This window comes from Molossus molossus, unplaced genomic scaffold (assembly GCF_014108415.1).
Source record: "Molossus molossus isolate mMolMol1 unplaced genomic scaffold, mMolMol1.p scaffold_m16_p_1, whole genome shotgun sequence".
Taxonomy (NCBI): domain Eukaryota; kingdom Metazoa; phylum Chordata; class Mammalia; order Chiroptera; family Molossidae; genus Molossus; species Molossus molossus.
The window spans coordinates 211,941,252-212,085,430 of NW_023425344.1; the positions used below are offsets into that span (position 1 = coordinate 211,941,252).

Here is a 144,179-nt window from a genome sequence, read left to right on the forward strand (position 1 = left end):
AAGCACTAGGCAATGGACTTGATGTATGTTCTTTGTTTACTAGTCACTAGTCAATCCTTTGAGGTGGTTTGACCTTGCTGACTGGATGTGACAGAACCATGATGGTAGCCACCTGCATTTGTTCAAGCACACATGTGATACTCCCCCACTTCCCCAGAAACTTCACACACTGTGGGGTGAGCTCCCCAGGGGCTAAATATCGTGGTGAGTTTTTCTGGTAGCTATTGTATTCACGTGACCCCATTTAATTGTACTGTTGGTGAAACCGAAGAAAATACGGGTGACAATAATAAAATACTTCTATGGGTTCAGGAGAAGGTAAAAAACCACGAGTCACAAAGTCATCCAAGCTCAAATATCTGGAGGGACGGTGCTGGTGCTGATGTCCCCTGGGGCAGATCACTGATTAGGAAGAAACTGATTAGCACTGGGAGCTGGCAGATTGCTGTCCCAGCGGGGGTGAAAAGGGGGAAGACAGGCCTTGGGGGTGAGCATGGGGGGTGGGAAGCCTCTCACCCTCCTCCTCCTCTCCCCACACCCCTGGGGGAAGCTAATTAGCTGGTGCCTATTACTAGGCCCCAAAGAAGCAACTGCTCCTTAGCTACATTTAGACTAGTGGTTCTCCACAGAGGCTGAACTTGGAACCTCCTGGGGGCTTTAAAAATGACCCCCTCACCTTCTCAGATTATCATTCAATTGATCTGGAGTTTGGCTTGGGAGGGGGAAATCAGGATTTTTAAAAAGCTCCCTCAGGTGGTTTTTATGTGCAGCTGCCAAGGTTAAAAACACCTGGGTTAGCCCTGGCCTGTTTGGCTCAGTGGTTAGAGCATTGGCCCGTGGACCAGAAAGTCCTGGGTTCAGTTCCTGCTAAGGGCACGTACCTCAGTTGCAGTTTGTCCCTGACCCTGGTTGGGGTTGTGTGGGTGGCAACCACTCGATGTGTCTCTCTCACATTGATGTTTCTCTCTCTCTCTCCCTCTTCCTTCCTCTCTCTCTAAAATCAATATAGGAAAAAAATAAAAAATAAGTAAACAACACCTGGGTTAGAGCGAGCCCTGAAGGAAAGTTGATCGCAACTAATATTTCATGAGCAACTACTATCCCCAGGCACTGTGCTGGGTGCTTTATACGAATCCTTTCAAATCCTGAAAATCAACTTGCAAGTAGGTGTGCTCATCCCATGTTGAGAAGTGAGTAAACTAAGCCTTAAAGCTAAATCAAAGTCACAGAGTCTGTCCTGTCTGCCTGCCCCCAAACCAACCCTTGACCGCTGTAAACTGCCTCTCTGGGAGGACGGCACCATCAGTTCACACACTGAACAGATGGGTGGAGAGAGACCAGAGATTATGTTCCCATGACAGGCTAGAAAGGCTCTCTGACACCTTTTCCGCCAATAGCGTGCAATTGTCCTTGAACCTAAGTCTTCTTCCCGACAGGTGTGCTGCCATGACCTCTGAAAGGGTTTGCTCCTGTTGCTGTTAGGACATCTTTCTCCTTCTTACAATAAAGCCATGCTAGGTACTACGGGGGAGAGCAGAGAAACAGAAAACACAGCAAATATTAAGTGAAACTACTTTGGAATAGTAATATAGGTGGGGGCCAAATCATTTGAAAGGCAGTGAATGGCTCCAGCCCTAATTATTTAAAATGTGGTCCTCAGACCAACTGCACCAACGTCCTGTGGCACTTGTTAGAAATGCAGAATCTCAGGCTCCACCCCAGACCTGCCGATTCCGAATCTGCATCTTGAACGATCCCCGCATGATACATTGATACAGTCACATTTGGGAGCAGTGGTCATGAGCACTATTATTGGCATTACTCCTGTTTTATTTTGTGGCTTTAGGAACATCTGTTTTATCCTTTTTCCTATGAATTTCTCCCATACACACAATTTTCTCTTTCATTCTCTCTGCCTCTCTTGAGAGCATAGTTGCAGTTCTCCCTGCCCTTCTTAAAGCACAGGAACCAAGATGAGCAGAGAACCTGAATCTTGTTCATCACTAAGTCTTTTGTTGGTTTTCTTACATGGCCCCAGGTGCCCTGACACAGCTGCTGCCATTTCGTTATGTTCTGCACCAGAAGTCCTAGCATCTGGGAAGTGAAATTCATTTTTATCTCTTGGTTTATGAAAGCCTGGGGCAAAGGAGGTGAAGAAAGGGGAGCTCAGAGGAAATCCAGATTGGAAGTCCAGGTGAAGCAGTGAGGTCAGACCCTTTTCGTGTTAGTCTGGTGCTTTATTTAGGCCTGGGCAATCTATCCCCAAATGGAGATGGGAAAATTTGTTTCATAAGGCCACAAAAAAGGTTTGTGGTTTACAGGGCTCAGCATTTGACTCACAAGTCCTTATGTTGAGTTATACCTTAAGCAAGGGTTCTGCTCTGCTGTTTGGAATATTTACTCTCGAAAACGTTCAGGGAAGTCCGCTCGAGCATGATCTTCAGACATCTGTGATATTAATTGTTTCATTTAATCAGGGAACTATGGCCTCATTGAAGCTTACATGAATGTGTGATTTTCATTTAGTCAAGTAATCACGTGAATCACTTTTTAGATCCTAGATCTCCTATGTAACAAACCTGTTCTGCTCCTTGTTTTAGCATTAAAAATAAAGCCCTACTTTTGTCATTGAGCAAATTCTAAAATAAAACCTACTTAAAGAGAGGCATAAATGTGCACAACTCTTTGGAGTTGAAGGATGAGGGTGACTTTGAAACAAACTATTATTCTTGTAAAGTTGCAGAATTATGCTATATAATGTTTGTATTTGGGAAAATTAATTTTGACCCTAAGTCATGGGTTAGAAATATAATTAAACTGATTAGTGTCATAGGATAAAAATAAAACGGAAGGCCTATGACAGCTTCCCACGTCCCCTCCATTCCCCAGAAAGGCTCTTAAAGGAACATTTAAAACACAAGCCTTTGTTCCCTCAATCTATGGTGCTCAGGTCAGGTGGCCCCTGCGGCGTGGCTGAAATATTTCAAACAGTCACTCACAAATGTGTCATTTGACCTGCTGTTCTTCCAAAGAGGTATGAAAAATGTGTTTCTTGCTGAGATAACTTGAAATCAAATAAACATAATCTCTTTAATTCTTTCTAAATAGTTCTATATTTTAAGTCTAAGCACAATAGAACACAAAGCTTCTGGTTTTAAAAAAAAGTTTTTTATTTATTTATGTGTGTTGTTGAATTTTTTTCTTCCGGTGTGTATTAGTTTGATTTTAAGAGTATAATATACATTTTGAACCAAGTGAATATATTTCCTTTAGTTTAGACACACACACACAAAAGATGACAACGTTGTCACTTGGTTAAAGGTATATGTGTATTTTTAAGAGTGCTATCTTTAACCAAAGACAGATTTCTTATTTATATTAACCATCACTTGATAGACCAGAGAAAAGTCTTCACCAAGGCTTGCAACAAATTGAATAATATTCCCTTATGCAAAATTTGTTCTGGTCCATTGTTTTTATTTATCTACAATAATGGTACTCACTCAAGTTTGTAATAACACTGTCATGGCTGAAGGGAGTTTGTTTTAGGTATTACACCTATTATCGGCTTCCTCTCCCTTCTTTAAATCGAATCTCCAAGGAGAAATTCTAAATGTAGTTTGGATTTATGAAGAAAAGAGAAAACAAAAGCTTTCCTAAAATCTCACTGGATTGGATGTTATTTTAGATTGTTTGGAGATTTTTAATAATTTTTGTTTGTCCTTGGCATTGAGAATCAAATAAGACAGAACTTGCCTTATTCTTAGAGAATTATATAAAGCTTGGAGTCATTATATTATACTGTATTAATTTCTTTTGCTGTTTTGAGGCAAACCTACCTAACCTTTCCTCCAAACAAGGAATATTTATCTAGTGCTCTGGGGGCCATGGATAAATTTAGCAGTTTGGAAGTGTGTGCTTTTCTTCACCACCACTAGAGTGTGCTCTAGTGCCATAAGATTCGGAATTTCTTTAGATGATTGGCCAAGTCCGTGGATGAAACACCTAGAAGAACATGTTTCCATCTAATTCTGTGTCCCTTTAAGCGTTTGGTAAGACTGGATTTTGTTCATGGCTTTACTTTCAATATAAACACTTCATGCTATTTTGGGTGAGTCTCATTTTTGTAGTAAAATTAGCTCCACTTAGCTCTAACGGGGTACTAAGGAATATTATTCTCCTCCTTTCATGAGCTTTGTTTTCAGGAAATAATTCTTTCATTTCATTTATAACATCAGTGTCCCTGGGGCCCGGGTGCATGAATGTATGGTGGTGTGACTTGGGAAGAAGTAACTCCTTGAGTATCTGTTGCCCTTGTCTCAAGCCCCTGGCAGATGACCCCTCCCCCAGCCCTGGATGAAATCGGGGTGGGTAGGGACGAGGGCACAGACCCTGCGTCTGCACTGGAGGCTGGTCACGCTGGAGGACAGCACGGAGCTCATCAGTGTGGTTCCAGCGCATTTTAGCAGCACCTCCCCCTCAGCCCTCTGTAGAAGCAGCACGGTCCTTTATCTTTACTCCCCTGCAGAAGGAAGCAGGTCACTGGGACTCTCCCCGGGCACGGTGGCCCCTCAGCCCGCTGGTATCTCGTGATCCAGCGTCCTTTTGCTCTTGGGCCTTTAAACAGCTGCAGATGGAATGCGACTTCCTTCTCCGGGCATGAGTTATGGTTGCTCCAGCAAAGTCTGAAACGAGGTCCTTATAGCTGGAACCACTTGTCTCCCTACATCTCTAAACCTGTCTGTCTGCTCAGGGTTCAGAGACCACAACCTCGGGGGCTCACATTCTCTTTCTGACCAGAAGGTACCCCAAGACCGCTTTCACAGAAGTATGTAGCTGTCTGGAGGCAGAATGGAGGCCCAGCTCGGGGGCACCCCGAAACAGACTGTGCCTAGAGGGACTGTAGCCCCGAGAGCCGTGTCAGCTGGCCCAGTGCACTAGGCTTCCTCTGCCCCCACCTGGGCCGGGAGGGACCCGCATAGGTGTGTAACCACCTGTGTGGGACTCGGAGCTCGTCCATGCCCATGAACCTGTTAGATTCGGCGTAGACAGCATCCCAGCCACTGCAGCTGGGCAGTGATGGTGAATGCTCTCCAGCGGAAGGTTTTCTTGCACAGCGGAGACACAAAGAGGTAGCCCGGGAGATTTCAGGACTCCCTTCTCTTCCCACACACAAAATAATCTTCACCCGGCCCCTTTCAAAGCCACCTCATATAAAAGCAGAATATAAATAAAAGCAGTGCATTTACAATGTAGGTACAGCTTTAAGCCAAGTGATGTGATGAGCGGCCCCTCCAGCCTCCAAGCAGAGCCCCACCCGTATGGACATCTGCGAGCCATGGATCACCTGCAGCTCCCCTTCCGGGAACTCAGGGGAGCCAGGCCCTCCTGGGGCAAGTGAGCACCATCTGGCCTACTCCCGATTCGGAGATTCTGTCAGGACCAGGAGCCCCCAGAATGCAAGGTTTTGTGGCACTGAGAGGCTTCTGAGAACCCCCATAAAGATGGTTTGTGATGGCAAAGCCCCAGGCTGACCCTGGCTCTCCTCTTGCTCTCCTGAAGTTCCCTCGGCCTCTGTGCTTTTGCGATTTGCAGATGCTCTTTGAACAGGAAAAATCAAAACAAAACAAAACAACGCAAACCCACTCTGCCTCTTACTCGGGCAGCAGTGTGATCCTCTGGGGAGAGCACAGGTCCCGGAGTCCTCAGCTTGTCAGTTGTGTCATCAAGGAGGTTTATTCAAATTTTCTGGGCCTCACTTTCTTTCTTGTAAAAGAGAAATGACATGATAACCAGGCTGCGTGCGGCATCCTGCGACCCCAAAAGGGAAAATCGGGGCCATTCAGTCGGGCAGAGAATTTGTCACGCTAGGTGCGCTTAGGTACTGATCCGTTCATCTGTCCAAGCTGCCTTCTAAAAGGAACGAGTGTCTTGTTCCATCTTGGGTTTACATTATTTACCAAGCAAGCTGCAATTTCAAAGCAACAGAGGTTTGACAGACTTGAAAAGAAAACAAAATTCTGAGATCAACACAGAAATTAATGTTTTCCCACCACGACATTGAGTTCTCACCACTAAGCACGTTATATAATACGTTGGCTTTTTCAAATCATTGCAGTTATTTAACTGACATTTACTAATGTGTACTGTGGGAGAAGATGGAGATATAAAAATGAAAAAAAAATATATGGTTCCTACTTCTGAGCCACACACATCCCCCGAGAACAGAATCCATACTTAGGCACTGTAACAGGAGATTGTTACATAGAATGTATTGTGCGTAATTACCCGGATACTCACAGTTTATAGTGATGAACTTTATTTGATAATCTCATGCCAGCATATAAATTTGGGACTGTTTCTATTTGGGAGTACCTTCCCTGAAGCAGTTTACCCATCCAATATAGTGACAGGAATATAGATACTGAGGACAGAGCACTGGACTGAAACCTGGTTCCAGGTCTGCCATCAACCAGCTGTGTGGCTCTGGTGAGACGCTTAACCTCCCTGGTGTCTGCTGCCTTATCTGCATAGCCAAGGGCTGTAACTTTAGATCAGTGGGCCCCAGACCAAGCTAATCAACAGGATCACCTGGGAAGCTTTGAAAACGTGCAGATATCCAGGACCTACCTAGAACTGCTAATTAGAATCTCCGAGGGTGGGCCCAGGAATCCACAATTTTAAAAAGCTCTGCCAAGTGTTTCTGATGATCAGCCAGGTTTAGGAAACGCCACGTTAGAAAATGGCCAGACTTTGTCTTTCTTTAGGACACCTGTTTTCTTACCCTACTTAAAGAAATCTCTCTCATCCACCCCAGTCTCTTGCGACACCTTGCTGCTCCTTGCTGAGGATTTCACCACATGCTACTGTGCATCTGTGGCCTTAGAAACACACCTCCGCTTCTCCTGTGTGCTCAGGTCCCCTCCACTGGGAGCTGCATACTGTTCTGTCTGGGTTCCTCCCCCCACAGTTCACTAATCCCCACAAGTGAGGCCACTTCTCAGGATGAACCAGCCCCTCCCTCCCACTCCCACCACCACCCACACATCCACACACTCAGGCTCTAGGCCTAACCCTAGGCCAAGACAAGGGCACGTCCAAAACTGACTCAAGGACTCCGTGAAAAATCAAGGGACACAGACAGATGCCTGCCGCCGTGGCTCAGGTGTAGGCCCTGAGAGGCAGTGTGCGGGATGCACTCCTGCACTACCACACCCTGGCTTGGGCAAGGTACCTAACTTCTCCAGAATTCCCTTTCCTCATCTGTAAAATGGGAATCTACGTTTCCTAGCTCACAGGGCTGCTCGGGAGATAAAGTGAGATCATGTGTAACATTTTTTCTGAGTGTTGATGGATGCAGCAGGCTGTGTTTTAAGCATGTGCAGGAATGAACACAGTTCACGGTTGGAGGCAGGTCTCCAGCCCAGCCACTGCTCTGTAACTTACGGAACTTCTTTGATGAAGTGCCTGGCATATAGTTGGAGTTCCTTAAATATTCATTTAAAGAAAATCTGTGTGTTTATCCTGATTTTGACTCAGCTTTCATTTAAGGTCCGAAAGCTGGGCTCTTGCCCTATACAGTGGGACTATTCCTGTCTTATAGTCTCTTATAGTCCAACTGCAGACTGCACACCTGCATTGTTCTCTAAGACTCCGCCCTACTACCTTGTCTACTTAGCCGGCTCCCCCAGGACTCAGCCACTCCTACGAGCTCCCTCCTGCGAGGCCTTCCTCCCAACCTCCTGTGTCTCTACCACACAGTCTTTCTGCTCTTCTGTCATCACCATGGGAAGGACATGACTGTGCTAGCCGGATGGAAGATGAGACACACATGGAGAATTACGTCCTCCCGGGCAAGGCTGTCCTAGACCAGCTCGCAGCCAGCCCATCTCAGACATGTGGGCAAGCTCAGCCGAGATCAGCAGTCACCATGACAATTTCCCCAGGGGCGTGAGCACTAGTAAACCCCATTGTTACATGCCACTGAGGTCTGAGGTGTTTGGTGGCACAGCGTTATTAAAGCAGTAGATGACTGGTGCATAAATGTTAAGTGATGTCACATGAACATGATAACAAAAGCCAGAATTTGGACGATCCTACAGAAGAAAGAATGCAATCTCTGGCCTTGTCCTGTAGAATTCCCCACACTCTGAAAGGAGAAATGCTATAGATTAAAGGAGACCTAAAAGACATATAAGTCTGGCTGGTGTGGCTCAGTGGTTGAGCATCAGCCCATGCACCAAGAGGTCACCAGTTCGATTCCCAGTCAGGGCACATGCCCAGGTTGTGAGCCCAATCCCCGGGGGGGGGGGGGGGGGGCATGTAGGAGGCAGCCAATCTATGTTCTCTCTCATTGATGTTTCTATCTCTCTCTCCCTCTCACTTACTCTCTCTCTCTCAAATCAATAAAGAGGAAAAGAAATTAAAAAAAAAAAAAAGACATATGAGCCAAAGGCAATGTCTGGATCTTATATGAACCTTAATTCAAACAAATCTGCTATAAAAAAAATTATGAGACAACCAGGGAATTTTACACTACCAGAATAGTTGATGTTTTAAAGAAATTATCACTAATTTTCAGGTGTTATGATGGTAATATACTTATGTTTTCAAAAAAGAAACCATATCTCTGAAACACATACTGAAACATGTATGGATGAAATGATGTCTGGGATTTTCTCTAAAATAATCCAGTAAATAAAAGGGGAGGGGTATTGATGAAACCAGATTAGCCAAATACTAATAAGTGTTGGAGCTGAGGGATGAGTTCTAAAGGTTTATTATACTATTTTCTCTAGTTCTGTGTATGCTTGAACATTTTCATGTTAAGAAGGAAGGAAATGACCAAACTTCCAGGGACAAATGATGAGTCACAAAATGAGATCAGACTAGAGACTAGCCGCACAGTGTTATGGTGAGATCCTCAAGCTGGGCTGTTAAGTTAAGACCTAATCTGAAGCTATGTATCCTTTAGTTAAGTGGAAGCAGCCATGACATACTCTCCGACTCTAATGGGGAAAATATAACAGCAGAAAATAAGTCTGCAAACAATCTCAAGATCAATAAGGGTCCAATGGCATGAAATAAGAATCAATAGATCTAACCAAGGGGAAATCCACAGCTCAGGAAAGAAATGAAGCAAGCCTCAAGATATTAAGAAGAAAATTAATCGTGAAAGAAAAACTGGAAGTTATGAGAAAAAAAACAACTTTGTAATTATTAAGTAAGAATAGGACAGTGAAGAGTAAGAAGCAATTAGATATTATGGAAGTGAAAACACAGTTGATTATATACACCATTAAAAAATCATTAGATAGGCTAACTCGTAGCCTTTCTATAACTGAAGAGAGAACTAGTAAATTGAAAGAAATAACTAAGGAAATATCTCAAAATGTAGCTCAGAGAGATAAGAAATGGGAAATATGTAATAGATGCAGGAAAAAAGGAGAAACCCAACTGGAGTTTCAAAAGAAAAGAAAAAAATGCATGATAGAGAAACAATCTTGGAAAAGATAATGGCAAACATTTTCCCCAAACTAAAAGACCTGAATCTTCACAATAAAAAGAACAAATGAGTGCCTAGCAGAACAAAGTTAAAAAGATCTATGCCCAGATATGTCACAGAAAATGTAAAGACAATGAAGATAAACAACAAATCCCAAAAGCTGCCAGAGAGAAAAGGCAAAATAGCTAAAGAAATGACAATCTGATAACAGGTTTCTCATCAGTAGATGCCAGGAAAAAAAATAGAGTCATAAAAGTGTTGAGAGGGAAAATGATCTAAAATTCTACCCTGCTAAATCATCATTCAGAAAAAGGGTGAAAGAAAAGATAAGTTCAGACATACAATGATTCAGAAACAACTAAAGGATATATTTTGGGGTGGGGCGGGATGAGCGCAGAAAGAATGGCAGGATGAACGTAATTGCTTTATTCGGGCAATATGACTTAGATGAACCAACGTGTCTTATTTATTCCAAGTATTGCCTGAAAAAAGCACCTATACTTAAATATGAATATTTATTATAATACACTTAATTATAATACACTTAATTTTTCTTCATCAATCTCCATTGCAGTTACTCTGGTTAGGACCAAAGTCAGCTCTCACGCAGACTACTGCCATTACCCCCCACTGTTCTTGCCCCTGTGTATTCTCATTCTGCAGCCAGGGTGACCTGTGAAACACAACCCATACAACCCTTTGAAATGATACCATTTTATCTGGATAAAATTACATTTGCAAGTTAAAATGGAATGGCTAAATAAGAGAATTTTACAAATGTAATCTGAACAGAAAACAACTGATTTAGGGCCAACATTTATATCGCTCCTCTGTTTCCTGCTCTTCATATATATGTTATAATTTCCCATAATCTCTCACTTCAAATTTGGGGCTTTTTTTTTTCATTCTTAATTGTTTCTTTACAAATATTTTTCTATTTTTTATCAAAGAAATACAATGCACAGGGGAAAGATGTAATGGTAAAGAACAACTCATGGTGAAAGTGACACCTCGCTTCCTGCTTCTCCCCTCATCTCGTCTCTCTTGTCAGAGGCACTTTGAACCTTTTCTGAGTTTTAGTTCTTTTCATAATTATCTCCCTAAATAACAGGCCTCTATAGCAATATCTTAATATATCGATGTGAGACATTATCTACTGAGTTCCCAGACAGAAGGAGGACTAAGTTCATGGCTGGAATCCTCACCACTTCCAATTTTGATAGTTGTTATTTTAGGTTTTCCAATTGGTTACTTTTGTGCCTTTACATAACATTCCTTTTTATGTGATATCTGAGTTTTGTGTTTTAAAAAATGGGTTTACTAAAACTTTGAAGACTACTGACAGACATCAGACTAGGACACCAAGTTTATTTGTTTTCCAAACATCTGGGGGCATAATTCACAAAATAATTGTTCGGAAACTAGATTGGAGGGGATTTAATAGTCTATTACATTAGATCATCAGGAGTGATTTTTGAAAGAAAATTTACCCTCATGCTGAAATTCATTTTCCTTGGGTATAAAACACCTCCATATCCTCCTGTATATTACATGGAACTAAAAAGATAAAATAAAAATAACTCAGGAACATTCATGAGTTATCTCATGCTAACTCAGGGTAAGACTCTGGCGAGCATTCATCACGAAAATGTCCACTAGCTATCAGATAACCGCTCCATAATCTTCCTTCCTTCCTACTTTTTTGTAGTGAAATACTTTTGTAAGATATTATACAGATAGAAGAATGCATAAAACATTTTTAATAGTTTAAAGACCAATTATAAGGGAAATGCCCATGTAGCCACAGCCGAGGTCAAGAACAGAAACGCTGATACCACCGTGAAGCTCACAGGGAACCCTCCCCAGCCACAGCCCCCACTCAGCCCCACGTCATCCGTGATGAAGATTTTCTGTTTTCTTAATAGTTTTAAACTCTATGGATATGTCTCTAAGCAATGTAGTTTAGTTTCACTGCCTTTCAACTTTAAATACTAGAATCATCCTATATGTGTTATTTTATCTCTTGTTTGGTAATTTTTGTGAGAGCCTCCCATATTGTTCGGTGGTAGCTAGCTGCAGTTTGTCCGTTTTCTTCGTTGGGTTTCATGGAGCGGATATACCAGGAATGGCACACGCTCTATTCCACTGTTGCCGGGTGTTTGAGGCTGTTTCTGTTGTGGCACTGTCATGAACAACGCTGCTCTGGACATTTCACACCTGACTGCTGGCTTCTCTAGGTACAAACCTGGCATGGAATTCCTGGGTTATAGGCTCTGGCCTCTTTGTCTTCACTAGAAAAATGTCTGTTTCCAAAGTGGTTTTACGGGTTTACACTCATGCTAACATTTCCCTCCTTCCACACAGTGGCCAACATTACATGGAGACTTTCATTTTTGCTAGCCTGGTAGGTGTGTGGTATCCCGCTGTGGTTTTAATTTGCATTTCTCTGATTACTAATAAAGTTGAAGGTGTTTTCTTATGTTTACTGACAATTTGGTCAAATTATAAGAATATTTTCCAGATCTTTGATGCATATAGGTAAATTGCTCTCTAAAATGCTTTACCATATCCCTTTATCACCAATACTCAACAGGTATTAAATATCTTTGACATCTGGAAAGGTGAAAATGGCTCTCCTTTGTTTTTATTTCACATTCCTTTGCTTACTAGTACATTTGAGTGTTTAAAATTACTTATGTAAGGCACTTAACAGGGATGTCTGTGTCTTCTTGTATTGTCCTATTGTAGATGGTTTGTTGAATAGTATTCCAGGTATCTGACTTCTAATCTAAAGTTTTTAATCTAAAATTTCAAAGTTATTAGTTTAAAGCACATTTGACTTTATTTCAAGTGGGGTTTTGGGGGGATAATGACTTCTAAACGACAACTTTTTAGTCCAGTTTCAGTGCGTTAATGTCTGCATACCTGCTTTGACTGTTAGAAGAACACCACCCTGCTTGGTGTGGCTCGTGGTCACAGCTTGGCCTGCGCGCCAAATTGCGGGTTGGATTCCGGGTCAAGAGCATGTACCTGGCTTGCAGGTTTGATCCCTGACCCCAGTCGGGGTGCGTGTAGGAGGCAACCAATTAATGTGTCTCTCTCACATCAATGTTTCTCTCTTTCTCTCTCCTTCCCTCCCTTCCACTCTCTCTAAAAATCAATGGGAAGAAAATATCCTCAGGTGAGGATTAACAAAACAAAACAAGAATCACATGAGGGGAAGATTCCTGCTTCCAGAAAAATGGAGTAGACACACTTTCCCCGATTCCTCCTGCTGAATACAGCTGAACAGCCTGGACATTACACAGAAGGCAAACATAAGGCTGAAAGTGGAGAGAAGAAGGCAGACCAGATAGAAACCTTGAAACCAGAAGAATGAGATGGTGGTGGGTCCCCTGGGTATTTTGTTTTGCCTCATGTGTCACAGATTAGATGCGAGTGAAGCTGACAACCCTTCCTGACAGTCTGCCCTTCTTAATGGCCTGCCCTAGGGACTTCAGACTTCGCCAGCCCCCACAATGACTTCAGAGAATTCCTTGTAATATCTCCTACTACTCTGTCTCATTTTATACTATATATTATAGTAGCTGTTTCTAACTCACTGTGCAATAAAGTAGAGCATACATAATAGGTAAATATTCCTTGTATATGTTATTGGTTTGCTCGAGGGTCAACTGTCATGTGTCACCTCAAGTTCCCTCTTTTCCAACTCTAATATTTTCTATCTTCATCCCTTCTCTTCTTTCCTCCCTGGATATACCTCCAGTCTCTGTACATATTTAATCACTATCTCTCTCCAGACACTCCCCTGAATTACAAAAAACCAAAACAAAACAAAAAAACCAACTCATTTGATACTTTAATACCTGTGAATCCCCATACACTTTTCTTCTTCCCTTCACTACCAAAACTTCTTTTAAATATGTTCTATTTTTTTTATTTCCACACTTTTTTAAAACTTGAAAATGTTTTTTTAATTTTTTGTTTCCTTTGTTGGTTTTAGAGAGGAAGTGAAAGGGAGAGATAGAAGCATTGATGAGAGAGAACATCGACTGGCCGTCTCCTGCATGCCCCCCACTGGGGACCTGGCCCACAACCCAGGCATGTGTCCTGGCCAGGAACCGAACCAGCAACCTCTTGGTGTGTGGGTCGACGCTCAACCACTGAGCCACACCGGCCAAACTAAACTTGAGAATTTTTGAAAATTAAAAATGGAGAGAGAGAGAGAGAGAGAGAGAGAGAGAGATCATTGATTTGATGCCACACCCATTTGTGCATTCCTGAGTTGATTCTTATATGTGCTCTTATATGTGCCCTGACTGGGGATTGAACCTGCAACCTTGGCATATGGGGACAATGCTCTAACCCACGGAGCTACCCAGTCGTGAGCATTTTCTCACTTTTTTTTTTATGGTTTTTTAAAATTGATTTTTTAGAGAGAGAGAAACAGAAACATTGATGTAAGAGAGAAACGTCGATCAGCTGCCTCCTGCACGCCTCCTACTGAGGATGGAGCCCCCAACCTGGGCATGTGCCATGACCAGGAATTGAACTGGGACTTCTCAGTCCATGGGATGACACTCAGTCTACTGAGCCACACCAGCTGGGCCATATCTCACTCCTTAACCCATTATTACCTGGTTTCCATATCAACTACTCTACTGAAACTGACCTCTTGAACTTTCAAGTTTAAGATACCTCCAAGTCACCAAATGTAATTATAGGAGGGCCTGCTAGTTACCTCTCAATATCCATCCTCTCCTTCTTCCTTTGTAATAAAATAGAATCTTGGAAATTCATCTACCTGAAGAGGTACGTTTCTTAGCTGCCTTTGTCCCTAAAAGTGGCCTGTTACTCAACTGTGGCCAGTGGGATGCAGCAGAATTGTGGAATGGCATTTCCAGAGCACTTGTTGGAAAGGATAGGGCATGCCCTTCTCTTCCCATCTTTTCTTTTCTTTTTCTTCCTCAGATCAAGAGGGAACGTTTGGAGCATTAACAGCCATCTTGAATCAGGACATGACCTTGAAGATACAAGCTGAGTAGGATGGTGCAGAAAGCTATAAGGACCTCAGTTTTGTTCTGAATGATGTCAAGGAGTTGCCAAATCAGTGTTGGATTGACTTCCTCCAGACTCTTTTACATAAGAGAATAAAAACTTGCATATTTAAACCACTGTAGCAGGGTCTCTGTTACTAGTAGCTAAATGCAATCCCTAATGGATACAACAATGGTCTATTGTTCTTTTATACTTTCATTACATAAACATTTAAGTACCATTTTGTTCCAGGTACCACTTTAGGCACAGGTGTACAGTGGAAATAAGATAGACAATCTTCCAGGTTTGAAATGCTGTTTAGATGTGAAAATGGAGAAATCACAAGGCAGTTGGGGTTTTGTTGTTGTTGCTGTTTTTTTAAGTTGTAGCTTAAAGGAGAAGTCGGTGGTATGTAGTTTTAAGATTTATCGGCTTGTAGTTACTGTTTCCAGATTCAGTAAAAACAATTGTGGCAAAGAAAGCAGAAAGAGATGATAAGTGAAGTGTCCACCTCAGCCCTGCTGCACCCTCCAGCTGGAGGTCTGAGAAGCGGGGGGGGGGGGGGGGGGGGGGGGGGGGGGTAAAGGAAAGCCAAAGGAGCATGCTGCCATTGAAGCTGGAGGAGGAGGGGCTTCGGGAGGAGCAGAGAGGCAGCGTGCTCATTGAGAGAGGGTTCGACACAGAACTCTTCTTCCTCAAAGGAAATTATCTGTGAAATGAATGAAGCTTAAGTTTCATAGATGGTCACTAGCACAGGCTCCTTCGAATACCTGTACCTAATTTTGTATCTGCAGTTTCATATTCTTTTGCTTAGATGACTCTCCAAATTGTATAAACTCAAGCCCCATAAAACCCAGATGTGCCGTCCTTCTTCATTGTCCTTCACCTCTCGGTGACAACATATATTTCATTGACATTATTTCTTCCTTAGCTTATGACACATCGCTCTCTTTGACTGTTCTCTTCTCCCACCATTCCCTAAGAAGATATGGGCTAACATTTGGCCTCAACCTTGTTCTCGCTGCACGAAGCCTCTGTGAACTCATTCACTCATATCATCCTTACACGAACAATTCCCCAATTCATACTTCCAGCACTGATCTCTACCTCCCAAACACAGGCAAAGAATTATGCCCCTTTGAAAATAATTTGCCATGATAAATATTTTTCTTTTTATAAAGTTCATGAGCAAGAAAAAGATAACATGGATTTTTGTTTTGTTTTGTTTTTTTAATCCTCACTTGAGGATATTTTTCCATTGATTTTTTTTAGATAGAGTGGGAGGAAGGAAGGGAAAGAGAGAGTGAGAAATTGATGTGAAAGAGAAACATCGATTGGCTGCCTCCTGCATGACCCCGACAGGAGCCAGGGATTGAACCTGCAACCCAAGTACATGCCCTTGACCGGAAATCAAACCTGCAACTCTTCCGTCTGTGAGCCGACACCCTAACTGCTGAGCCAAACCAGATAGAAAATGGGTTTGTTTAAAAGGAAAGAAATATATACTTGGCTCAGTCAGTATTATTCATTGGCATATTTTTGTAGAAAAAAAAATAGAATGCAGCCTGTCTTAGTGTCTATAGCTGAATAACAAATTACCCCAAAATTTAGTGAACTAACACCACAACAGTGATGATCGCCCAGAGGACAGCAATCTGTGTGAAGCCTAACAGAGTCCTCTGCATCTGGGATTCCCACAGGCTGCAATCAAGGTCTTGGGAGGAGTTATCATCTCAAGGCTCATATGGGAAAGGATCCATTCCCCATCTCCTTCAAACGGTGTTGGCCAGATTTAATTCCATGATAGTTGGTGAACTGAGGGCCTCAATTCCTCGATGGCCATGGGTTGGAGGTGACCCTCATTCCTTGCCACGTGGACCTCAAGTAGCTCACAACATGGAAGATGACTTCATCAGAGTGAGCAAATGAGAGAGCATGAGAGGTAGTAAGAGAATAAAAACTTGCAAGAGAACATGCAAGCAAGATGAAAATCAGTCCAAAGTGACAGCCATGAAGCCCGGCCAGTGTGGCTCAGTGGTTGAGCTTTGACCCATGAATCAAGAGGTTGCTAGTTCGATTCCAGTCAAGGCACATGCCCAGGTTGTGGGCCAAATCCCCAAGGGGGAGGCATGCAGGAGGCGGCCAATTGATGTTTCTATCTTTCTCTCCCTCTCCCTTCCTCTCTCTCTCAAATCTATAAAGAAAACAAACAAAGTGACAGCCATCACTGTTGCCTTATTCCATTGATGGAAGTCACTAGGTTCAGCCCACATAGTTAGGGAGAGGATTACATAAAGCAGTGAATACCAGGAGTCAGGGATCACTGAAAGCCATTTTAGGAGCAGTCTGTCACACAGCCGCTGCCCTCCAGGGACTCACAATGTAGGTGAGAAAGCATTATGTAAGTACACTAAGGTATGCTGGCACAATGACCGCCGCAATGTAGATGCATGTTACTCTACAGCTGAGACACGGTGTTCCTGTCAGATTGCTTGTAACACCTTTTAGATGGTCACTGATCTTCAGTGTCCTTTGGGATGCATTTCACAGTGGCTGCCCTTCTCACCTCCCGAATAATTGCTATAATAATGTAAAATGCAAGCTTAAAAATCTTTCTAAGAGTGTGCTCTTTTCTAAGAGAGTCCCCATCCTTTTCTTTGCACTGCTGCTAGTCAGGACGTAGGGTGTCTGTTTCATTTCTCGCATTGTGGTCAAAACTCCATCAAAATGCCCTTCTTTATTAAAGTAGGAGACAACACTCTCAGAATATGAACTATTTGTATTCATGCAGAAACTCAAGTTTCTCAGCTCACCTGCAGAGTTTTCTTCAGGCCATAAGAAAAAAAATAAATCAATTAGCTTATTTTAATCTCTCTGAAAATTACTCACCGATGTAATAACTAGCACACGGGCTTATAATTAACCGTAGTAAATACATGCGATCAAAGTAGTCATCGATTTACTTGCACACAGTGGACGCACACTTTCCTTGCTTTAACATAGTTCAGACTCCTGGCTCCTCCTCTTGATCCTCCTGTGTAGTTCCACCCCACACCAGAGGGGGCAGAAGCAGCCTTTCCTCGCTTGCCGTTTTCGACCCAGCTTCTGTCTCTGTTAGACTCTACCAAGTCAGTGAGAAGGGGGGAAATGGCCATGGAGACAGCAGCCCTGTGCCCAGGCTCGCTTTCTTAAGAGAAAGATAGTGCCTTTTCTGAGCTTCTTTAAAACATGTTATAATTCTGTAAACCTCAACGTGTGATAACACTTCCAGATTCCGGTTCCTGCGAGGCCTGGCCTCTTTCTGTTCCCCCTGCTCCGGTGGGGAAAGGTGCGGTCCGGCCGGCGGAGGACCAACCCGGAAGTCACCTCGCCGCGGACTGCACTCTTCTCTCACTTTACTGGGAAGCTCTGTGCGGCCAGGGGTCCTTGGACTCGCCGCTTCCTCCTTCCTGGGTCCCCGTTCCTGGGTCCCCACTGGTCCATGGGTCTCCACAGCGACGGCAGGGGCCCAGCCCCGGGGCGGGCAGCCCGAGTGGGGCCGCGGAGCTCCGGGGGCCTGTGCGGCGGTGTCGCCGTGTTCGTCGCTGTGGCCGCCGTGTTCACCCTCACGCTACCCCCCTCGGTGCCCGGGGGAGACTCCGGTAAAGTACCCTCAGGGTTGCCCCTCCCGCCCCTCTCCCCGGGTCCACACTCTTCTCACTAGGGCTGGTCAGTGCGCGCCCCGTCCGCCCGCCGGAGCCCAGGTTCTGCGTTCCCGAGCCCCCTGGTTCCCTTAGTTCTCAGGCTCTGAGACGGCTCGCAGTTTCGTCGCGGGCGCTCACCGACCTCTCCGCTTCCCCGCATCATTTTTCAGGGCCTGAGTTTTGCTTTCCATTCCCTTTCGGTGCACATGCATTCCTTACTGCCTGCGTGTTGTGTCCCAGACAACAGAAATGCACAGTAGTGGTGAACGGGATGGTGGGGAGTATCCAGTGCTGGTAGACACGATCAAAAACCCGCTGAGTCCCAGCTGCATGTTAAGTGGTGAGACATTAATGTTGACAGGGAGAGGGAAATGTGATTGGAAGGAGGTAGCCAGAGGCTCCTTTTTTCCCCTGAATTTATGGGGGTGATATTGGTTAATAAAACTTAATAGGTTTCAGGTGTACAATTCTGCAATACATCATCTGTATATTGTATTGTGTTCACCACCCCAAGTCAAGTCTCCTTGAATCACCCTTGATCCCCCTTTCCCTCTTCTACCCCCCCCCCCTCAGATAATCACCATGCTGTTGTTTATGAGGGTGTTTTTGTTTGTCTGTTTAATCCCTTCACCTTTTTCACCCAGCCCCACCCCCCACCCCCAGCTGTTAACCTGTTCTCTGTATCAGTGAGTCTGTTTTTATTTTGTTTGTTAGGTTGGTTTTTTTTCATTAGATTCCAATATAAGTGAAATCATACGGTATTTGTCTTTCTCTGACTGACTTATTTCACTTAGTGTAATGCTCTCCAGGTTCACCCACGCTGTTACAAAGAGTAAGAGTTCCTTTTTTTTTTTTACCACCCAGTAGTATTCCACAGAGTAAATGTACCACACAGCTCTGTTAATCTAGTGGCTCCTTCTGAATGGCCAGCCAGGAAAGGCCTCTGAAGAGGTGATCTTTTCATGAATACCGAGAAGGAACCACCTTGCAGAATTTTGGGAGGAGAATACTTTAAAAAGTGGAAGTCAGGTTGCAACTTAAAGCAAGCTACTTCTATTAAAAAGAAAACCATGACTCATGGGCTATTTAAATCACATGAATTCTTGTTTTGTGTTTGGTATGAGAAACATGGTCCAGGTTTTGTTTTTCTGCCAACTCAGTGACTATCCAATAACACCTAATAATGGCCAATGATTTTGTCAGTGCTCTAACTTTAGATTGTGGGTCTATGGATTGAAAAAGCTGAGGGCATGAGTTATCTTTTGCTGCGTAACAAAATACTCCTAAAGTTAGTGGGACAAATGTTTATTGTCTCATATTTTATGGGGATCAGGAATCTGGGTGCAGTTTAACTAGGTGCTCTTTCTCAGGACAAGGTTGCTGTCATGGTGTAGGCTAGGGCTGTAGTTTTTTCCAGGCTCAGCTTGGGAGGGATTCACTTCTAAACTCAATCCAGTTCTTTGCCAAGTGGGTCTGGGTGAGCTAACTTTTATTGGGAGAAAGAGATGGCACCTTTGTCATTTGATAACCTAATCTTGGAAGTGATATACCACTGCCCAATTTTAGTCATGGAAATTAGTAGCTCCATCCCACACTCATGGGGGAGGATTATACAGTGAGAATACCAGGAGCTGGAGATATTTAGGAGTCATCTTCAAGGCTCCCTACCATGTTTGATGTTCCATTTTCCAGTAATTACCTTTATTCTTTCAGGTCCTATTGAACACATAGGAGGGGTGTTTTATTAGTATAGTGGAGAATGGAGTTACCATGTTTCCAAGGTTTATATTAAATAAGAGAAACAACTTTATAGTTGTGAGAGTTTTGACATCGGAGAGCATTAGTCAGGGGTTGGGGATAGTTTAGCTGACTGAACTTACCATGGTTGATTGAGTCTGAAGTATGGGGATGCGATGAATAATAACAACTAACACCTAATGAGCACTTACTGTGTGCCAGACAGTTTTAAGAGCTTTGCATGGATTGTTATTTGAATCCTCCCACCTACCAATATCTGTCAATATCTTTTTTTTCTTTAATTCCTCACTCGAGGATACTTTTCTATTTATCATCAGAGGAGGGAGAGAGAGAGAGAGGGACAGAGAGAAACATTGATATGATAGAAACACATCGACTGGTTGCCACCCTCATGACCTGACCAGGGCTGGGGACACTGCAACCGAGGTACGTGCTCTTGGCCAGAATCAAACCCGTGACTAATTGGCCGTGGGCCGACACTCGCCAAACTGGCCAGGGCCTGTCAATATTTTTTAAAGATGACAAAACTAAAGCTAAGCTGTGTCCAGAATCACCCAGCTAGAAAGTAGGGGCAGTCAAGGAAAGAGCCCAAAAAACTGACTTTAAAACATACTCTCTTAACCTTTTACTCTAGCCTTTCAAAAAAAAGAATTTTGCAAAATTGTTTGTTAGGTCCTTCATCACATATATGGTGATATTTAAAGTCTGTTTAAAATCTGTGATTGTTACCTTGTCTTTATTAATACTGTTCTAATTTTGCCAAAAATAAATAAATAAAGTTACCTGTTCACTTTGAGTTACCAAACTTTTTCGGTGCTCTAATTTGTTTAGTTTGACTCTAAATAGTAGTTGCTTCTAATATTTTTGGGACTGATAAATAAACATCCAAGTATTGCCAGTGAAGTTTGTATAATCATAACTTTGATAATTTTGTTTATGTTGAATGAACTGTTTTCCTCGACTGTGTTTATGAAATATATGTTCTACCAATAAACAGAACCCATCTCAAAACCAATATAAAGCATGTAGTCTTCTTCCTGATGAGTCTTAAACTGTACTTCATAAATCCATCACGTTGTGTGGCCTTGCCAGTGTTCTGCGCTCCTTGATACACAGTTGATTTATGGGCAGGGGTGCTCTTAGTCCTTTGGAGGAGAGGGTGAGAATCTAGCCTTCACTTCAATCTGTTATTCTTGGGGAAAATGAATTCCTATTTCAATACTGTCTTTAACAGACTTGATATATGACATTATAATTACTATGAAAAAATACAATATAAAGGAACCTCATTTTTTAAAAAGGTTAAGCATCTGACAACTCTGAGCTTGCCACCCATGTGTGTCTCAGGGGGAAAAAAAAAAAGAAAAGCTGTGGTTCTCAAACTTGAATATACTTCAGAATCATCTGGGAAACTTAGGCCTCAATGCCAGAGGGTATTAGTGTAGGTAGGTTTGGGAAATGGTCAAGAAATCTTCATTTTTATAAAGTACCCAGGTAATTCTGATTGCAGGTGGTAGTAGGACATACACTTCAGGAATCCTAGTGTAAACGGTTGGGAGAAAGGTAGGACCCAGGAGGCTCTTTTTTTTTTTTTACTATTCACTTCCCCTCTTTATCATATTCAATTTTAAGAGGAATAATATTTCCCTTTAGTTCTTTATCAAAGGTATAGTTATAGGCTTTGATTTGAATAGTAGCATCTTTGTATCGATTTCAGTTTAACATTTGATAAGAGTTGATGATGGATGTTTGTCACATTCCAGATTTATCCTTATACTAACAGAAATCCAGGAAAGAATAACAGCATATTACCCTGGCTGGTTCGGTTCAGTGGTTAGAGTTTTGATTCCAGTCAAGGGCACTACCTGGGTTGCAGGTTTAATTCTGGCCCCAGTTGGGGTCGTGCAGGAGGCAACCAATCAATGTGTCTCTCTCACATTGATGTTTCTCTTTCCCTCCCTTCCACAAATCAATGGAAAAATATCCTTGGGTGAGGATTAAAAAAAAATTAACAACATACTGACTTTTTAATGGTAAAAAGAAGTTAGGGAAAATGGGCTATTTTTAATGTAATTAAATATAATTATACAGTTTATTTTTTTAATGTTTTTATTGATTTTAGAGAGAGTGAGGGATAGAGAAACATCAATGTGAGAGAGATACATTGATCAGTTGCCTCCCGTTAAACCTACATTCTGGGCATGCGCCCTGACCAGGAACTGCACCAGTAACCTTTCGGTGCATGGGATAACACTCAACCAAACGACCTTGAAATTTTGATCTTCACTAGTTCATTGCACCTACGGAAATTTAAGAACAAAAACTGATTAAAATAGTTTTGGACTAAAGATGTAAGAGCTATCTTTACTCATTCTAGAGTAAAACTATATTTGACAGTAGTTACAAGGGGAACAGTTATTCCAAACATTTTTAGATCATAAACAATTGCTTTAAAAAGTATGTAAGATACAAAAATTACCTTTGGTTTCTAAGTTTTTCTTGAATATCTGCAGAAAACTTTAAAGGTGCCCTTAAATAATAGACTTAAGTGAGCAATATCTGTCTTTGGGTGCCTTTATGGGGGTTCCATGATGCAAGTAGTCATTCACTTGGTGCCTGAGTAGCAAGGATGACAATGTGGTAAGTCTCTCTGTCAACCTCTGTTTGGAGCTTGAATTAGAGTCTTTGTGTGTGGCCAGAGGAGGGAGAGGTGCTGATGTGTTGACAGGATCCTGAAATGGCCAGAATAATATTTTTAACTTAGTGGAAAAGACAGAAATGAAAGCAACAAACCAGAATATAAGGCACTCTAAATAAGTGCTAAATAGAGAGATTTAAGCAGGTTCTATGAAGGAAGAAGTGATCAATTCTGAGGCGAATTAGTTGGGGAGGGGATATATGTGAGGAAATGTGTCACTGAGAAGGTAGAAATTGAACTGGGCCTTGAAGGGTTTAGGAGAGAATATTGGATGAGAAAATGAGTAATGAGAGGCACAAAAAGGGGACCATTCCAGAGGAACAAATCTGGGTAATCAGATTTCACTGAAGTGAGTGTGGGTTTCATGGCTATAACCCTTACAAAGGGAACTTGAAGCCATAGAGGGCTTGATGTTGTGTGGAGGAATCTGGACTTCATTGAGTAAGCAGAGAGTGGCCATTGAGAAATTTTAGGTGAGGGATATGATCTAGCCTTTTTGATGGGTTGGGGAAGTGGGTGTGGGCTGACATTAAGTGATTTCAGTGTGAAGATGAAGCAGAAGATTGGTCAGTGCTGTTGCTGTAGTCCAGGCCAGACAGGGTAAAGGTCTACATTGTGGCTAGGACAATCAGTAAAAATTAAGAGGATTGATATTCATTGAAGAATAGAAAATGGACATTAATGCGTTGCCTAATAGATAATAATAACTTTCATAAATTGATTGATTTCTTACATTTACTGTACTACGGTGTACAGGGATGAGTCAAAAATAGTCCCTGTGCTCTGGATACTTAAAATATTAACAAAACAGGTATTGAATTAATGCATTACAATTTTAGAAATAATTAATGGCAGGGAACTGTAAAGGGCTATGTAAATAGTTTAATGGTTTAAAAAATATATGTCATGGTAGTTGGAGTTTACCAAAAGAACCTGGAGTGAATAAACACTTGGAAATTGTTGAAAGGTACCCAACCTAATTAATGTAGGGAAGGTATTCAAATGTCAAGTCTGGGGCAGTATGGGACACTTTTTGAAGTGTCCAAACCTCAGATTTGTGCACATTCTACATTTCATAAGGTTACAACTTTGGACAGTTTTGTACTAAACTCTTGAGGGATAATACAGCATATTACACTAATCCTCAGTAAGAATTTAAAAAAATATATATTTCCAAGTGTATAAAACTTTCAGGAGAGAAAATAAGCATTTTTGTAAAAATAGAATTCACTTATATTTTTACTGACCAATTATTAAAAGCTACCAAAGATAGTTTGTTCAATAAGACCTAAGGTAAAAAATATTCTTAGACTATTCATGCTGTTAAATCTCTGCAGATTTACAGTTTTATCCAGTCAAATTAATGCAAAACCCCAATGCAAGCATTTGGATTTTGAAAACTTTGGAGGAGTGTCATTTTCTAATAGTCATTATTGGTTTTACATTATTTTTTCACAGGGGAACTGATCACAGCCGCACATGAGCTTGGAGTAAGTATTAGTTTTATTGTTTAATCAATGCTCTCATTAACAGTTTTAGGAATTAAGAAAGTTTAATTAAGCATGGAATAAAGTAGATTAATTTATTTTTAAACCCCAGTTTTTAGTAACTTATAAGTACAGTACGTGACAATTTACTTTAAGTTTTAAATCCAATTAAACTAAATTATAAAGCAAAGCCTTTACTATATATACAGTAGCTGGCTTATTATCACCCCAAATTTTGTATAAGCTGTGGAGAATAAAATAAATCGGGTTAACAGTTTTAATAAGTTTATTATTTAATAAACTTTATTATGGTGCATGATCCCTTTAGGCAAGACCTTAGGACTGTCAGCATGGTGGTAATCCGATAGCAGTGTGGTCTTTCAACTTTCTAACCAGTACGATATTTCAGAACCTGCTTTTTTTCCAATAGCCTTTTAAATGACCCTAATGTACTGTGAACCCAGAGAACAAACTGCTTAAGATTCAACAATGAAATATGTCACCCTTTCTCTAGGCGACACACCATGTGATAGACGCTGCCAAATCCACTGAAGAAAATATTTGTTTGTATTGGCACAAAAAGATCACAATGGAAAACCACTATTTAAACAGTTAGTCATTGGCTCTTAATCTTTATACTTGCCCGAGGAAAGGGTTACTTTTCAATTAAAGCCAGTGTGACCCTCCGTTTACTAGATGAAAACCTAACTGTTTGGAATTTTCCCGTAGGTTGCCCATCCTCCTGGCTATCCTTTGTTCACTCTGGTGGCTAAACTGGCAATTATACTATTTCCTTTTGGTTCCATTGCCTACCGAGTCAATCTTCTGTGTGGCTTATTTGGAGCAGTAGCTGCATCATTACTTTTTTCCACCGTTTTCAGGTAAAGTAGTTGATTAGTTAAAATTTGTTTTGACTAATTGGAGATATAATTTTCTTATAGCCCAAGTACATACATTAAGAAGTGATTTTTGTTGTTGTTAGATGGTTTTCCAGTATCACTCAGGCGATTTCACTTTCTTAATTTACAGTGATTTCATATGCATTTGACCCCTTAAATGATTCCACAGTGGTTCTGCTTCATACAATGGCGTGAAAATGTCACCAGTTCATTTTCACAATTCTCTGCTTAGGCAGAACTAATAAGGTTTGTCATTTTATGAAAATGAAGATGGGCCAGTTTAATTCAACAATATGAAGTCCATCTTCCGATAAATGGTAAATATCCTTTAATCACTCACAGTATAGCTGATGGGCAGCTGCCTATCAGGTTCAGAGCTAATACCTAACTCTATTGTATTTAAATATGCACATGTTGTATACTTTTTAAAATGAGGCTATTAACTAAAGAAATCAATTTGGGATGTGGTTTTAGTAAGGTTTCACTTTGCTCCATTATAGCTGTAGGGAAAATAGGCAAATTAGACTCCATTTATTTCATTGATGGAAGGCTTTCATAGTTTGTAGGCTACCCTGCTTTTTAAAAATGGGTCATTAGTTTAGGATATTGGTAAACTAATTTGCCATTGCTATTTCTGTTTCTTTCATTCTTAACTCAGTCTAACCTGTGCCTAAGAGGATTAGAATGAAAAATACAAATTATACTTCCTGCAAAGGGGAAGCCAAATTAAAACACTTCTGTCAAAAACTATTACAGGTTTGATTATAAAACAAATAACTTTTGTATGTAAATAGAGTATAATTTGAGTAGACATAATTTCAAATGTCGTTTTGGAGGCCAGTTTTTATTTGCATTAGTCATACTATTGCCCTTAAGCTATATTCTATTCTAAATTCTCTTTTAATTATTTATAGTAAGCTAAAATTTGACATAATTTTGACTTTATACTTTTAAATCTATTTGTAGAAAGCTTTCAGATTCAGATATTATAATTGTTGATTATTGACTAAATTTTTATCTATATAATTTAATTTGTGTCTAATTCAGTCTTACAGATTTTCTGTGATAGCCAAATTTTTAATCATGAAATATTTAAAGTAACATTTCTGTTTGGATTGATTTGTATTATGAATATTATGAATATTTTCTTTTTCTAAATGATTAAAATAATCTTTATTAGACTTGTTCCTTCTGAGTCTTTTATAATTAAGAATCTGTCATTATTTCTGTTAGGAAAACTGATCTTTTTTATTTTTAAATATTTAGTTTGAAATTTAGACCTACCTGTTCTATATTGAATGTGTGAGTTATTAATTGTCACAATACATTTAAAACAAAGACATTTAAAGAAAATTAATATTTGTATTTAGATAGTTCATCTGTGTTATAGAAGATCATTTTTACAACATACATTTATTTAAATGCTGTGTGGATATAAATAGCTTTTATGCAAATAAAGCTATGTGTTTTATAAAACTTTTCCTTGTTTTTCAGTATATTGTTGATGCCATTCCACATGAAAACCAGTGTAAAAATTATATATAAAAATCTTTATCTTTATAGAATCCAAATACCTTTGGACAATAATTTCCCTTTGAGTTTTCATATTTTAAAATGCATTTATTAATTATGATTGACTACAATGGGTTTTAGATTAGTACACTAGTCTGTAACCATTTTCTTTAAATATACAGTCTTCATGATAAATTTATATACTTGCTGATACATGTTTTAAATAAACTCTTAATATGACTAAACTGGATATTTGAGTTGTTTTAGTAATATAGTACTTTGGAAAAGTTGCTTTCTTTTCAGAAAAGGAATCTAACAATATTATCTCTTACATTTTAATATGAAAATACTTCATTATTTTGAATACAAATAATTGACAAGGTACACGTCCTTTGGGAACAACCTAGTTCAAGTGGCAAATCTGTTTTGTCAAACAATAGACACCCTTCAGGAAAGAGCAAGCCATCTCTATGGTAATAGGACTAACAGTAGCCTATTGATTGAGTGGAAGAAGACATTATACAATGTCAGCTGGCTTGTTACAATTTCATTTGTTGTATGACCTGAACTTAACCTTTAAAACCTTTCTTCTGTGAATATAAACCCAACAGCAGGACACAGTTTTTGCACAGCCATTACATGACGGCTTTTTTCCAGTCCCGGCATACAGTAAATGTATTCCTTTACAGGTTGACTCCTTTATCAGGATTTGTTTAGGAGACGTTTCACTATTTTATTCATTTACATACCAAATCATCATTCTGTTTTGTCGTTGAATGTTGAAGAGTTTTGATCCAGGAAACCATTTTATTCTTTCTTTCCCCCATCACTTAAGAGAACATTACTGTACATGTGGGATTAATGCTGACTGGTGTGCAGTAAATTAATTCTTTTAACAGGTTTAGGGTTTTTTTCAGGTAATTGTTCACATAGCATTCACTATATTTAGCTCTTGGGGTGGACATAAAGACCTTCTGTACCTTTTAAACAAAGATTGTATTTCAAAAGCAAATTTCTGTTTAAATGTGTTGATGTAAAAAGCTCCATTTTTTTAAGTAAACACGACTTAGATTGAAAGAACAATTTATTCGTTGTTTCCAATTACTATGTAATTTTTGCCTTTCTTACATCTTTCTCTTGCTTTTAAAAGCAGTAATATGTCATTAACACTGCATTTTTGTTATTCTTTTCTAATGGTTGGCAAGAACTCATTTATATATTTGCTTTGCCCTAATGTAGAAAGCATATGAGTAAAACAGCACATTGCAAACTATCTGTATCACTGTAGTTTCTTGAATGAAAAATAGTAAGATTGTGCCAGTTGTTTCTGTATGTATTTATTTATGTATTGTCCCCTTCAGGGGTATTTTTAAGCATGTATTATGTTAAGGGAGTTTAATCTAGTACATTTAATTTATATGAAGTAGTATTCATTTTATTAATGTGTACATCTGTGCATTTAAGACTGTAATACAATTAGTGTTTTATAGGAACTAGGATTTTCTCTTTTAAGGCTATTAAAGTAAGTGATTTTTTAGTTTGATAATATGATATTTAAAGCGTTATATTTGAAATTCACAAATCCCATTAATGCAAAATAAAACAAGTTATAGATAATGTAGATCACAAATATGAACACCACTTAGCATTGCTTTGTACTTGAATTTCAAACTCATTTTCTAAGAAACATTAAACTAGGTCCTATAGACAGAATAAGGAAGGAATACTGAAAACACTATCATTAAACATCAGTGTGCTTACATTTCATACGTTCTGATATCACTAAAAGGGAATGGAGTTGATAGCATTGTATAAAAATTCTTTACCTCAGGGAAGATTTAAATTGTTTATGATTTCAGATGAGGGCCGTCTTGTATCATTTATTTTGGTTGCTACAAGGCAGGGAGTGTAGTCACAACAGGCTTGAGAGTCAGCATATCCTTTTCTAACTGTTAGGGGCCAAATGGAACTATAGAAGGATTCATTCAGCAATATTTGTTGAGCACCCATGTGAATCGAAAGTAAACTTGTTTTAGTTTTTATAATAAAAATTCAGTGCTTATTTTAAAGAAAAACTATTAAATAAGCAGGTTTTCAAATATTTTTTCTAAAAGGCACTGTTTTAGGAACATAAACAAACTTTCTAAGGCCATTAACAGTGTACATAAAGAAATCAGATCGCTGAATGTCAAGCAGGTTACCTAAAATATATGAATATTAATAATAATTAAAGGTATAGTAAAACTATAGCGGTTTACTACAAAGAACCTGCAACCAACTTCAGTAATATTTAAATATCTTCTGGAGGATTGTTTTGTGCCAGTATTTTATTTATGGGGTATTTAATTTTGTGTAAGTTATATCTAAACATATGCTGCTGCTAAAAGTTGATTAAACTTTTGGAAAAGGAACACCTGATTCTGGGCACTGTGTCTGCTATTCTTACAGCTTCAGCTAAGATTCTATTCAATAAAGAATAGAAAATGCCATACCTTAGAGAATGTAGAATCTCCTGCTTAAGGGACATTTGGATTTCCCAACTCAAAGAGTGTTTTAGATTATTGCCATAGAGAATAATATGAAGTTCTCTCTAATTTCGGAGGTAACTATGCATAAGTAACAAATAGTCACCAAGTTTTTGTAGTTGAAGAAGAATGAAAAGTACTGGAGCATTAATTTCCATTCAGGAGAATATCTGCCTTGATCCCTCGTTAATTGATCATATATTTCTCTCATACTTGTATTAAAATTGCATTGACTCAGACTGGTTAAGTATATTAAGAGCTTGATTCATTTGCATTTTCTTATAAGTAGAGGGACATATTTGGCTCAAATAGCAGCACTTCATTTTGAAGGGAGAAAAGCAGGGCATAGACTCTTTTTTAAGACTGTAGAGTCTTTTCTGACAGCTAGTCAGAGTTAGAATTAGTTCAAGGAAATGTTAATAATGCACTGCCTGGCCTAATCCCTTTGATATCACCAGGTATCCTCCTGTTCATGGGTTAATTGCTTTAAAAGCGAAGGCAATATTCTGAGCGGTGGGCCGCTTCACCTTTTCACAGCTGTTACCATTGAGTGACAACTAAATCCCATGTGTAAGATGAGGAAGAGCTCAATCTCCAATTGGGAGAAAATTTATGTAAACCACAATCCCTTCAGAATGTGCGGAAGTCATAGACTTTCTTGATTTACTCTGCTTTTCCCAGAAAGCTCTATTGTTCACTTTCCTAAGTCCCATCAACCCTTTGTAGCAGAATATCACAGCGGCAGCAGATAGCTTGAAATATATAAATGCTATCATAGCTCTGATTAATAGCAGTGCTTATGAGTCAAGTCTGATAACAGTGCAGCTCTCCACTCAATTTCAGATACTGCTAATGGAATCTGTCTTCTCCAATTGTAATATGAGAAGGCCTAATTTGCCATGGAGCTTGGAGCTGTCACCAGTAGGGGATTGTGGGGTCAGATGGGAGCTGCCAGGTTTTTGCCCTGCAGCTTGTATCTCTCACTTTGAATAGAGCAGCCCCCTGCCTGCCAGTTAGCTGATAGGCCGCCGTGGGGTTTATGCCACTCTGTACAATAGGGAAGGCCTACATAGGCTGACTTTATAATTGTGAAGCCAGCTCATATTTCCACAGCTACTGTGCTGCATAATTTCTAATAAGTGGTTTTAACAAATGTCAGATTATGAAAAGTTTCCTCAATTACAAAAACTTATAAAACATTTAAATTGCTAAATCTGTTTCCTGCCGAGATTTTGCCACTGGAACTAGTCATCAGTCATTATGGCTATAATAATAAATGCATATAGTTCTAAAAACTACAAATAAAATTACAGCGCCTATAGATTTGCTGCGTTTCAAAGCCATAGAAATAGAAAACAGGCTTAATGATTTGAAGTGTTAAGATATACTTCATAACTTTGCATAACAAGACTACTTAATACTCATTTTCTATTGTTTATTAAGTTGTTTATGGTTGCTAATGAAAGTAGTTTAACACCCTCATTTTGTTGATTTTTGTTATTTCAATCTTTTAAGTTTGCTTCATACACTGTTAGGATCTTAACATTTCAAAAATTATGCAGCGTTTTCTAAGTTTTGAGTTTAAAAAGACAATGTGGTGTCTTGGCCAGTGCCTTTGAGAATAATAGACTAGAATGTACTTCCAGCCAAGTTTGATTTTGCTACTGAATACAGAATACACTATCAAAAGTGAGTAACAAGCTAATATTGAGGTCTTGTGTGTTTTTAAACATTTCAAACAATATTGATGAAAATCTGTAATTTGGGAGTTACTTTAAACTAGGCTGTGCTTCAGAAGATAATGTCTCCCGCCGTGCAGGTTATTTGACATACCACGAAAACGTAAAATGTAAAGTAAATGATGGTGATTTCTATAAAGCCCAGTCCAGTGTTTTTCTTTTAGATATTCAGGTATAAGTTGATGGGATATAATGAAATGAATTGTTCTAACCTGTGAATAGCTTTCTCATTTATTGGTTGATGCATAAATCTTACTTGTAATGGAAATTGTGTGATTACATTTTATTTATGGGAGCTATTCATAATCTTATTCCCTCCATTTCAATGGTGCTTTTTTCCTATTTTGAAAGCTTTTAAATGTTTACCCCCTATTTTATTTAGTGGTTTAAAATCAGGAATAATACTTTATACTTTTCCTTTTAGTGTACTGGTGATTGATATTCATGTAGCTGAAAATTCAGGGTAGAACAGTTCTTTTCCTTTTGATTGAATCTCATGAAATAGAATAAACCTTGGTAGGATTTTATCTGGAGTGAAAGTAAATTTTTATAAAATGTAGAAGAGAGGACTTATTTGCAAACTGTTTAAAGATGGAAATGTTTTAAAAATGTTTTCAGTGTAGTGGTGGTGACTTCAGAGATAGATATAACTGTGATATACCAAATTATTGATTTATGTTCATTAGATCCTAAATTATTGATTTACGTTCATTAGATCTAAACTTGAAAATGAAAAGGAAAAATTTAGATTCTTCTGCCCTCTATATGACCACTGACTATAATTTGCCTACAAAGTACCTGGCACATATTAGATACTCAGTACGTGTTTATTGAGGGTCGAGGTAACTGCCACCAAGAGAGAAGGTTCAGCAGTGCTCCTCTCTGTTCAGTAGCTTAGCTTCCCAGTTTGACCATTCCCCAGGAACACTAAGGAGATAAATATCTGGGTATTGATTATGTGAATGAGCCAGAAGATACCATTTATATCATTTTCATGAACAAAACCCAGAAAGATAAGAACTTGGGAGGATGGAGGAGGTAGATTTGCTATTAATTGTATCTTGCTTTACCACAGTGTAATCCATTACATTTTTTTAGTCGTCAGTATGAGATGACACTAAGAGTAATTTCATTGACAGTAGTGCCCAGATGCTGCATTGTGGCCTTTCTACTGAATCCACTTCTTCAAGGAGTTTTCCGAGTAGAAGGAGGGTAGTGCACTCTCCATGTTGGGTTCTTTGCATGCAAGTAACACCGAAGACAAATACATTCATGGATTTTATGAAGCACGTCAAATGTGTGTTCTGAAAGAGTTTCAGGTTTCTGTTATTTGCCTTTTGATGAAGGGTTAGACAAACATGTGACTACACATGAAAATCAAATACCGTGTCATGGAAAGAAAAATATACCTTATCATCAATAGCAAACCTCTGTCAATGCTGTAAATTGTAACCTCCTGATTCATCCGTTGTGTCAACAGATGAATAGTATTCCACCAGTGAGAAAACTATTGCACAATCAGTACCTCTATAAGGAATCTTATCTAGGCCTCATGGATTTTGTGGACTGAAGAGAGGTAGTTATGTTTACTCGTAGAATTCTGAGCTTCACGTTTGTTAAGATGCTCTTAATAGCATCACATATTCCTTACCCCCATCCCCACCCACCCGTGGAGAATCTCTGTTATATACATTACCTGGGTGAAATGTTAAATACTTAGTCACCCTCCCATACCAGCTATCATGCTCTTGGTGTATCTTTCCTCATTGGCTATTTGCTGTCTTAGAACGTGAACTACACGATTTTAGTGTCAACCCAAGTAAGCAATTAGGTAGATGCATTTACAGCAGATATACTGCAAAATATATTTTAAAAAATAAATATTTAATAAAGAAATAAAATGTGTAACATAAAATAAATTTATTTTGATAAAATAAAAGATATTTTAATAAATTTAAATTATTTGATATTTTGAATCATTCATATCATTGATTTACTCTGTTAATATGAGACCTTGAAAATTGAGCATACCTCTGTAATGATATAAAAATTTGATTTTGATTGTTAGTATTGACATGTGACTATCTTTTACAATATAATAGTTGTGTTATTAAAATAATCATAGTGCCCTGGCCGGTTTGGCTCAGCGGTTAGAGTGTTGGCCTGCGGTCCAGAGAGACCCGGGTTTGGTTCCTACTAAGGGCACGTACCTCGGTTGCAGTTTGTCCCCGGCCCTGGTTGGGTTGTGCGGGTGGCAGTCACTCGATGTGTCCCTTTCACGTCGATGTTTCTCTCTCTCTCTCTCCCTCCCAACTCTATCTGAACAAAAAATGGAAAAATGTCCTCCAGTGAGGATAAAAAATAATAATAATAATCATAGTAATGGTGTTTGAAGTGTGATTTTCATATAGCCTCATTAGATGTTATCTCTATAAGTCAGGTTAGATTCTAAAAAAATATGTATTTCAGTTGAAGAAACATCTCTTTTGACCTTCTGTGAGGTTCTATGATAATTCCATTGAGAATAGAAAACATTTTTTCTCACCTTATATCAATTTATCATAAGGTGTTCTTAATAGTTTATGCGTAACTATGGACATAGATAACAATGCTGGGGATGGGGCGGTGGGGCGGGGTGGGATCGGGAGGAGGGTGTCAATGGGGGAAAAAGGAGAAACATCTGTAACAAAAATAAATTAATAAAAAATTAAATTAAAAAAAGAAAATAGTTTAGACTATTTGGCAATTTAGTAGTGAATTCTGGTGAAAATACTTCATTTTATTCACAATCTCATTTGAAGTTTTCTTCTTTTTCTCCAGTTTTGTTGAAGTAGTTTCATTAATTTCAGTAGAAAAATGAATGTATTTTAATTTTAAGATGCCACTCTATACATTGAGTGTAATTAAAGAAACTTATTAATTCCTTGGTGGCTTTTAAAAATAGAATAATTAAGCATATATATTTAAAACAATAAAATGAAAATTGACTCCTGGATTGTCAAGTAAAAACACAGTGGTATTTCTGATTACATCATTTTTTTAAAAATATATGTTTTTGTTCATTTTGGAGAGAAAGGAAGGGAGAGGGAGAGATAGAAACATCAATGAGAGAGAAACATTGATTGGCTGCCTCCTGCATGCCCCCTACTGAGGATTGAGCCCGAAACCCAACCATGTGCCCTGACTGGAAATCACACTGGTGACCTACCTGTTGGGGCATGGGACGGTGTTCAACCAACAGAGCCTCACCAGCCGGGCTGATTGTCATTTTTAATTGGAAAAACAAAAAAACCTCATCAGACTTAGTCTCTGGGTAGATGACAGTTGTTTGTCTTATTTGGGGGGGGCACATATGCAGAGTCCATCTGTACATTTGACTTTATGGAGCATACCAAACAGCTCATTTTGTGGGCTCAGACAGCAACTTCATTTTAAACTCATGTTTAAATAATAATGTGAGCCCTGGCTAGTTTTCTCAGTGGTTAGAGCGTCGCAGGTTCAATTGCTGTCAAGGGCACATACCTAGGTTGCAGGTATGATTTCTCGCCCTGGTCAGAGTCGTGTGGGAGGCACCCAGTCAATGTGCCTCTCTCACATCAATGTTTCTCTCTCCTTCTCTCTCCCCCTCCCTTCCTACCTCCCTCTTTTCCACTCACTCTACAAATCAACAGAGAAATATCTTTAGGTGAGGATTAACAACAATAACAATAATAATAATAATGTGAGATTGGACATTCCTTCCATATATTTCTAAAAGAAAGATTACTTAGCCAGAAATTTGTACTTCCAATTCATTTAACAGTATGATATGCAGTAGATTTATGAATAGTGTTTCACTCATACAATTTAACTCTCACAAAGAATGTTATAAATAGATGTGGTAGCCTTTTCAGGAAAATACAAATTCTGTAGGGTGTGTATTCCGGTTAGAATTATTCCCCCAAAGAATTAGATTATAGCTAACTTGTTTAATCATTCACTCCAGGGCACCCTTCATTGAGAGAGATCATAATTGACTCATAAAATAACAAAGGCCCCAGCAGTCAAAACAGACAATGGATTAATTGGAAGCTGTAGGAATTTTGTAGATTCATAGGATTTATACCTTTTTAAAAAACTCACAAATGAATACATTTAAAAAGTGCTTACTCCATTACCTCATTTGCTCAACAAATTTAAGACTAGATTCGTCTCAGACATTTTCAAAGTGGTTTTTGCAGCATCACTTAGGTAAGTCTTCTGCACATTTAATGTCTTTTTCTTTTTATTTCTTTATTGATTTTAGAGAGAAGGGAAGGGAGAGGGAGAGAGATAGAAACATTGATGAGAGAGAACATTGATTGGCCACCTCCTGTATGCCCCCCACTGGGTATCGGGCCAACAACCTGGGCATGTGCCCTGACCGGGAACCGAACCGGTGACCTCTTGGTGCATGGGTTGATACTCAACCACTGAGCCACACTGGCCAGGAATGTATTTTTCTATCTCAAATTCACAGTGGCTTACTGACAGGGAAGGTTCATTGATATTTGGTTCAATAAGGTATAAGATGGAAATTCTGAGGTACTTTGTTTAAAATATAAAATTCTAAGAAAATATAAGGATTTCCTTTACACATCAGTATGTGAAAAGCAGTATGAGTAATGTGAACCTTCTGTATTTGATTTATTATTCTCTTTGAAATATTTATATTATAGACAAGGTATAAATCATATATGAAAAATGCTTTTTAAGTAAATTATTTCTATACTGTTGCTGAAAGAATATTTCAACACTTGAATTATAGTACAAAATGCTGAAATGATTATTCCTTAGTATCTGTAAGATATAGCCATATGAAAATCACTTAATTTTTTTAAAAAATTAATGTTAAAAAATGAATCCTTGAATTTTTCCCTAATTCATTTATTTACTTTTATAACAGTAAAGGATAGCAGCAATAAAGGACGTGGATCTCAAAAGAAACAAAATGTATTCCAGTACCAACACATCTTTTCATTTTTTGCAGTTAAAGATTAATTTCTAAATAATGGCATAAGTAAATTTGTAAAGCATTAGTTGGAAATAGTTTGACTTAGGTTGAAGTAATTAGAAACTATTGCTATTTAGAGAGCATTGAAGACTAATGATAAAGTACAACTGAAATAAATGTATATATAGGTGGGAAAGCATTTAGTTTTTTGTTTTTTAAGGGTTGTTTTTTTTTTGTTTTTGTTTTTGGTGTTTTTTTGCATTTATCTTGAGATAGAGTGGGAGGGAGAGAGGGAGAAAGAGAGAGAGAAAGAGGGAAACATGATATGAGAGACACATCGAGTGGTTGCCACCCACACAACCCCCACCAGGGCCGGGGACAAACTGCAACCAAGGTACGCACCCTTAGTGGGAACCGAACGCGGTCCTTTCTGGTCCATTGGCCGATGCTCTAACCGCTGAGCCCAACCAGCCAGGGCGAAAGCATTTTGTTTTAAAAAATCAAATAGCTTTCCTAGGGACACACACACACACACACACGTAAAGTGAGATATACTTTTAATTTAAAAAATGTATTAATATGCTGACATGACTATCCTGGTATCAGAGGCCCCAAAATAATTCTGTTGGTTTTGTAATACATTATTTAGAAAATTTTAAGTTCCTCAAATGTGGTTTCTTTACTATGTTTTGATTAAGTTACAGTTAAACATTACTGTTTTTCAGGGTTGTATTTATTTAGAAATATAGAAAAATCTGTCTATTCGGTACCCATTTAATGAGAATCTGGAAAAGGAGCAACTCCCCGAGTCTTAGCAAAAGTAAGAAACACTTGGAAAGGTGATGCTTATGCTGAGTTGGAAACAATCAGTGGGAATTGCCTGAATGAAGGAAAAGTAGTTACAGATACAAAGAACCTCATGTGCAAAGAAACCCAGAAATGGAGAGAAACAGCGTGTAAGTTCAGGGACTGACAAGTCATTTAACGTTGCCAAAATACAAAGTTTGAGGTGGGTTATATAAAAAAAATGGAGCTACAGGTGGGCTGAGATCAGATCCTAAAAGACCTTGTGTATCTTGATGAGGAACTTGTGTTTTATAGTCAAAGAGGAGTCTTTAAAGGGGTAGAGGCAGAAAAATACACGATCGGATGTGTTTTAGATCCCTCCCTCTGGTGGCAGTGATGGGCCTAGGATTGGAGGCAGCCAGTGTACAAAGCTGTTGCGTTGGTGTGAGCCTGAGGTGATAATAGCTGAAATAGGGCAGTGGTGGTATGGATGGAGAAAAGTGGATGGAGAAACCTTTTTTACATGTTTATGAAGTAAAATTGGCAGGATGTGATATAGTCAACAGGGAGAGAAGAGAGGGAGGGAACTTTGATGGTGACTCCTAGGTCTCGTCTCTTAGATAAGTAGGTAGACAGTGAAAATCACTAAGAGAACATGAGAGCAGGAGCCATTTTAAGAAAGAGGATGAGAAATTAATTTTGCACTTCTTGACTTTGAGGTTCTCTGGGTTATCCAGAGTTGGAGTGGCTTTGTAGTAAGATGTACAGCAGTCGGTCAGAGATATCTAAGTCCTAAATTAACGGAGAGGCAGTGCTGGAGACTCTTCAGTTTGTAGCTGGCAGTTGACATCAGGACAGTAGATAAAGCCACCTAGGCAGAGTAAGTAGAGTGAGAACAATTGCCTGAGAATGAAATCTTGGGAAACACTGGCTTTAAAGGAGTTCATGCAAGAAGAGGAGCCATATGGAGGAAACACAGAAGAAAAACCAGAGAGATGTGAGGTCCCAGATGTCAACTCAGTGGAGTGTGGCTGGGGGAGTGATCAACACAGCAGAGGCCCTGAAAGCTTGTTGTATGTGGCAGATGGTCATTGGGGACCTCAGCAAGAGCAGTATCAGTAGAGTGCTAGGGTGAGCACAGAGGGTACAGGCTGCAGATGTGGACTGTGTGTGCCTAGCTATGACCCTGAAACTTACCTTTATGAAAGCATCTTGACATCAGCTTCCTCTCTAGTCACTGGTCTCGGTAAGGTGAGAGGAAGCACGCTGAGATGATGCAATATGCCTTGAACAACGCAATGGGACTGCCTACCTAGAGTCAGTGAATGAACTGAAGAGCTTCTCCAAAGTCCTCATTCTTACCACCATTGACATCATTTTTTGACTTGTCAGCAAGGCACAGACTCAGCTTGCAATGCACTGGCATGGAGCATCACATGTCCTTGTTAGCATGCATGTGATGTCACGGCCCTGGGCCACACACCTGTCTTCCTATACTGCACTCATCCTGAAGATTTATTCATGTGTGGTTTCAGGACACTACTTAGTTTTAATGAAAATTTTAAGATTTTGAGAACAGCTTTATTAAACTTCTTTTTTTTCCTATCACAAGCTACTTTCAACAGTAGAGTCAAGTCTTGTTTAACAGGGCTGTTGCATCGTTCAACAATTTGATGTTCCCTTCCCCAACCTGCTTTCCACTGCCTGCATGACTTCAGCTTTCGGTCCACTTATGTCCTTGATAGCCCTACACTTGCCTTCCATTTAACTGAGACCAAGAACCCTTTGCTCATTCTTTTTGTCTCCTCCATCTGCCCCCTGTGACTTTACTCCCTTCCCCATCCAGTGTAGGCACCATGCTTCATTACTTTAGCTCCCTTTCCCTCTCGTCGTTCTGACTTACCTACCTAGTGAAGCCCCTAACCCTGGCCCAGGCTGCTGCTGACTTGTCCTCAGCCATGCAGACCGATGCTGCCACTCCACGTCCACATCTCTGCTGTCTCCAGCCACGACTGAACATGAGTGCTGCCCACAAGTCTTTGGCATGCATCCCTCTGTAGCTCGCAGAGTTTGAGATGTCTCAGGGTATCTCTGCTTTTCCTAATCCACTAGGCTACACATGTTACCTAGTTAGTAAATGTTGACGAATTCTGAATCTTAGCATAAAGCAAAGTATTAAAGGAAGTGTGTTCAAATAAGTGCATTTTGAGACATTCACAGTTTGATTTATAAAATATGCTAAAAACCTTTGATTATATACATTAAATGGATGAATTATATAGCATATGAATTGTCTTAATAGAGCTGTCTTTTTACAAAATGAAATATTCAGCCCAGCTCGTGTGGCCCAGTAGTTGAGTGTCGACCCCTGCACCAAGAGGTCGCCGGTTCTATTCCCAGTCAGGGCACTTGCCCAGGTTGTGGGCCTGATCCCCAGTAGGGGGCATGCAGGAGGTGGCCAGTCAATGTTCTCTCTCATTGATGCCTCTCTCTCTCCCTCTCACTTCTCTCTCTCTCAAATCAATAGAGAAAAATTATTTTTTTAAAAAAGGAAACATTCAAATCAAGGACTGAGAGAAAAAAAGAAAAGAAAGTTGGAGAGCCCAGGGAATTTCTGGGAGGGCTGGATTACCAGGCTGTGAGCCTGAAACATCCAGAGTCCTAGGCAGGTATGGTCTAGTGAAACCACCACTGGCTGTTGCCTCTGGGCACTGACACCCCAGCTCATACTGCCAAATGAACTGCATTCTGAACATTGCCCCTGAAAGTGCTGCCATCATTTTCTATGAAAATGATCTGGAGGTACTACCAGCCATGTCTGAGTGTATCTGTCCCCATCCCTGCTTCTTTGACTCAGCAGTGTCCAATTCAAAGAATGGAGTGGGTGTTTCTGATAGACAGAGCCCAGGTCACACACCCATGCTTTAGCTGGAAGGGAAACTGAAAAATTATTTATATTTTCAGCATGTATGATGGGAGAAGCTATGCCTCATAAGCAGGGCATCCCTCAAGCATAGAAAGGGATTTTAGACGTTGAGTAGACAATTTTAAAACAACAAAAGAATACCCTTTTGTCTTTACAGCCCAAATCTCTGTAAGACTTAGTGGGATTTCTAAGCAAGCTCATTTGAGATGCTAAAAACATCAAGATTATAGGTTTGATTTCCATTACTGGTTTTATAATCAGTTACCTCTCTTCTATAACCTTACTCAGCAGCCTAACAAATCATTTCTCTAATACCAAGGAAAATCGGGTGTAAGAATCTATAGATTGTTCTTTGCAAACCATTCTGACCTTGGCCTGGGGGGTGGGTGGAGATTTAGATTATAGACCTTGCTGATGTAGAATTAGTCTTTAATAAAATGCTAATGTATATAACTAACTGGAATAGGCTAAGGTGACTGGATACATCTTATCACTGAAGTTGATCATTTTACCTTACTCTCTTCAATTTTGAAAACCTTACGAAATATTTGAAAAGGCTGTTAATTCCAATAATTAATGTCAACAATTCAAACACTTTAGGATGTCTTCCTGAGCATAATAACCTGTTAAAAATCATTGTAGATTAATGAGTCTTGAGTTTTCTTCCTGAGCATTCAGACTGTATCAGGGCTGTCATCTCTTTGCAGTTCTCTTTAATTAAATGATGGCTTTAAACTTTGACTAATTGCCCTTTCTGGAGGGGTGGGGGTGGGAGGAAGGTTAAAACCAGTCTTGAGAGATGCTGAACACAATTCAAACTGATAGTGTGTTGTTTGATAAAAGAGAAATAGCCCTGGCCAGTTTGGCTCCGTGGTTAGAGCATTGGCCTATGGACCAGAGACCCGGGTTCAGTTCCCACTAAGGCACGTACCTCAGTTGCAGTTTGTCCCCGGCCCTAGTTGGGGTCCTGTGGGTGGCAACCATTTTATGTGTCTCTCTCACATTGATGTTTCTCTCTCTCTCTCTCTCTTCCTCCCTCCTGCTCTATCTGAAGATAAATGCAAAAATGTTCTTGGGTGAGGATAAAAAAAAAGAGAGAGAGAGAGAAATCAACACAATTCTAATAGTTGCAAAATTTCTATTCACTCCAGGGGGTACATACTTAACCAAATAAAAATATAGTATATCATTAATATAGAGTAAATTATTTGACATTAAAACTAAAATTACCATCTTTTACCCCATAATATAATGGCACTAAATAGACTAACAGTTTGAATCCTGGTTCTGCCACTTAATTGCCATAGGACCTTGGAAAAATGATTCTGCCTCTCTGGGCCTCAGTTTCTTCATTTGAAAAGAGATAAATAGCATCTATTTGTGGGATTATGGTTAAAAATTAAATGAATTTATAGAAGGTATGCACCTAGAACAATACCTAGACATGCAGACAAAAAAATAAATGTTAGCAGGAATTTGTTGATTTCTTTTTTTAACTTTTTTTTTATTGTTGAAAGTATTGCAGATGTCCCACTTCTTTTCCCCCATTGACCTCCTCCTCCTCACTCCCACCCACCTCCTGCTTTCCCCAAACTATTGTCTCTGTCCACTGGTTGTGCATATATGCATATAAGTTCTATGGTTTATTTTGACATAATATCAGATTTATAGAGAAGTGGTAGGAACAGCTCCATCTTTATATAACCGTCACCCAGATTCCCCAAGATGTTACTATTTTACCACATTTGCTTTGTCCTTGATTCTATGTGTATTGTTCGGTTGGTTTTTTAACCTTTAAAGAGTAAGCTGCAGTCATGTACCCGTTTACTCTTAACTGCTTCAGGATATGGTTCTTACAAACAAGAACATTTTTTTCTTTTTTAACGTATCCACAGTGCAGTTTTCAAAATCAGGACATTATCACTGATACAACATTATTGTCTAATCTATAGACTTGATTCAGATTTTGCCAATTGTCCCAATAATGTGCTTTATAGCAGAAGAAAATCCCAGATTGTGCGTTTTATTCTACTGTCATATCTCTTTATTCTCCTTAGTCTAGAACAGTTCCTCATGAATTTTTTGGTCTTTTAAGACCGTGACATTTTTTGATACATACAGGGCAATTATTTTGTAGAATGTCCTTCAATTTGAGTTTGTTTGTTTCCTCATGTTTAGACTCAGGTAATGCATTTTTGGCAAGAATATCACAGATGCACTGTTGTATTCTTTTCTTTGAAGAGATCAGGAAGCATATGATATTTGTTTGTCCCATCACTGGGCTGTTGACTTTGATCATGTGGATAAGATGGTGTTTACCACTATAAAGTTACTGTTTTTCTCTTTGTAATTAATCTGTTTATAGAGAGATACCTTTAGACTATGCACATATTTCTGTTACTGCAAAACTTGACCCATGAGTTTGTCCTGGCTGGTTTGGCTCAACAATTAAAGCATTGGCCTGCGGACCAAAGAGTCGCGGGTTCAGTTCTGGTGTAGGGCACGTACATCAGTTGCAGTTTGGTCCCTGGTCCTGGTTGGGGTCATGTGGGAGTCAACCAATTGGTGTGTCTCTCTCACATTGATGTTTCTCTCTCTCTCTCCCCCTCTATCTGAAGATAAATGAAAAAACATCCTCAAGTGAGGTTTTAAAAAACAAACAAACAAAAAGCAACAACAAAACAAAAACAACCCCAACTTGACCCACTAGTTTAGTATCCATTGATTATTATTATTATTATGGTTATCAAATGGTGATTTCTAATTCCATTATTTCTTATAGTTATTAGTTGGCACTCTATGGACTTTCCCTTCTCCCCCATTTATTTGTATCAGTACATATTTCTAGATACTTATTTATTCATTGGTTTACAGTCTATTACTATAATTATTTTAGTGCTTGTATAGTCCCCAGTTTGGCCAGTGAGGGCCCCTTTACGCTGGCTCCTGTGTCCTTTCGTCAGATCTCTGTGTGAGCACTTCCTTACTTTCTGGCACAAAGTGTTTTAGATTCTTTTTTTTTTTTTCTTTTTTCTTAAAGATTCATTTTGTACTTGAGTTACCCCAGCCCTGAAATCAGCCATTTCTCCCAAGATGCTAATGGATGTTTAAGTAGAGGGAGGAATCTGTATCTTATGCTGACTTTCCAAAGTAACATTGACAGATGAATTGTAGAAGCTTCTTTTAAAATATTACTAATACTTTAAGATTAGTTCATTCTCTCGTTTCACTAAGTGTCCTTTCTCTGCCTGGGGCTAGATATAAGTGAAGTAGTTTACATCTCAAAAGCAGTGTCAAAATAATGGCTACAGACATTGAATGCTATAGACGTTCAGAGATGGGCGAGAAACCTGCGGATTGAAGAAGTTGAGAAGAGAGTAGAGTTTGAATAGATAGAAAGGAGCGGGGAGGACATCAAGTCCGGCAGGGCAGGAGCAAAGGTGTTGCACTGAGAATAGGCCTGTTTCATTAGGGAATTCTGAGAAGCCTGACTAGCTGTGGAGAAAATCATGGTAATTCGTGGCTAGGTGGGCGGGGTTCGGTTTACTGGGAGCCTGGACTTCAGGCTGACTTTTTAAATGTATCCTACATGCAGTGACGAGTCCTGAGGGGGCTAGGTAGTCACGAAGAGTATATTTAGGACGTTTAATCTGATGTTATATTTCAGAGTAGATTGAAAAACAAGAAAAGTGAGAAAACTATTAAAATAACTGAGTCAGAGGCCATAAGAATACAAATTGAAAGGAATTTGGAAGAAAGCAATGATTTTAGTGGGTTGAATCAGGATAACTGGGAGAATGGGGGACTCTGATGAAATAAGAAACTGATGATTTTTATAAAGGAAAGAACAAATAAATTACAAAGAGAAACTCAAAGAAAAACAGGTTTGATGAAATTAATATTTTTATTATAACTTTTTCCCTATAATGGTTGATTAAGAATCATAGAATTACTCCATAACTTTTGATATAATACAATACAGTTAAAAAGTAATGATATGGGGCCATATAATATCACAAGTATTAGATACAGTAATCCTTGCTGAATTTCATAACACTTGTTAGACGTAGATATTTGTAATAGCTTTAATTTCCATAGCTTTAGGTTTATAGTGAACTAGGACGTTGTTTGGGTTGATATGCGCTAGTACATTCAACCATAAAACCAGTCTCAAATCATACCTCTGAATTAAGATCTGGATTCCTGACTGATTTGAAATGTGTGGTTCTTGTTGGCATTTGGGGGGGAGGGATTAGAAATTTGTTTCTAAGACTAGCATTTAATTGATTTTTTTGTGTGTTTTATTAAAATTTCCATCCTCTACAAATTAGAATGACTATGAGGTATCACCTCACATCTGCCAGAATGGCTGCCATCAACAGATCATCAAACAAGTGCTGGCGAGGGTGTGGAGAAAAGGGGACTCTAGTACACTGCTGGTGGGAATGCAGACTGGTGCAGCCACTATGGAAAACACTATGGTGTTTCCTCAAAAAATTAAAAATTGAATTGCCATTTGAGCCAATGATTTTACTTCTAGGAATATATCCTAAGAAGCCTGAAACACCAATCAGAAAGAATATATGTACCCCTATGTTCATAGCAGCTCTATTTACAATCGCTAATATCTGGAAACAGCCCAAGTGTCCATCAGTAGATGAGTGGATGAGGAAGCTCTGGTACATATACACAATGGAACACTATGCAGCTGTAAGAAAGAAAGATCTCTTACCCTTTGAGAGGACATGGAGGGACCTGGAGAGTATTATGCTAAGCAAAATAAGCCAATCAGAGAAAGATAAGTATCACATGATCTCACTTATTTGTGGAATATAATGAACAAAGATCCAGAGACATGGAAGTAGGGAACACACTGACAAACCTCATAGGGATGGGCAGGGTAGGAAGAGAAACCAAAGAACTTATATGCCTATATGCATAGCCAATGGACACCGACAAAAGTGCAGTGAAGGTAGGGGAGCAGGAAGTGGGGAGGAGGGTATCATTGTGGGGGAAAAGGAGGGACATCTATAAAAAAAAATTAATTAAAAAAATGTCCCATCTTTGTTTCTCTTTTAAAAAATATATCATTTTTATTTTACTGCATTTATTTTTTCTTTATTGATTTTTAGAGAGAGAGGAAGGGAGCGGGAGAGAGATAGAAACATCGATGAGAGAGAACATCGATTGGCTGCCTCCTGCATGCCCCCCACTGGGGATTTGGCCTCCAACCTGGGCATGTGCCCTGGCCGGGAATTGAACCAGCAACCTTTTGGTGCATGGGTTGAAGCTCAACCACTGAGCCATACCGACCGGGCAAATATATAAATTTTAACTTCAACTCTGTGTGAAGAAGTCATCAGAAACTAAAACTTAGCTAAGATCTTAAAGTCACCAAATATTGTGACCAAACATACTTTGCCATATGTTGGGAGATGAGTGTAGAGAGTGTGTAGATCCAAACATCCCCAGAAAGTGAGAATGAGGGTTCCTGAACAGATATTTTGCCATTTCATTACTTTTTACAATTAAACGTATTTCAGTGTTAACCAGACCACCATTCTTTGTGGGTATAGCAAGAAAAATGACACAGGTTTATTATCACTTGAGCTACTACCTCTTCAGGCTTTCTGAACTGGCTTGAATCCTGGAGGTTACGTCTGAGAACTGAACCTCATTTCATCCACAGGACACCAAGCAGGTTTGTTCATTTTCTTCTTAATAGGTTAATATTTGGACTTCCTAATTAAAATCTTTTGAAAATATTATTACATGAAGGGATGTATTAACCATGTACTGTGTTGGGATAGTGCTGGGTGACTGTCATAATTTCTGCCACTACAGTTTATAAAAAGGAAAATAAAGTCGGTTCTTTTTGTTGGGAAAGAAGATTTCATGTTATCTGTATTTGCAGGCTTTCTGGCTCATATGCGGGAGGAATCCTTGCTGCGGGGGTGTTTTCATTTTCTCGTCTAACATGGCAGTGGTCCATTGCAGCAGAGGTTTTTAGCTTAAACAATCTGTTTGTGGGGCTGCTTATGGCTCTTACTGTACATTTTGAGGAGGCAGCAACGGCAAAAGAAAGATCAAAGGTAACCTATTTTGATCAAAGGGAAATCACTTTTTGTTTTAATTTTTAGATAGATGCTGTATTTCTTTTTAACTTTGGTTTAGATACTGTTTATCTGTTTCTGATTACTGTCAAGGTAATCTAGGCATGTTGAGAAAGAAAATATTCTCAGGTCTTTTACTGTGAACCATGAGAGCCTTTATAAAACATGGGATTTTTTCTTCCCCCCTTGGAGTTCAAAAGTTTTTTTTGGAGAATGAGGGGATTCTGAAGTCTCCTTTGAGTCCTGTGGGAAAGATAGGCTTGTTGGTTAATTCCACCATTGTGTGTGTGTGTGTGTGTGTGTGTGTGTGTGTGTGTGTGTGTGTGATCATAAGATGCTAAGCTCTAGATTGACCACTTTAAATTGTATGTCATTATGGTACATTGACTTATTCCTAATTACAAAAAAGGATCAAATTTGAATTTTTTAAAAGGAGATTATCAAGTGTAAAAATGAAGTAGTTCAGAAGAGATAATAATAAATTCCAAGACCCACACTATCATCAAGATAATCTGAAACTCAAAGGAAGCCTGTCTTCTAAGAACTTGCAGTCTACGCATCGGAAAGCGACAAATCATCTTAGTGTAGGCAACGTGTGTCATTAGAAAATACAGAAACAAAACACCATTATGGTTTATCGCGTTTCCGTAAACGGGTCTGTGATGCTATCAGAGTTTTTTGTTTGTTTGTTTGTTAAAAATAAACTTTTTTTCTGATTATGAAGAGAACACATGTTCAAAAAAAGTAAAAACACAACCCAGTGATAATCACGTTCTAAATAAGTAGTGTTATGTTTCATTTATTTAATCTAACTGGAGAAAAAGGTAAAGCAAATAATTGCTGAATTTTGGTACAGATTTCACTCAAATAAGAATTACACTATATCCTATTATTACTGTTAGGACTTAATCTAGTCATTATATAGGACTTTCTGAAATTTAGTTTGAAGATAGTTGTTTAAGGTCAAACTGCAGTGATTTGATGAGAAGAAAAATATTAATAAAAAATAATGATGATAAATATCAATGACTAGTAAAGTATGACCACTTGCAACAAAGTGATGGTTTTTAACCTGACCTGTGGTATGCCTGGTTTTAATATAAAGAACAGCTTTTTACTATTGTGCTTACTTAGAGTTTGAGGTGAATATTTAACTTGGTGTTTTTTGTTTGTTTTTCTTTCATTTATTTTCAGATAGCTAAAATTGGTGCTTTCTGCTGTGGCCTTAGCTTATGTAATCAGCACACAATAGTACTCTATGTTTCATGCATAATACCATGGATTCTCTTTCGGCTTTTAAAAGAGAAGGTAGGTTTTTGAATTTTGTAGAACTGAAAATTCATAATATTTTATTTAAGCCCACTATAACATATATGGCATCATGGGGCTTTAATTTTGTTTTGTTTTGTTTTATATGTTGCATATATCACCTTAGGCCCTAACAACAATGAAAAAACAGGATTTACAAAAATTATTACAGTTATCGTGACATATGGCCTATTTCATAATTTTCTTATGGATTTTGAATAGCACCTTGATGAAAATAGGCTAAAAGAACTGAAAACAACAATAGCAAAATCTCTTAATTGTTGTATTATACATTCTAAGACAAAAGATAGTGTATTAGTAATAGTTCATTCATTCATCCAGCGGTTCATTGAGGGCTGCTGTATACCAGATGCTGTTCTGGGTGCTAGAGACCCAGCTGTCAACAAAACAGACACCATCGCTGCTACTGTGAAATAAATAACAAAATCTCTGGCAAATAACAGTTCTGTTTTCTTAGATCTCCCTAGAATAAAAATGATTATTATAGTTTTTGTCTGAAAGGAAAAAATGATTATGAATTTAAATAGTGTTACAAAGCAGTATAGGAAAATTACTGTGTTAGGCCATAGGAGATGAGGTAAAGAGAAGGTAGGGAACTGGGATAGACACAAGTCCTTGGAAAGATAGAAGCTCTTTATTCTGTCTGTCTTCGTCCCAGAGGTTACAACAGTCGATGTACAAAGCCAGTGCTGGAGTAATTTTACTTAATTTACTGTTTGTTTGTTCATTATACCTCAGGCATGTTTATCACATATACCCAGCTATCATCAGAATTATATTAGAAAAACACATATAATAAAATTATTATATAGAAATAGGGAAATAATTATATCAAAGCTTTAGATAATTATATTTACTGTACTTGAATATATTTTCTTAGCTTCTTGGCAACAAAGCAAAAAGAGTTACAAATATGGAGTTACAAAATTCTTATTATGTGATAGAAATAAGTACAAAAGAACAGAATTGAGCCCTGGCCAGTTTGGTTCCGCAGTTAGAGCATCGGCCCATGGACCAGAGAGTCCTGGGTTCAGTTCCCAGTAAGGGTACGTACCTCATTTGCAGTTTGTTGCCGGCCCTGGTTGGGGTTGTGTGGGTGGCAGCCACACCATGTGTCTCTCTCACGTTGATGTTTCTTTCTCTCTCTCTCTCTCTCTCTCTCTCTCTCTCTCTCTCTTCCTCTTTCTCTCCCTCAAGACAAATGCAAAAAAGTCCTTGGGTGAGGATTAAAAACAAAAACTAAAAAAAAAACCCACATAATTGACAGGAAAGATGAACTTTTTCTAGGAACTGAATTTTGTGAAGTCAGTCATATCGGACCTTATGTAGTGGATAGTAAGCAGTGTAATAGGCACTGCAATGCAGGCCTTACAGAGTACACAGGAAGTTCTTCATATGGTTTTGTATTATATCAGCTCCTGATAAAATACTTGAAGATATAACATTAAAAAATACAATTCAGCAAAAACTTCGGGAGGCCCAAATATTTTTATTGTGAATTGATGGGTCCACAGATGGGGATGCATTGACATCCTGGTATCGGTCATTTAGCCAGGCTTCTTTTTATTGTTTCCAGCTTTATTGACATATAATTGACATATTATGCACGTTTAAAGTGTACAATGTGATTATTTAATATATGTACATATTGCAAAATGATTACAGTAAGGTTAGTCAACAGCTTTATTACCTCACATAGTTACAGTTTTGTGTGTATGCGTGTGTTCAGAACTTTTAAGATCTCTCAAATATTATAAATAGAAGTTTGTATCCTTTGACTACATTCATCTACTTCCCTTACCCCATAATCCCCATCTCTGACAACTACCAATTAATCTCTGTTTCTAGGTGTTTAGTTTTTTAGATTCCACATATAAGTGAGATCATAAGTATTTGTCTTTCTCTCCGACTTATTCCACTTAGCATAATGCCCTTATGGTCTGTCTATGTTGTCCAAATGGCAGAGTCTCCTTTTCATGGCTGACCAATATTACAAAGTGTATATGTGCAGATAAATATATAGATATTACATTTTTTATCCATTTATTTGTTAGGGGACACTGAGGTTATTTTTATGGCTTGGCTATTATAAATAATGATGCAATGAACATGAGCATGTAGAGATAGTGATTTCATTTTCTTTGGATATATACCCAGAAATGGAATTGATGGATCATATGGTAGTTATGTATTTAATTTTGGGGGGAAGTGTGGGCACCAGTTACGTTCCCACCAACAGTACCCAAAGGTTTTTTTTCTCCACCTCCTCATCAGCCCCTGTTATTTCTTGTATTTTTAAGAATAGCCATCATAATAGGTGTGAGGTGGTATCTCAAGGTGGTTTTGATGTGCATTCCCTTAATAATTAGTGATGTTGAGCACCTTTTCATATATCTGTTGGCCACTTGAATATCTTCTTTGGAAAAATGTCTATTCAGGTCTCTTACCCATTTTTTTAATCAGGTTATTTGTGTGTGGGGTTTTTTTGTTTGTTTTGTTTAGTTACTGTTTTTGTATTGTTGTTTTGCTGCTGAGTTGGATGAGTTCCTTATACATTTAGGATATTGACCTCTTTCTTATCAGATATGTGGTTTGCAAACATTTTCTCTTATTACACAGATTGCCTTTTCATTTTGTTTATACTTTCTTTTTCTGTGCACAAGCTTTTTACTTTGATGTAGTCCCACTTGTTTATTTTTGCTTTTATAGCTTGTGCTTTTGGTGTCCTATCCAACAAATAATTGCCAAAACCAAAGTCAAGAAGCATTTTTTCTATATTTTCATCTAGGAGTTTTATGGTTTCATATTTAAGTCTTTAATCCATTTTGAAGTAATTTTTCTGAGTGGTGTAAGTTAGGGGTCCAGTTCCACTCTTTTGCATGTGAATATCCAGTTTTCCCAACAACGTTTATTAAAGAGACTATTCTTGCCCCACTGCGTATTCTTGACTCACGTGTCAGATATTGTTGGCCATATAGACATGGGTTTATTCTGGCCTCTCAATTCTGTTTCATTGGTCTACATGTCTGTTTTTATGCTAGTACTGTACTGTTTTATGATATAGTTTGAAATTACAAAGTGTGAAGCTTTGTTTTTCTTTCTCAGGAGTGCTTTGTCTGTTTAGGATCTTTTGTGGTTCCATACAAAGAATCTAGGATTCTTTTTAATATTTCTGTTAAAAAATGCCTTTAGAATCTTGATAGGGATTGCATTGAATCTGTAGATGGCTTTGGGTAGTATGGACATTTTTTTTTTTTTTTTTTTTTTATCCTCACCCGAGGATATTTTTCCATTTTTTGTACAGATAGAGTGGGAGGGAGAGAGAGGAAGGGAGAGACAGACAGAAACATCGACGTGAAGGGACACATCGAGTGGCTGCCACCCGCACGACCAACCAGGGCCGGGGACAAACTGCAACCGAAGTACGTGCCCTTAGCGGGAACCGAACCCGGGTCTCTCAGGACCGCAGGCCGACGCTCTAACCGCTGAGCCAAACTGGCCAGGGCATTAATATTAATTCTTTCAATCCATGAGTATAGAATATCTGTCCATGTATTTGCATCTTCAGTTTCTTTCATCAGTGTCTTATAGTTTCCAGTGTACATATCTTTCACTTCCTTGGTTAAATTTATTCCTAAGTGTTTTAATGTTTTGATACTATTATAACTGGGATAATTTTCTTTATTTTCTTTTGGGTAGTTCATTGTTAGTATGTAGAAACACAGCTAATTTTTGCATGTTGATTTTGTATCCTGCAACTTGACTGAATTCCTTTATTAGTTTGAACAGTTTTTTGGTGGAGTCTTTAGGATTTTCTATATATAAGATTATGTTATCTGCAAACAGATACCATTTTACTTCTTCCTTTCTGCTTCTTCCTTTATTTCTTTTCCTTGTCTAATTGATCTGGCTAGGACTTCAGTACTGTGTTGAATAGGGGTGGTGACAGTGGACACCCTTAGTTTTTCCCGATATTAGAAGAGAAACTTCCAACCTTTCATTGTTGAGTATGATGTTAGCTTTGAATTTGTCAAATATGGGTTTTATCACGTTAAGGTATGTCCTAGATCAATTAAATCAGAATTTTTAGGGTGGCTCTGCACATGGGTAGAACAGTGGGCTGGGATCTCTGCTCAGGCAAGCAGGAATGCAGTTTCCCAAGGTCTGAGCACTGGTTGCTTTGTAAGCCCGGCTTCTCGTCTCCATCTCTGCTCTTCAGTGGTTGAGCCCTGCAGATGGGGAGTGAGCTGAGACAGGAGTGGGCTTCCTGGAAGGCGTCCTGCAGTGCTGGAGGAGCTGGATGTCCACTGGGGCTCTTTTTTCCCACTGGAAAAGCCATAGCCCCAGGGTACGCTCTCCATGCAGCCCCCGCTGGCCTGGGGGAGGGGTGATGCAGTCCCTTGTAATGCAGTCCTTCTCAGTCTGTGTCCCAGGGGCGTGCTTCCGCCACATCCTGGATTCTGGTATCTTCACAGTGGCGTTTGTCCAAGGATAGTTGCTGGTTGGATTTTTGTGAGGCGGACTGAAGTCAGGAATGATCTATGTTGCCAACTCATGGTGTCACTCTTAGCCTGGCTTCTGACATCCAAGAAGGTACATTCAGCTGTCGGAGAGGTGCATTCTCTGGCAGGAACCTAACAACCAAGTGTTTTGTGTTAATTGATAGAGAGGAAAGCAAATATGCTTTGTGTAAAACATGCAGGACTCAGGAGACAAGTTAGGAGGCTGAGAGCCTATTGGGCCTGTACTGGGGTCAGCTACTGAAGAGGAAGAAATTTTGGGAAGTAGGACTCTTCAGAGGACCTTTCATTTCCACTATCAGAGGCTAGAAAATAAGGTCTACCAATGAAGTGACAGGGTAGTTGGATTTGAGGCAGAGAAAGAAATCTTGAGTCACTTGGTTGCAATTCTGGCGGCTTACTTAAATTATCTGGGAAACCTTAAAAAAGTGTGTGTGTATAGATGTGTGTACGTGTGTGTGTGTGTGTGTGTGTGTGTGTGCAATGCCACCCTAAAATAATTCTGACTCAAATGATCTGGGGTGAGGCCCCGACAATTAATATTTTTAAAAAGCTCTCCAGGTGATTTTAGTATATGTGCAGCTCGGACTTGGAACCACTCTCCTGGACTCTGAAATAGCTCTCATAGAACACTCTCCCTGTTTATTTCCAACACAAAAGGCAAATTCTGCAGCAATTGCATCTAGCCATTCTAAATTGAACTTTATAATATGCAGAAACTGCCAAAGTACAAACATTTACTTTCTTTAAGGCTACTTTTAAGAATGCAAAGGCATGTTTTCCAGTTAGTTATTTCTTACACTCTTTAGGCCATGATTTTTATGCATCTCGTTACCACTTTAGAAATATCAAATGAAATCAGTACTATAATAAAAACACTCCATAATCAATGAAGAATGTTTATTTGAAAATGCTAATAGACGTCAACTGCTTCTTCTGTTTAGTGAATATGAATCTTGGTTCTTATATTCATTGTCACATATGGATTTCTCTTTTTTGTAAAGGAAAAATTGGCAATTTCCAATGATGATATTTGTAAGAGACTCCCTTTCCCAATTACTAAAGCGACTACCATTTGAATCTTTCTAGTAGTACCCCAGAGTTACTTTGGACTTAATCTTTATAAAACTTTGTCAATAGTATCCTTTGTTTTAGAAATATGCAGATGAAAAATATATTCTCATATAAGCAACATTGTTACATAGAACAACAAATTTCGCTTAGTACTCCATTCTATATGTAAATAGGGAATACAGAGCATTTGGGTGAGCTGAGAAGTTATTTAAAAGCTAGCTTCAGTCCAGCCGGTGTGACTTAGTGGTTGAGCATCAACCCATGCAACAAGAGGTCACCGGTTTGATTCCCGCTCAGGACACATGCCCAGGTTGTGGACCAAATCCCCAGTGGGGGGCAGGCAGGAGGCGGCCAACCAATGTTCTCTCTCCTCGTTATTTCTCCCACTTCCTCTCTCTGTAAAATCAATAAAGGAAAAAAAAAAAAAAGCTAGCTTCATTTGTGCCATATAATTCCTTGAAATGTCCAAAACTCTTGTAAAAAGAATCATACTGTCAATGTATAATCATAATAGAGTATACAGTTTAACTTCTACTCCCAATGAGGGTGATGAAATTGGTATTAGGACAATATTTGGGGCATATTCAAAATCAGCCAAACAACTCAATCACTTCCAAGTGGGTTATCTCAGTTGTGCAGGGCTGCATGTCATGACATGCTTTTAAATGTAAAAGATGCAATAAACGTGGTACTCATGAGCCTTTGCTAATATTATTCGCTTCACTCAGATTTCACCGGCCATGCAAAGGAGTTCAGGATGATGCAATTTTCTAGTAATCCACTGTAATCAGAAGGTTTAACATAGTATTTTGTGGTGATTTAATATACATTGAGAGATGATCTCTAAGTAAACATAGCTGATGTTTTCCTTGGTGTGTTCTTGAAGTTCCAGGATGAATCAACTAGAATAAACATTGTTATACAACAAAATGTGCTCTGATGCAGGAACTCTCCCTGGGCTCCTTGTTGAAGTTGAGTCTGTACTTCACTGCGGGGTTGCTGCCCTATATCTATCTTCCTATTTCATCCTACCTCAATCAAGCCCGCTGGACCTGGGGAGACCAGACAACGGTGCTAGGATTTTTGACTCATTTTCTCAGAGAAGAATATGGAACATTCAGTCTGGTAAATCTATATTTAAAGACCTTTTAAGGAATAAGTGGCAACACTTCCATATTCCGCCTGGACCTCTATTGAAAAAAGAAAAAACAATGAATGTTTATCAATGACAGTATGTAGAATTTTCTTTGCAGTTATTTAGGTAACAAACTTGCCCATTGAAATGTGACGTTAAAAAAAAAAAAATGGCATCACTGAAGCTGATGTCATAGTGTTGTGTGTCCTGAATGTACTTTCAGGATAGATAACAAGCATTCCGGAGGCTCTGCGCCAGCACTCGAAGCATTTCCGCAGTGCCGGGCACCGCTTTGGGCTCTTGGTCTGTGGTTTAAAATATTTGGAAAAGCCCTGGCCGGTTTGGCTCAGCGGTTAGAGCGTCGGCCTGTGGTCTGGAGAGACCCGGGTTCGGTTCCCGCTAAGGTCATGTACCTCGGTTGCAGTTTGTCCCCGGCCCTGGTTGGTCGTGCGGGTGGCAGCCACCCGATGTGTCCCTTCACATCGATGTTTCTCACTCTCTCTCCCTTCCTCTCTCTCCCTCCCACTCTATCTGTACAAAAAATGGAAAAAATATCCTCGGGTGAAGATAAAAAAAAAATAAAAAAAAAAATAAAATATTTGGAAAAGGTTAAAGAAAACGAACCTCAGAGTTTTTAATTTACCTTGGCCAAATGTTTCTATTTACATATTTGAGGAGTAGTGTTCATGTTAGTATTTCATGTAATACCTATGTGTAAAGGCTTTATAAAATATAATTCACTAAATGTGTGAAATTTAATATGTTCTAAAGCAATTCAAAAGGGCTTATTTTCCCTAAACCATAAATTAGGGGAAAACACTAAAGTGGTTACAGTAAAGATTATCTGAAAAATAAAAGGATAAAGAGATGCTTTTTAAATTTTAAAGCAGACAGTTGTATCAGGTTTTCCTTTCATGGCTTGTGCTTGTTGTGTCTTCCTTAAGAAGGCAGATCTCAGAAGAGTACATATTACATGACATCATTTACACAGAATTCTAAGCCATGAAAAAATTAAACAATCTATTGCTCAAGGATACATACAAAAGTAGTATAATTGTATATTTTTATGAAGTAGGAGAATAATTAACACAAAGTTCATGGTCATAGTTACCACTAGGGGGTAAGAAAGGCAAGGCTGTGTGAGCTAGCTTACGGTATCCATGTAGTTATGTTTCTTAAGTGAATGGTGGGTCTTTAGACGTCTTTAAACTATCACTTAGATATATATTATATATGTTGTTTGTAAGTCAGAGATATTTCATAATATAATAGGTTAATAAAAGCATAATTATTATTTTTTTACTTAAGAGTTTGACACAACTGGTCTACTTACATTGGTCATTCCATTCAAGTGTTGCTTGAGGACCATCCCAGATTTGAAATTTGTATAATCCACACATAATTGCAAAATTATAGACTAACAGTGATATAATCAGTACCGAAAAATTAGCTTAAAGAAATTCTAACAAAAGTGTAAAGTCTATTAATTCACTAATGTGTTAATTATTTCTGCTGGAATAGTTTAACTGATTTTTAGCCAATTACTATTTTTGAAATTCTTCCTAAAGGTTGTTCATGTTTAATTTTCACTAACTTTGCTTTAAAACTTCAGTAAGGCTCTGAAGTAAAGACTTGGAATGAAGAGAGATGTTGCATTGTATATTTAAAGCATGTATCTTTTAAATCAAGATAGTTAAATACAGTAGCCTAACAGAGTTTTAGTTTAATGCTTGTGCAAATAAACTTTTTCTCATTTATGTGCAGGCCAAATCTGAAATAGGATCCAGTATGTCTGAAATTTTACTGTGAGTATGAAATATTTGAAGCTGTTTTAAAATGAATTCTCTGTTGGTTTGGGGGGTTTCTGAGTTTCTTTCTTTGTGAAGTGATATGTCTGTAAGTAGTTTTCACCTATATAGTTGATAGTTGTTTTGCATATTGTCAAATATTCTACCATTTCTGCCCAGCCGGTGTGGCTCAGTGGTTGAGCGTCCACCCATGCACCAACAGGTCACCAGTTCGATTTCCGGTCAGGGCACATGCCCAGGTTGTGGGCCCAATCCCAGAGGGGGGCATGAAGGAGGTGGCTAATCGATATTCTCTCTCATTGATGTTTCTATCTCTCTCTCTCTCTTCTTTCCTCTCTCTAAAATCAATAAAGAAAACAAATTTTTTTTTTAATATTCTACCATTTCCTTCAATAAGAAAAAAATTAAAATGAGCAAGAAATCCAACAGTGAATGGGACTATTAGGAGACTACATGGAACCTTTAAAACTGAAATGTTTAAACTTCACTTAATACAAAATTACCCAGTGTAGTGTTGCTTTATAAAAAGTGTATGCTTTGTTCTGGTTTTTATTATCTTTCTTCCACAGACATTTTATAACATAGTATTTATCAACTTGAACAATTTTTTCTTGTTATCTTGGATTGAGCTATACTTTTTTGATTCCTCACAGTTTAGTTTACTTAATGTCTTGAGACTTTTCCTTTAGTCTGCCCTTAAGTTTTTTTTTTTTACTTACATGTTTTTAACATTCAACTTTACTAAAGCCAGCTCAAGCAAATATATTTCATCTGTATTATCTACTAGCATTTTTTTTAAAAAATTGCTTAATATTTTAAAACCCATACAGATTAAGACACCTTGAAAAATATCAATACCAGTCCTGCAATGTTTTTATATTTTCAATATAAAATTAGAGAAGAATACTTTTCTACAATACTCAGGTTATCTCTAATTGTTAATTGGGGATTCTGATTATTTGAAAACCACTTAAAAAATATGAGGGGCCTTTGCTGGGTTGCTCAGTTGGTTGGAGTATCATCCATTACACCAAAACTGGGAGTTCGATCCCCAGCTGGAGCACATATAGTTGGTAGGCAGCTGATCGATGTTTTTCTTTCACATAAATGTTTCTCTCTCTCTCTTCCCCCACTTCTCCTCTCTAAAAATCAATTAAAAATTTTATTAAAAAATATGGGGAGACTATTTCAACTCTATATATGAATTAATTCACAGGTTCTCACACAATTTCTATCTTGTTTATTGCTAGCTTGTTTTCTTTCATCCTTCCTTTTCTCTTCAAAGGAACTTTCCCCTGCTTTCCAAAAAAAAGATGCACAATCATTATGAAAAGCTTAGAAAATACAGTTAAGCAAAATTAAGAAAATGAAAATTACTGTAATTCCTATGTATAGAGATAATGACTATTATTAATCTATTAATGTTTTTATATATTCTTCCAATATTTTTATTTGTTACTTTTTAATGGGATCATAATATACAGGAGTAGGCAAAAGTAGATTTACCATTTTTCATATGGAAAAATAATAAATAATAATACAAGAATTAACTTTCACATACTAACAACTGTAAACCTACTTTTGCTCACCCCTGTACATACTGATTTATTAGCCTCTTGTTTTTTATTTTATACTGTATCTTGAAAATATTTTCCTGTCACCAATTATTCTTTGTTTTAAAATATGTTTTTACTGATTTTAGAGAGAGGAAGGAAGAGGGAGAGAGAGAGAGAAACATCTACTGGGTTGCATCTCTACCAGGGACTGAACTCGCAACCTGGGCATGTGCCCTGACCGGGAATCAAACCAGCAACCTTTCAGTGCATGGAATGACCCTCAGCCAACTGAGCCACACCGGCCAGGGCTCCACCAATTACCCTGATTTTAAATATTTCTTTTTGGCCCTGGCCAGTGTGGCTCAGCGGTTAGAGCGTCGGCCTGCGGTCTGGAGAGACCCGGGTTCGGTTTCCACTAAGGGCACGTACTTCGGTTGCAGTTTGTCCCCGGCCCTGGTTGGTCGTGCGGGTGGCAGCCACTCGATGTGTCCCTTTACATCGATGTTTCTCTCTCTCTCTCCTTTCCTCTCTCTCTCCCTCCCACTCTGTCTGTACAAAAATATGGAAAATATCCTCGGGTGAGGATAAAAAAATAAATAAATATTTCTTTTTATGTCTGAGACTTTTATGGCCCCTTTTTCTATTTTGCGTGGGAGAAGGTGGCAAGAAGTTCAGTTTCCCTTTTAAAGATAAAGACAGTTTTGCCAATGTTTCCGGGCTTTTATGTTGTTCTGCTTTGCTTCATGTTGAAGGACTCACAGTCTGCTTTTTTAAATCTACCTTTTGGAGTTGTTTTCATACTCAGAATTACTGGTATATTTGCTGTAACAAATTCCACGTGAACTCCAAAGAACTCTCAAGAGTAATCTTAGACCAGACATCTAACTTTTATAAGTGGCACATAAAAGTCATCTCTTGGGTAATTAAAGGCCTCCTTTACATTGATATAGTAGCAGTTTGGTTATATACCCAGAAAAAAGACCTGACCAAAGTGATGACCACTCACACTATTTGTTTGAACCAGATTATAATGTCAAAAGGGAGGCATCGTCCTTGCGCTCTTTGATTGAGTGAGAGAATTTCTAGTGTTTAATTATTTTAGTGGACAAGAGTGTGGAGAAAGGGAACTCATAATTAACTTACTAGAAAATCCTTCAAAATGATGGAACCTAATCATCGACCCTTTGCCAGTCAAGCAAATTAAATTCTTTCCCCATGCATATCTCTAAATTGCAATCCTGTACAAGGAAATTATTGAATCTAACCCTAGGCACTGACCATGTTTTAAAGCTTACATTTAAGCAAAAGATCTCCAAGAATTAATTTTGAGACTGACTTCATTCCTTTTGAAGAATGGCTTGAAATGGGCCTCATGCTGGAATCAATTTTTCAAGTGTATTTGAAAATGAGTAAGGATATCCTCCCATAGTAGATGAGTCTCCATTAGTACAATGCATATTGTGTGGTTTCCATAATTATGGCGTCACTTTTTCTCCAGTAGAATTGCCAGTAGGAAGAAGAAGGTTCTTTGAGATGGTGTATAGAATCATTTCTTTTTCAAAAATATAGAGACTGCTGGAGCTATTTTAGAATTCAGATACCACTTGGAAAATGCTTATTAGTTAATTAGTTTATGGAGCTAATGGCCCTTGGCTGGTTTGGCTCAGTGGTTAGAGCGTCAGCCCGCAGACCAGAGAGTCCCAGGTTTGGTTCCCACTAAGGGCACATACTTCGGTTGCAGTTGTCCCCGGTCCCGGTTGGGGTCATGTGGGTGGTAACCACTCCATGTGTCTTTCACACATCAATGTTTCTCTCTCTCTTCCTCCCTCTTTCCCTCCCCCTCTATCTGAAATAAATGCAAAAATGTCCTCGGTGAGGATTAAATAAATAAATAATTATAAGAAAAAATGGATACATTTCTCAAAGATTCCTTGAACATTTTGAACTAATAATATAGAAAACAAGGAAACCTTTTAAGGAAGAGGGTAACCCAGAAAAGAATGGTTGGAGATCACTTTATTTTGTCCTTTTAATTCATGATTGGATTGCCTAAAAAGGATTTGAATTAATTTTGTTTTCAATTGCTAATCTCTGGAGACCATGAAGAAGTTAAAAAACACATTTTAGACGACTTCTTATCAAACCAATCAGGAATACAAATTGGTTTACAATATCAGTACAGAATACCAATATCACAAACACTGAAGAATTATTTATTCTGATCCTATCTCAGATTATATAAATTGGTAACCAAATGTTGCAATTGGAAAATATCTTAGAACTGTTTAACTCTTTTTTTGTTTGTTTGTTGTTAATCCTTACTTACCCAAGGATATTTTTCCATTGATTTTTAGATAGAGGGGAAGGGATGGAGGGGGAGAGAGAGACATCAATTGGTTGCCTCCCACACTATCCTGACCAGAGGCTGGGGCTCAAACCTGCAACCTACGTATGTGCCCTTGACTGAGAGTCGAACCTGCATCTCTTGGTCCGGGGGCCCACGCTGTAACTGCTGAGCAAAACCGGCCAGGACTTAACTCTTTCTTGTGGTGCTTTTTGTCCTGAATCTGAAAGAAGACAAAATAATTTTCAGATCTAACTTCAGCCCTTAAAGTTATTCATGATGTATTTTACAAAGAATGTTTTATTTGGAATCAACCAGATTTGTTTTCTGTCAACAAAAGTTAGGTTGTCTTTTATAGTTCTCAGGTAACAAATATGAGGACCGAACTCTCATTCAACATTCAAGCCCTTGCAGTTTGGGCTAATATATGTTTAGTAAGAAAGTAAGTAATATAATTTTTTTCCTGTTATTTTTCCCATGTTTATTAATTAAATTAATATTTCCAATATGTCATTGTAGAACATTGCCACTAGTATTTTATATTCCATATAAGTGATTCTAATGACTTCTAATGAATTGCTTTTTTGCTAGAATTTTTTCTGATTATAAGTTAATGATTTTGAAAGATTGAGTGGTGCATTACAGTCCAAGTAGGCGAGTCATTTAATGTCTTAAGCCTTGGTTTGATTGTTCATAGTCAGTTATTATTCTTACTTTGCAAAAGAAGCAACAATTATGTGAATCCCTATAATATTCTACTCTATAACCTAGGAAAATTAATTTAAATGTTTTCCTATTTGAGGATATTTAAATAGCTTCCACTTTTCCACTATTATAAGTGACACCAAAGCATTTTTATAGAGTAATCTCTATTTATATTTCTGATTATTGCTCATAGGTAGATTTATGCCTACATGTCAAATTACTGGGTCAATAAATGTGAATATTTTTAAGGCTTTTGATATATATTGTCAAATTAACTTTTCTTAAAGATTGTACCAACATACATTCTCATACAACTGCATTCTCGTTTATACTATTGAGATTTGTCATTTTATTTGATGCATGGAATTATTCTTTTGTTTTGCATATATTAATCACATCTTATATATAACAAGATTAATCATTTGTATTTCTTCTGCAAATTTTAACTTTATATCTTCTGCATACTTCCTAGTTGTCTGTAATATGTAATATTGTTTAGTTTATTACTATGCTTTGGTTATCAATTCAAATTCAGATTTGAAAAACTGAGATCCTTCTTTATTCCTACTTAAAAATGGAAAGTTTTATAGTTCCAAACATTTTTCTATAGTTTAAAACTATGTAATATTATTATTGATATTCATGTACATAAATAATTTGACATATTTTAATATTTTATAGGAACAGGCAGAACCCATCATTAGTATGGCTTTTTACTGGAATGTTTTGCATTTATTCATTGTTCTTTGCTTGGAGGGCAAATTTAGATATTTCAAAACCACTGTTCATGGGTGTGGTAAGTTTTATTTAGATATATCCTTTTAACCAGAAAATTTGTGAAGAATGTATTCATTTGTCTCTCGGGAATCTTGTAGAAAAATAGAATATTTCAGAAATAGTTAAAATTGCATTTATATCATTATGAATCAAAAGTTAAATTATTGAACCAATAAGACAAAGGCCTCTTTTTAAGGAAAAAAGTGCATTGTTTAGTTAACATGATAGTTAAATAGAAAAATAAATGTAAGGTAGATTTAAGTTAGTCATTTTATTTGTTTACATAGAGATAGATATGGATACTACTGTATTTCTCCGGGTTTTTTTTTAAACAGCAAAGAAATATGGGTCGTAACTAGGGCTACTATCGATGCAATGTATCATTTCTTACCTCAGTCCAGGCCTGTGCAGAAGAGCAGCCACTTTTCTGTTTTGCCCTGGCTGCCATTTCTGAGATTCTCCTTACAATAGAAACTCTGTAAGTGTAGTAATAGCTCTTTTTTAACAGCTGAAACAATTTTTGGGGTGTTCAAGCGGCCTACTAAATAATACCCTATTTAATCACCTGAGTTCAGAATCAGTTGAGAAACAAGATAAACCAGTACAACGAGTGGGAGAGTCTCCTTCATTACTGATAATGCTGAAATTGGAGAATGCAGTTTATGTCCCAGAGCAAGGGGGCTTCCTCACCCTTCAGCCAGCACAGGGGGACCTCACCCCAGTCACAGGCAGTGCTGCACAGGCAGGTCTTCCCCACCCACCCCACCGTGCCACAGGGAGAGTCTGCCACTGGATGAGTGCTTCCTATGGGCAACTCATTTCCAAGAACAAGAGAGAGGAGAGGGGAGGGCAGTGTAGGCCCAGCGCCAGCTCCCAGACTGCCCAGTCCCTCAGTTCCTGCTGGACGAAATCTCTGAGAGCCCAGGAGTTAAACCGAGGGAACCTCTACACATGGAAGGGAACATCCACATGGAAGGGAACATCCACATGGAAGGGAACATCAGCAGTAAGGCAGAAGCATTTCTCCACCTCTTCCACTTTACATACTGCAGGAGCTCAACATGAAGTCCACAGTATTGAAAAGAATGTGTGGGTCCAAAAAGAGAGCTTCACATGTCAAACTGGGAAGAAGGAATGTTTGAAAATAAAAAACGAAAGGAACATGGAGTTGGATGGGGAAAATCAGTTAGCAAGACCTGAATGACAGCAGGCATAAGCAGCTCCATGTATGCAATATGTTCAAACATGTAAGTACCAGACTGACTGCAAGTTGGTCACCCGGACGTACTGTGTGTGCGCCTCTTTCTCAGGTGGAGCGGTTCTGGATGCAGAGCAACGCAGTGGTGGCCGTCCTCGCTGGCGTCGGGCTGGCTGCGCTGGCGTCGGAGAGTAATCGCGTGCTGAACGCCAAGGGGCTGCAGTGTCTGGAATGGCTTTCTGCAACCCTTTTTGTAATTTACCAAATATATTCTAATTACAGGTGAGAAGTGGTTATTTTTATGAAAGGTATCGCTCAAGCCAGAGACGTTTGGATATTTAGATTCTAGGACTTCACTTCATCTTTGACTTCCACTGGTTTTCAGAGTGAGAGAGCGTGGTCTGAACACCCTGGTTCTTAAACCTTTGAACCAGAATTTCAGCGTGAGTGACATGTAGTTCAGGGCATTGCAAACAGGGTTCTTGTGGTGCATGGAAACTATCTGTATATGTTCTTCTAAAGAACCCTAGAGATAGTTGTGGAATCTGTAGTATATGCAAAATTCCCTGATGTAAAAGACCACTTAGATGGAGAGTAAAGATATTTGGGCCTAAGGTATGCCCTAAAATAATTCATGCTAGGCTTCAGAGATTTCATCTTTTGAGTAGTACCTGTTCTTTATCGAGTTCATTCTGTAGTAGTGAATATTCATTACTTTGAAATAAAGTTCAAAAAAATTTTTTTAACCCTTAGGCATTATTAGTATTATATGTATTTTTCTAAATCTTTTTAATAACTATTCTAATGAAAATCTCAGTCTAACATAAAAGATGTCCAAGTTTTAGATAATTCATTTCTTTCCATCAGTGTTGTGTAAATATTACAGAAGTGGAAGAGTCCATTGGAATTTTGTTATAGTAAGATTTTACGGTATTTTATAAGTTTAAATAATTTCTTTCAACTTAACTTTAAAGATCGATGTTCTTTATAATACCTGGATAGCGCCAGGGTTAGGAAGGCTGAGTCACTAGGACGCCTGGTGGGATTCCCCAGACCCAACTCCATACCTAGCTCAAAGGTTTGCCAAGCCCATGATGTGTGTTTACGCAGCCTTTTTTAATCCCAATCTTCTCCTGGCTCAGGTCTTTAGGGCAACCCAGGTTCAACTCCAGGGACATCAGCACAGGCTAGGTGGTTTTATTTTGTTGTGATTCTTTTATTTGCCCCGGGTGAATGGAATAGATAGCAACACTGCTGGGTGGTGCCATGTGAGGCATCACCCTGCAAAGCAGGGGATCCTAGGAGAAAACAGTTGCATTGATTATAAAGGCAAGGATAGTATTTTGTTCCTGGAAGTGTTTATTTGCTTTGTGATACTAAACTGGTGATTCAGGTTCAGGCTGTGTTTCTTAGCACCATTAAATGTAACAAACCTGATAAGAACAGGAAGGACATTGCTTGTTCAGTTTTTGATGCTTTTGCTCCTGTAGTCTTTTTCTTTCCTTCTCTCTCTCTCTCTTTTTCTTTCTTTTTTTTATGGGAAGCACTTAGAGTTCATGCCAGTTTTTCTTTGACATTAGAACATCCACTTTGTCATTGAAGGGAGTTGCACCGCTTTTATTATAATGCCTGGAGAGAAGTAACAACTCAACCTCTAGTCCTTGCCTCCCTTCTCATTGGTCTCATTCCGTAATGATTTCTTGGTCTGGGAGGGGGAGGGGGACACAGGGAGCTGTGGCTCAGGGAGTGGTGCAAAGGAGAGTCTTGCATGCGAGTCGGACAAGTGGCGGCCCGATGGATGCTGGAAACCAGATTGCTTTCTGCATTTCTGAAAGTTCCTTGGGACTAAATGGAATTAACATGAAATGACCTTCAATTCCAAGTGGAGTCAGAAACCTTACTTCTTTTTAGTGAAATTGGATACACTTTTAGGGGAAAATGTTCTTATTCTTGAGCACTAACTGATTCTCTTTTTATGAAAATGATTATAAATTCCAGAAGTGAAACAATACATTGATTTTTTTTCAACTCACAATGAGCTCCTTTTTTTGCAGAGGATAGTGTTCACTTTTCAAATATAAGCATGCTCTTGGAAAATATAAGTTTGAATATTTTGAAGCACTAAATATAGATTGTGTGATGGGGAAGGAATGGGGCAGAAAATAAGCCCAGTCTTATTAAAACTGAAATAATATGTTGCTATTTTAATGTTTTTTTAATCCTTTTATTTAGCATTTGTGACCAAAAGACCAACTATGTGATTGATAAATTTGCAAAGAACCTTCTAGCCTCTATGCCTCATGACGCAATTATCTTACTCAGAGGAGATTTGCCAGGAAATTCTCTCCGTTACATGCATTATTGTGAGGGACTGAGGCCAGACATTTCGTTGGTGGATCAGGAAGTAAGTATATGGAAAATATACTTAGAATAAAATAATTATAATCATTTTTAAAACGTTTTAAAAAAAATTTATTTCACGGTGTGTGGGTACGGTTATCCTGATCACTCTTAGGTAGAATACATACCACATTCTTTTGTTTAACTAGTGGTATAAATGATATGAGTTGTCTCTTCATTATTTAAACTGAATGTTTTAAAAATGTGTTTCATGTTAGACTCAAATAATATCCTAGGTCTCTAGTTCACATGACAAACATGAAAACATTGTATAGTAAATTTATTTTAAAATTGTCCTTTTACATTCAAATTAACATTGCCCACTGGTCCAATGATTAAAATAAATTAGGTTCAATATAAAATGTTATACTTCAGGTAAGTAAACATTTCACTCAAAATAAAAATTATTAACCACAATTCTGCCATAGAATTTTTGTGTAAACTTTGTTGATCATATGAAAAATATATGGATGGGAAGGACTTATGAAAATTTTGAAATCTATTAAAACAATCTTCTGGAACTAAAGAAATATATTTGAACTATAAGATTTATTATTTAAACCATAGATACTTAAAAGGGAACAGAATGATCTCTGGTATTTTTAGAGTGGTCATCAGGAAAAGAGAAATTCTTTTTTTTTTTTTTTTTTTTTTATCCTCATTTGAGGACTTTTTCCATTTTTTTTGTACAGACAGAGTGGGAGGGAGAGAGAGGAAGAGAGAGAGAGGGAAACATCGATGTGAAAGGGATACATCGAGTGGCTGCCACCCGCACGACCAACCAGGGCCGGGGACAAACTGCAACCGAGGTACATGCCCTTAGCGGGAACCGAACCCGGGTCTCTCCGGACCGCAGGTGGATGCTCTAACCGCTGAGCCAAACAGGCCAGGGCGAAAAGAGAAATTCTTAATCTTAAAATAATATTATGATTAGTTTGGTTAAGAAAATTATTAAGCACAATACTTATTTAATAAATATTTTTGAATTAATGAATAACAAACTTTTTTGGAGAAAACTTTATAAACAGATTTGCAAATATAGGAAAATTTACAAATTACATTTTTATAAACAGTTTGCATTTATATCTAGTATACTGATTAATTTGATTTTCAGTCTAGCTTCTGACAAGAGCTAGGTTATTTGTTGGTAATATGGTATTACAGTGTGGTTTTGGGCCCTGGCCGGTTTGGCTTAGCGGTTGGAGCATCAGCCTGCGGACCAGACAGTCCCTGGGTTCAGTTCCAGCTAGAGGCACATACCAAAAGAAAAATAAATAAATACTGTTTGGGATGGCAGCTACTATAGTTGAGAAGCATGGATTTCAGCGTTTATTGGACCTAAATTCAAGTCCTCATTGTGTCACTTCCTGAATATATGACTTGGAGCTAATGATTTTTCTTCTCAGAGCCTCTGTTTCCTCATTTATAAAATGGGAACAAATGATTGTCATATAAATATAGAATGCTTTTGAATGTAAGAAGCAAAACACCTGATTAAGAGTAACTTAAACTATGGAGTTTTTAATTTTAACAAGTAATCTGGAGATAGTTGGTTTTAGGTTATTATAAGCAGTTCAGTGATGTCCGGGTTCTGGGGCAGCTTTTCTGCAGCTATCTTGAACTTACGGTTGCCCTCTTCCAAACTTCACATCATGAAACCAAGCCACGCACTCCTTCTGGTGCCTGCCTCTCCTCTCTCTCTTGGGAGTAACATGTAGCCCAGAAGCCCCTAGTGGACCTCCACTGGGCTGCACTAACCAGTATTGAGTCATATGCCCACTTCCAGCCTATTCACTAGCAAAGGGGAATGACTAGACCCACGCATATTGCTGCCCTGGTTACCTGATCAAAGTCAGGATTGTGTTAGTGAGAAAAGAAAAAAAAGGTATTAGCTGCTGAGTGGGCCAACAGCAGTATCGGATGTAATTATTCTCACATAGTAAGTTTATTCATGAGAATTAAATGATAAACAGTGTCATAGCACCATGGGTATTTAATTAATGTTAATATCCCCAAGAACTGAAACTACTAGGTAATAAAATCAAATTCAGTAAGTATTTTGTGAATATTTGCAATATATACTTACATTAAAATTAGTCAGTTCTAATTAAATGACTTGTATAAAGCAAGTAAAACATAAGCATAATTACTCAAATGATAATATCCAAACTTTAACAAAGCTTTGAAAGTGTAAGTAGGAGACTTTAAGAAAAAAGAAAAGCTATACAAATAAAAGTATAGATAAGTATGTATTAACTATAGACTTCAGAAAAGTGACTTTTTCTGATATTAGTGATTCATTTTAAATGTCAGGATATATAATGAATTTGGAGATACTAATAAACTCAGATAATTTAGCCAAAAAGGTTTTTATCTTTGAAGCCTAGATTATCATATGATCGAGCTTCTCCAGGGCAGAGATTATGTCTTCTTCATTATAGGTGAGCAGTACTTTTTTTTGACTGAATGAATGAATGAATGGAGTAATGACATATTTATTTTGCCTAGATTGTCTAGCCTGGTCATCAAAGACATTTCAACTTCAGCAGACATAACTTGAGAACTGTTCTATGCCAGGCAATGCTAGGTGCAGAGGGCAAAGATGAGAAGATACAGTCCCTGCCCTCTAGGTGTTCACAGTCTAGCGAGGAGTAGGCTAAGAGCGATACTAGAGGTCGGTACGGAGCTACAGGAGCATATCATTCTGCTGTGCAAACCGGGGAGGGTATCTTAGAGGAAGTGCTATTTCAGCTGGTTTTGAATGCTGAGTACACATTTTCTCTAGGTATAAGAATGGGGGAAAGTCATTCTGAATAGTCCGTCAAATGCATGGAGGTAAAATGAAAGTAGATGCTGACCTTACCCACGACAGTCACAACTTAAGACATGAAATCCAAGGTTTAAGTCATTACAAGAGTGGTCAGTGCCACATACCTTGGTTGTGCTTGTATGTAATTTTTAATTATATTTGTATTTGATGAGTATATCCACATTTTTTTTTGCTGTGCTTGCTAAATTTCATGTTTGTTAATAAAAGCATCATATGTTCTTCTTCTGGCAGATGATGACTTATGAGTGGTACTTACCCAAGATAGCAAAGCATTTACCAGGAATCAACTTCCCTGGGAACCGATGGAATCCTGTGGAAGGAATATTACCTAGTGGAATGGTCACATTTAATCTTTATCATTTTCTTGAAATAAACAAACAGTAAGCATTTTTTTCATATAATAGTTTTTCCAAAATCTTAAGCCGTTCTAAAATTGTTTATGTGGCAGCTGTGCTTCATCCAAAAGACCGATTTTCTACACCTATTTTCCAGCCACCGATGAGATTATCTTTGTAATTAAATTGAATATCTGTGCATAAACGAGGCCAGGCAGAAATAAATGGTATTGTTTTGGGGAAAGGAAAAATAAAGACAGATTAGCAAGAAGAGCAAATAAGATCTTAGTACAATTCAGAGAAGTTGGAGATGTGCCTGCCTACTTAAAATCATTGCAGGTGGATCGTAAGCAATTATAGTTCCCCGATCAACATGTGGCCCCTTTTAAGTGTAAAGGAAATGGTTTCCAGGAATAATTACTATATAAAAATAGCTTAAGGATTCTTTTTTAAAAGATAAGGCATTTTTATAAATAAGAAAAACACCTACAGTTATATTGGCTGAGATAACATATGAGAATTGTGAATTCTGTACTTGAGCACATAAAATTATTTATAGTTAAGATCAAGAATAAGGAACTCCTCCAACAGTATAGTTTTGAATATTTATCCTGTCCATGAAATGCTTGGGGATTATCCAGAGTGTGAAGAAGAAAAACTTGTTTTATAATTTCTATTCTCTTCTAAAGGGGACTTCAGAAATTCTTTGTAAATTGCAAAGTTAAATTATCCCTTACTAAGAACATAATAATATGTTTTTGGGTTCAGAGCCTGAAGTTTACTGTGGCTCATGAAGTAATATGGAGGTAATGGGTATACACATGCTGTGAGAGTAACATTTAATTGTTCTATTTTGGAATAAAATGCTAAGAACCATTAACATCCCCAAATAGGCATTTTGTGTGCGTGTGTGCATTGTATTTATTGAACATTTATTGAATCTAGCATGTTCCAGCTTATATTATTAGGCCCTGGAATATAATGAAACTCAGTTCCAAATTTAAGTAGACCACAACCCAGTTGTATATATACATAGATATGAACACAACTGGCCATAATATGATGGCATAAGCTCTATACTAGCAAAGCTTTGTCAAGTGTGAGACACAGTAAATGTTCCGTATGTGTCCACTGAATGGATGATTTAACTGACAGCATAAGCCAAGTGTTCTGGGCGCATCGTTGAGGAAGCAATTAATTCTACCTTGGGGCATTCATGCAATGTTTATTTAATAAATGCTGGGTGTGCAGAGTGCCCAGACAACTATACTGTCCAAAAAACTATACTGGCCACAGCTACGTGGACATGATCCCTGCTATACAGTCTTTTCTGATATGGTTTCAAATGGTATCTTAACTATGAAACAGATAAATTATAGTATCACCTGGTAATAATGGTGATAATGTTATTATGTACAAAATGTTGGAGATCTAAAAGCTAAGTAGAAATTTGTCGAGTGGGTGGAAGAAGGCTGATTTCAAGGGAATTGCATGTGCAGAGTCATGAAAAGGACCCGCTGAGCTCCAGGGAAACGGGGGTGGCCCAGTGTGATTAGAACTCAGGGCTTAGAGGACTCGGTGAGAAGATGGGTGTGGAGGGAAGGTGGGGCCCAGGTCACAAAGGGATTTATTCTATAGGCATGGATGACGCATTTTCTCACTATGGAAATATCCTATGCACCTTGTGCAAACTCTAGACGATACAAACAAGTATAAAGACGATCAGTATTATCTGTCTTTCAGGGACAACCACTGTTAACACTTTAGGAAGTTTTTGGGATTCTATTAGTTTTTAACAGAAATTTTTATTTATATACACACATATGTACACTTGCATAATATATTTCACATGGCTGGGATAATATTAAGTTTCCTGTCAATTAATTTTGTACCTAATATCTTATTATGAGCATTTCCCCATGCACTCAATAAAAGGTCTTCGTTAACATCATTTCTTGGCTGTATAGTATTCTCATATAGACTCATGATGACTTAGCAAGTATTTTATTGTTGGACATTGTTGTTGTTTCCAGACTTTTGCTATTGTAATCTAGCATGGTGATGACTATTCTGGCCCCTAGATTTTTAAATTTTTTTTTTTTTTTTTTTTATCCTCACCCGAGGACATTTTTCCATTTTTTGTTCAGGTAGAGTGGGAGGGAGAGAGAGGAACAGAGAGAGAGAGAGAAACATCAATGTGAAAGGAACACATCGAGTGGCTGCCACCCGCACAACCGACCAGGGCCGGGGACAAACTGCAACCGAGGTACGCGCCCTTAGCGGGAACTGAACCCGGGTCTCTCAGGACCGCAGGCCGACACTCTAACCACTGAACCAAACCGGCCAGGGCTAGATTTTTAATATTTTTGACTAACCAAGGCCACAGGATAAATATTGTTCATTGGTATCAGTTTTTAAATGAAGTTTTTAGTTTAAAATGTAATATGTGTTTATTACAGAATAATAAATCACTTTTTAAGAACTAGAAAAGTATGATATTCAGAAATAAAGAATATATTAAAAAAGCATATTTTTTACAAAGTTGAAATTACAATATGGAAGAATCCTATTTTTTCATTGAATATCATAAAACTATTTTCTTAATATTTTTACAAAACCTTTAAAATGTTTTTGGTAGGCACATGTGCTGTAATTTAAAAATAATAGGGGAGTCGAACTATTAGTAGATACTTAATATGATATCTTAATTTTTAACAATCATAAAATTATGAATTACAACCTCTCCCTCGCTCTCTAAAAAAAAAATCAATAAAAAATGTATTTGAAAAATGCCTTTGTGTATATAGTTTTCTTGTGGAGGAGGTGGAAATTTGAATTAAGGTAAATTCTCAGAAGTAAAATTATTAAGTCAGAAGAACAATTAAAAGGCACCTGATAGAGATCTTTTTCCCCAAAGCATTGGACCATTGGCATTAAATGAAAGCTCTCTAAATTGGTACTTTTTAATAGGAATAAAGCTTCCCTGGCCAGTTTGGCTCAGTGGTTTAAGCGTTGGCCCGTGGACCAGAGAGTCCCGGGTTTGGTTCCCGCTAAGGGCATGTTCCTCAGTTGCAGTTTGTCCCCAGCCCTGGTTGGGGTTGTTCGGGTGGCAACCAGTCGATGTGTCTCTCTCACATCGATGTTTCTCTCTCCCTCCTGCTCTGTCTGAAGATAAATGCAAAAATGTCTTCGGATGAGGATAAAAAATTAATTTAAAAAAATAAAAGGAAGAAAGCTAATATTTATTGAACACCTATTATTTTGTTTTAAATTGGAAAATGTGCCCTTCTTTTTGGTGTACAGGTCTATGAATTTTAACATGTGTATACATTTGTGTAACCCTGGCAACAATCAGGACACAGAACAGATCCATGACCCCCCAAACCACTAACCTTTGCAACCACTGATCTGTTTTCCATTACTACAGTTTTTCCTTCTTCCAGAATGTCATATAAATGAACTCAGATGTAACCTTTTGATACTGGCATATTTCATTTAGCATAATTAAGATCCATCTAAGTTTTTGTGTATATCAGTAGTTTATTCCTTTACATTGTTGAGTAGTATTCCATTGTATGGCTATACTACCATTCATTCATCAGTTCATCTGCTGAAGGACATTTGGGTTGTTTCCAGTTTGGGGCATTTGTGAAGAGAGCTGCTATAAACATTTATGCACAGGTTTGTGTGTGAATATGTTTTCATGCCTTGGGGTGGGATTATTGGGTTGTTTATTTTCTTATCATTGAGTTTTAGGAGTTCTTTAAATATTCTAGATACAAATAAATCCTTTGTCAAATGTGTGATTCGTAAATACTTTCTCTCAGTTTGTAGCTTGCCTTTTTATTCTCCAAATGTATTTTGCAGATAAAAGTTTTTCATTTAGATCAATCTAATTAATCGTGTTTTTTCTTTTATGGATCATACTTTTTGGTATCATATCTAAGATTCTCTTTTCCTAATGTCAGATTACAAAGCTTTCCTCATGTTTTCTTCTAAGAGTTTTATAGTTTTAGATTTCAGATCAATGATCCATTTTGAGTTAATTTTTTGTAATGTGGAGAGATTAGGACAACATGGTTTTTGTTTTGTTTTTTGCATACGAATGTTGAATTGTCTTAATATTATTTGTTGAAAACATTATTCTTTCTTCATTGAATTACATTTGTACCTTTCTCTGTGTTTACCAAAAAAAAAAAAAAAAATCCTTCTGGGGTTTTTTATTGGTTTTAATTTGATTAATATTTTCATGTTGTATATTTTTTATCTTTTTGCTTTTAATCACTGTCATATTTAAAGTGTTTTTATAAATTTATCTTTATTGTTGAAAATATTACAGATATCCCTCATTGACACCCTCCTCCCCATTCCCGCCTCCCCCCACCTCACTATTGTCTGTGTCAATTGGTTATGCATATATGCATATCAGTTCTTTGGTTTATTTCTTCCTACCCCCCTAAAATGGTTTCTTGTAGATAGCATATACTTGGGGTCTTAATTTATTATTCATTCTGATAATGTCTACTTTTCATTGAAGTATTTAGACCATTTGTATTTAGTCTAAATATTGATGTTTAGATGTATGTCTTCTGCTTATTATTTACTTTTTATTTGTTCCCTCTGTTTTTTATTCCACTGTTTGCCCTTTCCTGCCTTTCTTTAAAGACAATTTTATTGTTTTAGTATTCCATTTTAAATTATTTATTGGGATTTTTACTGTGTCTCTTAGTACATTATTTTTCGTGATTGCTCTTGGGATTACAGTATACATACTTAACTTTTCACAGTCTGTTTAGGATTACATTTTAGTACCTCAGGTGGAATATAGAAAACTCACTCTCATATAAGTCTCTTGAACCATCCCACTTTTGATTGTGTTGTCATATGTGTATCAGACAGGTGATCATTTTTATTTTCAACTGTCATACATATATTTTTTAAATTTAAGATAAAAATAGTTTAAAAGATTAATACAGATCTTTGCCATATGTGTTGCTCTCCCTTCATTCCTGATATTCTGAGTTTCCCTCTTGATTATTTCCCCTCCATCTGAAGATAATTCTGTAGGATTTCTTCTAGAGCAAGACTATTAGCAGTGAATTTTCTTAGTTTTCCTTCATCTGAAAATGTATTTTACCTTAATTTTTATGGATATTTCTAGATATGGAATGATGGGTTGATAACCCCCCACCTCTACCTCCCCCATTACTTTAAAAATGTTGTTTTACATACTTTTGACCTACATGATTTCTGTTGAGAAATCCAGAGTCATTCATATCCTTGTTTTCCTCTGTGAAATGTGTTGTTTTTCTCTGGCTGCTTTCAAGGTTATGTGTCTTTAATTTTTAGGAGTTTAACTATGGGCATGGATTTCTTTGAGTTTAACTTGTTTGGAGTTCACTGAGTTTCTTGTATCTGTAAAGTGTGTCTTTTCCAAAAATTGGGAGCTTTTCAGATATTATTTTTAAAAACATTTTTTCCTCTTTGGGGATCTGATGACATGAATGCTATTGTCCCACAGGTGGTTTTTTATAACGTTGCAAACAGATATGTTTTATTATTTATGTCTGTTTGCTTCTCCCCAGTCCCCCAAATAGTTTTTCACACTGGTATCAATTTCAAGCAGTCTGTTTGGAAAAGGTTTAAATAAACCACAATGTTTGCAACTGGCTTATTGGTGACTAGGAGTCAAAAATGACCCTTCATGAGTTATATGTATTTAACATTTAGAACTTTAAGGTAGAAATATATGATATATATTTTTTCTCTTTTGCACAGAAAAGAAACATTTGTTTGCATAGGAATTCATGAAGGTGACCCCACCTGGAAAAAGAACTATTCACTTTGGCCATGGGGTTCTTGTGACAAATTAGTCCCTTCAGAGATTGTGTTCCACCCTGAAGAATGGATTAAACTTACAAGAAATATCTATAACTGGACTGAAGAATATGGACGGTATGAACAGCAATTATATTTTTCAGCAGAGTATAGCAATTTGTGTGCCTAAAAACGCTAAATGTTGAGATGCTTTTAAATTTTTGGATATTTTTATTAGTTATTAATATTTTCATTTGCTGCCCAGACTATCCTAATAGAGAAGGAGAACACGTATTTCTTGTCCCCGTGTTGGAAGAACAACCGGGCAGTGGATGGGAAAGGGAGGCTGTGGTTGAGTGGACACAGCAGTTGAAACTTCCACTTCCATGTCCTGGGATGCATGTTGTCCACCAGCCTGTATCTCAGGCCCCTAAGGAAGAAGAGATTCACGAACTGCAGAGCTTTAAAAGTCACTCTGTTGCTCATGAAAGTTTTCACATTGTACACTTGTCCTATTTTTCTTCATGAGTGTCAACTAACTTGTCTTAGGGAAGACAGGGACTTGAGGAACTTGGTCTTCTCAGTTGTTTGCCATCAGCCTGGTTATGTTGTTCTGGGCATGATTAGTCCTCCCTGAAGCAACTTTCTCCCATTAGGAAAATGAGTCACCCTCTGAAGAAAGGTGCCTCTATTGTCTACATTTAGAAATACGAACTATTCACAGATTAGATCATTATTGCCTGTAATTCAAGGACAGTGGACAAGATCATGTGAAAATGCTATAAAGGTTTTTTCATCAAACTGAGCAAATGGACCACACTGCTGTGCACCAGCCAGAGATGGTTGGTAGGTCTCCATTGGAGCACTCTGAGACCATCATCGGGAGAAGTTAGGAAATAACCTATTCTGTAAACAGCTGATGACGGTACAAGTACACAGCATAACTCATTATCTTCATTCTGTCAGAATATATACATAAGAGAAATTTTAATTAAGAGAAAGAAAAAAACCTCAGTAAATGATGTAGCCTGAGTTCTGTGAGCAGCATCGAGCTCCAGCAATGGTTTAGCAAAGCCAGGGGTCCCCTCTCTTTAGGCCCCTTGCTTCCCAGCTCATGGGCTCCCAGCTGTGTCCATAGAGTGACAGAGGCCTCAGCCCTGCCCCTTTGCCCTTCTGACAGTTCTTAGAACAGCTGGCTCCCCAAATGCCTCCAGCTGCTTCCCACCAATCCTTTGTTTGCTCCCATGAGGCACTGGGGCTCATTATGCAGATTAAGAACACATTTACCAAAATTTCCAATTACTAACAATCCAACGCTTCTAGGAGAGTAAGTTTTTTCTTTCGGTCTCTATCAGTACTTCAAGATTCAGTCTATTTTATTTGCCTTGTAAGATTGTAAAACAAAGATTACACGTCCATAGCAATCCATGTAGCTGGCAGAAAAATGTTACTGTTTTCTTGTAACTGCAGGTTTGATCCATCTTCTTGGGAATCCGTGGCCAATGAAGAGATGTGGCAAGCAAGGTGACTAAGCTGAGCTTTTGTGTTTGTGGTCCGTTGTTAATATTGCCAAGAGGTAGTAGCCTGTGGCACTTTTCATTTATGGAATAGGGGTGGATGGTGATGATAAAAATGACATTTATGCGCAATCATTTTGTTTGAGACAGTGTACTAATGAATAATCTCATTTCATCCTGATTACAACCGATCTAGAGGTCATTATCATCTCCACTTTACAAAAGACCAAACTGGAGGTAGAGAGGTTACTTGTCCAAGGCCACAGAGCTGCGAGTGACGGAGTCTGACTCTGGAGCACTCGTAACTCCTGTCCTCTCCGGCCGAAGAGTGACCTTACTGAGGAGAAGTCGATGATGACCTGCCTCCATGTGTAATGTGCTAGTTAATTGCTCAAGCACGTACTGAGCCCTTCTCGGGGCCCGGCAGGTGCCAGGCATGGAGACTACACAGATGAATACAACACAGTCCCGACCCTCGGGCTGCTCACAGGCTGATGGCGCGGTCAGGCGTGTTAAGAGAGATTTGAGTGTTACTGTGCCAGATGCTATACTTCTCTGTCGTTCCTGTGTGAAACACTTCATGGTGACTCTCTCGGTACCTGTCATTTTAAAGTATTCAAAATACCTAATGCTAACAGACTTTGGCCCAAATATTAATGCAAAAGTTCTAAATGATACCGATGGGGGTACCACGTACATATGATGTACTTTCTGCAGCAAAGGAAGGAAGCCCACTCCGGGCCAGGGACTGGTTTGCATTGAGACTTGACTTACAGTGTATAAAGGGTTTTATATAAGTTTAAAGAGGTATTTTTTTGAATTGTCAAAAAATACCGCTCCAAAATAACAATTATAATAACAGACATACGATAGTTGATGCATTAGTGTTTTTGAAAAGGTCAGAAAATGGCGTATTTCAAGTGATCAGCCGAGTCACAGAGACACACTGGCTTTGAAGAGCTGAACAAAGATATACCATATGTCTGCACAGTTCTCTGTGCTTGAATGCGGGAAGGCTGGGGGAGCAGTCACATAAAAGAAGAAAGCAGGTTATTATTCGGGCGGGTATTGATTTAATTGGTGTGCTGAATACAATTTGGAAGAGTTCACATGGTCAGAGTGCAGCCACCTCTGAGGAGCTGGTCACACACGGCGTGAGCCATGCGCCGGGCACCTTCGGGGATGCGCTGACACACTCGCGGGTCTCCCCGCCCCCAGCCGCTCTCGCATCACGGTGCTTCTGGAGGGAAACGCCGGATGGTGGTGGTGGTGGACGCGGCTTTTTTCTGAAAGATTTGGCAATCAGTGTGAAAGCAGCGCCTTGCAAGTAGGGGGAGAGGGGAATATTTTGGTTCAGAGTAAATGTCTGAAGATAAGAGAAGTAAAAACAATGCAGTAAAGGGTTTTGTAGGTTCCTTATTGATGGAAAAGTCTGGCAGCTTTGAACTTAAAATTGACAGCATGATTTTAATGAAGTGCCCCCCCTTCCAGGATGAAAACACCGTTCTTCATCTTTAACCTGGCAGAGACCATGAAGATGCCTCCCAGCGTGAAAGCTCAGCTCTACACTCACGCACATGACGTATGTCCTGCTTTTATATGTACCAGTACGTTTGGTGGGAGGGTGGAGAGGACTGGGATGGAGAGAGTGTATCACAGGAGTGTTTTTACTTTTTTGTTCCAGCTTTATTTTCTGTTATAAAGCAGTGTAAATGGAAAAGGACTCATGTGTATCACAAATAACGTCTAAAGTACATTGGCAAAATAATGGTCCCCCTAAAGATATCTGTGTCCTGACCTCCAGAGCCTGTGACTGTGACCTTCCGTGGCAGAGGGGACTTGGCAGGGGTGGTTAAGGATCCTGAGGAGGGAGATTATCCCGGATCACGTCCAGGGGGCCCGGTGCAATCACAAGGATCCTTACGAAGAAGGCAAGAGGGCCAGAGTGGGAGAAGGAGATGTGACAATGCGAGCAGAGGTCAGAGGGGAGATTGGAAGATGCTGTGCAGGTGGCCTGGGTGATGGAGGAAGGGCCACATTCAGGGCGTCCAGGCAGCTTCTGGAAGCTGGACAGGGCAAAGAACCCGATTCTAGAGCCTCAGAAAGAACACAGCCCTGCTGATCTTACAAAAACCTCGCTTTTATGACTTTCTACCTCTGGAAGTGTAAAATAATAAATTCGTATTGTTTTATGCCACTATATTTGTGGTGATTTATTACGATAGTAATGGGAAACTAATGCAATGGCTTTATTTTAAAGAAGTTCTGACAAGTTGTCCTCCAGGGCCGAAGTCATCCCTGCTCCTCAGGCCATGGCTGGTTGAGATTTCATGAGAAGGATAAGGTCTTGGAGAGTAGCTTTGTCGTCTAACTGTGGTCCCAGGAAGCCAAACGAACTCTAAGACCAGCCACCTGGCGGCTCTTCCTTGGGAGAGGGGAGCACGGAGCAGTCTCGCCTGCACACTGTTCTAACACGCCCCCGCTTTCCAGCGATTTCTAGCACGGGCTCTTAAGACACCTTCCGGATGGTCATGCAGCCTGCTGTGTGGGAAACAGATATGCGGACATGGGCCAGTGCGGCCGGAGCCCGGGAGCTTACGTATGAGCAGCTGAGGTGTTCCTGCTGCGGCTGGACGCTGTGGGGCTGCGCCGCCAGGGCACTTGTTCGGTGCTGGGTTAGAATAGCGTGGTGTCCGATCATATGACTAATTTTACTTCTGGTTCTTGTGATCACGGGTTCACTGTTCATGCACTCAGACCATTTCCTGAGCAGCCAGTCTGTACCAGGTATTGTGGTGGAGACGATCAGGCATTGTCCCTGCTCTCGAGGTGGAGGCAGAGAGGGCGACCGAAGATAAAGGCCTCAGTTCACTCTGTAAGTGATGCGCGAGTGTGCAGGAGCGCCGTGGGGGCAGAGGGCTGAGCGCGAGGACACCCTCAGCAGGGGATGGTGGGAGGAAGGGACAGGAGGCTTCCAGAGGAGGTGTCCCTGGAGTTTCATTCTGGAAGGTCAGACGGAGGGCAGAGGAGTGCGAGAGGAAGGGAGGACATTCCCTAAGGCAGGAACCACGGGGACAATGGCAGAACCCTTGAGGTGCCCACCCCAGGACAGCGAGGGACAGGTTATAGGAGGCAGCATGCTGGAGTTCTGCCTGGCAGCCGGGAGGTCCAGGTTCAAGGCTCGCTGCGCCACTGATTGTCAACTGTAAGTCAGTTTACCTTCCAGCCTCGTGTTTTTTCTTTAAAAAAAAAATAGTGGGCTTTAAACCATGTAGATTCTTTCTCATATTCTGGTCATGTCACATCCTGTTCATCTATAATATCCTGTGATTCTGTGAAAACCAAGTAGGGTTTAGTTGGGAGAAATCCGAGGCTTACTAATATTTCATCTTCTCATCAGCAGTGTGTTCCGTGGTCGGTTGTTAGGCTACTGCTGAAGCTCGTTCATGGACTGACTGCCCATTTGGGCCTGTAACCTTGACTCTTTCCGGTGAAACAAAGTCCTGAGCACAGTCTGTAGGTATCTCCTTAGCATATGTCTCCAGATGTGTGACATTGTTTGAAAGACAAATGAGACCAAATACTTGATGGGTCAACACAAATCCAACCCCCAGTACTGGTCGTTCAAACATATTCTTTTTAGGTGTAAAATATATTTTTGTTATGATTTACATTATCCTGTTCAATAGCTTATACAGAACATTAAGCTCAGGGGACATTAAATTCAATTCTGGTGGGGGAGCACAGAGTATCCCTATTATCTTTAGGAACACATTTGATAAATTGAAGATTTCCCCAATAAACAGAACAAGTCAACCAGTCACAGTGACACGTAGACAGAGGAGGAAATACAGTTCTGCATGATGAGAAATTCTATGTGATCTTAGGATACAGCATGTGGCTGAGTGCACATCCAGAATACGCTGGTGCTCCAAGGCAGTGTTCTGGAAGAGGGAGGTATGGTTATTCTGATACCTGAAGACTTAGCAGGGGTGTCAGAAGTGATCCTCATTCTCTTGAGCCACTGGGGACATGCTCACTGAGGTGCTGGCCTCGGTTTTGAACTCCAAAACCTTAGTAGAATTTTGAAAATTTGGGGAAGTAAAGAACGGGAACAGTTCCTGAGCACCTGCTCTGTGCTGGGTAGCACGTCCCTCATCAGAGGGAGGCTCAGGAAGAAAAGCAACAGGTAGAGAGAAAAAAAGACTATGGGGCCCGGCCGGTGTGGTTCAGTGGATTGAGCATCATCCCATGGACTGAAAGATCCTGGTTCAGCTCCTGGTCAGGGCACATACCAGGGTTGTGGGCTCGATCTCCAGTAGGGGGCGTGCAGGAGGCAGCCAATTGATGTTTCTATCTCTCTCTTTCCCTTCCTCTTGTTCTTAAAAAAAAAAATCAATAAAAACATTTTTTTTTTTTTTTATCCTCACCCAAGGATATTTTTCCATTTTTTGTACAGATAGAGTGGGAGGGAGAGAGAGGAAGGGTGAGAGAGAGAGAAACATCGACGTGAAGGGACACATCGAGTGGCTGCCACCCACACGACCAACCAGGGCCGGGGACAAACTGCAACCGAAGTATGTGCCCTTAGCGAGAACCGAACCCGGGTCTCTCTGGACCGCAGGCCGACGCTCTAACCACTGAGCAAAACTGGCCAGGGCTAAAAACATATTTTTAAAAAAAGACTATGTGATGCGCGAGTGTGCAGGAGCGCCGTGGGGGCAGAGGGCTGAGGGCGAGGACACCCTCAGCAGGGGATGGTGGGAGGAAGGGACAGGAGGCTTCCAGAGGAGGTGTCCCTGGAGTTTCATTCTGGAACTCTGGGAGAGATGGAAAAACGATCTTTTACCAAGTGAACGAAAGGGTGTGGGGCTGGCCCTGGCTGGGTAGCTCAGTTGTTTAGAGTGTTGTCCTGATACACCAAGATTGCAGGTCCAATCCCCAGTCAGGGCATATACAGGAATCAGCCAATGAGTGCATAAATAAGTGGACCAGCAAATCTCTCTCTCTCAAATCAGTGTATTTAAAAAATTAAAACTGAAATTTAAAAAGAGAGTGGGGCAGCTAACTTCCTAGCTTTGCTGTATTTAAAAGTATATTCATGAAAGTGCAAGATGACTTTTCTGTTTTGTGGAGTGAAGAAAACTTAGGGGGAAAATTGCTTTAAATGGCAGCTTAAAGACTGAAGACTTTTTTTTTTTTTAAATTACAACCCTTTATTGAATACATATCATATGCCAGTTTCGTGCTACTTTGTTGTATCATGGGGTTTGCACTAAGCACCTTACCTCTACAAATAATGTGAGGGTCAGAGGGTTTGAATTTCAGATCTTTCAGAAAAAGTATTTTCTCAGAACCAGTGAAATGATTCATATACCTAAATTTTTAATGTTGGGAGATGAGCTTCCAGTTGCATTTGGTAAGAATACTTATTATATAATATACTGATTTAACTCCAAAAACTTTGAATTCATATTACAACTCTAAGGAGTCAACAGTTGTTATACAAAGTTAAAATCCTGCTACCTCATTCCACTTCTGCAGGCCCTGAACAAATTGAACATTTAAAATTTCTAGTTGCTCTCTTCCCCTTTTTTCCTCCACTGCTCATATTCTCTTTCTCTCTCTTTCTCATTCTCTTTCCCTCCTTCCTTCCCTCTCTTATTCTTTTTTTTTCTTTTTTTTTTTTATTGATTAATTTTTGTTACAGATGATTCTCCTTTTTTCCCCCACTGATTCCCCCCTCCCCCTCCCCTCCCTGCCCCTTCCCCAGATTGTTGTCCATGTCCACTGTTCATGCATACATGCGTATAAGTTCTGTGGTTCATCCCTCCCCCACCTCCCCACTCCTTAGGGGATTGTCAGTCTGTACCCTGCTTCCGCGTCTCTGGGACTACCCCATTCCTCAAACTGTTATGTTCATTATATTCCACAAATCAGTGAGATCATATGAAATTTGTCTTTCTCTGTTTGGCTTGTTTCACTTAGGATGATACTTTCCAGGTCCCTCCATGTAGTCTCAAAGGATAAGAGATCTTTCTTTCTTACCGCTGCATAGTACTCCATTGTGTATATGTACCACAGCTTTTTGATCCATTCGTCTACTGATGGGCACTTGGGCTGTTTCCAGATCTTAGCTATTGTAAATAGTGCTGCTACAAAGATGGGGGTACATATATTCTTTCTTATTGGTGTTTTATGCTTCTTAGGGTATATTCCTAGAAGTGGGATCACTGGGTCAAATGGAAGATCAATTTTTAATTTTTTGAGGTGACACCATATTGTTGTCCATAGTGGCTGCACCAGTAAGACTGAAGACTATTACATACCAAAATAGCGTATCAACCATGGACTGCGGAACTTTTCATGTGGATGCTATTCAAACATAAGAGATGCATTTGTCTGCTCTGGGATGGGCGTTGGGGAAATAGGGAATGTGCCGGGTCCCTTTCCGATGAGTGATATGGTGAATACAGTGCTAAGTCAAACAGCACTTGTCCCCAGGGACAGCGCTACTGCTGCTTCTGGCGTCTCCTTGTCAACTCAAGTTCCTGTGGGTCCGACTCCGAGTTGACGTCCCCAGAAAGGCTGTGAAATTCCCATATAACCAAGTGTCATCTTCTATGTTGCAGATATGTATCTACTTTTGTGAAATTTTCATGTTTTTCCACCAGAAAACTCTGTGTCAAAAACATTCTAACTCCATTTAATTAATACTGCTTCTGACGTTGAGAAACAAAGTTCCTAATTCCTTTGGGCAAAGTTTTCACTATCAGAATTATAATTATGGGGTACTGTGAAGGTTTTTAATATCTCGCTTTAAGGATAGCCCTTAAATTCTGTTTTTCCCGGCCTGTTCTGTGCTGGATTTGTTTGTCTTAATGTTGCTATTATTATTACTGTTGTTTCCAATGTAGAGAGAAATTCGTGTAAAAATGAGGGACAAAATTTAAATTCCTTCAAGTTCTTTATCCCTGCAGTTTTCTAAAGAAAGCTATTTTTTTTCCCTCCAACAGCTAAATTTAGAGTTTCAACCTTTCTGCCTATTGAGTAAATCGCTTTCCATGAATTAGAACTAAATCCCTCTCCCAGAACATCTTTCTGAAGGAAGAGCATTTGTCCTGACGCCGTGTGTCCTAGGTTCCCTCCGCAACACTGAAAAACCCCAGCAGCAGTTTTAGATGAGGCACATTTGCCTCCTGCCACTGTAATAATTACAGGAACATCCCTGCATTTTCTGCATGGCCTAGCAACGATTAGATTTTTCCTGTAGGCGGCTGGGATGGTTTTTTTTTCCTTGCTTTATTAATTCCTCTGTGTTTTCTGATTTTGGGGGGAAAAAAGTCAAGGGATAGCAATGAAATGCCCACATTTCTGCTGTCTTCCAGCTTTATAAGGAGATCGTCTACTCCCAGAAGGAACACCCAGTGAACTGGCACAAGAACTACGCCATCGCCTGCGAGCGGGTGCTGCGCCTGCGCCGGCGGGAAGGCGGCGCGGACCCCGAGGTCCTGCTGTCGGAAACCATCCGGCACTTCGGCCTCTACGCCCGGAAGGAGCCCAGTGACCCGCAGCTGGCCGATGTGGTCGCTGCTCTAAGGCACCTGAGAAAAGAACTGCAGAGTCTGAGAAGTATGAAAAAAGGCCGAGATAGCGAAATGTGAAGAACCTGCTTGTCATCCTGCTTCCAAAACTTCAAGGTCCAAAACTTTCTCCTCCGAGAAAGGAAACTGAATGAAACATTGAAGACCGAGCTCCTTCCCAGATGGAAGAAACACGGTGCGGCAGTACTTGTCATGGGGTCAGTGACTCAGTTCTGCTGTTTATGCCAACTCTGTGTAGCCCGTGTCCCCAAAGTAGCCTTTCAGTGAGAATCTTTCCAACGCTCTTCCTACTTTCACACCCTTTCGCCTAATGATTTTGCTTGATTAGATTCTACAAGGGATGGACTCTATTCATATACTTAAAATATCAACCATGACTCTTGAAGGGCCCTGCTTTTGGGGGGATCAGTTTTGAAGGTTAAATTCTTTGAACATTAATACCAGACCAAAGACATTTTCTGTTTCCCAAAAGTGACTTTTTTTTTTAAAGAGCAAATCTTACTATGCTGCAAGTCAGAACTGTTTTTTACTTTCACTAGCTGTGGTTGTTATATAATCTCCTGCTTCAAACTAAACACCAACCAGATGATATTTTGAAAAAAGTTGAGCTTCTATTGTCTTAGGCAGTTCTCTGAAAGCGTTGAAAAAGAAAGCTAATTTGTTGTTTGCTTTTTTCAGTTACATAAACAATTGGCCAGTAAAAAGGATTTTGTAGTTCCTTAATTAATTTTATATTTATGTTTCGCTTCTATTTGGGCTCATAAATCTGGGCCTAATAATTAGTAGGCTCCTGCTGCCAAAATGCAAAAAAGAAAAGAAAAAATGGTGGGGATTGGATGGGGAAGTGGTTCAATAAATTTATTTCTGTTACAAGCATCTTTTATACATATTACTAAAGAGAACCTAGTAAGACATGCAAATAATAGTTCTTTATTTTATTATGATAGTTAATTAATAGCAACCTGTTTTAATGAATAAAGTCACTCAGAGTCCTTCAGCACTTCCTAAGTAGAGGCCTGAATCTGTAGGGATTCTTTTCCCCCCAATTGTATAGCTCCTAGACTCCGAGCACTATATAGGCCCCTGTATAGAAATGCTCACTAATGAAGAGGGAGGGCTAGAAGCTTGTCTGCATTCAAAGATCACTGGTGAGTCATTCAGCAAGAAAAGGCCCCTTACCAGGAATAGTCACAGTTCCGTGGCATTGTACTAGCAAAAGGGTCTGATCAAAGGTCTCCTGTGGAGCTTGCATGGTTCCCTTTCATACTACGACCATAATTAAAACCACTAATTCTCTTTTAAAATGCTGCAGGATGCCATGTAGGCATCTGTCTGGAGTGTCCTTTGTGATGTCATAAGCTGTTAAGGACCAGTGCCGAGGGCTTTTGAGGGAAATGCCAGTCATGAAGGTGCTTCAAGACGAGGGTCCTCTGAAGGCTTGACAGGGCCTTGACTGCACAATTCGAGCTGAATTTGCCCCTTGTCAGCTGCCAGTAAATAAATCTCAAAGGGGGAAAAGCTGAAGTTTCATTACCTGATCCGTGGGGCTTTGTTGGTTTTGGCACCACACAGGGGAAGCTCTTGCCCCTCCATTCTCTGGATTTGAAGATGTCCATTGGAGCCTGCAGAGCCTGGACAGGGTTCAGAGCGGAACCTTTTGAAGAGTGTCAATAGTTGTAACAGTTCAGCTGTTAGGAAGACAAATAAATGGAGGAGCTCATTAATCCGCTTTTGGCTCTCAGTGCCTTTTGCCCTTTTATCACAGCCTTATTAGGCTCCTACTCATCTTGAACCAGAAAAAAATGAATTGAAGTTGTTGAGTACTAATTGGCAAAGACTTTTAATCATGGGCCAAGAACTTTCACTGACTTGAAAGTAACTTCTCCACAGGGAGGAACTGAAAACCCGGTTTACCTTAAAACAAAAACCTGTTGGAGTCCAGCGTGGTGTAAAAATTTAAGGAAGCATTGATAAATTGTCTAAGTTTGTCCATTTGAAAGAAATTATGTAAGATTATGATTTCCACTTTTCTAGAAAAACAAGTACAATAAAAGTCATGTAAATGGTCCCTAGAAATTCATTGTCTTTATTGGTTCAGAAAAGATATTGCATGAATGAGATGATCGTGTGTGTTTTTGAACATCTATATATACATGGATGGGAATCTTTGAGCATCTACACATACATGTGGTGTTGAGGAATCTTATTAGAAGTATTTTCCACTTGGAGCCTTGTGAATGGCCAATGAAGACGTCATTTTTAGCGTATCTGCTTTTTCAACTTCAATATGGTGCACAGATTATTTGTGTTTGTCCAACAGTGGTTTAGGACCACTCTTTAAAAAAGCAATGATATGATGGCCCAAAGTAGATAAGATCATAATTCTTTAAATTTCTGAAAACCATCAGTAAATGACAACATAGCAAACTGAGCCGAGATTTGGGGATGTTGGGCTTCATTCCCAGATCAGCTACCTTGAAGAATCCCTTCTGTCGTGTGAGGTTAAACAAGTTCCTTTCTGTTCCTCTCTCTCACTTTTCCTTGGCTAGTGCACAGACCCCATAACATCTGACAGAAGGGGTTTCCTTTAGTCCAGCCCCCGACATGGAAGACAAGTGAAGAGGTGACTTCTCATGCAGGACTTGGCCAGCATTTTCCTAGCAGTGCCCCTGAAGTGCCAGGGGTTGGCAGGGCGACAGGAACCCCACAAGGCCAACTTCTGCCTGGACTTTGGCCTGAGGAGCAAGTGGGAGCCAGCAGAACTGTCTGCCCGTCCACATGCTGCTGTGCCCTGCTGCCCAGCCCGGGCTGGCACACACCGAGGCAAGTGGAGAGGGGCCGTGCGGCTCCATGTTCTCCAGCAAACCCCCTGCCAGCCCTGCTCCTGCTGATGGGAGAGGTATGCGTGATGCTCGCTGTTGCCTTTCCTCTTGTCTTTGTGTTTCTTACAGGACCCATTTTGTTAAAATGCTTTTGTTCTATGACTTAAAATGCAGCCAAAATAGAAGGAAATCAATTACTTGTATACTCTTTTGAAACCTTCCAATAGAAATTATGAAATGTTATTTCTGTCCATATTCTTAGTATTTTCTGATGATAGAACCATGATATTTAGCCTTTATGATCTTTAATTAAATAAGGCCCATTTTGAGTGCCAGGATTATGTTTGATACCCTAATGATTTTTTTTTTCAACATAGACTAGGAATATAAAGAGTAGTTTTTAAAATTTATATTTTAAAAGTTAAATAATGTGAGTCCTAATTATAGTTCTAACCATTATTCCTCAGAATTGAAAAATGTTAGTGCTTTTAATATTAAGGGGTGGGGGGGATTAATAGCAAAGGTTGAAAAAGCATCCTGTTATAGCAAATCCTTTTACTCTGTTTTTATTCTGGTGTATTTTATAAATGCAGCAAGGCGGGGTTATTACTTAAAATTCTGTTCTAACTGGTTCCAAGTCCTGTGGTAGGTGAAGGAAATAACTCCAACCCAGTGAAGTGCACACTGTTTTGTTCACCCTCATATTTCGTTGAGGATGCAAAACCATTTGAAGGCCGCTATTCACAAACAAACAAGTAATATTTCCAGGGATTCTGGGAACATCCGAAGGCCAAGATCTTGGCACAACATTACAGAGTGAACAGGGAGTTAGAGCTTTGAGCAGCGATCATATTCGATGAAGATGTCACGTCAGTACCGTCTAAAGGTCTGTTTGATTTGGATCAGCATGGATGGTGTGAAAACAGCCTCAGGAAGAGCGCAGTGTGCTTACCTGGATATAGGAAAGTAAACTAATAGAACTAATCTTGAGAAAGGGATTTTTCTGGGGGAAAAAAATCTGATTGCTTTTCAATAATGTGACATATATTTGGTGGAAATTACATGTACTAGAAAGATTAGCTTATGTCATATTGAAGAAAAAGCAAGGCGGGGGGTAGAGGTTCCAAGACTGTAACCCTGAAACCCACAATTAGTGACTTTTATATAGGAGTTATCCGGGTCTTTTCTGCAAATCTTAAGTGTTATTGGTGAGGCTTAATTTTCAGTAATATAAATACTGTGATGATTTTAGAAAAGTCAAGTTGATATGGTTGAGAAAATTTCAAGATACAGATAAAAAACACACATGCAGATAATTGGACCATGTTCCCATCCCAGTGATCCAACTTCTCATAGCACCCAAGTGACCTGGTCCTTTTGTACATAGTTGCCATGAGATGAGGGTAATGTGAAATAAGGGTCTAATAAAAGGTAAATAGAAATGAGCCAATTCTAAGATTTAACCCTTTTTTTTTTTTTAATATGAATTTTTATTTATTTTTTTGTTACAGGTATTTTACCTTTTTACACCATTGGCACCCCCTACCCTACCCCCCCTCCACCCTGTCCCCGGCTTAGTTGTCCATGTCCATTGGTCATGCATACATGCATATAAGTTCTGTGGTTTATCTCTTCCCACCCCCCCACCCCCCATCCCCTCTTCTGAGGGATGTCAGTCTGTGCCCTACTTCCATGTGTCTGGGTCTACTGTATTCCTCAGACTGTTATGTTCATTATATTCCGTATATAAGTGAGATCATGTGGTATTTGTCTTTTTCTGCTTGGCTTGTTTCACTTAGGATAATACTTTCCAGGTCCCTCCATGTCGTCTCAAAGGATAAGAGATCTTTCTTTCTTACTGCTGCATAGTACTCCATTGTGTATATGTACCACAGCTTTTTTATCCATTCATCTACTGGTGGACACTTGGGCTGTTTCCAGATCTTAGCTATTGTAAATAGTGCTGCTATGAACATGGGGGTACATATATTCTTTCTGATTGGTGTTTCAGGCTTCTTAGGGTATATTCCCAGCAGTGGGATCACTGGGTCAAATGGAAGTTCAATTTTTAATTTTTTGAGGTAGCACCATATTGTTTTCCATAGCGGCTGCACCAGTCTGCATTCCCACCAGCAGTGTATTAGAGTCCCCTTTTCTCTACACCCTCGCCAACACTTGTTGTTTGATGATTTGTTGATGGCAGCCATTCTGACAGGTGTGAGGTGATACCTCGTTGTTTTAATTTGCATCTCTCTGATGATTAGTGATGTTGAGCATTTCTTCATATGTCTCTTGGCCATTTGTATGTCCTGTTTGGAGAGGTGTCTATTCAGCTCCTCTGCCCATTTTTCAATTGGGTTCTTTGTCTTCCTTTTGTGGAGTTGTATGAGCACTCTATATATATTGGAAATTAACCCCTTATCTGATATATCATTGGCAATGATGTTCTCCCATACAGTGGGTTGCCTTTCCATTTTGATGATTGTTTCTTTTGCTGTGCAGAAGCTTTTTAGTTTGATGTAGTCCCATGTGTTCATTTTCTCCTTTATTTCTGTTGCCTTAGGTGATGTATCAGTGAAAATCCTGCTCCGTATGATGTCCGAAATTTTGCTGCCTACATTTTCTTCTAGAATTTTTATGGATTCACGGGTCACATTTAAGTCTTTTATCCATTTTGAGTTTATTCTTCTGTATGGTGTAAGTTGATGGTCTAGTTTCATTTCTTTGCATGTAACTGTTCAGTTTTCCCAACACCATTTATTAAAGAGGCTGTCTTTACTCCACTGTATGCTCTTGCCACTTTTGTCAAATATTAATTGAGCATATTGCCTTGGGTCCATTTCTGGGTTCTCTGTTCTGTTCCACTGGTCTATATGCCTGTTCTTGTGCCAGTACCAGGCTGTTTTGGTTACAGTCGCTTTGTAGTATAACCTGATATCTGGTATTGTGATCCCACCTACTTTGTTCTTCTTTTTCAAGATTGCTGTGGCTATTCGGGGTCTTTTTGGTTCCATATGAACTTTTGAAGTATTTGTTCTAGTTCTATGAAATATGTCGTTGGTATTTTGATGGGGATTGCATTGAATCTATAGATTGCTTTGGGTAGTATGGACATTTTAATTATGTTAATTCTTCCAATCCATGAACAGGGTATGTGCTTCCACTTTTTTATATCTTCCTCTATTTCTTTTTTCAATGACCTGTAGTTTTCTGCAAATAGGTCCTTTACTTCTTTGGTTAAGTTTATTCCTAGGTATCGTAATTTTTTTGGCGCGATGGTAAATGGGATTGTTTTTTCAGTTTCTCTTTCTGTGAGTTCATCATTGATGTACAAGAATGCTGTCGATTTCTTGACGTTAATTTTGTATCCTGCTACTTTGCCAAATTCATTTATTAAGTCTAGTAGATTTTTGATGGAGTCTTTAGGGTTTTCTATGTACAATATCATGTCATCTGCAAATAATGACAGTTTCACTTCCTCCTTTCCAATTTGGATCCCTTTTATTTTTTCTTCATGTCTGATTGCTGTGGCTAAGACTTCCAGTACAATGTTAAATAAGAGTGGCGAAAGTGGACATCCCTGTCTTGTTCCTGTTCTTAATGAAAATGTTTTTAGTTTCTGTCCATTGAGTATGATGTTGGCTGTAGGTCTTTCATATATGGCCTTTATTATGTCGAGATATGATCCCTCTATTCCTTCATTGCTGAGCGTTTTTATCAGAAATGGATGTTGGATTTTGTCGAATGCTTTTTCAGCATCTATTGATATGATCATGTGGTTTTTATTCTTCATTTTGTTTATGTGGTGTATCACGTTTATTGATTTGCGAATATTGTACCAGCCTTGCATCCCTGGAATGAATCCCACTTGGTCGTGGTGAATAATTTTTTTGATGTATTTCTGGATCCGATTTGCTAATATTTTGTTCAGGATTTTGGCGTCTATGTTCATCAGGGATATTGGCCTGTAGTTTTCTTTCTTCGTAGTGTCTTTTTCGGGTTTTGGAATTAGAATTATACTGGCCTCATAGAATGTGTTTGGAAGTCTTCCTTCTTCTTGAATTTTTTGAAATAGTTTGAGGAGAATGGGTGTTAGTTCTTTTTTGAATGTTCGGTAAAACTCCCCCGTGAAACTATCTGGGCCTGGGCTTTTGTTTGCTGGGAGAGTCTTGATTGCCTCTTCAATTTCCTTAGTTGTTATTGGTCTGTTCAAGTTTTCTATCTCTTCCGGGAATAGTTTTGGGAGACTGTGTGTTTCTAGAAATTTGTCCATTTCGCTTAGGTTGTCGAATTTATTGCCATATAGTTGTTCATAGTAGTTGTTAATGATCTTTTGTATTTTCGTGGTGTTGGTTGTTACTTCTCCTCTTTCTTTTCTGATTTTGTGTATTTGGGTTCTCTCTCTTTGTTTCTTGGTGAGTCTAGCTAAGGGTCCATCAATCTTGTTTATCTTTTCGAAAAACCAGCTCTTTGTTTCATTGATCCTTTGAATTGTTTTTTTGGTCTCTATGTCATTTATTTCTGCTCTGATCTTTACTATTTCCTTCCTTCTACTTGCTCTGGGGTTTTCTTTTTGTTTGCTTTCTAATTCTTTAAGTTGTGAGGTTAGACAGTCAATTAGAAATTTTTCTTGTTTTTTGAGGTAGGCCTGTAGTGCTATGAACTTCCCTCTCAGAACTGCTTTCGCTGCATCCCATAGATTTTGTGTTGTTGTGTGTTCATTTTCATTGGTTTCCAGGAAGTTTTTAATTTCTTCCTTGATCTCGTCGGTGACCCATTCATTGTTTAATAGCATGCTATTTAGCCTCCATGTGTTGAAATGTCTTTGCATGTTCTTGTTGCAATTGATTTCTAGTTTCATGCCATTGTGATCTGAGAAGATGCTTGATATGATTTCAATCTTCTTGAACTTGTAGAGATTTAGTTTGTGTCCTATCATGTGGTCTATCTTTGAGAATGTCCCATGTGCACTTGAGAAGAATGTGTATTCTGTAGTTTTGGGGTGTAATTCTCTGTAGATATCTATTAAATCCATGTGGTCTAGTGCTTCATTTAGAGTCTCTGGTTCCTTGCTAATTTTTTGCCTAGAGGATCTATCCAGTGCTGTCAACGGGGTGTTGAAGTCCCCTGCTATGATTGTATTGTTGTCGATTTCTCCTTGGAAGTCCTCCAGAAGATTTTTAATATATTTTGGTGCTCCTATATTGGGTGCATATATGTTTATCAAGGTTATATCTTCCTGTTGGATAGATCCTTTCAATATTATGTAGTGGCCGTCTTTGTCTCTAGTTATGGTCTTCATTTTGAAATCTATTTTATCAGATATGAGAATTGCTACCCCAGCTTTTTTTTGCTTTCCATTTGCTTGGAAAATTTTTTTCCATCCCTTCACTTTCAACCTATGTGAGTCTTTTGTTGAGAGGTGGGTCTCTTGTAAACAACATATAGATGAGTCATACTTTCTTATCCAATCAGCTACTCTGTGTCTCTTTATGGGAGCATTCACTCCATTAACGTTTAAGGTGATTATTGATATGTACTTATTTATTGCCATTTTTGTTTAGTGTGGTTCTATTTTTCTTTCCATTTCTACTGCTAATTACAGCAGTCCTTTTAACATTTCTTGCAGTGCTGGTTTGGTGCTAATGTATTCCCTTAGCCTTTTTTGTCTGGGAAGCTCTTTATTTGATCTTCTATTTTGAATGATAGCCTTGCTGGGTAGAGTAGTCTTGGATTCAGATTCTTGTTTTTCATGACTTTGATTACTTCATGCCATTCTCTTCTGGCCTGTAGTGTTTCTTGTGAGAAGTCAGCTGAGAGCCTTATGGGGTTCCCTTTGTAGGTAACCTGTTGCTTATCTCTTGCTGCTTTTAGGATTCTCTCTTTATCTTTAATTTGTGGCATTTTAATTGCTATGTGTCTTGGTGTGGGCCTGTTTGGGTTCTTCTTACTTGGGACTCTCTGTGCTTCTTGAACTTGAATGCCTTCTTCCTTCACCAAATTAAGGAAGTTTTCACTCACTATTTTTTTGAATATATTCTCTATGCCTTGCTCATTTTCTTCTTCTTCGGGGACTCCTATGATGCGAATATTATTACATTTCCAGTTGTCCCATAGTTCTCTTAAGCTGTCTTCCTGTTTTTTAATAGTTTTTTCCTTTTGTTTTTCTGATTGGTTGATTTTTTCTACCCTGTCTTCTAATTCACTGATCCGGTCCTCAGCTTCCCCTACTCTGCTTTTTAAACCTTCCAATGTGTTTTTCATTTCGGATATGTCATTTTTTATCTCTTCTTGTTGGTTTTTAATTTCCAATTGGCTTATTTTCAGTGTCTCTATGTCCTTACTCATGCTGAGATTTAACCCTTTTTTAATGTTGTTTAGAATGTTTTATACATCTATATAGTAGTATTGGGGTTAGATTGATAGAGTGCAATCAAGTCTATTAACTATTATATTATAAACTAATGGAGATTATGTCCAGTTCTTTTAAAATATACACATAAACCACAGTTCTCTTCTACTTAGAGTATTACTGGGAAAGGGGTTATTTTGTAATGTATCCGTTTAAAGAAGATATTTTGAGGTTTCTCTCATCTGAATGAAATAGTGGTGGGACCATTGGGAATCTCCCTGATCCTTGGGGTTTTTGCTGACTTGCAGAAGTGTGTGTGGTTGAAGTAAGAACGGGAACACTGCTGGGGAGATCAGACCCGGTTTTCTCATCTCATCATCATACAGTCGTATTGTTAACAGTGCTCCTAAAAGTTAATATTTAAAAAGTCAAGGGCTCTTTAAAAATACTCTAGTGTGCCCTGGCCGATTTGGCTCAGCGGTTAGAGAGTCGGCCTGCGGTCCAGAGAGACCCGGGTTCGGTTCCCGCTAAGGGCATGTACCTCGGTTGCAGTTTGTCCCTGGCCCTGGTTGGTCATGTGGATGGCAGCCCTTCGATGTGTCCCTTTCACGTCGATGTTTCTCTCTCTCTCCCTCCCTCCCACTCTATCTGAACAAAAAATGGAAAAATGTCCTCGGGTGAGGATAAAAAAACTCTAGTGAAATCTAGAAACTGTAAAGGGGGTTGTTTCTAAACAAGGTGACCCACTTCCCAACCCTAGGGCTCCTCTGATCGAAGAGCACGTACACTTAGTGGTTGTTTTTATTCAGTGCGTCATAGTTTCCCACTAAGATTATAGCGTATTCCTTCAATGATGGACTAGCACCTACAGTTTTTATCATTTTTTTCCAGTGATCAGAGTTGTAACCGTTAACCTGTGCGGTCACCTGCACTCACATGGTGGCAGGTCCTCAGAGTGCAGGATTGTGCCTGGCTATGATCATTGTCACATGGGGTCATTAAGTCAATTTAGTGGAAATTGAACAGATTTTCTTAGTGGAATAAAACAAATATATCACAATGCATCTGAAGTAACAAGGTAAGTATTGTTTTGTGACATTCATTTCATACATATATGTGTGGTTGTATCTATAACATGTATACTACGCACATACATACATGTATTACATATGTTGGCCTAGAACTTAATCCAACGTGATTGAATGCTAATGCCAAAAAGGTTAGTAAGGGATCATCTAGTATAGCTAGCATGATTAATCTAGTTTAATGAATGAAGAAACAGCCCTGCACTAAGTAAGCAACCTGATTCACGTCACACCGCTAGGCCGCGGCAGAGCTGGTCCTAGAACACGGTCCTGGCTCAGTCTGTATGCTTTGCCTTCTTCCATCACAGTTAAATGACGCCAGCCACATGCTACTATCAACTAGGTCACGTTCAAGTCCCCAAATACTGCGGCCATATTAAAATTATGATAAACTTTTCTAGAGGTAAGTGGTGTGTGAAGTCAGGAACTAGATCATAGGAAATTGATTCAAAGGCGGGCACTGCACTGCCTCCTCCCTCCTCCACACCCCTGGAACGCCATTTCTCTTCTTCCCTTTGTTTTTAACAGGGCCGGTTGTATCCCTAGCTTTCGACAGAATTTTCCTACCCATTCTCGACTTAGGAATATACATATCCAAATGAAAAAGTTTTAGTGTGATAAGAAAAAGTCACTTTGCAATCTAGGAACTGAGTAGCATAAATTCCATTCCGGCTGAATCAGCTACTAACAGCTTTATTTGGAAAATGTTGCATTTCCTGAAACTCATATAATAGCATGTCAACTGTAATTGAAAAATAAATGAATAAATGTTGCACTCCTTTAAGTTTTCCTTCCCCCTCCCGAGCAGGATTCGAAATGGAATAGTATTTCTGCTTTGCAGAAGGGAATATGTCCCAGATGCCCTGGAATGTTCACTGAATTGGAAATCTGGCTTTTCCTCCCAGAATCCAAGACCATCTAGAGCCACTGTTTACGATGGTTCTGTTTGGTTCAGCCACTCTAATAAGAAATTACAGCAGTGTCCAGAAGGGCAGAGGCCTCTGAAAACCTACATGTCTGGTTTTCTAATCATGAACCTTATTCTATTTAGTGTTTGTGTGATAATTTCTTCTAAATTTGGCTTTTGAGTTATATGTGCGATTTGTAAAAATACATAACAATAATCACAAGTATTGTTATTATAACAGCTAAGTCCACTTAGTATCTGTTGAATGACTTTGATGGTCTAAAATCGCCTACATTTCCTGCATTTGCTGTCGGAGTTGGAAGTACAGTGATACCTCGGTTCTCGAACGCCTCGGATTTCGACCAAATCGGTATTCGACCAGGAGATTCGAGAAACTTTTGTCTTGGAATCTGAACAAATATTTGGAACTCGAACTTCCGAGATGAGCCGAGTTGAGCCGAATGGCGTTCATTCGGCCCAGCGCCCTTGCTCGCGTCATCAGTGTGAGTGCAGAGAGAGTCACGCTTTGTGGAGAGAGTCACGCTTTACACTGAATTTAACCCTTAGACATACTGTACACTTTTATTTCTTGTTGAGACTTATGTTTTTCTACATATTATATACAAATTAGGCCAGTAAATAGGCATTTTCTGGGGCTTGGAACGAATTAATCCAGTTTCCATTATTTCCTATTGGGCTTCATTGCTTCGGTTCTCGAACAATTTGGTTCTCGACCGTCCTCCTGGAACGAATTATGTTCGAGAACCGAGGTATCACTGTAATTGGCCCTTCTTCTGTGGGAGGCACATAAATTTGGTGTCTCTCCTGAGACAACGACTCCTTCTAACGTGACCACGCAAATGCGCTGCGTGCATCCTGTGTGTGTGCTGACTGTGACCTGTTTCACATCTTGTGGTGACACTTTTCTCCCTTTCTATGTCCCCTGTGAACAGCAAAGTGGCCGATCTGTAGAGCCTAGACCTGATGAATGCCTTGAGCAGACCTGTACGAGGTGAATGTGTGAACCTATACAAGAACCAAATGAAACTAGAACTTTGTTTCAAAGCAGTGCCATGAGGTTTCAGAATGTGTGCTTCTCCTGTCGTGTCAAACAGGTGCCTGTGTGACATTTTGATGAGCTATAATGTCTATGTTCCTTTTTTATTATAGAGCTGGTGGAGTAAACAAATACCTTAACAGACACCTTCAGTTCATTCCGAAAGCTCCCACAACAGAGTGCAAGCCCCCGCGGGACTCGCTAGGATCTGCCAGAGGGAGGGACACCTGCAGCTCTTACCCCTGCTGCAGCCCTTGCTCCAGGGCATGTGCCTGGTGGGCTCATGTTGGCCCTACAAGAGCCAAAAGCAGAAACCTGGTCCTTCCCACCCCTCCCACCCATTCACATTCCCAGGTCACAGGCTAGTTAGAAAGCATGGGGCTTCCTCTTCTGCACTGGACAGTACAGCGGTTAGTGCTCGACCCCCAGCTCTGCCACGTGCTGGATGACCTGAAGCAAGTGTCTGTGGCCGTAATTTCCTTTTCTGTAAAATGGGGATATAATGAATGGACTTAGGTCATGGTGTGTCTGTAAGGATGACATGAGTTGATACCTAGACAGTGCATTGAGTGGGCTTGGTATATACCAACTGCTCACACTGACTGTTTTCATTAATATGCCAGTGAAACCGGTTCTCACCTGCTCTATACAACCGAGCAAAAGAAGTCTTCAGAGCCTCCTGTGGCTTTGCTTCTCTCTTGTATGTTTAAAAAAGTCCTCACTAGTCCTGGCCAGTTTGGCTCAGCAGTTAGAGTGTCGGCCCACAGACCAAAGAGTCCAGGGTTCGGTTCCCGCTAAGGGCATGTACCTGGGTTGCGGTTCATCCCCCGCCCCGGTTGGGGTCATGAGGGTGGCAACCACTCGATGTGTCTCTCTCACATCGATGTTTCTCTCTCTCTTCCTCCCTCTCTCCCTCCCGCTCTATCTGAAGATAAATGCAAAAATGTCCTCGGATGAGGATTAAAAAAAAAAGTCCTCACTAAATAAACACCTGGAAAACTTATATAATTCCATTTCAATTACAGTGGTAATTACAAGTATGTTAATTACAAGTATGTTATTTGAATTATATGGAAAACTGGCAAGTATAAAAAAGCAACAAGAAGCACTGAGCAGATGCAGAAAGCAGACCCGTCAGTCAGGAGACACGTGTCAGCCTGCAGGTGCAGGTGCAGGTGCTTGGGCACACAAGTCAAGTCTGTTCCACAGACCCTTAGCAAGGCCGCCCTGCCCTCCTTCTGCTGGCTCCCCGCACCACGGCCCTCCCCCCCTCCCCGCACCACGGCCCCCCTCCCCCCGCACCACGGTCCCCCCTCCCCCCGCACCACGGCCCTCCCCTTCCCCCCCGCACCACGGCCCTCCCCTCCTCCCCGCACCACGGCCCCCCTCCCCCCGCACCACGGCCCTCCCCCCCTCCCCGCACCACGGCCCCCCTCCCCCCCGCACCACGGCCCTCCCCCTCCTCCCCACACCACTGCCCCCCCTCCCCACACCACGGCCTGCACCCCCTTCCCACACCACGGCCCTCCCCCCCTCCCCGCACCACGGCCCCCCTCCCCCCCGCACCACGGCCCCCCTCCCCCCGCACCACGGCCCTCCCCCGCTCCCCGCACCACGGCCCCCCTCCCCCCCCCGCACCACGGCCCTCCCGCAAGGAGGTATCAACATTAGCTTTGCCTCCTTTTCCAAACTGACATTCGGCCACCTGTACATTTGATCTGATTCTTAAACAGTGTAGATTCCGTTGGTCCCAGAGATCTCTTAAACATGTGGCTTTTCTGTGTACTTTGAGGACAGACATGGGACAGAAAGCTCGGAGTCCGGAACTCGGGACCACTGCTGGGCTGTCAAAGCCATGCTGGGGGACAGGTCGTGGGTTTCCTAGTGGGGCTGAGTAGCATGCCCATCAGGAAGTTTGTAAGTGAGTACCCCGTTTCACTCACTTCCTTTCTTCATTTTAATCAGTAAACATTTTTTGAGCTTCTACAATGTGCCAGGCCCAGGCCCAGGCTTTCAGGAGAGGGGACCAGGCAGACAAGGCGGGTCTCCTAAGGAGATGCCGGAGGGGGAAGCCAAAAGCAAGCCGTGAACTGCCCAGGGTGCTGCTTCAGTACCGCCGTGGGAGAACCAGACCGGCCTCTCCCTGGTACGGGTGCTGCTGAGAAGGGTTTCCACCGTGCGCTCGACACACACTGACGTTCCCCACCCACGCAGATGTCTGCACCTCGTTCTTAGGTTATCTGGAGCACCCCCCCCAATCCACAGAGGGCTGCGCTGGACCACAGAACGGTCATTTTACCCACACTTCCATTTCAGTCCCCCTCTCCCCACACCCCTCTTCCTACAACACCCATAATCCTCTGCCTTGACCTGCTGACCTCAATAGCACTGGATTAAAAAACCACTTCTCTTGCCTGGCTGGTGTGGCTCCGTGGACTGAGTGTCCTCATGGACCGAGAGCCCTGGTTCGATTCCTGGTCAGGGCACGTGCCTGGCTCACATCAATGTTTCTATCTCTCTCTCCCTTCCTCTAAAAAAAAATCAATAAAAACATTTTTTAATTTTTTAATTTTGTTTTTAAAAACACTTCTCGCTGTTTGCCTATAGCAAAGAAATGGTCTCACTTCCTCCACTGCCGCCCACGGGAACAGGAAGGAGACATGTAAGAGAAACATGTCAACTGCTCTTGGGCTGGAGGCCTGACTCCCCGAGACCCGCTGCTCAGGTTCCCGGGGTGGACTGACTCAGGCCTCAGCCCACACCCGGGCTTAACGTCGCTGCTGGGAAAGCAGGTCCCGCTCCCAGAGAGCAGTGGGAAGGCATCGACGCTTCCGTAGTATCCTCCCCGAGATGCACCCTCTCAGCTTAGCCTCGGGAACACATCACACAAACCCACACGGGGGACGCTCTACGAAACACCTGAACAGAGCTCTGCAAAAGTGTCAGAGCCACAGAAGACGAGGGGAGGCAGAGCGCCCTGGGCTGAAGGAGACTGTGACACATGACAGCTGGATGTGGGACCCTGGGCTGCACCCCAGCACAGAAGAGAGATTCTGGCGGAAACATGGTGAACCCCCAGTTCACGTCTTCATGCAGCCAATAGCATTGCTCTCATATTCGTTTCCTGGTTTTGATCATTGTACGCTAGTCGTGTAAGATGTTAAATTAGGGGAAGTCGGGGGAAGCGTGTATAGGAACTCAACTATTTTTACAACTTTTCTGTAATTCTAAAATTATTTCAAAATAGAAGTTTTTATTATAAAAAAATGTTTAAAGGCAAAGCATTCCTTTTGCCTCTTATTGTTTGTCATTCTTTGTTGACTGCTTTAAGTCTCAAGACGAGCAATAGAACAGTGGTCTTTATTACTTGGGCGCACCAATGATCAAAGAGACAAGCTCGTTAAGGCCAAAGGCCACAGGCCTGCCACCAGCGCTGTGTTAGGGTAGGTGGTCCTCGTGGGCCCGGGGCCTGAGCCCCCTTCTAGTGGCTGTCCAGTGGGACCTGGGTGAGGACGGACATCTCCAGGGAGCCCCAGGGTCTGTTTCCCATCTTGGGGAGGCTCAGCAGAGGTCTGTGGGATTAAATTCCCTGCAAAACCACTGGACTCACACCCAGTTAGAAGACAGCAGCATCTACCTCCGACTAGTGCTGTGGTTCGGGTTTCCCTCTTCAGAGAGTCACTACAGGAGAACGGGGGCGATGGCAAAGCACCCATAATACCCTAATTCTTTCCAAAGACGATTCGCGTTTTTGTAGCTTCATTAGCATTTGCAGATAGAAATACATTTTAAGTGGCATTATGCTAAGTAATTATTCTTACAGGATGTGAAATTAAACACATTTTACTCAGCATGAAATTATTCCTGCCACGTACCGAGTTTGGTGACAGCTTGAGAGTTGGGACAGTGGGCTGCAAGAAGAAAACCAATCTATGTATTTAAAAAACAAAACAGAAACAAACAAAAAAAGCCGATCAGAAATATTCCACCAAAGGTAAGTCCTTGTAGCAAAATAATTTTGGCTGGATGGAATATTAAACCTGCTACTATAGATTTCACGCCTTGCATTCCTAAAGCAGATGCAGAGTGATGAGGCCAAAAATTAATTGGAAAGAATGCGGCTTGCCTTGTGTACTCTATCCAGTAGAGGGCACAGCAGATAAGCACTGTGTGCCTTGGTGACTTAGCGACTGATAAGGCTTGTTTGTAATTGCTTCTGTAAAGATATGTAGCAACATGCTTGGATGCTTATTTACATTTAGGAATGTGGCTCGGAATGGGAGGTTTAGATTTATAACTTTGGTTTTGTCTGTCAATACATGGGAGATTCTTGGTGGTTGTGAGCATTATATTTACCAATGTGCGATGTGAAAATGCTGGATTTAATTGTTACAGTACAGTGAATTATTCTATTATTTCTTACTTTTTTATCCTAAGGAAAATTCGAACTTCCCAGGCTTTAGGGGAGGATAAAATGGCTCTGAGCTTGTCAATGTCTCAAGAGCACATTATTTTCTTATTGGATTGTATTAACTTTACAGATGGAAATTTGAAGGAGAATGAGAAGGCTTAGAGATAGGAAATTTGGAAAAGAAAAGAATAATGTCTTAAGATTTCTGGAGGGGTTAACTGCTAAGTCATTTTGAAGGCTGCTGATGCTAATTCTCATAGCAAGAGACATAGCAGGCCCTGAAATGATCAGGAACAAGGCCCAGAAATGCTAAGAAAGGAGGGAATCTTGTCACACCCAGAATTGCCAAAGGATTATTCAGGTTCTCTCTCTCCCCCTCCCTCCCTCCTCTCCCTCCTTCTCCCTCCTCTCTCTCTTTCTCTCCTTCTCCCTCCTCTCCCTCTCTCTCTCTCCCTTCCTCTTCCTCTCCCTCCTCTCTCTCTCTCTCTTTCTCTCTCTCCTCCCCCCCACCCACTGGCACAGATTCTCTTGTGTGAACTCCTGGCAGGACAACTTTGTCGTCTAGGGACAGGGTATTTGGCAGTTCCACTTAGTTTTAAAAGCAAACACAGTCTCCTGCCTCCGACACACACGTTTGGATCCTAAAGGACAGAAACACGGCGGACAGAAGCATTCATCCACAGACACTCTAACGTACAGCTGAAGGGAAAGCCGTGGGGATGAACGGCGACATCATAGAGCCTGGCAGACAGTAACACTGAAGACAAAGTCAGACCTGCCTCCTCCCAGGGAATTGGCTATTTCCTGAGTATGGAGCGGCCAGGAGTAGGCAGCCGTGGACTGTCCTGTCCACCCTGCGTGATCAGACCCTCAGCCAGGCACCAGCCAGGTGGGTCTGGAGTCCGGGTTGCACCCCACCCCCGCACCACCCCAGACTCTTCCCCGGCTCTTCCCACCACTGTGGAGCCTTCCACACAACCCCCAGATCAGAGACACCCCACTGGGAAAAGAAGCTGGGAAGAAACTGGCCACCGTACTGGCCTCTGGGTGGGGAGCAGGGCATGTGGGCTCGGGGGGGCAGGAGGCTCCCTGTGTGCCCTTTCAGCTTTGAATTTTGTACCACAAGCAGGTATTATCCCGTCTCCCGGTCGAAGAGAAATGGAGCCTGGACCGAGGGACAAAGGCCGTTCCTAGACCCGCTGTCGTCCACCGCTCCCTGCCGCGCACGGCACCCTGGCCCTGGCGCCTGGTGCAGGGGAGTGACCACACTTTCCCCTAAGGTGTATGCTCATCGTTTCCCCTGTGAAACATTAGTTGTTGTTTATATCACACTGTTGCTCTGCAAATGGGTGAGGAGGGCGCGGGAGGAGAGGGACAGCGGGAGAGAACAGGGACAGGCCATTCGCCATCAGAGGCTTGTGGCCAAAGAATTTGACCTGCAGGCTTATAAACCAAAGGGTTGAGTTTTAGGTGATGAAACTGAAGGATGAGTTCACGTTTCATGTGCAAGTTAAGGTCTCCAAAGCTCCGCCTCCCACCCAACCCTAAAACCTTGTTGGTGGTATTGTCACAGAGGTGCAGGAGGTACCTGCACCTCCTGAGCTGCGGCTGCTGGTGACAAGCACAAAGTCTGCCTCTCGGGAGCTCTCTCTCTCACCTTGAAATCTCTGTAATCAGAAGCTATATTTGATATTACAAATAACTACTCTCATAGTATATCAGTCAGGGCTCTGGAGTAACGAACACAGTGTGTCCCAGCCAGTTTCAGCAGACAGGGACTTGCTCGGGGCATCAAACGGCCCCATGGTTTCCGGGAGGGCTGGAGACACGCTCTACGTGTGGCCTTTCCAGGGTGCCCCGTACTGCTCTGCAGAACAGTCACCCACAGACCGGCGGCCTCACCCAGGAAGCTCTGTGCCGAGGTGGGAAGCTTCTGCTCCTGCCCCCACTCCAGACCCAGGGCACCACTGTACCCTCGGGAAGCCACCATGCTCAGGAAGTCCTGTGTGTGCTCCAGCCAGTGCCCCGGTGTCCGCTGGAGTCCACACCAGCAAATGGCCGATGCCGCGGCGTCAGCACACGCAGAGCTCGTGATGAGACACAGCGACATCAAACGTGCATCGCGACTGTGCTTACCCGCAAAACACACAGACACGAGGGCCGTGCCTCGCTGCCGCCTTCCCAGTCCCACACGAGCGCATCTGAGCGGCGGGACCGAGCTCCCCTCCAGGACCCCAGGCTGAGGGTCTCAGGACAACTTGGGCCTCAGTGGAGTGTTTCCGCGGGACCCTGCTGGAAGGCAGAGGAGGACGACCACTCAAGTGTCAGACCTGGGACAGCGTTGTTTATGCTAAAGAGCAGCGTAAAGTAAGAATTTCTGGAAACTCAAAATCGAGTGACCCAAGAGGCTACAATACACGCACCGCTCCAGGGCTGTCAGAGGCTGGACGACCACTTATAGAGAAAAATATGACCGGACACCAGAGACCACAGATTGCCTGTGACACGGGAGGGGAGAGGGGCAGGTAGACAGAGGAATATCCTGGGGGAAGCCCTCACAAACCTCTGCAGTTTCCAGAGGAAGTCGGAGGTCCCGCTGAGCCCCACGGCCGGGCTGTCACCAGGCCAAGTCCAGGCGCCTTGAGGGGAGGCTGTCATAGAAGTAAATCTAACAGATTTTTTAAGTTATCTACTGAACTAAAGGTCAGGAAAGAAGAGAAACATAGGTATGGTATTTTAGGGGGCTTGTCGTTCTATGAGGGCCAAATGGAAATAAAGCAGCAGCTCCATTATAACGTAGTAACTGCTATCGCTCGGGGAGCTAGAGGGAACCGACCTAGGCTCAAAGTGGGGGAGTGTCACAAAAAGCTGGGGGGCGGGAGACCCAGGTGAGGGGGGCGGGGGAGGAGAGTTGGCCAGGCAGACGGGAGGAGGCGAGTATTTCAGGAGCAGGGACTGAAGTGCAAAGCCTTGGGGTGGGGACAGGACAGCTGTTCAGGGAATTTATAGGAACCCCGGGCGGCTGAAAGGAGGATTCGAAGTGACAGTGGCAAGAAACGCAACTGTGAAGGAAGCACGGGCCGGTTCGTGAAGCATCTTGGGAGTTACATTCAAGAGTTTGGGGTTATTGCCCTGGCCAGTTTGGCTCAGTGGTCAGAGCGTCGGCCTGCGGTCCGGAGAGACCCGGGTTCGGTTCCTGCTAAGGGCACGTACTTCGGTTGCAGTTTGTCCCCGGCCCTGGTTGGTCCTGCGGGTGGCAGCCACTCGATGTGTCCCTTTCACATCGATGTTTCTCTCTCTCTCTCCCTTCCTCTCTCTCCCTCCCACTCTATCTGTACAAAAAATAGAAAAATATCCTCGGGTGAGGATAAAAAAAAAAAAAGTTTGGGGTTATTAGCCCTGGCCGGTTTGGCTCAGTGGTCAGAGCGTTGGCCCACGGACCAACGAGTTGTGAGTTCGATACTGATCAAGGGCATGTACTTTGGTTTCGGATCGTCCCCGGCCCTGGTCAGGCTGTGTGGGAGGCAACCATGTGCCTCTATCACTCGATGTTTCTCTCTCTCTCTCTCTCTCTCTCTCTCTCCCTCCCTCCCTTCTTACTCTATCTAATGATAAATAAATAAAATATATCTTCGGGTGAGGAATAAAAAAAAAGTTTGGGCCCTGGCCAGTTTGGCTCAGCGGTTAGAGCGTCGGCCTGCGGTCCGGAGAGACCCGGGTTCGGTTCCCACTAAGGGCATGTACTTCGGTTGCAGTTTGTCCCCGGCCCTGGTTGGTCGTGCGGGTGGCAGCCACTCGATGTGTCCCTTCACGTCGATGTTTCTCTCTCTCTCTCTCCCTCCCACTCTATCTGTACAAAAAATGGAAAAATATCCTCGGGTGAGGATAAAAAAAAGGAATAAAAAAAAAAAATGTTTGGGGTTATTATACCCGAAACTAATATAATGTTGCATGCTAACTGTAACTGAAAAATAAACTTTAAAAAAATGTTTTTAAAAGAAGATTTGGGGTTCCATCTTGCCGGTAGTGGGAACCTACTGGACGTGTTTAAACGGGTGTGAATGCAGAATGACCAGGCGGCCACAGCGTGGAGGACAGACGGAACGGGGCAAACGGGAGAAGAGAAACCAGTCGGAGGCGGCTGCAATCGGTAGCGGATGGTGTGGTCTGAGCCAGGCAATGACGGGGCAGGAAGGAGAACCTAGTGAACCTCAAACCCCGGACAGGCTCTCGCACTGCCCAGCACTCCCGTGAGTGCCCTCCGCTCACGACACCCGGCGCTTTCTCCTCAGATCCAAGCCCCAGCTCCTTCTCCTCCACCTCTCAGCTAGCTCCGACTTCCTTGAGAAAGCAGAAGCCATCAGAAAGGGTTTTTCTCTTTCTTACCGTCAGACCAAGCTGCTTCCGTGCCAGTGTTCCCCTTCTCCACTCCAGAACCTTCCCCCCATCCCAAGCCAACCCTGAAATCCTCTGCCGGCCGCCTCCTCGGGGACCCTGCTGCTCCAGGTCCCTTCGTGTCTGCGTCATCGGGGTGTCATTCCTCTCCCTTCCCCCCGATCTGGTTTTGCTTCTCTCTCCAAGGTCCCCCGGTTCTGTTCTAGTCCTTACACCCACACTTCCGGCACACGGGCTCCACTCACCCAAACTCTCCCATCCGAGGGCCTGGGCAAAGCGGCTCCATTTGCGTCTGGGGAAGTCAGCGAACCACGAGCCTGCAAACAGTCCTCGCTGAGTCTCTTACTCAACAGGCCTTTACATTTCGCCACCAAGCCTGGTGCTTTTTTGAGATATAGCATATGTCCCTGATGCTTAAGACGGAGCTGAGCCTGCCTACCCCAGCCTTGTGGGTGTGTGTCTGGGGGTGGCACCCCCTTCCAGGACACTAGCCCTGGGTAAGGAGCTGGCGTGTGGCATGTGGCCAGGGGCCTGAGCTCTGAGGCCGGGCACAGATTCCATCTCCCTTCTCATTGCCTCCTGGGGGGTCTTAGGCCACTTCCCTAAGCTTTCTGAACCACGGGTCCCGCATCTGTACGCGCAGGGGTGGTATTGCTCCACAGTGTGATGAATGCAGCCTGGCCCACAAGTGCCCATATGGTCCCTGGCTGCCACACACATCCCGGGGTTCGGCACTGGCTCTCCCCTAACTCCTCTTCCCTTCCTTCCCGTGGTCCTAGCTGGTCCATTTCCTCTCCCGGCTCAAACTGATTGAGACTCACTACCGCACTTCCAGACCACAGGGGCCCTGGTGACAGCTTGACTGCACCCAGGGTCATGGAGCTGTGTCCGCTCCTCCAGAGCCCGGGGTTAATGCCGACTCTGGCGTCCTTTAAATATTTTTTTTTATCCTCACCTGAGGACATTTTTGCATTTATTTTCAGATAGAGCAGGAGGGAGGGAGGGAGGGGGAGAGAGAGAGAGAGAGAGAGAGAGAGAGAGAGAGAGAGAGAGAGAAACATCAACATGACAGAGACACATCGAGTGGCCGCCACCCACATGACCCCAACCAGGGCCGGGGACAAACTGCAGCCGAGGTACGTGCCCTTAGCGGGAACCGAACCCAGGTCTCTCTGGTCCGTGGGCCGATGCTCTATCCACTGAGCCAAACCGGCCAGGGCTGACTCTGGCGTCTCTTAGTTGAGCAGTAGTCCCCACCTTCCTGAGCGGCCTGTCGCCTCACCGGCTGCCCTGGAGAATGGGCACACTCCTTACACGGGAACACATACACTGGTCATGCGCACGGTGGTTGATACTCCAACCACCATTTTGGCCTTTCACCTGTGGGTAGTGACAATAATACCACCTGAAGGAACATGGAAGCTTCCAGAAGCCATCTTATAACTGCCGCAACCTGCACAGCCAGTCAAACCAGACCTGAGGAGGGACGACAGGAGATTATAAAGACACAGAGACATTGTACAGAGAAAAGCGGGGACCAGCTGGGACACTGCTCTCGGACAATGACAGTGCCCCAGAGCTAGTTCGGCATGTTCACTATACAGCATGATGAAGGGGGAAGGTCAAAGCCTCATTGTCTCCAGACAAAAGAAGTTTCCACTGGTGTGTGAGCTCAAGGTCGAGGCTGTGGGCACATTCTTGCCTGTGGCACAGAATGCTCCTGGGTGGGCTTTGCCGTCGCCGCAGGGTCAACAAGAGACCTGGGCTCAGCCGCTGTCCACAGTGGCTGTGAGACTAATTCTGACACCGTAGACTGACCAGCAAGACCAAAGGAACCCGAATACTTTAGGGTATTCATACTGGTTGTCTGAGTGGTCTCTCCAACAGACCGCGGGCTTCTCTAAGGTAGGCACTTCGATAGGTCTGGCACGTAGAGCAATGCTTGCTTGAACAAACAGGAGTTTGCCAGGCCATGAATAAAGAATCCAACATTCTAAGCAAAGTGCATTAGTACATATAGACTGAAAAAATGGCATAGCCCTGGCTGGTTTTGCTCAGCGGTTAGAGCATCAGCCCCCAGACCGAAGGGTCGTGGGTTCGATCCCGGTCAAGGGCACGTACCTGGGTTGCCTCCTTCCTCACTCTCCCCCAACACATACTATTCCCCCTACAATCAACATCTTTCATTTAATGTGGTGCATTTATTACAATTGATGAACTGATATATAATATTAACTGAAGCCCACAGTTTACATTAGGTTCAAACTTGATGTTGTATGTTCTATGAATTTTGATAAAGGCATGATGTCATGTACCTACATTATTGTATCATACAAAATTGCTCACTTCCCTAAAAATCCTCTGTGCTTCACATCCTTCCTCCCCTCCCCTGTAACTCCTGGCAATCACTGATTTACCTTTTTACCGTTTCTATAATTCTGCCTGTTCCAGAATCATACAACATGTAGCCGTTTCAGACTGGCTTCTTTCACTTAGCAATGTGCATTTAAGAATCCCACTGCCCCCACCCCCATGCCTTCTTGTGGCTCGATAGTTTATTTTTCTTCGTTGCAGAATAACATCCCATTGTATGAATGTACCTCTGTTTATCTATTCACCTATTGAAGGATAGAGTGGTTATGAATAAGGCGAATTTTTGCATGGACATACATTTTTAAATCATTTGGGTAAAATATGAAAGAGCTCAAAAAGGTCATATGGTAAGACTATGTTTAGCTTTGTAAGAAACTGTCTTCCAAAGCAGCTGTACTATTTTTGCCTTCTTATCAGTGATGAATGATAATTCCTGTTGCTGCACATGCTTGTCAGTATTTGCTATTATCAGTGTTCTGGATTCGGGCTATTCTAATAGGTGTGTAGAGGTATCTTGTTTTAATTTGTATTTCCCTAATGACATAAGATGTTGATCATCTTTTCATGTGCTTATTTTCCATCCATATATCTTCTTGGTGGGGTATCTATTCAAATCTTCCACCCACTTTTTAATCAGGCTGTTTGTTTTCTTACTATTGAATTTTAAGAACTCTTTGTGTATTTTGGATATAAGTCCTTTATCAGATATGTTTGGCTTGTCTCTTCATTCTCTTAACAGTACCTTTTGCAGAGCAGAATTTTTAAGGCTAAAAAATGTCACTGTATCCATTTTCTTATGGATTGTGCTTTTGGTGTTGTATCACCCAACCCAAGGTCACCTAGATTTTCTCCTATGTTGTCTTCTAAAAGTTTCAGTTTCACATTTTACATTTAGGTGAATGATCCCTTTAGACTTAATTTTTATGAAGGTGTAAGGTCTGTGTCTAGATTCACTTTTGCGTGTGGATGTCGAGTTACTCCGGCACCGTTTGTTGAGAACTGTTCTTTCTCCATTGAATACTCCTTCATCAGAGATCCGGTAACTATATTTGTACAAGTTTGTTTTGCGGGGGGATGTTGTTCTGCATCACTGATCTCCTTGTCTGTTCTCTCACCCCGACCACTCTGCCTCGATGTACTGCAGCTCACAGTGCGTGTTAAGTCAGGTAGTATCCGTTCCTCAGCTTCATTCTGCTCCAATAGTGTGTTGGCTCTTCTGGGCCTTCTGCCTTTCCACACACACACTCTCTAGTCAGTGTGTTTCTGTTCACACAGTAGCTTGCTGGGACTCTGGTTGGGATACATTTCATCTATAGATCGAATTAGGAAGAACTGACATCTTAACAATATGGAGCCTTCCTCCCCATAGTCATGAATATCTCTCCATTTTTAGATCTTTAATTTCTTTTATCAGAGTATTTTTTATTTTCCTCATATAGATCCTGTACATCTTTGTTAAATATATACCTAAATATTTCACTTTTGTGTGCTAATGTGAAGATTGTTATATTATGTTGCAGGCAACAGGAAATCAAAGAGGTTGCTAAGCAGAGGAGTAATATTGTATATATTTTTTAAAGAAGATTGTACTAAGAACGTGGAAGACGGGTTAGATTTGATTATAACTGGAGTAGGAGGATTTATTTTTAATGTGAACACATGGAAATAAAACCTAAACTGAGAAAGTGGCAGGAGGTATGAGAAATGGAAGTCTAACTTAAAAAATAAGGGAAGAGTAAGAATGTTCTTTTTCTAAGCCAAGCAGACAGATGTTCCAACAGCCTTGATGCCTATTCACCTGCACTAACCTTGACATCCCAGGGAGTAGCATTTGAAGACCAAAACGGCAGGGCTTCCTGCCTGCTCCAGCATTCCTTTATTCCCCCGGCCCCCCTTCCTGCCTAACGTAACCCCAATGCTGCTCAGATATCCTCCTGCTCCCCCTGGCCAAGTAGTACAGGGGAGGCCAGCTCTAGTGCCAGCCCCAGGGGTGGGGACAGGAGCTGAGAAACACTTCCCCCATCTCAAGTGAAAGCCAGAGGGAAAAGTGGTCTCCTGCCTTGCTCTGAAGGTCGTCACGTCTGTGTGCCCCCAGAGCTGCTGCAGCCATAGTGCTATAAGCCTGAGAATGGAGCCAACAGTGAAAGTGGAGACGTGTTGTTGAGCTGCTGGCTCCAAGGCACCACGTTTCCTTATCGTTTGAGGCAACAGGAGGTAGGATTTCTGATACTTACATCTGCAAGCATCCCCTGTTACACCTGTCCTTATTCAGCAACTAAGCTAAAGGAGACGTGCATGCTACTTCCCACCCACCCCTGAGGATGCTAAGGATGCTAAGTAGCATGTTAGCTCATACCTTGAGAGTAGGACTTTGCCTGCTTGCTCACAGCTCTATCCCTCACATCTAGAACCTGACATTTAATCAGCACTTCACTATCTGATGTACCAATGAAGGACTGAAATACCGAGGAGCTAAAACCTGAATCACATTTGTCTAGCTACTCACTGTTTTCTCTCATTAAAAGTCACCATTGAGTTGTGATGGATGTATGCCTTTGACAAGTACCAAAGATTATAGCAAGAAATAGCTGTATCAGAATAGCGTCTGCATTTGCTATATAAAATGATTGTCAAACACACTGTCTGATGTTTCCAGAGTTCCTATACAAAGTCTCTAAAAAGAAACTTCAATGCCAGAAAAAAATAGCTATGCCTCTTGGAGAATTGTTCCACTTGCTTCCAGTAGGGTGCATGGACTATGTAATTGGGTGTCCTTTTTGCTGTGGCTGCCAGGAAGCTCAGAACCTCATCTGGTGTTAAATCGCAGTAACTACTGCACATCACAATCAGTGCTTGCATCTTGCCTCTTTTCATGGCTTTGCTTTTCTAATTTTAGTTGAATCAACTTACTGTGTTTGCCTTTATAGTAAGTTGCTTCAAATCCTTTTCAGAAAGAGGTGCATATATGAAAAAAAATTAACAGCTCAATTCTAAAAAGCCATTCAGAGCCTGAGCTGGCACCACCAGCTCCTTGTAATCGCCTGCAAGGGCCCCCAAAGTAGCCTGGTGCTTTATCTTTACAAACACATGTCAGCCAGAGGAGCGGTGCTCACCGGAGATCTCCAGAGACAAGGGCAAAAATCACCCGTCATTTTCTACTGAATGGGTGTCTGGAGGACCATTCAGGCTCCTAGTGGCTGGATTTGGTGGGGCGGATTAACATGGAGAGCCCTTGGAAAATCAGCATCGCCCCTGCCTGCACCAGCTATTGTTCCAGAGGTGAGTATTCCGTCTAGTTTTGAAGATAGAATCTCCCTCCTGCCTGCCCCCCAGTCCCACCGGCTTTGTACACAGGCTCTCGTGTCCTTTCTCCAACTCTGGGTCACAGGCCTCTCGGGCCAGCCCTCTGTGCCAGCTGCCAGAGGGTGCTCTTGTACAGCAGATCTGACTCCCTCCCCAGGAGGAGCTCGGTGCTTCCCTGCGCCAGCCTGGCCGCCTCCACCCACTGGGGGCCCTGGAACCCTCACGTGGGGCAGATTGCTGTTGTTTTTTTTCCCAAAGGCTGGCCTAGGCCATGCTGCAAAACTGCTGCTGAGCTGGCCTCATTGCCTGTCAAGCTTGGTTGTCCCCTCCTGCACCTCAGTCTTCCCACAGGTGGAATAGGTGGAAGCTAAACAGAGGGGGTGCGGGGTTCGGTGTGCTGACATCATATATGTGTTGGGGGGTGGGGGAGGGAAAGAGAGAGAGAGGAGACTAAAGACACTGTCCTCTCAGAGTTCTGCAATAATAGATTTCATGATTTAATTGGAATTTTAGTAAATCTGCTAAAACATTTAGTGGTTTAAATTTTTCCTGTTCTGCAAAGAAACAAAGGCTTCTGGTTCACTCTCTGTCTTTCAACAACTTTAATTTCATTTGTAGATTAAGGATGGAAGTAGCATTTCCACTCGATTGCATACTGGGCATTAAGGAAACAAAAACCTTCATTGTTTGCAGCCCTCAGAATTTTGTTCAGACATTAAGCCGTAGGTGGTGTTCTTTATACATGACATCAGAGCACTTTTGTCAGGCGTTTAGCTGACAGGATTTGCTGCAGCCCATCCTAGGTGTGCGAAGCAGGGAAAACAAGAAAATGCCGCGTTCAGGTGGGCAGAGAGAGGGGCGCACGGGCCCACCGGCCCGATCGGGTAACCGCTGCTTTTCCAACTGTGTAATTAAAGACCTTTAGAGTTCTTCGAAGGGAATTAATTAGTAGAGAAAGGCTGTTTTGTTTACAGTCTTAATCATCAACATAATCAAAAGCCAGCCTCGATATTGGTGGCAAATTGGACTGAGTTCTCCGGAAGCCAAGGCTGCCTCATGCAGAGCTTTTCTTGCTTTGGGAGGTTTGTTCCATCTGCGCAGTAACTGCCATTGGAGGCAGGGCAGAGGGGTGACAGGTGCACTGTGGGGGGGGGGGGCGACTCTCAGCACTGTCAAAACACCCGCGGCCTCCCGTGGAGTTCCCATGGCTCGTACCCACCTGCGCGTTGTGCGTTGGCAGGTTGGAATTAGTGTTTAAGTTCACGGGTCTGGATGGTTTGTCCATGGGTGACTGTGTTTCAGGCCCAGACCATGGCACCTGGGAAGCCCTAAAGAAATCATCTGGTAAAGTGTCACAGTAGACATCAGCGTTTTGGCCTGGTGGCATCAGAAATACATGGAGTGCTTCAGAATACATGAGGATGTCTGGGTCTGACCCAGATCTACTAAACCAGAACCTTCTAGGATGGGACTCAGGAATTTGTGTTAACTCACCATCCAGGTGTTTCTGATAGCAGCCAGGTTCCATATGCAGAGCTAGTGATTGAAACCATTTGGTGAATGGACATGGGCATAAGGTAGGAAGAAGGTTTCGGTACCCCGGGGGATCACCTTGGTCCAGAAAAGGCTGGCCGCGAGGTGGTAGACCCATGGCCTCAAGTGTACACTAAAGCTGCTCCGAGGCAGGTCACTCTGCAAAGTACAAACAAGTCTTCACCCTGAAGGATCATCTATAACCCTTGCCTGAGCAATAGGAACCGTTCTCCAAGCCAAGAGAGACTGTAGGGCAGCTCCCCCTCCCCAAAGAATCTCATTCACCGTGCCAGGAACTGTTTGAAAGGACTGGCTGAGTTAGGGGAGGGAGGTGAATGGGTCACATGACTCTCCGATTGTGAGAAGCAAGTCTCAGTAGGATCTGGGCAAAGGCCCAATTTCATCTGACCATCTTGGTGATAATATTCCAGGTCCTTTCTTGTCTTGGTCATGACAAGAGCTCAGACTTCCTCGGCCGTCCCAAATTGTGTCTTTCCCTAGCTACATCTCTAATCCAGACCCACCATTTTCTTTGGATTTTATAGAATATTTAGTCCTAGCCCTTTCGCTTCATTCTCAAGTTTATACTGTAAAAGTAATACAAGTACTCTATGTTGTTAAAAAGAACTTTTTTAAGCACAAGTAGAGGTATTCAAAGTGGGGAGTGGAAGCTCTCCCTAGAATTTCACCCTTCCGAGAGAATCCCTGTCAATGGTGTCAACCTCGTCATTTTCAAGACACAGGTTCGGAAAGGTGAAGTCAGCACTTCTGTGGCAGAGCCAGGACAGGGGTCCCCATCCGTCCGCCCGATGCTCTCTCCACCCACGACACTGAAGGAGGCCTTTCCTAGCTCCCCTGTTGTCAGAAACTTTGATGCTACCAACAGGAGGTGACTAGCTCCTTTCTCACGCATCAGTAAAGGTGACAGCACACTTCTCTGGAAGCCTGGAACCACACCTCGACACCAATTCTTCCAGATTACAGAAAACACCCTATGCTGACTCCTCTTCCGAGCTTCTGAACTTTACACCCATCGGTTTCTTATCATGAGGCTTCACTTTTCTGACTCCCGACAAGGAAAGCAGAACTGAGCACGCTCCATAGCTGTTGGTGGCCGGGGTGTCATGAGGAGAGCGAAGGCAGGTGGAGTTACAGTCCCCGAGCCGAGCCCACTGTGCTAGTCTGAGTTCTCCTAAAGGCCTCTGCACTTTCCCCAACACTGCTGGGAACTCGAGCCTGTCTGTGGTTGACACATCTGTCTACAGCATGCAATCTGGTGAGGGACATGGGGTGGAGAGTGATTCCCATCTAATTGGGGACATCCAGGTGCAGTCTGGTTACAGTGAAAGGCTTCCAACAACGAAATGGAGGTTTATGCTTCAGGATGCATTTTATTTTGTTCATAGACCCAGGAACAGTCACGCTCAGCCCAGCTCTCTGTATTTGCAGAGTCATGATACAACAATAAGTTTTATTGTATTAACTGTCATGTATTAAGCATCAAGTGTGTGCCGGGCACCAGGCGAGGTGCTTCACATAACTTATCTCCTCTCTCAGAGAGCATTGTGATCATCTCCACTTACCGATGAAGAAACTGAGACTCAGAGAAGGCACCCCAGTCACATAGCTAGTTGCCAGAAGGGTCAGGTTTCCAATCCAGGTGGGTTTGATGTCAAAGCCTGACAGTTTATAAATGTGTATGCAGGCCTGGTGGCAGACCTTAGCCTGCACCCCCCACGGCTGAGACAAGGCTATGGAGAAAGGCAAGGTCAGCAGACGGGAGGACTGGTTTCCCGCCCTGCACCCCAGTAAGAAGGTGCTGAGCAAGGCTGTCCACCTGTCACGTTAGGTAGAACTTTTGGGGACACCGTGTTACCTGAACACATGACCACTGCAGACTCAGCTGGGGCTAGAAATTGGTGATTATGCTGATTTATTTATTTTATGTTTAATCCCCTTTCCCCTAGAAGAAGGATCTCCACCTCTTTGGAAACTTTGCCAGTAATTCTGTTGACTGCGGGAATGTTTACTGACCACAGCAACTGATAAGGAAATAAAGGCTTCTGTCAGGTCCAGGGCGGGCGAAGCATTGGGGGCTCTTCAGGGAGAAAGGCCCAGCCAGCCTGGAGGTAATATTCAGGACAGCCAAGAGCCCAGAGTGCCCCCCCCTTTCACCATTTAAAAATTCATGTCAGTAAAGCCAGGTTCTTGGTGTGCCCCTCTGAGAAAACTCTTGCTTTTTTAAGCTTAGTTTGAATCTCCTGTGTATTTGCCACACCGTCGTTGGAACAGACCTTAATTTCAGTTCTTTTCTCTGCTCTGGGCCCCTCCTTCTCTCCCTCCTCCCCAAATGTTTTAGCATCTGTTAATCCCAGCTGGAAACCTTAGCAGATAAAAGTCTTGTTCTGTGTAGATTGCTTCCAGAACAAATATGGAGGGGCAGATAATTTAGCATTCGGTTTCAGGAGGGCTTAGGGTGGGGGCTGCAGAGGACAGCGCCTCTTCCTCGTAAGACATCCAGTCAAAGCAAAGGCAAAGTAATTCCGAGCTCAGATGGAATGCATGCAGACCAGGTTCATTTCCAGCACGGCCGCTGCCTGCGTGTAGGTGATATTAGAAGCCACCATGACAGCAAAGTAGTTTTACGCAGAGCGGCTTAGCGAACACTCTGAGAACTAGTTTAGTGAAGCTATCGGGTTGAAAAATACCAAGTCACAAAGTTTTAATGAAACTAAGTGTGGATCAACGTATCATAAAGCGCATCCAGGAGGACTTAAAAGATCCATGGGTGGAAATTAGAATGGATCTTTGGGATTTATTTGGCAAAGCCTGTCTATTTTGACCTTTTTTCCCGTTTCATATTAAGGCTACTGAAAGTGTGTTTTGTTTGGCTGAGGCTGGAGGAGGACAGCAGCTATTGGGGCTTTTACATGGATGCTGCCACTGAAGTTTAGCGGCATTAATTGACTGATAAGGGCCCAGGCATCAAATAGCGGAGAGAAAGGCCATTGGAGATTTTCTTGCTTTATTTCTCTCTGCACTTCATTTACATCTTAAGCCATATTGGTGATCCAGATTTGAATAAAGCCACAGCTTAAGTAGTGATTAGATCTCAATAGCTGGGATTTTCTATGAAATTGCTGCATTTTTACTAGATGTGTTTAGAAATACTGGTGAAAACTGACACCTTGGGTAACTTTATCATTTAAAATGGAGCTTTGGGTGAGTAAAAAAAAAAAAAAAACACAGCTAAAATCGGGGTATTTGTCGCCAGGCCTTTGACTCAAGCAGTGTCAGGGGTTAGAATTAGACAAAAGCCAAGCTCAGCAGGACTTGGGCAAGAAAGAATGTAGATAAGTCAGCCCACCACCTTCCCCTAAGCCCATGCTCCCCAAAAATGTTAATCGAAGCAGTGATCCCATAACCTGAAGAAAAATAAGGAAGCCAAAAGGAATATATAATGCAACAAGGAGCTTTCTTATTCTGAGATTTTTTTTTTTTTTAATCATGAAGCAATATTTTTAACTCTAAGGTTAACCTGCTAATCCTTAAGCTGGTGATATAGTGTCAAATGTGATGGGATTTTGTGATTCTCATTATTGTTATGTATTGTTCTTTCCCTGGTGTCCCATATTAATATTTATAAATGCCCTTTTTATAGAACCAAGAGGACCAAAACCCATTATTAAATTTTTTAAATGGACAACCCTCGCATCCAATATAGTTGATTACAATTTAGAACAAAAAGGATTTCGGGAGTAATCCACTTCTTGTTTCCCGTTGTTGTTGATTTGTGTAGACAGCAGAGCTCCTAATGTAATTTTTTTTGTTTTAAGCTACTGTTTGCACGAAGTAACATCCAAATGACAGCGGATAACGGAGTGTGGATTCTGCAGCACGAGAAGGGGGCGGAAGGCGCCGCGAGCAGGTAAGAGGCCGCATGGAGAAGAGGTGTGCTTTTCAAACGCCAAGTCACCCACCAAGAGCAAGAGCAACACGGAAGAATCGACTACAATTTTTAAAAGAGGGAGGTTGTTCATCAGTTGTTTTCAAGTGCCTCATTTTACTTGACGAGTGGCCGCTGAAGGGCCGGTAGGCGTCCGGGAGTGGAGAGAGACTCCTGATAGGGAGGCAAATCGATCGTCCCTGCGCCGAACCGGAGACAAGGGTCGAAGCTGACGACTCATCTGCCCAGTGCCTTCTCCTTTCAGCTGCATGGGACGCAATCAAACATCCTTTCGAGTTGAAGAAGAAGAAAAGGTCTCTCTGCCCAGCTCTGGACAGCAGAGAGGAGTCCTCAGCCGCAGAGGAATATTCATGACAGATATTTTGTGGCCCTCCGGCCCCAACGCCCCGTCTCCACAAGGGCCTGGAAAACTAGTGAGATTAACAAGAGGGTGTAGGGCTGATTGGCTGTGTGTGGGGGGTGGGGGGTGGGGGTGTCTGGGTGGCCTGGTTTAGGGAGGAACAATTTAGGAAGAGAACCAGTAACACCTCTGCTGCTGAAGCCAAGAACCTGGAGCAGTTTTGGCAAATTGCTAGAAACCTCTCAACTCTTACCCTTTTGGAGAGCTGTTTCCATGGCGGATATTTTTATTCTTGTTTATAAATATGTTTTTCCCAACTCAGTGTCCAGAGCTTCAGAATCAGACACTGAAGAGTGAGTCCGGCCTCTTCCCGTGAAGCTGCGTGATCGTGGGCAAGTTACTTAATCCAATGTCTTTGACCATAAAATGGGGAAACTGACACGTACTGTCCGCTGTCCTGGACTAAAGGAGACGGCTGCGTGATGCACAGGCTGTCTGGCACACAGTCAGCCTGCCAGTAATAGCAGCTCTAGTTAATACACGATGACTTTGGAGACTGGGAACGCTGGATGATTCTGTTTTACCCTCTCCGGGTTGGGAGTTGCATGCAGCCCTGCATCTTTGTGACTATAGGTTTGCACATGTGAAAAATAAACCCAGTGTGTCTGTGAGGGCCCCTCTGCCTAAGGAGTCCCAGGCTATGTTTGAGCTTCTGGAATAGAATACCAGGGCATTTCTTTTTTCACACATCGAAGGTATTCTCCAACACCAGAAGGGAAAGGGGAGCCAGAGCTGATGCCTAGTGGTTCTGACAGTTCCTCTATTACAGTGCCCAGTTACAGCCACAGAGGTGGCGTGTTCGCTCCCAGCTGAGGGGTATCGTATGCTCAAAGCAGCAGAGTGTAACTCAATTCCAATGAAACCCAAGTTTGGTGAAGCAATGAGAAGGCTATTCATCACGACCGGCCTATAGAATCTGCCTCGCCTCTGGGGAAACATGTCTTATGTTTCAAGCAATGTGGACTTCGTTCAGAAACTATGCTAAGAGGCAGACTTTGCAGCCCGCGCAAACACTTGTCAGCCACCTCTCCTTGAAGTCCCTGGTGTCCTCCTGTCTTTAAGGGCTTTCATTTGACCTCCTCCTACAGGGAGTCCTCCTGAGTCAAGTTAGAGAGATCTGCCCTGGTTCTTTTCTCCTCCTTTCCATTGGGGACCCCAGACTTCTTTCCACACTCCTCAGGCAGTGGGTGACTTGAGTAGGCCTTGTGGGACTTCCCTCTCCATCACCCTCCCCTGACTTATCAAAATGTACCTGTCTCATTCGTTTCCCCAGAAGGACAGTAAGGGAGCTACCTGGCACTCGAGGAGAAAGCAATAAAAGCTTGCTTAGAATTCAATATATGTATTCAGTGGTTGGCATTGGCCTAAGGGAATAGTGACGTTCTCCCTCAGAGAATATTTCCTTTGTGCCAGACAGCTTTGGAGCCCTTTCTCACGTGGACTCGGGCCTCCTCTGAGCTCCAGCTCTTACCATGGGGACACCTGTGCCCAGCTGTGGCAGTCCCCTCGGCTCTGCTTCCTTTCTCCAGCCTCCTGCACAGGGCTCTGCCCTTCTGTGGCCCGCAGGAGCCGGCTCAGCCAAGCTCCCGCTTGCAGGCACAACCCTGGAGGTGCCACGGAGTCAGCACCGCCTGGGCCCCAGCAGACTTCTGCCGGTGTCTCTCACGTTCCTCAGAAACTGCCCCTGGGGACCCGCCCCTCATGCAGCCCTGGATTGGCTTCTCCTTCCCCCGTGCTCAGTCTCCCTGGCTTCCCCACTCTGGATCCTAAATCCACGTCTCAGAATAAACCACCTGCACAGAGCCCTCACCCACACTCTCCTTTCGGAGGGAAGCCAGAGGAAGACAGCTTTTCCACCAGAGAACTTCTTGAGAAGGCTGCTCTAGTCTGAGACGATGCAGCTCGGCCGGAGAGACTTCTGTGCGGTGGCTGTGCGTGGGGCCGGGCTCTTCCGCTGAGCCCCCGGCTGCCAAGGCGTTACCTCCAGGGCCTTTGTCACATTAGGGTGCCGTGGCCAGCTTGTTCGTCTCGCCTTTGTACTGAATTCAGGGCCAGGATCTCTCTGCACCCGTGTGCCTGGCACAGTGTCTGGCATGCAGCAGGTACTACGCATATTTTTGATGATTGAATGAGTGAAAACAAGAAAATCATGGCTGCCCCATATCACATGTCCTACTTCACTATTTACCCAAACCCCATCTACAGCCCCCAAAATACAATATAAAGATAAAAAATTTTAAGTTAAATGTTAGGGGAATAAAGAAGAAAAACTGTAATGGATAATGCCTCCCACACACAAAAAACACTTTTGTCATTGCACCGCTCCCATACTTTTTTAATCTTCACCCAAGGATATTTTTCCTTTTTTTTTTTTGATAGAGTGGGAGGGAGGGAGAGACACTTCGATTGGTTGCCTCCCACACAACCCCAACTGCAGCCGGGGACTGGAACCCGCAACCGAGGCACATGCCCCCTAACGAGGAATGAAACCCATGACTCTTTGGTCCGAGAGCCGACGCTCCAACCACTGTGCCACACTGGCCAGGGCACACACACCGTTTCTTAAACTAATTTATCTTTATCGTTGAAAGTATTACAGATACCCCCCATTGACTCCCTCCTCCCCCTTCCCCCGACCCCTTCTTTCACTACAGACACTGTTGTCTGTGTCCATCGGTTATGCATATATGCATATAAGTTCTTTGGTTTCTCTCTCCCTGCCCCCCTTTCAATGGTGCCCCTCCCTTGCTCTGGCTACTGAGTAGCTGATCCTATCTTAGTCCCTTCCTTCTGCCTTCCTAGGTTGATCCTTTTAGATCTCCTTGGGATCTGTATAGACGTTGCTCCAGGGACTGCTCTAGGATCGGGTCCTCTCTGCAAAGTTTGACACCACTCAGGGCTGGAGTGATGCACATATTTTATGTAGACTTTCCTAAGACCAAGCCATCTTAGGAAACTGGCACCAAGAATAGAAACTCATTTTAAAAGCCATCCCAGGGTGCCAACAAGCTCTGTTCAGATTCCCTTGTCTTCTGTCTAAAACATCCTTTGCCACTGTAAGGTTTTTCTCTGAAATCCGTACATTCCTTCTGGGGAGATGCTGAGCCGGGCAGGCTGGGAGGCAGGACCTCAGTGGGAGAATGTAGCTGCAGTCGCTGAGCCCCCTATGTGGCCAAGAAGGCTCAGCACATCTGTGCTGTCCCCACAGCTGGGAGACAGATTCTCTCACTGGCTTAAGTAGAGTCTTGAAGACCTGGTTACTGTAAGGCATTTGGGGAACAATTGCAAGTGTGTACAGCAGCTTATTTTTAATTTAGTTTCCCACTTAATTAAATGAGAAACTGAGCATTTAGCAATGTCTCCACTACAAGAGTGGTCGTTTCAGAGAACTGAAGTGAGTTTAATTTTGCCTTGCTAACAGCCCTGGTTTATCACTAGGATGCTCTTGGTTGCAGGTTATGAAAACTTCAAATCAAACCAACTTGAGCAATTGACTATCTCACATAACAGAAAGAGGTATAGCGAGTTCCAGAGCTGGTTGATTTGGCAGCTCAAAGATGTCATCAAGGACCCAAGTCTCCCTACTTGGCCTTCTTAGTATCAGCCTCACCCTTGGGCTGGGAGCAAGATGGGGGCAGCGGCCAGTCCCGGGCGTCACTCTCAGACCCCAAATCCAGAAGGAAAAGAGAGGCTACCTTTTTCTGGGGTTTCTCTTGAGAGGAAACATTTCCCCAAAGCCCTCCATCAGACTTTATCTCACATCTCATTCTAGAATAGGGTCACAGCTTAAGCTAAATTATGCTCTAGTAAGAACGAACCCCTAATGTCAGTGGTCTCACACAGCAAGGGTATAATTCTTGCTTTATGCAAAGCCTGCTGTGAGTCCAGAAAGTTTCTGGGGTGGAGATCTCTATGAGGAGGCTTGGAAATCTTGTGGGTACCTGTACCCCCAAACATCCTTCCACCATCACTGTGGTAGAGGAAGAGGTCATGGAAGGCCTTGTGTAACAAATCTGATGCTGAATCCCATAGTGACGATACTTGTCACTTTGATTTGTGGCCATTAGTCGGATGGCCCCTATCCAGTTGCAAGTGGATGGGGGAGTGTAATCTTTCCGTGTCCCAGGGAAGAAGCGTAGAACCAGCTACGGACAACACTGGAGAGTCTCCACCACTGTGCTCAGTTCTGACCACTCGCTGGCCAGGCCAGTGCAACAAGATGCAAATGGATGGATGTTGGGAGTAAATCATAAAACCCCTCCAGGTGGTTTGAGAATTACAAAGAACAAATATAAACCTTGGAAGATGACACAAATCAAAGAGGAGTCCAGTCTGGATTGCTCGTGTATTGATCACCCAGTCCTTATCTGATCAACTGAGAAAAGGAGGAAATGACAATTCTAGTTACCTGTTTCAGAATCTTAAACATACCACCACCCTCTACCAGAAAAGTCCCTTCTGCCTCAACAATTTGAGTTTGGACATACAGATGTTTTCTACAACATCGGGGTTCATTAGCATCTGACAGTGGAATATTCAAGGGTCAATAAAATCCTTTTGACCCTGCAGAGCAATCTCTTAAATTAAAACTTAATTAAATCTCTATCAATCAGATTCAGGCCTGGATGTGAGGATGAAGCTGGTGGACAACTTTTGGAAACTTTTTTTCTAAAGAACCAGACAGGATACTGTGAAAGGGTTCTTCATATCCACTCAATTACTCAAACCGGGACTTGAACTCTTCTCTAGAAGGCAGCCATTACCACTTTTTAAAAAGCTTTTTTCAGCCCTAGCTGGTTTGGTTCAGTGGTTGAGCGTCAGCCCTCAGACCGAAGGGTCGTGGGTTCAATTCCCCATCAAGGGCATGTACCTGGGTTGTAGGTTCAATCCTGGCACTGGTTGGGGTAGGATGCGTCTCTCTCACATGGATGTTCTCTCTCTCTCTCTCTCTCTTCTCTCCCTCTTCCTCCCTCCCTTCCACTCTATTTAAAATTCAATGAAAAAATATCCTTGATTGAGGATTAAAAAATAAAAGCTTCCTTCAGTCCTCAAGCCCATCTAGTGACCCCAACTGCATCAAAATTCCCCAGAGAATTTTAAAATCACAAACAGAAAAAATGGTAAATAACTAACTATCAGTAGAAGCAGCTAAATCTGGAGATTCAGCTTGCGTAGCCATAGTATATAGCTCAGGAATCTGTATTTTAAAAAGAGCCTCCAAAGTAATCAGGATTGTGCTGCCAGTGTCCACATCACAGCTGTCTGTCAGCAGGTAAAGGGCCCCCTATTGACAGTTTTTCCTTCACCTGATGGTTAGTTTATTTAACAAATGATAGTTCTCAGTAGGTCATTAGGACAACAAAGTGATGTTTATTGAGCCTAATAGAAGAATAAATCCACTTTGCAGTCACTTTATTTTGTCCAAGGTTAGTTATTTTGTTTCTTGATACTTTTCTGATAAGCTGGATAAGAATGTCTCTAAAGAATGAGGATGAGCCCTAGCAGGGTAGCTCAGTTAGTTAGAGCATCGTCCCGAGATGCCAAGGTTGTAGGCTCAATCCCCAGTCAGGGCATATACAAGAATGACCAATGAAGGCATGAATAAGTGGAACAACAAATTCTTTCTTTCTTTCTTTCTTTCTTTCTTTCTTTCTTTCTTTCTTTCTTTCTTTCTTTCTTTCTTTCTCTTTCTTCTTTCTTTCTTTCTCTCTCTCTCTCTCTTTCTTTATTTCTTTCTTTCTTGCTCTCTCTGTTAAATCAATAAATAAAAATAAAATTTTTTAAATTTAAGATGAGGATGTCTCTAAAGGAAGCATAGATGCTTTTTTTCTGATTTGATTCTTGGTAGAATGAATTTTAATGTAATTGAGCCCATCTTGAATATGTCCTTCTCTCATAAGCAGAAGTGTTTGCGACTGTTCATTGTTTGCCCCTTACAGTAGCAAATATTGGATCACGGAAACCTTGCTTCCACTCTCTGTGCCTCAGTTTTCCCATCTGTAAAGTGGAGATAGCAACAGCAACTCTTGCAAAGGACTGTTAAAAATTAAACAAGACAGAACGGAGAATCTAGAAATAGACCAACACAAATAGGCCCAACTGAATTTTGACAGATGTGTTAAAAAACAAACAAACAACAACAACAAAAAACACCTCAGTAGAGGAAAATAGCCTTTCGGTTGCTGATGCTGGAGCAATTACAATATCTGGGGAGGGGGAGGGGAGGAAAGACCTCAGTCTCACATCTTATACAGAGATGAACTCACATGGCTCAGAGACTTAAATGGAATATGGAAAACTATTAAACTTTTAGAAACAAACATAGGAGAAAATTTTTAGGAGCTAAGGCTAGGCAAGGAGTTCTTTTACTTCACATCAAAGGCATAATCCATAAAAGAAAAATTGATAAATTGTACTTCGTCAAAGTTAAAAGGTTCGCTCTGCAAAAGACCCTGTTAAGACAACAAAAAAACAAGCTGCAGGCGGGGTGGGGGTGGGGGTGGGTATTGTAAATCATACATGTGATAAAAGGCTGGTAGTATCTAGTATATATGTAACTCAAAAACTCAAAACAACAGTAAAAATAGAACAATAATCCATTAGAAAATGGGCAAAAGATATGAACAGATATTTCGTCAGAAAGGATATACAAATCATAAATAAGCACACAAAAGAATGTTCAACATCATTAGGGGAATGTAAAATAAAACTACAGTGAATCATCAGTACACACCTATCAAAAGACTAAAATAAGAGTTGACCACATCAAATGCTGGTGAGTATGTAGAGAAACTGGATTGCTCATACATTGTTGGTGGGAATACAGAACAGCCTGGCATTTGCTTAAGAAGCTAAACATGCAACTATCATACAACCCAATAATTACACTCCTGGACATATACCCCAGAGAAATGAACTTATGTTCACATGAATGTTTATAGAAGTTTTAGTCATAATCGCCAAAAACAGGAAACAAGGCAGATGTCCTTCAACAGGTGAATGGTTAAACAGACTGTGGCACATCCATACCATGAAATACTACTCAGCAATAAAGAAGAATGAATGACTGATGCATGAAACAATCTGAATGAACCTCCAGACAATTATGCTAAATGGGAAAAACAGAAAAGATTACATGCTGTATAATTCCATTTATATAACATTCGTAAAGTTACAAATTTATAGAAGTGGAAAACAGACCAGTGATTGCCAGGGATTAAGAAGGGGTGGGGATGAGAGGAAAGTGTGTGTGTGTGTGTGTATAAGGACAACATGAGGGATCTGGAGGTGATGGAAATATTGTGTTCTTGACAACAGCCTGTCAATAGCCTGGATCTGACATTGTTCTACACTTCCGCAAGATGTTACCACTGGAGAAGACTGGGTAAATGATACAGATGCTCTCCTCTTATTTTCTACAATTGCATGTGAATAGACATTTATCTCAAATTTAAAACTTAATTAAAATATTAAATGAGTTAATATTGATGACAGACACCTAGTGAGCCTTTAATATTTTTAACTATTATTGATTGTACTTTCCTGCAATGACTTAATACCATTCCTCTTTCGTCCTTCTGTCCCTTCTGAAATACCACGAGGCCATGCGCTGTAGCAGAAAGGCAGTGTTTGCTGGAGTCATACTCAAGGTCTTATGGCAACTCACACTTATAGAACCAGCTGTGACACTGGGCAAGATAAACTCTTTCTCAAACCGTACTTTGTTCATCAGGGAAATGAGAATATTATTCCCCTCTCTCCTCATCACAGGGCTTTGGGATTTGTTTGTGTACTTGTTTAAGGATCAAACATAAATTTTTGGATTATTTGTTCTAGTTCTGTGAAATAAGCAATGATAGAAATTATGTTGAATTTATAGATTGCTTTGGGTAGTATAGCCATTTTAATGATGTTATCTCTTCTTATCTATGAACACAATATATGCTTCCACTTATTTGTATCTTCTTATGGAACCAAAGACTCAGAATAGCCACAGCAATTCTTGAGAAAGAACAAAGTTGGAGGAATCATGCTACCTGATTATCAAACAACATTACATGGCCATAGTAATCAAAACAGCGTGGTACTGGCATAAAAAAAGACACATAGGTCAATGGAACAGAATAGAGAGCCCAGAAATAAACCCACACATTTATGGTAAATCAGAGGCACGAACATACAATGGGGTAAAGATAGTCTATTCAATAAATGGCGTTGGGAAAATTGGACAGATACATGCAAAAAAAGAAAAATTAAGCTAGACCAGCTCTGGCCAGTGTGGCTCAGTTGGTGAGGTGTCATCCCATGCACCAAAAGGTTGCCAGTTCAACTTCCCATCAGGGCACATGCCTGGGTTGGCAGGTACCAAGGCTTGATCCCTGGTAGGGAACATGAAGGAGGCAGCCATATTGATGTTTTGCTCTCACATCAGTGTTTCTCTCTCTCTCTCCCTCTCCCTTCCTCTCTTAAAAAAAATGTTTTTAATGAAGCTAGACCACTTTCTTACACCATATACAAGAATAAACTCAAAATGGATTAAATATTTAAATGTCAGACTCAGAACTATAAAAATTCTAAAAGAAAGCATAGGCAGTAAAATCTTGAACAGTTCTCATAGCAATATTTTTTCTGATATATCGCCTCAGGCAAGGGAAACAAAAGAAGAAATAAACAAATGGGACTACATCAAAATGAAAAGTTTTTGCACAGCAAAGGAAACCATAAACAAAAGGAAAACACAAACCACTGAATGGGAGAATATATTTGCCAGGGATACAACCGATAAGAGGTTAGTATTCAAAATTTATAAAAAACTTACACAACTCAACATCAAAAAACAAACAATCCAATTAAAAATGGACAAAGGACCTGAATAGAGACTTCTCCAAAGAGGACATGCAGATGGTCAATAGATATATGAAAAGATGCTTAAGATCACAAATCGTCAGAGAAATGAAAATTAAAAACAGTGGAGTAGGCTGGCCATTGTAGCTCAGTGGCTGAGCGTCAACCCATGCACCAGAGGTCACCAGTTTGATTCCCAGTCAGGGCACATGCCCAGGTTGTGGGCCAAATCTCCAGTAGGGGGCATGCAGGAGGCAGCCAATCGATGTTCTCTCTCATCGATGTCTCTCTCTCTCTCTCCCTCTCATTTCCTCTCTCTCTCTCTAAAATCAAAAAAGAAAAAAATTAAAAACAAACTAAACCACTGAAATATCACATCACACCTGTCAGAATGGCTATCATCAATAAATCAACAAAAAACAAGTGTTGGTGAGGATGTGGAGAAAAGGGAACCCTTATGCAGTTGGTGGGAATGCAGATTGGTGTAGCCACTGTGGAAAACGGTATGTAGTTAACTCAAAAAATTAAAAATGGAACTTCCTTATGACCCAGTGATCCCACTTCTGGGAATATATCCGAAGAAACCTGAAGCACTAATTTGAAAAAAAATATGTACCCCTATATTCATTGCAGTGCTATTTACAATAGCCAAGATCTGGAAGCAGCCCAAGTGCCCATCAGCAGATGAGTGGATAAAAAAAGCTGTGGTACACATACACGATGGAATACTACTTGGCCATAAAGAAAAAGGAACTCTTACCTTTTGTGACAGCATGGATGGACCTGGACAGTATTATGCTAAGTGAAATAAGCCAGTCAGAGAAAGACAAATACCATATGATTTCACTGATATGTGGAATCTAATGAACAAAATAAACTAACAAACAAAAAATAGAAACAGACTATTGATAGAGAACAGACTGACAGCTGTCAGAGGGGAGGAAAGTTGCAGGGCTGGTGAAAACGGTAAAAGGATTAAGCAAAAAAAAAAAAAGAAAAAACCTCACAGACACAGACAAAAGTATGGTGATCACCAGAGGGAAGGGGGGATAAATGGTGATGGAAGGAGACTTGACTTGGGGTGGTGAACACACAATACAGTATACAGCTGATATATTATAAAACTGTACACCTGAAACCTATATGATTTTATTAACCAATGTCACCCCAATAAATTCAACATACAAAAGAATCAAACAGATGACGTACGGGGTGGGGGAAAGCTTCAAAAACCATTAAGTGCTATAAAAATGCTACATATTCAACATACATTTATTAAATACCTCTTATTCATCCGCCACCACTATTACTAACAAATATGACCATTTACTCGCTTGAAACCCTTGTTGGAATTTGGCATGCAAATTTCCTGAGTGTTGCTCATTTGCATTGGAAAAAGGGAAAGAGGTGGGAGGTCTTTTGAGGCCTTTTGAAAACTGAGCTCAGGGGGGCGATGAGTTCTTACACTGGCCCCAAGGTATAATTGATCTTTTCCACTCACCAGCTCACAGGTGCTACATTTAACACCCTGAGTAGGAGGAGGATGGAAATGTTTCCCAGGGTGCAGCTTGTACTTAAAATATCTACAGTGGCAGGGCCTTCACTCTGGGGAAGCCTGGGGAGCCTGGGGGCTGGGGTACCCCACCTTTCCACCCATCGTCAGACTGTGCTGATGGACGCGCCTGCTCCTCACTTCTCATTGAGAGCTGGGCCTTGGGTTTCTTCTTTTCCGTGGCCAGACGCCAAAAGCACCTCTTTTCAGACCTGGATCACGGTCAGGGAAGAACACAGGGCAAGCCCACCATGCAATACATATTAATATTATAACAACCCTTTCAGAACTCACTGTTGCTATGTCAACAAAGCAGCTGGGGAAATTGGGTCTTTGGGAAAATGGGAAATGAGGTCGGCTTTGGCAACTTGGCAAATGTTTCCTCCTCTCGGAACAATTGCTCTGTGACACCAGCCAGCCTCTTCCTACTTGCCCTTTCTCCTGTTTGTTTATAGAAAAATTGAGAGTTGAAACAATGGTCTGTGTAGTGGACGAAGCAACAGAAACAAAACGACCCTCCCCCCCCCCTCCTCCCTTGTTTCTGTCTGTTTCTCAGCCTCAGTCTGGACTCTACTGAAAATGGATTCTGTACCCCGCTCTGCAACTTTAAATGAACCCCTGACTTCTTCTCAGTCTCAGTGACCGCCTCAGGAGAGGGATGTTTGCAGGATCAATGAAATAATTTTCAGGACCCAAAACAAGATGAAAATGCAGGGCCCCTTATTCAAAAATCAAGAATTTCGCGACGGCGACCGCAGAGCCTTAGAGCACAGGCGACGCCTTTCTGAGCACGGGCCTGGGAGCGGCCGGGCCCACGCCTGGGGATGCTGCCCTGCATGGTACTTCCGACTCCAGGCTTACACACGAGAGACGCCACGGCATACTCCTTCCACAAAAAGGTAATTCAGTGGACAGTTACTGTGGTATCGTGGAAACCAAGGGAGAGTTTTAAAACCGAGGGGCTGAGAGAGGCCTCCAGGCTGCGTTCCCGCATCTCTGCTCCCCTCGGGCTCGCAGCGGCACTCTCTGCCTTCAGACCTACCCTGAGGATAAACCACCAGACAGCCCGGGGTTTCTCCTCTTACACCTTCCGCCCCAGAGACTCCATACTCCTGGTCTCCTAAATGCCAGAGCTCGGGAAGGGCCTCCCCGGCTCGAATTAGGCCAGACGCCGACTCGAAACAGCGAGCCCTGGAAGGAGGGCCCAGGTGAACCTCAGAATCCTGGCGGGGCCCGGCAGAGAGTCCCCTGGCTGCCCGGCAGGGTGTCCCCTGGCTGCCCTGCAGAGAGTCCCCCGGCTGCCCTGCAGGGAGTCCCCTGGCTACCCAGCATGTAAGGCCCGAGGTAGCAGATTTCATCTCTCTTCCGCCTCAGGTGTATTGGTAGCAGCTGCCTAAAAGGAAGTGTAGAGCTGTCTGGGGCCACACTGGACTGTCACGAAGGCGGGCCACCACGCTGTCTGCGTGAGAAGCGGTGGCTGGGTGCCCACGTGTGCCGCCCCTGACCTCGGTTCTGGGAGCTCCAAGTTTCTCACAGTCCTAACGTTCTATGAGCATGTCCTTGCCGTGCTCATGCTCATCCCCCAAATCGGTGCTCATCCCCCAAATCGGTGCTCATCCCCCAAGTCGGTGCTCATCCCCAAATCGGTGCTCATCCCCCAAATCAGTGCTCATCCCCCCAAATCAGTGCTCATCCCCAAATCGGTGCTCATCCCCAAAAATCAGTGCTCATCCCCCAAATCAACTTTCAGGAAGGCTTCATGTGCAGGGATCATTTATTTCATTCAGTGGGTGTCAGTGAAATGTGGTTAAATCTTTTAAAAATAAATGGATGCATTTGAGAGACGCGAGAGACACGCTCTCGCTCAAGCAGTTCTGAAGAGGCTCCTTCGGCGAAGCAGACTCTTACTGAAACTGAAGATTCACTCAGCTCCTTAGCAAATCTGGACTTTTACGGAGAGTGCTTTCCAAGGCTGAGGACTTCAACTTGGAAGGACAGCCACTGGGGAAGAGGTGAGGGGTCTGTAGCTTTAGAAAATGTACCAGCCGCCTCGATCCACCCCACTCCCAGCCAAGTGACAGGGAGCACTTTCCTTCATCAGTACATCTGTCCCCCGAGGATGCCCGTGTGACGATTCCAGCACAAGTCCACTCGGGGAGCAGTTTCCATCTGGGTGGTGGAGGGGCAGTAACAGTGACAGCTTTGGACCAGTACCGTCCAATGCCGTGGCCACTGGCTGGTGAGCACTTGAGGTGGTTGGACCGAACCACACTGACTGACACTGGCCGTACGTGTAAGTTACATGCTGGATTTTGAAGACTCCGTGTGAAAAAAATGTAAAGGATCTCAATCATATTATTTATTGATTATATATTGAACTGATAATTTCTTCATACATTGGGTTAAATAAGATGTATTATTAAGTTCACCTGTTTCTTTTTACTTTTTCATGTAACTACAAGGGCACTGAAAGTGATTTATGGGCCTTGCGCTATGTTTCTGTTGGGCGGAGCTGCTCTAGACCCTGTTGTCCGGCGGTGGTCCTGGGTGTGGCCACGATGGCTCGTTGATCAGAGCTTCTCCAAAGCAGACGGCGCGAGGAGCTCCAGCCAGGGAGGCGAGATGGAGGAGAGAGGTCGGGGCCGGCCAGACGCGAAGGTCCTTTCCCACTTCAGGGCCGTGTCTGGCGATATCGTAGAACTGTAGAGGTGGAAGCAGCTGGTCCATGTCCGTACTATTATGCCAGCCACACAATTTAATCTACCCTTGTGTGGGGACTAGAGTCAGCTGCAAGCGCTTGAGACTCCTGCCATCAGGAGGTGGTCTGTGCCCCCACCCTGGAGTCTGGGCCGGCTCGGTGACGGCTCTGCAGTTCCAGGCCCAGCCTTTAAGAGGACGGGCAGTGTCTGCTTCTTTCTCCAAGAGCCCTGACCTGTCACGAAAGAACTTCCACTCCCTTTCTGGGGGAGCCTGAGACCACACAGGAGAGGAACTCAGCTGAGCCCAACCTGCCCACTGTGTGCACTGAGGTGCCAGGACAAGCGTGGGAAGCCAGTCGTCTTGGGTCCTCTAGACCATTTCAGCCCCTAGCCGACACCACCCAGTGCCCCAGCTGACACCACATGGAACAAAAGAATCGCCTGGCAGAACCCTGCCCAAATACCTGACCCAAGGATGTATAATAAAAATGAAAATGGTTAGCCCTGGCCGGGTGGCTCAGTTGGTTGGTGCGTGATTCCCTGTTGGGGTATGTATAAGACGCAACTGATCAGTGTTTCTCTCTCTCTCCTCAGGTGAGGATTAAAGAAAGAAAAAGACAGAAAATGGTTGCTGTTTCAGCCACTAGGTTTTGAATGGTCTATGCTGTAGCATTAGTTAACCAGACACCCTGCAAATCATCTGCTGTTGACTTCGTTTGCCGGAAGACACCAGCACGCGGGCCAAATACTCACTCATCATTCCTCTGGGGACATAAGAAAAGGAAGTGGTAAAGAGTGAGGAATATTAAAATCAATTTGTAAAGGGCCTTGAATTCAAGGCTAAGGAGTGAGGTTGTGTTACAGAGGCAGTCGAGAGCCACTAGATGTTTTGAACAGGAAGAAAGCAATCAGAGCTGTGCTTTAGAAACATTACTTAACAGCTTTGTGCAAAATGGATTGGAGAAAGGAGAGATTAGGGGTGAGAAGGCCAATTCGGTGATCCCAAATACAACATCTCAGATGAAAAGTAAATTGTCAGAATCCAGGCAACTGACAGAAAACCCGAAGAAAAGTTCCTGTTTCTCAACAGGGATGACCCTGAGCCTGGGGGACATTTGGGAACGTCTAGAGCTATTTCTGATGGTCACGGTTGCTGGAGGGCATTACTGGCACTTGGTGGGCAGGGGGCAGAAGTGTTAAACAACCTGCAGTGCAGAGGACAGTCCCACACGCTGAGGAATTCTCCCATCCACTCTGCCCTGTTGAATAATCCTGGTAGAGGGGAGACTCCACCATAGAACTTCGCAAGTGACTGAATGCACGCAGAGTGAAAAGGGAGATGGAAGGCTTCTGGGTTTGATGACTGGTGTAAACAGAATGGACATCCAGGAAGAGGGACAGGCTTGGGTGGGAGCCGAAGAGTTTGAGGTGCTCATGAGGCTTCCGGGGGAGGTGTCTCACAGACAGCAGGATGGAGGTCGGGGCACACTCAGAAGACAGGTCACGGAGGGAGGAGCTGAGAAGCCCACGATCCTATCCATAGCTTCCACCACCCTGCAGAGTCTAAGTACCCCCACTTTAGGTCTTTTTTTTTTTTTTAATCCTCACCCAAGGATATTTTCCTATTTATCTTCAGATCCAGTGGGAGGGAAGGAGAGGGAGAGAGAGAGAGAGACATCAAGTGGCTGCCAGCCACACAACCCCAACCGGGGCCAGGGACAAACTGCAACCAAGGTACGTGCCCTTAGCGGGAACCGAACCCGGATTTCTCTGGTCTGCGGGCCGACGCTCTAACCGCTGAGCCAAACCGGCCAGGGCCTCATCAGGTCTTATGTAGGGTTCACGGCTCCCTGCCCCAGAAGGCCTCCCTCTGGCCTGGGTATGGCCACTAGCAGTTAGTGATCATCTAGGCCAAAAAGATGACCGAGGGGCAGGGAGGATGCTGGGCCGAGAAGCAGCAAACCCTGGTCGGCCACTGGCCCTGCTCCTCACCCCACAGACCCAGCCCAACTGCTGACCTGTAAAGCAGGGCTGCGTGAACGACTGGACGAGCCGTGTGGATTGTGCCAACTCCAGCTCTTTGACTGGAGACTATGGCCCCAGGGAAGGACGCTCATCATGCCGGTCCTCCTGCATGAGGGGACAGGATTCTCACAAGACCACAGGGGTCCCCCTAAAGGAAAAAAGAGGGGTCCCATGAGCACTGAGGTTCAGATGATGGGAAACATAAGCTTCCCACTCTTTCTCTCCCTTGATTCTATTCTAACCTAAAGCCTGACTTCTTCAGGCCTTATGTTGGGCCTACTCTTTTCTTAAGGGCCGTCGAGAAGTAGCCACCCCATTTCACTAGGTGCCCGTATCACACCCGAGCCTGCTCATTGCTTCACTACTCCCCCCCACACACACACACGTGCAGTTGAGACAGTTCCTATGTGAGAAATGAAGGAGAACGTGGCAGTGGGTGTCCATTGTCATTTCTGAGGTGCACTACACAGCAGGAGGTTGGGGGGCCCAGAGCCGCTAAGGGACACCTTTGCTCCTCTGGGGACAGTATCTAAAAGTAAAGTCACCCCAACACCCAATTAAAATTCACACTTAACCCCCACAATCTTCTGAGATCCATATCATTAAGTGTGATCCCAGTAAGCCGCCTCGAGATTCGAAATTATTTGTCAGCCTGGCGCGGCAAATAAACATTTGTGAAATTCATTTCAAAAGATGTTAACACTGGTGAAACCCACGTGCCCCCAGAGGGATTATACAAATTTCCATGTCAAATATTTGAGGCAAAGCACTTGTAGAGAAACAGTGGTTTTTTTTGTGTGTTTTGATGCCTTTCATTTCCATAAACTAGATTACTTTCTGAAATTACTTTCACACAGAGAACCGTTTCTATTGAATTCCAGTCGGTGAACTCCTCCGAGTGTGAGGAGAATAAAATGTCTGGGGGCCGGGGGCCTGCCCCAGGGCGGATGCACCTGTGCCGGGCGAGGAGGGCGGAGCAGGCTGTGATGTTATCTTCCGAGAGCTCGTGCACCAGGTCTGCTGTCTTACAGTAATTGCTCAAGGACGGTTCGTTTCATTTAGAGCCTCCCAAGGAAGCTCTGGGGTTTTCTGTCCCCCATCGCTGCTACCTGGCTGACAATGACTCCAGCTCCGTGCTGACAGGGGACCTGCCGGCAGGCAGCCGCTGCCACGGCGCGGTTCTGCAGCAGTCGGGTTTATCTGCTTCTTGCAAACACTGATTCTGCCAGAAAAATTCACACACAAAATTGGATCCGAGCAAACATTGTCCTATTGTCCTAGTTCTGTCGAGCCCGTAAAATTAAAATGGACTTAGTTTTCTTAAAGGGGAAAGAAGAGGAAAAGTAGTTGAAGGCCCCAGGAGGAGAAAGCTGCTGGGTGTGATGTTACTGGAGCAAGTAGGCGTTTCCCGTAGGTGTGGGCTCTGAGCTGCTCCATGGTGACAGAATGGTGGTCCCTGTACAGGTGGGGACAAAAGGGACAACCTCTCCTTAGATAAAGCCATGGGAAGGTCTTTGCTTCCAGGGCTACTCGGGAGAGTTCCCGGATCTGGGGGAACATTTCTGAGCGAATCAACTGTAAATGACGGAGTGAGTAGCGTGCGAGAAGTCTGCAGCCTACAGCTGAGGGGTGGCCCCGGCACCCCCCACGGAGGAGGGAGAGCAAAGGGCTCAGAGCTGGCCGGCTTTGGTTTGGGGGTTTGTTTTTCCCAAAGAAGCAGAGGTAAAGGGAGCAGATTCCTAAGAGTGAGGGGAGAGCCTCTAGAAGGTACAAATGAGGAGCCAGGCGACCTGATTTGCTTTTTATTTTTATTTTATTTTTTTATCCTCACCCGAGGACATTTTTCCATTTTTTGTTCAGATAGAGCGGGAGGGAGAGAGAGGAAGAGAGAGAGAGAGAAACATCGACGTGAAGGGACACATCGAGTGGCTGCCACCTGCACGACCAACCAGGGCCGGGAACAAACTGCAACCGAGGTATGTGCCCTTAGCGGGAACCGAACCCGGGTCTCTCTGTACCGCAGGCCGACGCTCCAACCACTGAGCCAAACCGGCCAGGGCCTGATTTGCTTTTTTAACAGTATCACTGGCTGCTGAGCTAAGAGCAGCCCGAAGGAAGGAAGGGTTAGGGGACTGTTGGACTAGCCAGAGCAAGACACGATGGTGGCTTAGACCCAAGTGTTAGCAGAAGCATGAGAACAGGTTGAATCCTGCTTTTATTTGAAGGTGAACTGGTCCTTCCAGGGTGTGAGAATAAAGGAAAAGTAAAGGATGCCTCCGAATGTGTCCCTGAGCAGCTGGAAAAAGAAAGTGGCCATTTACTTGATGGAGGAGGCTGCAGACGGAAGCTGGGATTGGTCACACGGCCCTCGTTCTGGGATGCATGTTAGACTTCCCAGTGGAAAAGGCAGATAGGCAGAGAGCACGGTCTGCGTGGAATATAAATTCGAGAATCACCAATTTAATAGATGCATTTAAAGCCTTGAAACTGGATGACAGCCCCAAGGAAGTGAGTGGAAAGATAAGAAGAGGTCCTGGGGCACTTCAACACTAGGCATGTTTGCCACCTGTCAAAATGTAATGCACATGGAAAACGAGCCAAGTTGGTACAGAAAAGATGAGCCGTCTGCTCACCTAATGGGCCCTGGAGGATGGAAACACAGGATGTGTACATTATGAAGGAGACAAGGCAAGGTCCCAAGGAAATGGTGACCTCTGAAGGTTGGCTGGGGAAAGGAGGTGATCACGGCTGTCACCTTCAGAGCAGAACTGCCCAGGAAGCAGAGGGTGCAGGGAAGGTCACAGATGAGGAAGGTGCGGATGAGGAAGACTGGGTGTGCTGGGAGATCATTACAGAGCTGAAAGAAAACAGAAAGGGACGCCCAAGGAACAACCACCCTTGGCAGATTTTACTTAACCCCCTTGTCCCTCCCGACTCTTCACTGCCCTCGCTCCAGCTGTCAACAAAAGTTCCCCAAAAGAATATTGGAAAACAGAGAGACTTTCTTCAGGTGAAAGAGATTGCAAAATCCTGGCAGAAACTGAAAGTATTCTCCACCAAGACAAAGTGGGAGGCTGTCTTTTATAAAGGACCTGCCCAGGTTCCCAATTAGGTCCACTGAATGCAAAGGACAGTTCAGATCGATCCAAATCCTGCAGTCTTGATTGGTCGGCATCATGCATTCTCATCAGTCAGTATAGATGCAAATGAGGGTAGAGTTATGCAATTCTGATTGGATGGGCAGCTCTCGGTCTCTTGATTGAAACACAAAACCAGGAGCTCCCTTATAGGAGTTGACTGAAGGCAGGAGCATACATAGTACAGGAGGTTGAAGCTTAGTCTGTAGCTTTTTCCAAAATGAAGAGTGCATGAGGAGGCCTCTGTCAGCACCAGTCACTAGACTCTGGTTATGAATTTGGGCCCATTTAACCACGAGAAGTCTATTTTGACAGATACAGTTCTTCTCGGGCTTCGCCCAGCCTTCCCTGCAGTGCAGGTACCCACGTGTGTGCCCACAGGCACCCCCACACACGCTCTTTCTCATCCAAGGAGACTGGTAGCACAGAGATGTTAGAGATGCCTGACTCTGAGAGTGACAGATGGCCACCACCACCCCTTCCATTCACCTTGCTTTATTTTTCTTCATCTCACCACTGCCCAACATAATGGCTCTACGGTGACATGTGTTCTCTTGAGGTTAAAGTTGGTGAGAACAACCACTTATATTGGACTTGGAATCAAATCAGCAAAAATCAAGTTTGCTCTCTTTAAAAAGCATGACTCAAAGTTGCTGTTGTGTTTTCCTTTGGATTTAATACATCTAGAGGGGAGGAGGGTGCAGAGGTTACTAGATAATCTAGCAATTTCAATCTTTGCTTGAAAATCCTGCTAAATCTGTTGTTTCCTCATCAGCTGGATAGGGAGAGAAAACCTGCTTTATAGCACAGAAAATGCGCTGGGAGCCGGAATTGGACATCGGGTTCTGAATCCAGGATCTTCTACCAATTACTAGTTGTTTGATTCAGGGACAAGCATCCAAAAGTCTCCGTGTGTTTCCTAATCCACATAGAAGACCATTCTGGCCTCAGAGACTTGTGCAGATGACATGATGAGGAATATAATAAAGCTGTTAGCACCCTGCGGCCCTCAGGCTGAGGCCACCAGAATTTAGTGAATGAGCTGGGCGAGGGATCCCTTGGGGAGATGTTCAGGCTGGTTCTGCCCGTCGAGAAGTCTCTGGGCTGCCCTCACTCCTTGTCTTCCAGCAGAAGACAGAATCAGGCCTATCGCCTATAAAAATGGGTGCTCCTTAAAGACAATATTATTGTTGTCTCTCCACCGCCTCCAGCCCCATTCCACATGAAAACTTCAGTCTCTAGGCCTTTGCTCCTGAGTGGAAAGAGGCAAGACCTGCAGCTGCGGACATTCTTGGGGAGCGGGTTACTGTCTTTCCTTCCTGGGGAGCCTGACCTGAGGCAGAGCAGACTGGAGGACTAAGAGGTAGGGACAGGGATATGTATGTATGGGTGAAGGTGGAGGGTGGTGGGGTTGGAGGGAGAACGGTCAGGGTGGACACTGCCTCTGGATGGCTTCCTCCACCTCTCCCAGTTGAAGCTGCATTTTCAATAGCACAGCCTTCGGTTCCTTGTCTCCCGGCTTTGCCATGACCATGTGCTATAGGCAGAAATTTGGCATGGGATGTCTCAAGCCAAAAAGCAGTTCTCTCTCTCTCTCTCTCTCTCTCTCTCTCTCTCTCTCTCTCTGTTTCCTTTAGACAGATTTTGCATCACAGTCATCTAGTCCATTTGTCCTAGGAAAAGAATCTCAAAGCAGAGCCCTACCCCCCACTCACCCCCAAGCTTGGAAGGTGAGTTCCTGCACCAGAAACAGCCTTTCCAAGCCGTCTCTGACTGTCCCTTCTGGAACTGAGACTTAAGAAGCTCCTCCCGCAGCCTCTCCTGAGTGCACTGTTCTCTTACTGATGGCAAATAGCACAGCCTTCCTCTTGGCATCATTGCCTCTTATTTACTCCGTGTCCAGAATTCCCTGGGCACTAATGAGAACCTTGCAAGTGGAGAGAAACACCTTCTGTACAATATCAAAAGCACAAAAAAAGGCTGGGGGAAAATGAGGGATGTTTGACGTGCTTAAACTTTATGCATAATTTACTAAGGACTTAACATTTTTGCTGGGAAAATTAAGTAAATTTAGAATGAAATATTTTTCCAATGCAGGAATGTAAATTTTGCATTGTAGCATGATCAAAGGAAAGCCCACTGATAAAATGAGAGCACTTGAAAACAGGATAGGCTACTTTGATTAAAATAAAATTTACTGAGAATCGAGGGCAAGATTTAGTAAAGCCTCTGCTTTTAAGCTAAATTTATATCGGTTCAGTCATAAATTTATTCATTTATCCATTCAAATATTATTGAAAGTCTACTATGTGTTAAATTCTCACTTAGAACATGTTATATGGTTCTTTTCTAAGGTTGTCCTTAGTAATCTTGTTATTTTGCTTTGTTAAATAATTTTATAAAATGCGATTCTTAGCATGAAAACCCACTCTCTGACATTTAAAACTTTTCCTTCATAAGAAGCTATGAAGAAACCACAATGCTGGAAGCTCGTTTGAATCACTAAGATCAGTCGGAACTCTGCCTTGACTGTCTTAGGATCGAAGTGGAGGGCGTGGAGGGGGAACCTTGCCTTGCCCATTATAGACCAGGGTCTTTACAAAATAATCCGATTTAATTTACTTCTCATAACCCGCAGATGGAATTTCCATTTTATAGTTTAAAAAACTGAGGCTAAGAGGTAATAATAACTTGTACAATGTAACTTGTAAGTACTGGCGTCACTAACCCTCACTGTTTTTCAGCACATCATCCATTTCATCGATGCATGATTTAATTGAGCACCTACTATGTACTAGGCACTGTTCCAGGCATTAAGGATATAATGGTAAACAAAACAAAGTCTCTGCCCTCATGCAGTTTCCAACCCTGTGACTGAGCCGGATTGAACTTGCTTGGTGTTAACATATTTATGATTTATATTTAACCCTAATGGAGTCAGGCAAGAACCTGAGAGGGACAGTTATAGACCTTAAAGTCACCTGGCCCTTGACTTTCTTAAGGGAAAACATGGTTATCTGAGCTTTTCTCCATGGTTTTGTGATTAGCCACGTGGCTGATTTTGGTAGCCAGGGATGTCAGCCTTCTCAGGGTTAATGGTTAACATGATTATTTTCTCACTTCTAAGGTAACATGGATGCTTTTAGTTGCTCTGTATGAATCGATGGCCACCTATTGGAAGAGGGACTACCTATATTGAGCAAAGGAGCTGTCCTTTTCTGGTCATACTAACATGGGGAAACCTTAGACCTCTGTGATTTCTGATTTTTGTGGTCACATAGAAAGCTTTTATGATGGAGCCACAAAGGCGACCTCCTTCTCCTGGGTTAGCAGACCACCCCATACGTGCAAATACAGTCGGTTCAGAGAAACCAGAAGTTAGTACTTTATGACTAAAGATATCTCACAAAGCGCGCAGGGATTCAGCGGACAGGAGGGTAGCACACGAGGCTCTCCTCGGAGGTAGATCTCCAGTCCGTGGCTCTGTTTCCACACACTCGCAGTTCATTCGAGATGGACAGAGATGGCAAACCCGAGCCCGGCTCACAGACCTGGCAAAGACAAGAACCAGGTCTGGCCCCTGCACCTGGCGGAGCAGTCGCTGCTGGCCGCTTTCTCCTTGGGGGAGAGGACAGTGCCTGTTCGAGTCTGGTCACACTCCCTGCAGCCAGCTTCCTGGCAGAACCCTCTCACCCCCTCTCCATCTCTGTCCCCTGTCCCCAAAGCCCCACCATCATGGACATCTCCATCTTCGCCTCCTCTGCCCTCTCCATGTGCCTCCTCACCTCCCTTCTCACCTCCTTCACCCACACCCTTCTTGGGCTCGGGCTGACCACCAGGGCCCTCCGTCGTCTCTCAGCAGCAGCAGGGACACTCACCAGGCTCTTTTGAGGGGGGAGAGGAAGTGTCAGAGTTATTTTAGAAGAAATGATATTTGAGAGTCGGTGTCTTACTCAGGCTTCTTGCTAAACCCTGTAGGCGAATGTAAAGGGGAGCAAGAGGGCCCAGCCCCCTGCGGGCCTCAGCTCTTACCTATGCTCCTGCCCTCCACAGTCAGGACGCTGACCAGCAGTGGGGCTCCTGGCCCAGAAGAACCCCCTGCTTACTGAAGCTGCTCATGTCAAGGGGCTGCCTGCCATTTCTGGTATTCAGGGAAAGCCCTCTGCTCCAGGGCCTCCCAGGCAGGGGGGACATCTGCCCAATGCCCCCTCTGGGGACCGAAATTGTCCGGACCCCTGCCTACCTGTGTGGGTTAAATTCACACCCCCCAGGAATGTAATGGCTGTCCCTTCCCAGGTAGCATGTGACTGTCCTTTCTGCACAGCGTCACATTCGGAAGCCTATGTTTTTCAGGTAATTAATTCCTTGGGAAAACAAATACCTAGAGAAAACAAACTTTTCTCAGGGATGCAAATACCTGTGGATGTTCTGTTTTGTAAAGACGACTAAGCACTGCTGGCTTCCTGAATAGCTTTATTACACGTGCCAACCAGCAGAAATGTAGCCCCACTCCCAATCAACATGAGCGATTTGTAATCACAAACTTTGCGACAGAGAGACAAATGCGGAAATCTCAGGACCAAATTAGGCATAATTGGTATCCATACAGCAAACTCTCCAGGAACCCGGCAATTTGCAGCTGGGGAAGGACACACGCGGCATTGTCTTAACAACAAGTTCGTCAAACATGTAATTAGCCACCGGCCACCAGCCACCTTTGCAAACTGAATCGGAGCTGCTGCCAGTCTTAGACTGGCCCGTGGATGCCTCTTGGAAGCCTTGGCAAGTGTGCAAATGCAATGCACACCAATGGTGCAAACAGCCGTGCCTGACTGGCTTCTCTTTTGATGGGCTCAAGCATTTTTCCTCATTCAGGGGTCAGCTTCACTCAAGTTCTTTCTAAAGCAGAAAGCAAGAAGGGTATCAGTTTTTGTCAGAGTTTAGTGACAGCTATGAAGACAGTTAGCCTTTCGAGGATGACCTGGCTTCAGACAGTTTGCTTTTCTATTGTAAGGAGTTGATTTCAACCACTTGCAATAAGGAGAAATATTTAGGATCCCAGAACGCAGCCTCAAACATGCAGTACAGTGAAAAGGCCTCAGGAACCCCACCTCCCCATTCTGGCATTGCAGAAAGAATTAACTAAAAAATATTCTCTCTGCAAATAAAAAATAATAGTACATCCAATTAAGCATGACCAATAAAGATTAAAGTCTGTGGCTTTTCTTTCTGGACATATCTGTCAATTCACTCTAGGACCAATATAGACTACTTCTCTCAGGAGGTAAGATTACAAAGGAAGAAAAACGTTCTCAGAGCTCAGCTGGTAATTAATCTTTGCATATGACTTCCTCATAGTTCCCATTAATTATCAATATTCAATCATGCATTAAAAATGGATTTTTCTTTGACAGAATTTAGCTGTTTATAAGACTTACTACATCAAGCTAACTTCTAATATAATCACAGAGCTTGGCCTTGAAAACCTTCATTACATTTTTACAAATCCTTAGTGGAAGGTTACATACAAACACATTCATAATAGCCAATTCAGCAAAATCAACGTGCGAAAAACAATAGCAAAAGCAAACACAAGATATCAACCAATTGCAATGTGTGGACTTTATTTGGATTCTAAGTCAAACAAACTAAAAATTGTTTTTAATGACAACATTTTGAGAAGACTATAAATTGAGCATTGACTGGATATTATTAAGGAATGTTTATTCATTTTTTAGGTGTGATCATTGTATTGTGGTATGTTTAAATGTTTATGGAAGAAATGATATCATAGCTGAGATTTGCTTCAAAACAATATGACAGTGAGTGAGAAGTTAGGTGAACCCATATTGGCCATTAGTGGGTAAATAAATATGGGTGTTTTCTATATGTCTCCTCAGCCAGATATTACAGTAAAAAACAAAACAGTAAAACACAGAGTCAACATAAGCATCGTCTCTCTAAAGATTATATGTCAGGTAGCAATTGGTTAATAAAAATGAAAGCCAATTCTTTTATTATTATTATTATTATTATTAATTTTTGTTACAGATGCTTCTCCTTTTCCCCCCATTCACACCCCTTTCCTTACCCCTCCAAACCCCCTGCATTGTTGTCTATGTCCATTGGTCATCCATGCATGCACGTAAGTTCTATGGTTTATCCCTTCCCTCCCCCCTTCCTTCTGAGGATTATCAGTCTGTACCCCACTTCTATGACTCTGGATCTATTTTGTTCATCAGTTTGTTTAGTTCATTATATTCCACAAATAAGTGAGATCATGTGATATTTGTCTTTCTCTGACTGGCTTGTTTAGCTTAGGATAATACTTTCCAGGTCTCTCCATGTCGTCTCAAAGGATAAGAGATCTTTCTTACTGCTGCACAGTACTTCACTGTGTATATGTACCACAGCTTTTTTATCTACTTGTCTACTGATGAACACTTGGGCTGTTTCTAGATCTTAGCTACTTCATACCTGCCAGAATGGCTACCATCAACAAATCATCAAACAACAAGTGTTGGCGAGGGTGTGGAGAAAAGGGGACTCTAGTACACTGCTGGTGGGAATGCAGACTGGTGCAGCCACTATGGAAAGCAATGTGGTGTTACCTCAAAAAATTAAAAATTGATCTGCCATTTGACCCAGTGATTCCACTTCTAGGAATATACCCTAAGAAGCCTGTAACACCAATCAGAAAGAATATATGTACCCCTATGTTCGTAGCAACACTATTTACAATAGAAAGCCAATTCTTTTTAATAATCAAAACTCTAAACCAGAGGTATCAAACTAAAGACCTGCTGAGCAAATCCAGCTGGGCATTGTGTTTTATTTGGCTTGCACAGTGTTTTACCAAAAATTTGTATTTTTTTTACTAACAATAAAATTAGTATCTTTTGCCAGATTCCTGGTTCCTCTTGAAATGTCCTGAGATTTGGCAGCCCAGGGCCCACAGTCCCACTTGGCAGCAATCAGCAAGAGCTGAGTAGAGGCCGCTCCCTCGGGTGGGGCAGGACCACCGGAGGCCTGTCCCTACCAGGCCCTATGAGCTCAGGCGCTTGGACTTTGGACCATGCTCTTAGGATTGCTCTCCAGGGTAATCAGGGACCCACTGCCTGAGGACGAAGAGCTTTCACCCCACTTTTCAGCAATTACAGCCAGCCACCCGCATTTTCACTCTGGTCCGCGGGCCGACGCTCTAACCGCTGAGCCAAACCGGCCAGGGCAGCCACCCTCATTTTCAAACCAAGTCCCTTTTGCTAAAAAGGGCACAGTTCTTTTCTCTGAAGCTGAAGGGACCTTGAAGACCATCTAGCGTAGTGGTTGTCAATGTTGGCTGAATGTTCAAAACACTGGAGGGAGACGTGGGGGGTTAAAAAAGTTCCAAGTCCAGCCCTGGCCGGTTTGGCTCAGCGGTTAGAGCGTTGGCCTGCAGTCCAGAGAGACCCAGGTTCGGTTCCCACTAAGGGCGTGTACCGCGTGTACCTCGGTTGCAGTTTGTCCCCAGCCCTGGTCGGTTGTGCGGGTGGCAGCCACTCGATGTGTTCCTTTCACATCGATGTTTCTCTCTCTCTCTCTCTGTTCCTCTCTCTCCCTCCACTCTATCTGAACAAAAAAAGAAAAAATGTCCTCAGGTGAGGATTAAAAAAAAAAAAGAAAGAGTTCCAAGTCCAGCCTGGCTGGTATGGCTCAGTGGATTGAGCGTCGTCCCATGGACTGAGAGGTCCCGGTCTGATTCCCGGTTAGGGCACATGCCCAGGTTGTGGGCTCCATCCCAGGGGCCACGCAGGAGGCAGCCGATCGATGTATCTCTTTCTATCTCTCTCTCTCCCTTCCTTTCTCTCTAAAAAAATCAATAAAAAAACATATTTAAAAAAATTCCCAAGTCCAAACTTCAATAGAGGCCTTTAAGTGATACTCTCTGGGAGTGACATGTAAATTCAGTTGCCCTTGCTCCAGCCTAGCAGTATGCCTTCTACTGCCGGCTGACCATCCAAGCAGCCTTGGCTGCTCATGAGTATCCAAACATACCCCAGGCTTCCCGTGTCCCCTGTCATGGCCTCTGCAGCTCACACCTTCATAAATGTCTTCTGCCTGTTCCAACCCTTTCACGACTTCAGATGCCACCTCTACAGGTGCCTTCTCTGATCTCATCCCCCAAGCAAGATATTTCCCCTCTTCTGGCATCCCACTGCAAGTAATGTATAGCTTTCTCATAAGTGTACTCTATTTACCCTGTGCTACAAATATTTTATATACCTGCCTTTCTATACACACTAGACACTCATGTCCCCGAGGCCAGGGATTGTGTGTCCATTATTTTATCACCCCAGCATGATGCTTGGAAACCATTATTCCAAGATGTCAATGAAATAAACTAGAGTTGCATTAAATGATGAAGACTTTATTAGCTTCATAATTTTAAGTGATGCCTACATATTTTTTAAGTTTGTTTTTGTTTTGTTTTGCTGATTTACTAAGAGTGGGAGGAGGAGGTAGGTATTCATTTCATTTCAGCAATATTCGAGTAACAAGGGTATTCTGCTTAAAACGGTTTGGAGTTGATGGCAGAAGAGGAGCTAGGGGTCCAGCTTGCTGGCTCTCAGGCCAGTCTGCCATCTCCTCGCTGCCTGCTCTGGGGGCCACGAAGCGTGGATGGGGTTGTTGCAGTCAGGCGGCCACGAACACTGGGTGGATGAGGATAGCATCACTTCAGAAATCTAAGCTGCCTGGAGACTTTCCCAGCCCAGCAGCTATCGGCAACTCTGTTCTTGTTACCACCCCGGCGGCGCGAGGGCCTCGAGGAGGAATGCCGCTGCCCTTCCCCAGCCCTTCCAGTGCGTGGAAGAGCCCAGCAGCGCTGGCACATAGTAGGTCCTCAAAAAATGGCAGCTGCTGATGTGTTCATGTTACTGAAGACTCTGGCCAAGTGCAGTGCAGAATAGTGAGCATATGTGTCCTGTCACTGGTCCTCACAGAAATCCCAAGGCAGCAGTAATGATTATTTTTTAAGTCAAGGAGCCTTTTCAGAATTAAAGAAAGCAATGGGGAGACTTCCGGTCAAGATGGCAGGTAGGTAAACGCGGTATCTGTCCTCCCACAACCACATCTAAGTTACAACTAAGCTATAGAACAACCATTATTCAAAACTGCCAGAAATCGAGCTGAATGGAAGTCCTACAACTACGGGATTAAAGCAGCAGCCACATCCAGACTGGTAGGAGGGGCGGAGGCGGACGGGCTGGTCCCACACCCACGTGTGGCAGATAAAAATCAGGAGGACACCTCAGCTGGGAAGGTCCTCCCTGAGGACTGAGGGGTCCCCGTCCCACACCAGGCACCCTGCTCAGGATTCCAGTACCAGGAAGAGAAGTCCCCATAACTTCTGGCTGGAAAACCAGCAGGAACTGAGGCTCAGGGAGGCTGAGGCGGCTGGAGCCCCAGGCAGCTCCTTAAAGGGCCCGCGCACAGAATTACTCGGACTCTCTCCCTCTAAGCTCAGATGGGAGGCAGAGACATACAGGGAAGAACTGAGCTGTTTGGCATTGGAGCAAGGGCTGGAGAGGGGGCTTTCTTCTGGACAGATGTGCTGTCAGAGGCCTTTGTTCCCTTGGTGAGCCCTTCCTTGGGGTGGCAGACAGCCACCATATCTGGGACTCCAGCAACCTGGCTCACACTAGTTGCCCTGCCCTGGTGATTTTGAGGCCCAGTCCCACCCAACTTTCAGGCCCACCCAAGCTGTTTCCAGTGACTTTACCACAGGATTGGCCTGTCATGTATCCTGCTTCAGGTTTTCCTAAATTCTTTCAAACAAGCAGCATCTGGTCTCAGCTAGCCCCATAGCTGTCATTAAGTAATACATAGAAACAAACACAGGGAGGCAGCCAAAATGAGGAGACAAGGAAACAGGTCCCAAATGAAAGAACAGAACAAAACCTCAGGAAAAGAACTAAGCAAAATGGAGATAAGCAACCTAACAGATGCTGAGTTCAAAACACTGCTTACAAGGATGCTCAATGAACTTAGTGAGAACTTCAATAAACTTAGTGAGGGCCTCAAGAGCATAAAAAAGGAGCAGTCAGAAATGAAGGAGGCACTAACTGAAATAAAGAATAATTTACACAGATTCAATAGTAGAGTAGGTAAAGTCAAGAAGCAAACCATCAATTTGGAATATAAGAAAGCAAAAAACACCCAATCAGAACAGCAAAAAGAAAAAAGAATCCAAAAAAATGAGGATAGTGTAAGGAGCCTCTGGGACAACTTCAAGCATGCCAAAATTTGCATCTTGGGGGTGCAAGAAGGAGAAGAGAGAGAACAAGAAGTCAAAAACCTATTTGAAACAATAATGGCAGAAAACTTCCCTAACTTGATAAAGGAAACAGACATACAAGTCCAGGAAGCACAGAGAAACCCCAACAAGATGAACCCCAAGAGGCCTACACCAAGACACATCATCATCAAAATGCAAAAGTTTCAAAACAAAGAGATAATCTTAAAAGCAGCAACAGAAAAGCAGTTAGTTACCTACAAGGGAGTTCCCCTAAGACTGTCAGCTGATTTCTCAAAAGAAACTTTGCAGGCCAGAAGGAAGTGGGAAGAAATATTCACGGTGATGAAAAGCAAGAACCTACAACCAAGATTACTCTATCCTGCAAAGCTGTCATTTAGAATCAATGACCATATAAAGAGTTTCACAGACAAGAAAAAGCTAAAGGAGTTCAT

At 41.9% G+C, this 144,179-nt stretch overlaps 1 protein-coding gene across 1 annotated transcript; it reads left to right on the forward strand.

Moving 5' to 3' along the window:
* The first annotated feature begins 24,111 nt into the window (after nucleotides 1–24,111).
* On the forward strand, nucleotides 24,112–82,786 carry TMEM260 (transmembrane protein 260). The gene is made up of 15 exons (XM_036261786.1): nucleotides 24,112–24,171; nucleotides 24,898–25,049; nucleotides 45,442–45,619; nucleotides 46,835–46,948; nucleotides 53,509–53,688; nucleotides 55,463–55,503; nucleotides 59,765–59,848; nucleotides 60,793–60,907; nucleotides 62,199–62,368; nucleotides 64,319–64,490; nucleotides 67,548–67,696; nucleotides 73,430–73,606; nucleotides 74,939–74,992; nucleotides 76,477–76,567; nucleotides 82,374–82,786. Exons 3-15 carry the CDS (start codon nucleotides 45,566–45,568, stop codon nucleotides 82,647–82,649), a joined length of 1,677 nt encoding a protein of 558 aa, XP_036117679.1. The 5' UTR covers nucleotides 24,112–24,171; nucleotides 24,898–25,049; nucleotides 45,442–45,565; the 3' UTR covers nucleotides 82,650–82,786.
* Nucleotides 82,787–144,179: the final 61,393 nt, after the last annotated feature.

Bases quoted from the DNA above. Each gene is read 5' to 3' on its own strand.
- TMEM260 (XM_036261786.1), top strand. From the start codon at position 45,566: ATGGCTCTTACTGTACATTTTGAGGAGGCAGCAACGGCAAAAGAAAGA. The intron at 59,849-60,792 runs GTAAGTAATATA...AATATTTTATAG, and splicing joins AATATATGTTTAGTAAGAAA to GAACAGGCAGAACCCATCAT. The intron at 76,568-82,373 runs GTATGTCCTGCT...GCTGTCTTCCAG, and splicing joins TCTACACTCACGCACATGAC to CTTTATAAGGAGATCGTCTA.